Source organism: Sarcophilus harrisii, chromosome 4, assembly GCF_902635505.1.
Source record: "Sarcophilus harrisii chromosome 4, mSarHar1.11, whole genome shotgun sequence".
In the NCBI taxonomy this organism is placed as follows: Eukaryota; Metazoa; Chordata; class Mammalia; order Dasyuromorphia; family Dasyuridae; genus Sarcophilus; species Sarcophilus harrisii.
In genome coordinates this window covers 440,324,251-440,468,429 of record NC_045429.1, presented here as the reverse complement: position 1 = coordinate 440,468,429, position 144,179 = coordinate 440,324,251, and the positions used below count along the sequence as shown (strand labels likewise).

The following is a 144,179-nucleotide window of genomic DNA, read 5'->3' as shown; positions in this document are numbered from 1 at the left end:
TTCAGTTAATGAAGTCAGAAGCCAGAAAGGAGTGTGGGACATCTCTCCCAGACGGCGTCAAGCCCCAAAAGGGAGGAAAGAGAGAAGACAATTTGCCAGATCAAGGGTTTTTTTTTGTTTGTTTGTTTGTTTGTTTGTTTTTGGTTTTTTTTTGAGAATGGGGGAGAACTTTTAGCAGGGAAGCAGTGATTGAATATTGGAGGCTCAAAGGCCAGCTCTGTCAGGCTGCATCTCATTAATGGTATAATGATTCCCCCCAAATCCCTTAAAGTATTTGTACTCTATTGGAGTACCAAAGAGGTGTAATATATACACAAGTAAATAAATACAAAGTTTTCTTTCTTATAAGGGGAGGCTTACTGGGTGAGAGCATTTTATTGTTTTTCTCTCTTTGTGACCCCATTTGTGGTTTTCTTGGCAGAGATACTAGAGTGGTCGGCCATTTCCTTCTCCAGTTCACTTGACAGATGGGGAAACTGAGGCAAACAGAATTAAATGACTGGCCCAGAGTCACACGACTAATAAATGTCTGAGGCTAGATTTGAACTTGGGAAGTTGAGCCTCCCTGACTCAGGTCTGGTGCTCTGTCTCCTGAGCCACCCAAACATCCTAAAGGAGGGACCATAGAAGGACCTCTTGTGGGATATTTAAAAAGAAGGGCATGAATAAAACTCTTCAAAGAGTGCCCGCCTCCACTCTGAGAGCCCACTGTGGACCTTTGCCCTTTGCTCTTTCTTTTCCTCACAGAGAAATCATCACCCTGGTCTCCAAGATCATTCCCATCTATGCCTCTTCCCACCTCTTTGATGGCTTTGCTGTGAGTATGCTGTAGAGTCCTCCTGGGCTTTTTCTCTGGTGGATTTTTCTTTTTTTATTCTGATTGCATCCAGGAGAGAAGGGCTAGGAAAGAGCTTCTGGCAGAAGGTTTTCTTTCTGATTGGGTCAACAGGTGTTCTGATACCTTGACGTTAGTATGAGATTAGAATTACAACTTGGCAAGAGTTAGGAGCATAGAGTTATAGACCTGGGCCTGGAAGGGATCTCAGAGGCCTTCTTGTCCAAGCTAAGTGTTTTGCCCAATGGAATATTGATCACAGAGCAGCTCTAGAGCTAGAAGGAGCCCCAGACGTGGTCTGTCCAGCCCCCTCATCTTCAGTTAGGGAAACAGGCCTGCATAGTTAAGTGACTTGCTTAAGGTCACATGGATAGGAAGCATCAGAAGGCTGATGTAGGCAGATTTTAATGGCTTTTTATCCACTGTGACACTCTGCTTTTCACATACATTTATAGAAAATAATATTAAACAATCTTTTTACTTTTATTTGTGTTATCTTTTCATTCATTCATTATTTCTCTATTTTATTTATTTATTTACCTGGTCATTTATTTGTTAATTCATTATTCATTTTGTTTGTTTGCTTCCTTATTTGCTTATTTATTTATTCATTCATTATTACAGCATCTTGTCTGCCCCTCAGTAAAATGCATCCTACTCAGCTGCTTGCTTGCTTCCCCTACTGTTCCCCTAGCTCTGGATCTGTGTGATTTCCAAAGACTTTACCAACGCTAATAAACTATAACTCTTTCTCACTTTTTTGATTTCAACTGTGATTTTCCCACTGAGGAAATTCTACCAACGTATATCAGTACATTGTGCTATGTAGTTTATTGCATCAGAGAATTGCCTGAGGAGTCACTGATTTATTTGCCCAGGATCACACAGCGCAGGATTTGTACTCAGGACTTCCTGACTGTAGCTCGTTTTTTAAGCTGTGGCCGCTCTCTATGATTCTCATTCTCTAATTAAAAAATACTTTTGTACAGAAAGGCAGCATGGTATAGTGCAGTGGTTCTCAAAGTATGGTCTAGAGAATCCTGGGGATCTCTGAAACCCTTTTAGAGGGTCTACAAATTCAAAAATAGTTTTTATTTCCAATATGGTAAATGTCTATAAATATAATCCAGATAAACAAAAACACTTTGGAGAGATCCTCAATCATTTTGAATAGGATAAAGATACTGAAAACAAAAGTTTGAGAACCACTGGAGTGGATCCTCGAGTCCTATCTCTGATACTCCTTGTCTGTGTGATCTCAGGCAGTCTATTTAAATAAATAGACCCCTCCGGGCCCTGGACAACCCTTTGGGGCTAGAAGTTGGGATCTCCCTTAATGGAGGGGGAGCCCCCCACAACGATGAAATCTTAGCTCTAGTCCTTATTCCAGTCCAAATTACAAATAGTAATCGCTAAAATAACTAATAAAATAAACATTCTGCCTGACAGTGTACGTGTGGCGGGATTCTAAGAGGATCAGGCAATCAGAAGGTTGGGGCCATCTTGAATGCCATTGGCTATTATGTCGTCGGCCTCCCCATCGGGATCTCACTGATGTTTGCAGCCAACCTTGGGGTGATAGGTGAGTGACAACTTTCTGCGCCTCGGGACCGTCCTGATCCGTGAGTTCTAGAACATTGCCAGGGTAACAGTCGGGGGAAAAGGGAATTAGCCACACAAGTTTGGGGAGAGAGCCAGCATTTTCTGCAGCATGTTAAGATTTGCAGAGCAGCCTCATTCTGTCCTGGGAGGCAGGGGCTGCTATCATCCATATTTTTTCCAGCTCATCTCCCTCACTGTTGGGAGCACGGCTCCTACTTCCAAGCCCTCTGCTCCTTTCCTCCCTCCCACATCCCTCCTTCCACATGTGGTCTGTGATAGAAACAGTTTCCTCCAGTTTTTGAATCTCGAGTCCAGGAACTTCAGAAATTGTATTTGAACACAGGCATTTCTGAAGGTTCCCGGGGGAACTGTCAGCTCTCAACAGGAATCCTGGGATCCATCCTTGCATCTTCTTTACATGGAGAATTGTGCTGTTGTCTCCATTGTCATAGAAATATCTTTCAAGGAAGACCTTGTACTCTACTGGATCTTAGTAAAACAAAGACCAAAAAGTCCCCAAACATTTCCTGTCCTCAAGCTGATTACAGTCTTCTTGGGGAAAAGGGATAGGGAGAGGGAGGAACAAAGTGTTCACAGACAACAAATACAAAACACAAAGAAAATACAAGGAAATTCTCAATATTGGGACCATTTCTTCTGGGCCTTCAACTACTTCTGGGGGAATTGATTTGTTTTTCATTTTTATTTATGCCTTTTGTTTTTATATCGCATTCACTTTTTCTTTTTTTTTTTTTATTATAGCTTTTTATTTACAAGTTATATGCCTGGGTAATTTTTCAGCATTGACAATCGCCAAACCTTTTGTTCCAACTTTTCCCCGCCTTCCCCCCATCCCCTCCCCCAGATGGCAGGTTGACCAATACATGTTAAATATGTTAAAGTATATCACTTTTATTTCTGAATGAATTTCACCTTCCTCCCTTATGGTAAATCTTGCTCTAATAAAGTTTTTTTTTTTTTTTTTAAGTGAACATCCTCACAATCAGAATATCCAGAAGTGGAATAAGCCTCCTTGGGTGATAGTGAGTTCCCCCTTACTGGAAGTCTGACTGGCAATTTTGCTTGAGAGGAGGCAGTTTGGTAGAAAGAATAATGTGTTGGGGACTCCAGGTCCCTAAATACAAATCTGCGTCTGAGGTTCATTACCTGGCAACTGTAATAAATTACTGAACCTCCCTAAGCCACCCTTTTCTTTTCTCCAAAATCAGGATGTTGGGCTCTATGGCCTGAGGTCCCGGCTCTTTCATCCCCCAGCACTGCTAACGGTTCCCCTAATTCTATGGCTTTAAGATAGCAAATCGTGGCTTAAGTCAGTCACTCGGGAAACATTTATTAGGCCCTGTGCTGATCACTGAGGATGTAAAAAAGGACCAGACAGTCCCCAAACTTAGGGCTCTCGCAGCTTGAACCTCAGATAACAAGGGCGAGGTCTGGGGAGACTTTTCGGCCGCTCCTGGGGCTGGGTGGGAGATTTGAGCTCCCGGGGTCTGGGCCAGCCAGAGCTAATAAAAAATATTGGGCGAAGCGGTACCTGGACAACTCCTTTTTCTAAGATAATAGTCCTGGGGAACACAGACATGTCCTGAAAAAGTCAGAATGTGTGGGATGGGGAGGATAAGAGGGCACGCATCCATCTCCGAGCACATGAGCTGACGGAGGTGTAACTTGTGCTTATTCATTAGTCCTCCCTTACAGCCCAGAACCAGAAAAGGAACATTTGATATCTAGAGTCAACTGAAGTCCGCCATGTCCCAGCCTCTCCCGTAGACAATCTCAGATTTAATAATATTTTCACAAAAGGCTATGAGTTATTCAAATAGTAAAGCAGCCAAGCTAAAGGATGGTAGGATCATGAAATGTTGGGATAGGGCAGGGCAGGATTCTGGAACCGTAGACTGAAGGGACCTTATCCAACCTCCCACATTTTGCAGATGAGGGAGGCCCAGGGAAGTGAGTGGGACACAGCTTGCTTCTGGAGGTGGGGTCCCGACTCCGGTTTTCTTGATTTCCCAGACGTTCTGTGAAGGGGAAAGCTATGGAATGGCCCACCCCAGGAGATGGCTCCTCATCATGGGGCATCTTCAAGAAAAAGGCTGGGTGCCCACTTGCCAGAGGGTCTCCTTGGACTAGGTCTTAAACTTTTCCCACTTGCGACCCATTTTCACCCAGGAAATTTTACATGACCTTGGATATATAGGCGTATAAAATAGACATACAAATCAAACATCTACTGGTAGTAAATCATAATTTTCAAACCTCCTTCATTCAGTTACAAGACCCTCTATAACAGGGGTCCTCAAACTATGCCCGTGAGCCAGATGCAGCAGCTGAGGACAATTATCCCCCTCTCCCAGGGCTATGAAGTTTCTTTATTTAAAGGCCCACGAAACAAAGTTTTTGTTTTTACTATAGTCCGGCCCTCCAACAGTCTGAGGGACAGTGACCTGGCCCCCTATTTAAAAAGTTTGAGGACCCCTGCTCTATGGGGGCACAAAGCACAGCTTAAGGACCTGGAAACTAGACCTCTAAGGTCCCTTCTCTGGATGATCAGCCTGGAAGAGTAGCTGAAAGTGCCGGACTATGCGGTGACCCTTTCATTTGGTGAGCCGTGAGAATTCCCCCCTAGTGTTTGTAAACTAAACTCGGTGTGACGTAGGGCAGTGGTTATGAAACCTCCTGGGTTTCTAGGAGTCTAGGAACTTAAAGGGTAGTAAAAGTTACTTAGTTGAGCCCTCCAAGTCCCAAAGAGGTTATTTGCCCATGATCATACAAGACAACAGAGCCAGAATTCAAATGAGGGTCAGTGACTCTAAATTCTACATTTGCTACTGCGCCACACTGCCCAGGACCAGGTAGGAGGCAGCGGTTTGGCCGAGTCCCCTGAGGGATGGTGAACATTGAATACTGGAGGCACCGTGGTTAGAATGCTGGGCCTGGAATCAGAAAGGACTGAGGGTTGTGGTGATCATCAAACAAGATGATAATTGTAGAACATCTAGCAAAGCGCCAGGCCCATAGAAAGCACTCTATAAATCCCAGATATTGTTAATATTTCATATAATAAAATATTATGTCTAGGCAGCTAGAAAATACTATATAAATTCTGTATTTCTGGATCATGTAGCCTATGTGTATATGCCTTTATCCTATATCCTGTGTGTATATAGAATTAATATTGGGTTGTATATTATTGATATGTGTATAATTACATATCATGTGATTAGTATTTTATTATATGACTGATAATCACGTGATATATTCTATATATCGCGTGATTATATGAATATTAACAATATCTGGGATTTATGTAGTGCTTTCTATGGGCCCGGAGCTTTGCTAGATGTTCCACAGATATTATCCAATTTGATCTTCACAACCTTGAGAGATGAGTGTTTTTATTTTATTCATATGTACATGTATATAAATGTGTGTACACATGTGTGCACATGTAGCTCTGTATTTGCATGTGTGTACAAGCATGTGTGCGCATGTGTGTACGATTAACCAGTGTTGGTGTTTTATATAGTTGTGTTTATATATAGACATATTTATGTTTGTATATGTTGTGTGTATATAAATATATATTTAATGCATATTCAAATATATATATATACACATATATACACACTATATATATACTTTTAATATATATATTTATATAATATGTGTGTGTGTGTGTGTGTGTGGTCACTTGTCCTTGTAACTCTAGGAGGCAGACCTCGTGACTGTCTCCATTTTACAAATGAGAAAGATTGAGCGTGACGGAGATTCAGTGATTTAGCCACTTACTCAGTGTCAGGATTTGCACCCGGCTCTTCAGCCTAGCCCACTCCCTGGAGCAGGACAGGGCCTTTGAGGCCTCCCTCCATCCCTCTCACTTGCAGAGCAGGTGAGCCCGGCCCTGGGTTCCACGGCCCCTGGGGAGGTCTCAGCCAGACTTCTGCTCCGGAGCTGCCCCGTTTCAGAGAGGAAGCCAGGAGACATCAGCAGACGTCCGGTGGCCCTCTCCCCCGATCCCATTTGTAAACTTGGGCTTGCAGAGAGGATCCTGGAGGCTCCTTAAACCCAGAGCTCAACCAGCCGGAATTACTGGCTGCCTGCCAGGGCCAGACCCGGCTCCAAAGGACTCCATGCCTGGGGACCGACTTGAGAAGCTCTAGGCCGAGGTGGGACGCTGTTGCGGAATGAGTCCCGCTGCCTCTTCCTGGCCCCCTAAAGGGGTCTGCCCTTAGTTTCATGTCAGGCCCCCTTGCTTTCCCTGCCCCCACCGCATCCCCAGCCACACCTTTAGGAAACGGGGCAATCTCGCTTCTCCTTGTCGGAAGAGTTTCTCCCCGGGAACATTGTTCCCCTCTGGCTGGCACCTCCTCGGTCCTGCTCTTGGTAGTCTTTGGCAGACGCCGTGGCCGGAGGGCCAAAAATGCCTCCGTGTTTGTTGAAATTGGAGCCCCCTGGCCCGAGGCCCGGCTGTTTCTTGGCAAGCCGGAGCCGGGGCCCACCCATAACCGAGCACTCCTTGGGATGCCTCCTCGTTTATGTTCCTTAGCCTCCGCTTTTGTGTTATGCTGGGTGAGGAGAATGATAGGGAGCACTCTCAAAGCACTTTACAGAGATTATCTTGTGCTAGAGAGAGCATTTATGAAGCATTTTCCACATATCATCTCTTTTGGTCCTCACAACAACCAGCCTTGTTAGATAGGTGCTATAATTGTCCCCATTTTACAGATGAGGAAAACGGAGGAAGACAGAGGTTACGGTGACTGGCCCAGAGTCACACAGCTAGTAGGTGTCTAAGGTTAGATTTTCTTGCCTCTGGGCTCAGCATTTTATCCACTGAGTCACTTTTCTGCCTTATTGGAACATGTCTTACTTTCCCTACTAAGTTGTAGGAGAATGTAATGAATGAGAGGGCATTTATTAAGCGCTTGCTGGATGCTGGGGGCATAAATACAAAAGATGGAGATTATGTTCCTTATCACTCTCCCCCTTCCCATTGCCACCAGCCTTGACAGGAGGGCAGAGAGAGCTTGAGTGGGAGAACAACGTTCCCCCTCCCAGCGATGACCAGCCCTGCTTCTTGCTCGGCCCTCATAGTCAGCATCCTGGAAGGTGATTTCCTGTAGAGAAAGGGCCGGCCCACCAACTGCCTTATACCAGGTGGGCCGGCCGGCCTGACTAAGAAAGCAGGGCCCCGGGGGGGGGGGGGGGGGGGGGGGGGGGGGGGGGAGAGGGGGAATGGGAGGTAGCACAGCCCAGGCAAACCACTGTGACTGTGGCCCTTCAGATCCTGATGCAGAAAGTCCGGGACCTTGTACCCAAGAGCCTGGGGAATAGCTTCCAGACTGGAGTCCGCAGCCGTCTCCTGGGGAGCTGCCCTGGAGGCACGGCTGACCACTGCCTCTGCAGAGCAGGGAGCCACAGCCATCTCCTGGGGAGCTGCCCCTGCAGGTCCCCAAAGCTCTACATAGGGCTCTGGCCACCAAAGCCTTGGCCCTGACAGATGGCTCAACATCACACTAGCAAGACTTGGTCAGTAGAAATAACATGTAAAGCGGCTCTGTGGCTGCCCCCTGAGAACCTGGGGCTTTTCTGATTTGCAGTTGTCTCCCCAGCTCCTTGAGGACAAGAATGACTGTCTTTGCTATCTACAGCCTCACTTTAGCACAGTACTTTGCACATAGAAAATACTTTGTGTTTTTCATTTGTTAATTTGTTTTAAAAGGGGATAAAAGCGTGTAAGAAAGGTCTAAGAAGCAGAGAGATGGTGAACCAGCAGTTAGTTGTCATGACCTTTCCACAAGCAGCAATAAGTAGATTTGTTTCTGGTGCTTCATGGGGGATATAGAAAGTGGGAAGGCTGAGGCGACGGCGGGTGTGGGGGGGAGGCCTAGGCAACAGAGGAGGAGGGGGGAGGCCAAGGCAACGGCGAAGGGGGGGGGCCGAGGCTACAGCAGAGGGGGAAGGCTGAGGCGATGGCAAAGGTGCCCTCGGAGATGATTACATGAAATGGGAAGCACGATCTGCTCTGGAAAGGGTTAGCACAAGTTTGCACTCACTTCATGGCCAACCGGGGTGTTCTGATTCTCAGTGGATTAATTTACCAGAGGACCAAAGAGGGTAGTTTCCCAAGAGTCCATTCCAGAAGTCCATTCCCAGTAGGGAAAATCGAGGCGGCAGTCAAGAGAATTGTGGGTTGGACTTGGGGACAGCAAGAGCTGTCTTAGACACCAGCTAAGGAACAACTTAACCTTTCCTGCCTCAGTTTCCTCATCTGTAACATTATGATAATTATAGTCCTGATTTCCCAGGATTTTTATAGGCTCAATTGAAATACCACAGACCAAGCATTTTCAGACCCTCAAGTCCTGCATCAGTGCTTGCTGTATTGCCGGGGCGACGACTAAACAACCCGTAAGCTTCCCAGAGTGCAAGGGTCAGGTCTCTTTTTCTTGGTACCCTCTTAGCCTGGGGCTTCCCTGGCAGCTGATAAGGGCTAACTGAGCTGCTGAATTGCACTCTCCCTCCATGGAATTATGGATCAGAGTTGGGAAGGATCTCGGAGGTCATGTCGTCCAACATTTTCCTTTCCAGGTGAGGAAGCTGAGTTTTTGTGACTCACCTGGGATCACACCGTGCGTCCTAGGTAGCAGAGCCAGAGCTGGAATCCCCTCCCCCTTGATCTCTCTCCATTGCACCCACCCAGCAGCTCCTCGAGTGGGCCCCGTCCATCGCCAGGACAAGCTGCCCCAGTGGGGCACGGATCTGCTCTTTACCAGTGTTTCCCTTTCTAGGTCTCTGGTCAGGGATCATCATCTGCTCCTTCTTTCAAGCTGTCTGCTTTCTGGGCTTCATCTTACGCCTGAACTGGGCCAAGGCCAGCGAAGAGGTAAACCTGCTAGTGCAAATGCTTTCCCATGGAGAATGTCAACAAGCAGCGCTTTTCTAGCTCGCCCGTCCTCGGGAAGACTTTGTCTCCTTTTGAGATTGACTTGTTTTCGCTGGCAAGGAGGCCGGTGTAGACAGCCAGAAGGACAGGTTAGGGCCTGCCCGCCTTTGTTTATCCACCGATCAGAAAAAAAATTGGGGTGGGCTTCTTTCCCACCGCGGGGAGGGTCCGGAAAGGAGAATCTCACGAACAAGGCGGACTAGAGTCTGACTTAGAGAGGAGACGTGGGAACTCATCCGCCATTGTCTCCAGTGATCCAGAGCCTCCTGATGGATCCAATTCGGTCTGTAATGGTACTTCTGCTCTTCATCCTCCCGGTTAAAGATCAGGGCAGGTGCCAGGGTGACAGTCAGGGGAGGAGATAACTCTGTTGTGATTCTTTTTCTTTATCTCTGCCATTTAAACTTTTGGGAAAGAGATCTTATTGAAGGAGCTTTGGGGGCCGTCTAACCCCTTCCAACATTCAACCCTTTCATTTTACAGATGAATAAACTGAAATTTAGAGAGGAAAGGTGATAGAGCCTAGATTTAGGCCTAGAAAGGGACCCTAAAAGCTTTCTAGTTTTAGTTTCCAGCTAAAGAGACCAAGCCCTAGAAAAAAAATCACACATCCTAGACTTAGATCAGGGAACCTATATGTTCAAATCCAGCCTCAGACTTTTAACAGTAACCATGTGAACCTGGGCAGCTCACTTAACCCAAATTGCCTCACCAAAAACCAAAAAAAATATGGATTTGGATTTGGAAAGGGACGTATAGAGCAGCTGTTCCCAAACAAAAGCTGAGTTCTCTATACTTTTATACTATTAAGGATCTTTCCAAAGAGTTTTTCTTTATGTGGATCATATTTATATGTAATTACCATCTTAGAAATGAAAACTAATTTTGAATCTGTAGACCCTCTGAAAGAGTTTCAGAGAACCCCAGGATTCTCTAGACCACACTTTGAGAATCACTGATCTAGAGGCTAGCCGATCACCTGAAGCCAAAGAAAGAGAAAAGCTAGATTCTAGATTTAAAATTAGAAGGTCCTGAGATATCCCTTAAACCAGGGGTCCTCAAACTTTTTAAATAGGGGGCCAGTTCACTGTCCCTCAGACTGTTGGAGGGCCGGACTATAGTAAAAACAAAACCTTTGCTTTGTGGGCCTTTAAATAAAGAAACTTCATAGCCCTGGGAGGGGTATAATTGGTCTCAGCTGTTGCATCTGGCCCACAGGTCGTAGTTTGACGAACCCTGCCTTAAACCAATGACATCAAAATCAAACTAATGGTACAGGGCAGGGGTGATACTAAACCTTACATAATATCCTCGAAGGGTGTATATTGACTTAGAAAACCATATTATCTGTGTCCTATCCTATTTGTATTTATTGTGTTGAATATTTCCCGATTCTATTTTAATCTGGTTCAGGCCTGTATTTGATATTTCCAATGCTGAGGGAGAATTGCCAAGGGAAGAAACTTAAGATTCAAGGAAGAGATTGTTGAAACGATTGAGGCAGGAGGTGAAGAGGTCCTGAACTAGAAAGAGGGTTATGTGAGTGGAGAGAAAGGGACGGATGCTATAGAGCTGTGGAGGCAGAAATGAAGAGATCTGGCAACCAATTGACTATAAGGGGCTAAGAAAGGGAGAAGTCAAGGATGACTTGGAGGCTGCGGATCCTGGAAAGCTGGAAGGATATGAGTGTCCTTGATGGAACCAGAGAACACTTCCTGATTTTTTTCCCCACTTCTGTTTCAAACTCTGTGAAAGAGCGTAGATTTTAGGAACACAGACTTGGATCCTGAAGGGGTCTCGGAGGATTTAGGCCAGGAAGTCTGGTGACCCAGACTGCGGGCCCTTTGATAGGAGGCCCACTTCTGCATTACTGTTTCAGGCCTGTCCAACTTTGGCCCTCCCTGGGGAAGTTACTGACAATGTGGAAGCAAAGAGCTGCCAGAGCTGGCTTTCCACAGTCAAGTGTCCTGAGAAAACCATCCAGGGAAACTGCTGCTGAGAAGGGTCAGGGATTGGTTTTGATTTTCCCTTTTCAGGCTCGAGTGCGTGCCAAGCTGAAGGGTCAAGCGACCAGGACCCTGAACAACCAGGATCGGGTCATCTATCAGGGTCCCATTCCATCAGGTAGGACTCATCGTTCCTTCCCGCTGACCTGGCCGGAGTGGTGCCTCTAGTTTGTGGACCTCATCGAGTTCTGCAGCAGTGAATTACCCATTAAAAAGGGCTGTTTTAGTTGTGGGGTGGGGTGGGCTTGAAATTAGGGTCCCTGCCTGCCTCTGCCCCTTCCTACCTACTGGGTAAGTCCCTGAACCTCACAGCCCTGAAGCTCCTCAAGCTTGGAGTTCTGGCCAAGGGCAGATGTTCCCGCCCCCCAGGAGCTTATGTTCTACAAGGGAGAGGGATAGGACAATGTAAACATATAAATAAGTACAAATATAAGCTGTAAGCTTTCTCTTCCCCATGGGAATACCTGCCTTTCCTGGGTACAGAAAGTGGAAAGACAAGGTCTCCATTTAAACCATCGGGTGGTACCCCAAACTCAGGATGCTCCCCTTTAGTCCCTCATGTTGTTCCGTCATTTTCAGTCTGTGTCTAACTTTCTGTGATCCCATCTGGAGTTTTCTTGGCAGAAATAGTGGAGTGTTTGGCCATTTCCTTCTCCAGCTCCTTTTACAGAGGAGGAAACTGAGGTAAACAGGTTTAATGACTTGCCCAACATCACACAATCAGTAAGTGACTGAGACTATATTTGAATTTAGGAAGATGAATCTTCCGGACTCCAGACCTGGCACTCTATCCACTGCACAACCTACCTACCCCAACCATGTATATATTTTGTGGATTTGGCCCCTACTTGCTAGTTGTGTGAACCTTCACTAATCCCTTAATTTTTTTCTCATCTGTAAAATGGGAAGAATAGTATCATAAATAATAGGGCAAATCACTGAGCCTCAGTTTCTTCCTCTTTCAAATGAGAAACTTGGACCAGGTGTCCTCCAACCTTTTAGAAGTTCGGGATGGGGCTACTGCATCTTAGTCAGACAGACTACAACCCTTTTTCTTGTAGTGGACTCGGAACATCAGGCTGGTGTTTTACTGGGAGATGCAGGCGATGTTGTCAACAAGGAGGAGAGCCAGACAGAAAAGCCAGTGGAGCCAGAGGAGCCCCTTGCTGGTCCCCCACCAAAAAACAAGACCTTATCTTTGAGAGACTTGGTCCTCCGGAGGGGGCTGGCACTCCTGGCAGCCGTTATGATCTTGGTGGTGGGTATTTTGGTGAGGGTCTATACAGGAACATAGCCTCATGTCGAGGGCCTGACGGTATGTGACACCCGTTTTACAGTTGAGCCAATGAAGGAATCCACACTAAATCTCCTTCCGCCTTCCCCCAAAGGTGGAAGTAATCAGCCATCACCTAAAAGGGCAGACTTCATGGTCCAGGGAAAGAATGTTGATCCTGGAGTTGAGACAAATCTCTGGCTTTGCCATTCACTACTATGACCCATGGGACACTGAACAAATTGGGTTACCTTTCTCAGGAGACCTCTCTGGGTCTCAGTTTCCTCATCTGTAAAATGAAGAAGGTCCCTTCCAGCTCTTAAACCGACGCTGCCATCCCTCTGGATGGCCTGATCGAGAATCAACAGGGCAAGTACCTGTTGCCTGTCTGAAGAAAAGGAGCTGAGCTGGAGAGGATGCCTCGTCCCTTTCCTCACTCTGAAAGGCTCTCCTGATAACTCATCCATCAATGACTTGGAGAAGAACTTCTGTTACTGTTTATATATTATACTCTGCAATTATGATAACTCACTGGTTTTGTTTTTTGTTTTTTCCAGAAAGTATAAACTCATGCATTTTGAAGGGCTTGTGGAAATTTTAAAAATCAGTTTTCAGAACCCTTCTTTGTCAATAAATCTTTCTTCTCCTTTCACGTTATCACTGAGTTGTTTTGTCCACAATGATTAAGTAGACACTGTGGGTAGACCCATAGACCAGATCTGGAGGAGGTAGAATGGGAAAAACAAAATAAAACAAAAAAACTGAAGGCCATGAGTGCAAGAAGGATGTCCTGAAGGGAGTTTTTAACTGGGTTCTGGAGTGAGGGCCAGTCCTGGAACAAGGGGGGAAACATTGCAGGGAGTGGGGTCCAAAAAATGTCCCATTTATAATTAAAGAAAGTGGGGCAATGCTCCAAGCCAATAACCATTTGGGAAAGGGTCCTGATCCTGCCTATGAGTGGGACCTCAGATCTTCCTCACTCTGAGAGGCCCTCTGTCTCCAGGGCCTTGGTTTTATGTGTTTGTAAAATACAGGATTCCATCAGTCAGCAGACCCACACTTTGACTTTCCAGGAGATCTTACCGAACAGCCCGGGGTCAATGAGCTCATAGTCAATGGGAAGCTCAAAATGGACAAGACTGGTGGTCATAGGATGTTAATGGACAACACTAGGGACACCCATTGGTCAAGTGTTCAAGTCCAGCTCCTTATTTGGGACAAGAGAGTAGATGATGCAGAACAGAGGGACAAAAATAGGACTTTGCATGTCATTAGGACGTCTCTATCATGCTTGGCCACTGACTGCAAATCATCACGACAAAGCAAAAAGGGTATGGGATCCTCTAGGTAGGGCTTCTGAAACTTTTTCCACTTGTATTCTCTTTTGGCCCAAGAAATTTTTACATAACCTTGGGCCATGTATAAAATAGGTTCAGAAATCAAACATTTACTGATAATAATTCATAATTTGGGACCCCCACATTGTTATGAGACCCCATATGGAATCACAACCCATAGTTTAAGAAGCTTTGCTGGTTAACTTCCTGTGGTTAATCAAGTGAGCTCACAAAGCTATGGAGCCTAATATACAGAACTTCATAAGACTATAAGGATCTGCCTAATTTTATCAAATTATCTTTAAATATAAGATTTGCAAAAAAAAAAATGTCCTAGTATTAGTTATAGGACTGACTAAAATGTATATGACTAAATGTATATCAATAGACAATAAAAACTATGATAAAAATAATCACTATAATAATTATAATAAAAATAATCATTATCCCTGTACAATCCACTAAACTGAACAATAATGATTAGAATAATAGATTAAATTAATCATTTGACACAAAAGTGGCAATGACCAAGTCATTGTGGTGGGCATGGGGATAGCAAGATTAGTTGGAGCAGGAGGTTTCAAAGAGGGAATAAAAAAAAAAAAAATTAGGTAGGGGAGAGGAAAGGATTGCAGGAGGAAAATGGGTGTGAAGGTTAAGCTGAGTAATCTGAATACTAGGGAGCCACCCTTGGTATACAAACAGGGGAAGTTTAGGCCCACAGTTGGGAGGATGAGGAAATTCCCTCTACCAATTTAGATCTGCACCTGTCTTGTAGCCTTCCTCGAAATGAAATGGTTTGTCCAGAGTCACATAATCAGCGTGCTTCAAAGATGGGAGTGTTTATTTTTTATTTTTTAGACCCCAGAATAAGTGAGTGCTGAGTAACAGAGCACTGGCTTCAAAGCCAAGAAGATCCAGATTCAGGTTCCACTTACTGTGTGACCCTGGCTGGATACATTGCCCGGGTTGGCCTCTAAGACTTGCAGTTCCAGAGAAAATACCTGCATTAGAAGCAGTTTCCCTACCCAGGATTTTTAAAACCAATAAAATCACAGGTCAGGTCCCTGCCTCTCAACATTGAAGCTGTTGCTCAGTTTTCAAAAGGACAGTCAGTCATCTTCATTGATGGGATCTCCCCAAAATATGTTTTCTTGTAAAAAGTGTGTCCACAAGGATTTATGAGATATTTACTATATGAGTGCTGCTAAATATTATAAAAAAGGCAACCCTTCCACCAGCACCCCCCAAAAAAGATTCCTGCTTTCAAGGAATATCCATTCTAATAAAAGTGGTAACAGAAAGAACTAGATCCAAGATATTTACAGAGATGAAAGGTCTTCTAAGAAGGGAGTATATCTGCAGGGAGAAGGTCTGGGAAAGACCTGGAGGTGGTAGAATTTAAGATCAATCTTGAAGAAAACCAGGGAAACTGAGAGGTCCAGCTGAAAGGGGAAGAGCAGCCCAGGGCAAATGTAGGCCAGATTATAGGAGAGTATTTAAGGCGGGTTAGGAAGAGCTTCAGATGTCAAACAGGGAAAGTTTTAACTGACCTCTGGAAGTTGGAGGAAGCCACTGGAGTTCACTGAGGATGGTCAGACCCATACAGAAAAATCCCTTGAATAGAAGATGGATTGGAGTCAGGTGAAACACTCCAAGCAGGGAAAGCAGTTAGAAGTCTAGTGCAAGAGCATGATAAATGTAAAAATATGTTTAGAAGAACTGAACATGTTTAAGCTATATTGGATTGCTTTCTATATAGGAGAATGGGTGAGTGAAAAAGGGAGAAAAATTTGGAACGCAAGGTTTTGCAAGGGTGGTTGTTGAAAACTACCTATTTTGGAAAATAAAAAGCTATAATAAACATTTTTTAAAAGAAAGGAAAAAAAGAAGTTAAAAGCCCAAGAAGAAGTGAGGATCTGAACCTCAATAGATCAATTTAATAACTTAAAAGTCTGAGAATCAGAACTCAAAGAAAAATTCCAGCTTTAGTTTTTTGTTTGTTTTGTTTTGTTTTGTTAGAGAATAACATGAGGAAACTAATAATCTGGGGCAGCTAGGAGGCACCATAATGAATTGAGTGCTGCTGGGCTTGGAATCAGGAAGATATTATATTAGATCATTGTGGCCTCAGACACTTACTAGATGTGTAATCCTGGTCAAGTCACTTTACCCTATTTGCCTCAGTTTCCTCAATGAGCTGGACAAGGAAACGGCAAACCACTCCAGTATTCTTGTCCCCAAATGGGACACACTGAAGAACAACACTAATATTCTATGATTTAGTGCTCCATATAGTATCTGCCTACTAGATCTGCAGAAGAGTAAAAAGTCAGCAGTTTTTTAAATAATCCAGAATTATAGGGGAATATGTGCAAAAATGTTTGCAACAGCCCTTTTTGTGGTGGCAAGGAACCGGAAACTGAGTGGGTGCCCATCACTTGAGGAAGAGCCCAATAAGTTGTGGTCTATGAATATAATGGAAAATTGTTGTTCTATAAGAAATGATGAGCAGGCTGATTTCAGAAAAGCCTGGGAAGACTTACAGGAACTAATGCTGAGGGAAGCAAGCAGAACCAAAAAAAAATTTTGTACATATTAACAAGATCATGTGATCAACTGTGACTTGGCTCTTCTTAACAATGAGGTGATTCAAGGCAATTCTAATAGACTTGGGATGGAAAAGGCCATCTACATACAGAGAGACAACTATGAGATTGAGTATGAATTCGTGCACAGTATTTTCACCTTTTTGTTTGTTTTTTCTTATGTTTTTTCCCCCTTCTGGTCAGATTTTTCTTGTACAACATGACAAAAATCGAAATATGTTTAAAGAACTGCACTTCTTAACATATCAAATTTCTTGCTGTTTTGGGGAGGGGAGAAAAACAAAACTTTTGGACACAAAGTCTTACAAAAATGCATGTTGAAAACTATCTTTACAAGTATTTGGAAAAATAAAATATTATTGAATTTTTTTTTAAATCCTGAGGGCTAAGAAACACTAGAGGGACCCCTCCCCTGGTCAAATATATATGAAACTTTATATGAATTATGAATCTTTACATTTTTATGAGAAAATATAAATCTTTATGTGAATCTTTACCATCTCTCCACCTGGGCCAGGGCCCGAGAGTGCTCAGTCCTACTATTCTGTATCTGCTTTGTCAATTCTTTCCTGCCCTCAGATGAAGGAATATATTAGAAATGGCAACAATCTGAAGACCTTTGAAATGTTGAAAGAACAAGCTACTTAAGGTCCAAGAGCTGGAGACCACCTGACAGTAGGATTTGGCCACAATGGCTTGACCCAGTGTAGCCCTGCATTGACCTGGTAGCTCAGAGAGCCTGTTCCATTCTGCATGCGAAGGAAAAACAATGTGTTTGTCACCTTCAGAAGTGGTCTTAGTGGGGAGTTGGGGGTGAGGGTGATGCTTTACAGCAATCACTTATTGATTGCTTTTCTTTCCCATGCCCAGTGATACTCTGTAGAGACGCCCAGGTGAGGGAGGAGCAGGTCCCCCTATCCAGGGTCCTGATCATTCTCTTCTTCTGGGGTCCTGATGTGTCTCTGCACTAAGCTCAAAGGGGAGAGGGAGGCAAACAATTTCCTTCCTTCCTACATCCCCTGCAAGGGCTAGTTTCTTTCTTGGCCGTTAAGGATGATTACCTGGATTCTTCTGCCCCAACTGACTTTTGATAGAGCAAATGGTCCACAGATCTGCCTGGGTCTTTACAAAGGTCATCAAGGTTGGGTACTGCTGGTCCTTCGACCGTCCAACGGCCAGAGTCCCACAGTTTCTCAGAACTGTTGATGTTTCTAGGAGCAGCTGGCTGTGAATGGTGCCCCTGTCCGAGCTAGCCAGTAAGGCCAGTGCCTTATCTAAGGCTCACATTTTGCAGAAAGTTGAATCTGTAGTGCCAGTGACTGTTAAAGACTTGCTGCTTGTGGGCTTTCACATGATGTTCCAATGAGATTTTATGAATCTGGGAACTCCAGTCATGAGAAGTCGGACTTCCCTTCTCTTTTCTAGCTTGCTCTGCTGAAGCGTTCGGGAATGGGGCACTTTGACTCAGTTTGCATGTTTATGGTGTTTATTGAGTGGTGGACCTTTGAAGCTGAAACCTTTCTCATTGGTTAATCCACAATCCAAAATGGGCATCTCTCACCAGTCAAGCAAACCAATGTGTCTCTAGGTCCTTTAAGAAATAAAAGTTCTGCCTCTGCTTCTATCTTGGGTTCAATCTCTACGGGTGTTTCTGTCTGTCTCTCTATGTGGCCTCAGGATGGACCAATTTTTTTAGACAAGTGGAGTTTTGATGTGCCTTTAGTTTCTGTAAACTCACTTGGAGCAGTGGTGAAGTTCATTTGATCTTAAGATTTTTTATCTGATTGTTTCAGAGCACAGACACAACCTGTGTTTACATAGCCACCTTTAGTGTTGGCTACACATGGACTCCTGTGTTCTTTCACCATGAGGGCTATAGCAAATTATAGGAGAGTTGGAGAATGAGATTCATTTGTGGAGCCAGGGATCTCAATCTCTTAGGAGATGTGCACAGTTCTCATTCGTTTTTCCTACCTTCTACAAATGGGCAAAAGGAACAAGATGGCCTTGCAGAGCCCCACCTTAAACTTCATTGCTTTTGACTTTATGTTTCTTGTTCCAGCACAGGCCATTACAAAAGATGGCCCTATCACACAATATGTTCCCCTAAAAACTTCTCCCTTTAAAGGGATATGTGAAGCCTCAAATAGGCACTTGTCCCATGATTCCAGGGTAACCACCTCCCGTCGGCTTTTTTCTGAACAGTTAAGTAGTCTGCATCTTTCTCAGCTTTGGAATTAGAACAAGCCTTCTCTCCAAAAAAAAAAAAAAAAAAAAATAGTATTTGTTTAAATTAACCAGAAAAAAAAAATGTGACTATGTCCTTTTCATAGGAATGATTAATATGACACCACTTGGAACCAGACAGTTACAAACTGTCCTCTGAGGCCCTCATGGTCAGAGTTCAGGGTCAGGGATCAGTCCTTACTTTGTATAGAACTGCAAGAATTTCACTTAGTTGGGCTTGTGCTCCATGATTGCAAGTTGGTGAAGGTGCCTCATGATGTCCACAGGATATTTCTTGTGCTTGTGACTTTTATAACAAGTGAGAACAATCGTGGTGGTATATGTGTTGGGAAGTTGTTTTTGCTTAAAATAAAATTATTCTGTACTTAAACACCCCCACAAATTAGCACTTCCATATACACAGCAGAACACAAAAGTGGATTATGTATTTAATTATGAGTCTCCATTTCAGACGGCTTGCTATTTTTAAGAGTATATAATTCCACATGTTATTTCATAAAGTCCTATTTGTCTCTGCTTCATCTGAACTTTTATTTAAAAAATTTAATGCTTAAAAGCATTTTTAGCAGCACTGTTGCTAAGCTTTCTCCCATCAAATTCATACCTCACTCCCATAATTAAGAAAACAGGAAAAACAAAAATAAAAAGTCCTTGTAACAAATAACATAGTATCACAAGACAAATCTACATAGTGGCTATGTCCAAAAATGCATGTCTCCATCTTGAGTCCATTTCTCTCTATTAAGAGATGGGTAACATGCTTCATCACACATCTTGAGATTTTGGTTGGTCTGAGCAGAACCAGGAATACATTGTACACAATAATAGCAAGAAAGTGTGATGATCAACTATGAAAGACTTGGTTCTTCTCAGTGGTTCAGTGATCCAAAGAATTCCAATAGACTTTGGACTGAAAATGTCATCTGTAATCCAGAAAAACGTACTAAGGAGACAATGTAAGGAGACACTTGGTATGTTCACTTTTTTTCTGTTGTTGTTTTTTTTTATCTCTCCCATGGTTTTTCTCTTTTATTCTGATTTTTCTCTCCTAACATGATTCATAAAGCAATGTGTATTAAAAATAAGTAAAATTGCTACAATAAAAAAAAGAAATTGGTTAGTCCTTGCTTTGATCAGAATTCTTAAGTCTTCCAAAATAAATTAACACAAATGTGTTATTACTGTTTAAATTATTCTCCTGATTCTGCTCACTTCATTTTTATTAATTTTTACTTCACGACTCTCTGAGGTCATCTCTTTTATAATTTCTTGCACCACAATAATATTCCATAACAACTACCCACCACAACTCACTTAACTCTTTCCCAGCCAATGAGCATTCCCTGTAGATTTCAATTCTTTTTTTTTTCTTTTTCCCTTTTATTCCTCCTTTCAAGATTAGGAAGTTTGTTTTGCTTGCCTCTATTTCTTTCCTGGTGTTATCCTTCTCCTTATTTCTTTCTCCATCTTCACTTGTTCCTTTGTGGAGTTTGATATATTTATTTCTATAATACACTCTGTGTGTGTATGTGTGTTCGATCTTCTTAAAAGTCCAGTATATATAAGAGTGAGGGCCATTTGATACCTGCTTTCCCTATCTCCTTCTCTTAATTTATATGATTTTCTTTTTATGTACCTCAATTATAAGACTTGCAAGTGCCACCAGCTATCTCCTTTCTACAACAGTATATTTTAGTCTAGTCCCAAGATCTCTGTTTTTCTTATTTAACTCCATTAATGCCCTTTAAAGATATTAAGATTATGGAAACACTTGGTTTTTTTCTTCCTCCATTAGATGGTTGCAACTGTCCCCTTCTGATTATTCAAATACGTTTACTTTTCTAAGTTTCTCTTGATTCTTGTGCTTGCATTTCAAAGTAGTCCCTACTCAGCTCTCTCATGAGAAATGCTTCAAAGCCCTCTATTCCTTTAAAAATTACTTCTGCCCTACTTAGGATTATGCTGAATTTTGTGGGTTAAGTTATTTCTTGGTTGTAAGCTCATATCTTTTACCTTTCGAAATATTATATTCCAAGCTCTTCTTTCATTTACTAGAAGTTGTTAGGTCTTGTGGTATCCTAAATGTGGTTCATTGATACTTGAACCTTTGAAATAAGTATATCCAAGTAAAACATATTGATTATTTGATCATGTCCAAAAACGTATGTCCCCATTTTGGAAAACATACTTTACTGTGCTTCCTCTAACATCATAATTTTTCATGGCATTGGTCAGCACTCTGAAGTTTTGAAATACAATTTTCTTTAAATTGTTGCTGTCATCATGTAAATTATTTTGGTTTTACTACCCCTGACATTTCATCTTCCTTTTCTTTAGTACCTAGCTCAAGTACCAAAGCAATGATCACCCAGTCCATTTAATGAAAACAGTAAGAGTAGTATTTATACACTATTATGCATAAAGGGTCCATTTGATCCTCAGAACAACCCTGTGAAATAGATATTTTAAATATTATTTTCCTCTTTTTTGAGGTGAGGAAGTGAGCCTCAGGCAGAGTCAGTGACTTCCTCATGGTCAGATGGCTCCTAATGCTACTGATTATTTGGTGTCATAGAAACAGGGTGGTTTCTGGGTGGTTCAGTGAAGAGAATTCTAGGCCTAGAGTCAGGAAGACTCATCTTTCTGAGTTCAAATATGACCTCAGATGCTTACTAGTTGTGTGACTCTGAGCAAGTCACTTAACCCTTTCCCCTCAGTTTCCTCATCTTTCAAATGAGCTGGAGAAGGAAATGGCAAACCACTGCAATATCTTTGTCAAGAAAACCCCAAATGGGGGGGGGGGGTCCAACAAAGAGTTGGACAAGACTGAAAAACAATTGAACAACAAGGCAATGTGGATGGGTGCCTAAGCTCATTATTATTCCCTTCTCACTCTACATATTCAATATTTCTTCTTACTTAGACAGCTGTTTCCTAGAGGATATTAATTTGGTTCCCACTATCTTTTATTGCTTAATTGGAACAACTAGGTTATATTTAATTTGGAGAGTGTCTTAGGGTTCTATGTCCACACTCTTAGATTTTGAGCTTTTTAAAAATCGTATTGATGTCTTTTGCATATACATATCAATTCATTTTTAAATGTATGATTTTCTTCTCCTCTATCCAATGAGGCATTCTTTGTAACAAAAAATAAAAGAGGAAGGAAAATGAATCCCTTCAAATAAGGGAGGAAGGTTCCTTTTTGTCATCTCTTTGATGACAAACCACATTCACATCCAATTGGAGGGTGGGAGGGCAGCATTTATATTCTTGTAGTCATTATTTTATTTTCCTGGCTCTGCTAACTTCAGGTGTTTCCATGATTCCCTGTATTCATCATATACATCATTTCTTATAACACAGTAAAATTTATTTACATTCATTTAGCCATTCCCCATTCACTGGGCAACTACTTTGGTTCTGAGTCTTGGCTGCCCCCAAGAAGTGCTGCTATAATATTTTTATTTCTCTGGGTCCATGTCATGTCAGGGGTAGAATTATTGTAAATGAGACTGATTAAGGCCTAAACAAAAGTTCAGAGCCATAAGCTGAGGCATCCAATACCCGAGTCCATATCTATGGCTTGCCACCATATCTGTCCATCCTCTGATTTCCCCTCAAGAGTCTTTGTGGCCTGGCAGCTAACCAAGAGCTCTATAAGCTCTCCTCTCAGTGATTGCACTTCTATTCTCTTCTCCAGCTCTCCAAGATGTGCAGAGCTAGGAATGGGAGATAGTAAGATCCATCTCTCTCAAAGGCTCTTCCCACCTATACTTCTTCAAGTGCATTTTCTAGGAAGCTGCCATAGAGTGTGTTCAAGCAAAATGTGCAATATAGTAATCACAATCCTTGCTCCCCACTGCCCGAAGTCATAGTCCTCCCCCATAGAAGTGCATAGTCAATTATGCATTGTTTCAGTTCTCCCCCAATAAGGTGATCATTTCTGCTATTTTACCAATTGTAATCCATCAATTTTAGGGTCCTCAGCACCCCAACTCCATTTAACCACTTAACAGATTAGCTTTTGCAGAAAAAAAAAACATTTAAACGTATAACAAAAACAAATATATAATTATTTCCCCAAATATTTCAGGAAATAATTCTATCTCCGCCCCCTTCCAATACTATCTCAGTCTCAGGGGAAGGTAGATGGATTAGGTTCACAACTTTGTTTGTTTCCAAATAGTATTAGTTCTCCCAATCCTCCTGGCCCAATGTACCCACCCCTATTGAACTGGTAGGACAACTGGCCTGGAATCTGAATCCCAAGGTCACCATGGCTCAACCTCCTAAGTCTAGGGCCTCCAACTATTTTAATTAGCATGGAAAAAGATAAAGGGACCAAAATCCCAAGGCTGCTTCTAAGTGCTACAAGGCTTAAAAAGGGGAAGAGAAGAAAATAGTCCTTTCTTACTCAGCTCCATACATGGTGCCCATGTGGCAGGTAAATAAGTCCTTTCCTGACCTTCCCCCCTTTGATATCACCAGGAAGAGATCGTGAAACTGTCCCAATATGGTCGTTTTAAAAACACAACCCAAAGAAGCTGTTCTCTTATGGCCCCCCCAAATTATCAACCTGTGCATCCCTGTGATCCAGCAGTGTTTGTAACAGCCCTTTTTGTGGTGGCAAGGCACTGGAACTGAATGAATGCCTATCAATTGGGGAATGGCTGAATAAGTTGTGGTATATGGATGTTATGGAATATTATTGTTCTGTAAGAAACGACCAACAGGATGGATACAGAGAGGCTTGGAGAGACTTACATGAACTGATGCTGAGTGAAGTGAGCAGAACCAAGAGATCATTGTACACAACAGCAAGATTATACGATGATGAATTCTGATGGATGTGGCTCTCTTCAACAATGAGATGATTCAGACCAGTTCCAATTGTTTAGTGAAGAAGAGAGCCACCTGCACCAAGAGAGAGGACCACGAAAGCTGAGTGTGGACCACAACATAGCGTTAACACTCTTTCTGTTGTTGTTTGCTTGCATTTTGTTTTCTTTCTCAGTTTTTCTTTTTCTCCCTTCTTGATCCGATTTTTTTTTTTGTGCAGCGATATAACTATATAAACGTGTGTGTGTGTGTGTGTGTGTGTGTGTGTGTGTGTAGTGTGTATTGGATTTAACATATATTTTAACATATTTAACATGTATTGGACTATCTGCAATCTAGGGGAAGGATTGGGAGGCAGGAAGGGATAATTTGAAACAGAAGGCTTTGCAAGGGTTAATGTTAAAAAATTACCCATGCATATGTTTTGTAAATAAAAAGCTTTAATTTTAAAAAAAGAAGAAGAAGCTATTCTTGCCCACATGGTAGGGAAACAGGATTTCTTCTAGAAGCTATTCCTTGCTATTTTGTACAAGAATTCTTCCATGTAGGATGATCAGAGCATGGGCCCAACTTGGATTACAATAGTGTGAAAGATGTATTAGGTAAATTAATCCATGAATAGAAGATGCAGCTCTCCTTTGTGTCCTTTGTTTTACACCCCCACCTCCCAAATTACCTTGTTTTTATTTTGTATTTATCTCATACATACTTATATTTACTGTAATATGAGGGTATTGCATTAAATAGGCTCTGGGGTCTCTTCCAGCTCTAGACATATGATGCTATAATGTATCTCCATTAGAATATAATCTCCTTGTAAGCAGAAATGGTTTAATTTTTCTCTTTGTATTCCTGGTGCCTAGGACATAGCTGCTTAATAAACACATGTTGAGTGAATCTTCAGGAAGAATGAGCTAATTTACAGTTCCCTTTGCAATATCTACAGGTATCTTTTTCCATCTTCCTTCTGACATTGAAATTTGTATTTTTGGTGATTTTTGGCATGTTTAATATATAATATTTAATATATGACATATGTTTATATTTAATTTATTATTATATATTTTATAATATAATAGTACCTTAAAGCTAATTTAATTTTTATATATCTGATTTCTAGAGAGGCTGTATATTTTTGAACAAACAACTTGTATGAATACTGGTCTACACTTGTTATAAATACAGATCCACTACCTGTACTTCCTTGCATGAGACTTATTTTCCTTTTATTATTAATGGAATGAAGTCTAGAAATTGTTCTTAGGTATTTTGATAAGTAGTTTGTATATGATGAACAGTAAAGCTTTTTTCAGTTATTCTTCTCACAGATTTTTTCCTCTATTTTGTTCTTTTTTTGATACTCATTTTTATTACTTTATAGTGCTTACATTTTTATTTTTATAGATACAAATATATTAATCTTATTTCATGATCAATCAATAGCACATGTTGCTAAGCCCTGGAGGCATGATATTCCCTATTTCTTTAGGAATTTATTTTCCCTCTTAAATTGAAATAATTATTATTCCACTTTCTTCCATCTTTTATATGTGCTTAAAATCATAATTTTAATGTTTTACTCTTTGATTTCTGAAATATCCTGTAGAAAAATTCTGCTTTGTCTTTTCAGTTCTGATATTTAATTTTAATTGTTCCAATAACTTTTATTTGTTCAGTGATTTATTTCCATGCTTTTATATTAGTTTATTATTATTTATATTAGTTTATATTAGCTTTGTTCTCTCATAAACACTGAGTAAATAGCTATTATAAATATTTGTTAAATTAATTATCATGTTATTCCATTTATCTTGTGTTTAACCCAAGATCACATGAATCTGATAATTCTCTCATTTTATTTAACTCATGTAATTGTAAATTACTTTGGGGATCATAATGAGATCATTTGTGCCTGTCTATTTTATAGTTTAAGAAACTGAACAATAGAGAGTTAAGTTGATGTTCTCAAAAGTCATGTTTTTACTAAGTCCTGACCTTGGACTTGGGGCCCAGAACAACTCCTAATCTTCATGTTTTAAAATCTGATAGGGTGAATTAGTTATATTTACCTGAAGATTTTTTAAACTTTCAAATTTTTATTGTCTTTTATTTTCACATCAGCTCCATCTCTAAATATATTCCTCTTTCTTGACCTCCTCAGCTAGCCATCTTATGTAAGAAAGACAAAAAAGGAGAAAGGAACACAATTCAATAAAATAATCAGCAGCACATACAGGGCTCCATACCCATAAACCCATAATCCCCCTACTTCTGTAAAGAAGGAAGAGAAATCCATTTTCTCATATTTTCTCTGAGACCAACCCTAGCCATTATAATTATATGGTGTTTCGTAGTTTTTGGTTTTGTTGTCCTTCCCATTTACTGTTTTCCTGAATCTACTCACTTAATTTTGCATTGATTATTGTAAGTCTCATACTTTTCTGATTTTTTCTTATTTATTTCTTATTAATTGTAATATCCTATTGCATTCATGTAGCACAATTAAGTCATTCTCTTATCAATGGACATCAACTTTACTCCCAGTTCTTTGCTATCAGAGAAAATGCTTCTATGAATGCTTTCGTGTTGATGGGACTTTCTGCCTTAGGCTTCTTGAGTTTTCTGGATCAAAGGTTATAGACATTTTAGAAAATTTCCTAGCATAATTTCAAATTGCTTTCCAGTTTGGTTCAGTTAATTCATAGCTTCACCAAAAATGTAGTTATGGTTCTGTATTCAATCCCTCCACCATTGACTCCCCTATCTTTTGTTATCTTTACAAATTGGAAGGATGGAAGATGCAGTTGTTCTGATATGCATTTTTCTTATTAGTGATCTGGAGCAGATGTAATTCTGCATCTGACATATACCTTTAGACACACCATCTTTGGCATCCCTGCACTCCTCTCCATCCAGGTGAAATTCATGGTAGTTGGCCAGATATAATTTGGGAACGTGAAATGGTCTTCCATTAAATCTATAATTAAATTGAGCATAGTGAAAAGATTCAGAGTGAGGAGATCCCGACTTGTGTCTCCTTTCTGGTTATTACTACCTGGTCTCCTGTGTAGCCATGATTAAGACACTTAACCTCTGTGAAATGCAAGTATGAATCACTGAATTAGCAACCTCAAAAGGTTACTGTGGGAAAAGTGCTTTGTTAGTTGTAAGGACCTGTAAATGTTGGGAACTTTAACCTTATAATTTCATAATATGGTTGATTTTAAAGTTTGGAATGACTAAAGTGATGGTTAGACCTGAGGGAAGCATACATGATCAGCAATCTTTCTAAAAATGTCAACAATAAAAAGGAATAAATCAAGTTGCCTTCAATCTCTGGTTTCAGTTTTTTGAGGATCCTAGGTTAGGCTTTGATCCTGAAATGTAATCTCTTCCTCTTTCTCCATTTCCATTTTTTAGCTTATACTGAAACTCTACCTCTTGGAATCATGGTTGAACCCCTTTCTAAGAAGGTAGGGGTGAATTATATCTAGAAACAAGGAAGGAATGATAACTGATCTGATTATCTAGAAAATATTTGACCCAGCTCATTGCCCTACAGAAGCAGAATACATTTCTTCACTCACCTATGACCACATTGCCAATCCTTCATCTACTTTCTGATGCTTAAAATAGATTCCCTTTGGTATTATTTAAAATAATCCAACCTACCATTATGATGTGCCATCCTAGTGTTATCTCTAAGAATCAAAAGATGGTCAAGAGGAATGGAGGAATGGCCACTCTCCTTGACTGACAGTTAGAAAATGAAGGGCACTAGTTATTCAGTCATTTCAGTCATGTCTCGTCATGACCCATTTGGGGTTTTCTTCATCAATATCCTGGAGTGGTTTGTCATTTCCTAATTCAGTTCATTTTACACATGAGGGAACTGAGGCAAACAAGGTTAAGTGACTTGCCCAGGATCACACAACTAGAAAGTACCTGAAGCTGAATTTGTATTCACGAAGATGAGTATTCCTGACCCCAGATCTAGCAGTACACTATGGCTCCCGCCTAGCTGCCTCATTTGAGTTAGAAGGAGCCTTTAAGAGAATTCTGATTTAGCTCTGTCATTTTTTATCCTTTCTCATGAGACATTTTGGAATTTTTTTTAAAATGAGAATTGAAAAGGTCTAATTTAAAGGGAAATGTGATGAAAACACCTCTCATTGGCTAAGGAACCAGGGAGTTAGAGCCCCTGAATGACTCAGGAAGGCCTTTCCTATAAGAAATGCCTTTTTTCCTTCCAATACAGTGTGTTCACTGAATTCATTTGATTTTTCCAAGTACTTGGAAAAAAGTTTATTGAATTTAATTGATTTGAAATTTATGGTCTAATTGCAAATGACTAAAATGGTTCCTTGGAACAAAGGAGAGTGTGAACAAGTGCTAGATTTACAGTCAGAGGTCCTGAGTGCAAAATTCTGTGTATGTCACTACTACCTGGGTAACTTTGGACAAGCTCTTTGATCTCCCTAGGTCTTAGTTTCCTTACCTATAAGCAATATGTTGGATCAAGTCAGGATTTATTCATCTGGGATCTGTGAACTTTTTTATCCATTGTGATAACTGTATCAATATAATTGGTTTCTTTTGTTATCCTTCATATTTTATTTTTTTGCATTTAAAATCATTGTTCTGAGAAGGTCACTGCAGGCTCTGTAAGATGGTACCTTGTGCCACGACACACAAAAAGGGCCCAGAGGTTTGTACTGTCCCTTTCAGCTCCAGGGTGACAGACTTTCAGAACTAAGATTAAAAGCAGCAGAATGTCAGGTCCTCAAGGACAGGGACCTTTACAAAAAAAATTTTGCCTACACATCCCAGAATACCTTGCAGTACAGAAAGTGTTTGATAAGATAACTTTGTTGAATTAATTCTAGAAGGGGGGAAAAAATCACCTTCTGATCAATCTTAAATATTATTAATTTACTCTTAGTCCTGACAAGGAATATAAAACTTTCATATAAGAATTAATAAGATTACTAATTCTTACATATATCTTCTTTATTTAGAGAAAGTAACCAAAACCTTTATGGTTGAAGAAAAGTAAAAAAAACACCTTCTGATCAGTCTTAAAAATATTCTTAATTTACTCTTAATCCTGACAAGGAATATACAACTTTCAATTAAGAATTAATAAGATTACTTATAATTGTTCAGAAATCACATTTCCTGCAAATAGAATGAATGAAAAAGTATTTATTAAGCATCTAAGTGTGTCAAACACTGTGCTGAGGGCTGAGGATACCAGTAGAAAAAGCTCTGTCTGCTCTAGGGAGCTCATTTTCTAATTGGAAGAGACAGGACCTAAAAGCTGTGGGGATGATGGCAAGGCCCCAAGTCCCGAGCGCGTAGCAACGGGACAGATGACAAGACCCAGGACTCCTTAGCCTGAGGTCCAGGGGTAATGTGACAGGCCAGACCACAGGGCCTTCAGTGGGGTGCTCTATCTCAGTAGGAATTGAGTAGGTGATTGCCCTCCTACCCAAGCCCTGTGAGCTAAAGCCAGGGAGCTCTGATGGGCCAGAGGACACAGTGGGCAGGAGGAAGAGCCGGGGCAAAGGCACCACAATGAGAAAAAACTCCAAAATCAGGAGTCCACTGAAATCCAAGCAAGCCTTTCTTCTGAAGACCGCTTCCTCAGTTTTCTCTTTTGTTGTGTCATTTCTGCCATCTTATGCCACGCCCAGGAATGATCTGTATCCTTAGATTTGGGTATTCTGTGATATGCCTTTTCTTTTGATGGTTGTTTGGTCTTTTTATTTTTAGCACCACTTGATCTCAGCACAGCTGCCAGTTTTCCCTTGGGCAACCAATCCTTTAGGGGAAGGAAACAAAGATCAGGTGTGGCGGGCTGCTGTCACTGCACTGTTGTACACAGGCAGGTAGCACTTCTGCCAGCTGTGTGCCCAGCTTGGAGAAGAAGCGCTGCTTCCTGATTTATTTGAGGGGATCCCCAACAGATTATGATGCTCAGATTTTCTTAAGGAACTGCTTCCTACCCACCATCTTTCACAAAACTCAGTGTCAACTACAACTTAATGAAGAAGAAATATGAAATAAATAGAAATAAATCAGGGAAAGATGGCAAATATAAGGTATAGTCTGGAATGTCTCCAATTTATGCAGTAAGATTGCATAAATGAGTAGCACTGTTTCTTCACAGCAGATTTCATTTGATTAGGTTCATGACCGTTGAAATCACACAGGGAGTCACATCATAGGTGTGAACTTTGAGATTACTTTTTTCAAAGGCTTTTTTTCCTACACTCTTTTTGAACTATGTCCCCTGAATGTCATTAGTCTTAATGTTTTGTGAAATCTGGTGGTATCTCTTTATTCATCTATCTACCATCATTGAGTGCCTACTATGTGTAATATATTCTGTGTATATTAAGAAGGCATTGAATTCTCCTGGATTCTGAACCCCTGACTCTATATCCGTCATCCTACTTTGCCCATCAGCCTCTCCTGGTGGTTATTGAATTAGTCCTTTTTATAAGTTTCCTTGTTTTAAAGAGCTGAGAAGGAAACCTTCAAAAACTTAGAAAAAGCATAAAAAACCTACCTACCAAAGCTGCAGATGTCCCAGATCTGGACTTATACACTGCCTGACTAACTCAGACTGCAGAAAGGAATTCTGGACCTTGGAACTGTGACTTGGGTACCAGTGACATAAACCTGAATAGGGCTAAATCTGAAGTTCTACTTTTGTTTTTTGGGGGAAAGTGAATTTTACTCACAAAATACCTTAAATTTGCCATCTTCCCCTGATTGATTTCTGTTTATTTCATATTTCTTCTTCATATTTTTCTTTATTTATTTTTACAAACATTATTTTTCCCACACATCTGTTTTTCCCCATTCTCCACCTTATAACAATAAAAAGAAGAAAAACAAAACCCTTTTAACAAAAATACAGTCTAGCAAAAACAAATTCCCCACACCAGTCTGCCCCTCTTTGGCAGCAGATAGGAAGTATATTTTCTCCTCAGTCCTCTGGACTTGTGGCTTATGATTGCATTGATCAGAACTTTAAAGTCTTTCCAATTTATTTTTCTTTATATTGCTGTCATGGTATGGATTGTCCTCCTAGTTCTGCTCACTTTGCTTTGTTCATAGAGATCTTCCCAGTTTTCAAGCAGCCCATTTTGTCATTTTTTATGACATTGTCATATTCTTTAAATTCACAGTTGAACATGTATTTAACTCTTCCTCCATAGATAGCAAAGGGTGATAATGAGAACTGTTCTTAAGTACTCAAAGAGTCATCACATCAAAAGTGATCTGATAAAGTGTGTATTGCCCCAGAGATCAGAACAGGAATTGGGAAATAAGGAAGCAGATTTTGTCTCATATGACATTTCCACCAGGAACATCTCTCTCTCTGACAGTGGAATGGGCTGCCAAGAAAAGTTAACAGATTTCATTCTGGAATAACAGGCAAAGACAAAAGAATCATCTCTCCATCAGCACGATTAAAGAACCATATAGTCAGTATGTGGCCTGCAGGAATCAATTTTTCTTTTGAGTTTGATACCACTGTTCTCCATGAAAACACTTCCCCAAAATGGCATTGTGTTATGTTGTGTGCCCAGACTATTCCACATGTGGATAAGCCTGGATTTCTCTCCTTTCAGTTTAAACTTGGAACCTTTCACTGAGCAAGTAATGGGGAATTTCCACTTAGAATCATACTGATATTTTTTTCAGACACAAATCTGGACTGACTGGACTGAAAGAGACAAGTCACAATGCTAATATAAGGAATAAAATGCTTTCTTTTGATGTGCTGTATTGCCCTCTATGTGAGAGAGAAACAGAGAGAGAGAAAGAGAGAGAGAGACAGAGAGAGAGAGAGAAAGACAAAGAAATAGACAGAGAAAACCAGAGAAAAAGAGACAGAGAAATTCAAAGAAAAAGAAACATAAAGAGAAGACAGAAAAGGAAAAAAAAACAGAGAAAAAGAGTGAGAAACAGAGAGGAAGAGAGACAGAGTCAGAGTCAATGAGAAAAACAGAAACAAGCACAGAGACAGAGACACACAGAGAGAGACATGTAGGAATGGTCTGCTAATTCCTGATTCTACGCTCTAATGGCAAAATTTGTCTCTACCTTACAGTAATCAATAAATATCAAGCCTGTAAATTCACCCATCACTGAGCCTTGGAAATGCACTAAATTTAATTAGAAGGATAATATTTTAACCAATTTGAGCAGAGATTTAAAGTGGCTACTTACTGATACATATTTAGGTGAATGAGATGAGGTTAGAGTGTATCCACCTGACTATAACACGATTAATTTCATGTCTGGGCACGAAACTGGGCAGAAGAACCAAGCCTTTCATAGCTGATCATCGCACATTCTTGTTGTCACTGGGTACAGTGTATTCCTGGTTCTGTTTGTTTTCTCAGCATCAGTTTATGTAAATCTTTCTATAATCAGATTGTTCATCGTTTTTAAAGAACATTATCTTCATGTACTACAGCTTATTCAGCCATTCCCCAACTGTTGGTCATCTACTTATTTTCCAATTCTTTGCCACCACAAATAGAGATGCTACAAACATTTTTGCACATGTGGGTTTTTTTCTCTCTCCTTTATCATTTCCTTGGGATGATAATGGCACTAGTAGTCATGGCACTACCTGATCAAAGACTATGCACAGTTTTATAGCCCTTTGGGCTCTCTAAATTGCGCTCTAGAATGGTTGGATCAATTCACAGCTCCACCATCAATGCATTAGTGTGCCAGTTTCCCCACATCCCCTCCAACATTTATCATTATCTTTTCCTGCCATCTTAGCCATTCTGAGAGGTATAAGGTGATAACTTGTTAGGTTTCTTAAAATTATCTTGTGAGCAAGATTATTAGTCCTGGGAAAAGAATTTGTATTCTATTGCTTTCCATCATGCAATTTGGAAGTTTAGTTTTGTGAAGTTTAACTGAACTAAAGCTGAAACATTTTTAACATTTGTGCCCCATGGCACAACCATGTTTGCTTATGAATAACTTATTTGCTATGAAAAGCTGCTGACCAAGCCATACTGGCCATTCTCCACTTTATAAGAGTCCTTGTGAGCTGGTCTTTCTATCTCAGACCATCCTAACTTCTTTTTATTAGATTTGTTTTATTCTGGATTTTGGTCAGTTATGGTTGCATTGACCAGCGTTGGGGATCTGACTCGAACCCACTGGATGCTTCAATCAGGTCCAGTTTAGCACCTCCCAAATGGCACTGTGTAGGGTGATCCAACTCAACAACTCTTTTCCAGGAAATAGTTTCAGAAAATGAGATCATCACCCCATATTCTAAAGGACCCATTGATTTAGTAAATGGACCCCAAACTACCTGGTATCTAAGTGGGTTAAATAGCATTTGGAACTTAGAATGGGAAACATCAGGTTAAGATTTGTATAAATGTAATTGGAAAAGGATACCTCACTAACAATTAAATTAAATTAAATTAAATGATCATCCACAGACAAGGTGTTACAAGGGTATTTGTACCCTGATGGAAAAAGAGGACGTTATAGAACTGCCGGTGCAATTTAGAATAATGGGTGTTTGCTGCAAGGGCCAGACATCTAGAAAATGCAGATCAAAGGGTAAGGTGAATATATGGTTTGAGAATAGATGTAATTGGTAGAGATGTCTTAGAAATATTTGGAATCATGGTTCTTAAACCATGAGGAAAGTCAAGAATTTAAGGTAAATGATAGACACAAATGCTTGGGTAGAATTGTTAAAGTACTCGGTAAAGAGTCTGAACAAAAGTCATCTCAATGCCTGTGCTACTGGTTGCCCATCACTCAGATGGTACCATTCCCTTTGGGTATGGAGAAACATGAGAGTGGATTCCCAAAATAATATTTCTGGGGAGAATTGCAGTACTTTGTTCTATATATTCCCTTCTGTGAGAGAATAAACCAGACTACTTCAACCCTTCACCCCAACTTTGGAGATCCCTCAGGCTGCTTCTCACAGCAGAGTGAAAGATCCCCAAACCTAGGGATTGTAGAGACAATGAACCTGAGTCTGGGATGTACCTGGGGATGGCTCGGGCACTTTCTCAGGGATGAACATACCTCGAGCAAACCTTGGCCAATACTGTGGAGGCAGCACTCTCAAACCTGCTTTGCCTTGGGACTGAGTGGGCAGCTGTGCCCGGATCCAATCTGGAGCTATTCCTTCTACCTTGGCAATCAAAAAAGAAAATGAGACCGAATCAGGAAGAACTAAGTCAAAGGTAGTACCTGGTAAATTCAAGGATAGAAATCAAATTAGTTCTAGATCTGGGTCACTCCTATTCTAGTGCATAACTATTATTGGATAAATTACACTAGGGAGGCAGGGAAGGGTATTGCTAGCCATTTGGATGCTACAAGCAGGATATATAGATTGTCAGGTTGTTTTAAGCAGTGTAACTGCTGTGGTTGAACAGCTTACAAATAAAAATTACCTCAGGTTTACAGAGCCTCCGAGGATCCCTAGATTCCCCGGCTCATGTCATCCTTGACAACTGAACAGATTTAGATCACTTGTTTGCTTCCGAAGGGGAACTATGTATGGCTATAAACACTTCATGTTATAAATCAAGTGCCATTGAAACTAATAATCATAATATTCACAATACTGCTCATTGGATGCATGAAACAAAAGACTGACTTTTCCTCAGTATTAGGATGGGACTTGATATGGAAACACTTATCATGCAGGGGTTCTCAAACTACGGCCCATGGGCCAGATGCAGCAGCTGAGGACGATTATCCCCCTCACCCAGGGCTATGAAGTTTCTTTATTTAAAAGCCCACAAAACAAAGTTTTTGTTTTTACTCTAGTCCGGCCCTCCAACAGTCTGAGGGACAGTGAACTGGCCCCCTATTTAAAAAGTTTGAGGACCCCTGATTATACTCTATCAATCTAATACGTTTGCTCTCTGCTTTGAACCTTGTACTGTGGATTGTCTTTCAACTATGGTTACTTCCAGACTAAAAGCTTTTACTATGCATAAGTGGTTGTTTCTGATCAAGTAGAACCTCATGATCTTACTTGCCCTATTGGGGGACATGTCCGATCCTAGGGCAAAATTGTAAGAAATCTTAGTAAGTCTTGGCCATGTCCTCGGAGTATTTTCTGTGATTGTAAGGAATCTCCATGAATATCAGTCAGATCCCTTTGGAAAACCTTGTACTGGGAACATGAGAACATGCTTTCAATTATTTGATAAGACACCAGGAGGCACCGGAAGAGCGGGCAACTTTTCCTAGTGCTTGATTTAAGACCTTCCTTTGAGCTTCACCATGTGTTTCACCCTGGAAACCTCCCCAGTTCCCTGAGTGAGACCAGCTGTCTTAAAGGAATGAATGAACTACTACTCTCCTTGGTGGAAGGCCCCATATCTGGGAAACTATTTTGTCCAGGGTGTCGTATATCACATAATAAACTTGGCATAGGGCCTTTTTTGTTCTCAGAATATAGAAATCCCCTAGTGGAATAGAGACTTGGGAGCTTCCCTCAGGAAGGGGCGCCTTGCCTCAGATTTGTTTCCCTCTGCAGGGATCACTTGGGCCGGCTGCATGATTTGGGGCTCCCCCAGCCAGAAAGCTCAGGAGTTGATGTTTCCTGAATCGATGATGTATGTTACCTGTTTGTCTCTCTGCTAATATTGTGAAAATGGTACCTGTTAAGTTGTGTATTGTTTTTCTATTATACGTTTCCTCTTCCCTTCTGTCTTGTTTGAATCAAGGTTCTGAGCAATAATAAACTTATATTCACCTTCCTTTAAGTCTGTGCCTGTTGAATGCAAATTCTGAATCTAGATTAACATTTTATTTTCCAAAGTCAAAGTTCACGTCTGTTCTTTTGGTCCAGAGGGCTACAGTACTATCTCAAATACACTTGTTATTGACTCCATTGGTCTCCAATCAAATAGTTTCCATCAGGTTTCTCATGTTTCTTCGTGTAAAGAGGTTATTAATATATAATTCTAATCTGCCAGCCTTTTTATCTAATGAGTTTGTTTCTTTTGAGGAGAGTATATTCATGCATAATTATAATTCAGTCATGAGTCACAGTCTACCCAGTTTCATTAATTGAAATACCATTTTCCTTTAAAAAATTCAAGTTATTGCTGATAAACTGCATTTGTACAGTCATCTGAAGGTAATGGACTACTATTAATTCCTCTCTTCTGGGATAGTTGCTCCTTAGAATCACTTGGTATGTGGATCAAACCTGCTGCCTTCTATATTATCTGTATTATTAGGCATTCTCTATATATAGGGAGAAAGTCTCTCTATAGACTTTCCTAAAATTAAAGTCTAAATAAACTGTACTGATTTCCCCTTGTCTCTGACTTTTTAGGCTCCAGCCACTTCTGCAGCTCAACCAATCAGCTTGTTTGCTGTTCCTTGTGTATATGTATATACACGCATATATATGTGTGTGTGTATTATGTATATATTTCATTTTCTCTAATATAATTTTATTTTTTCCAATTATATGTAAAGATAGTTTTCAACATTGACTTTTGTAAGATTTTGAGTTCCAAAATTTTTTTCTTCCTCCTTCCCCAAGACAGAAAGCAATCTGACAGAGGTTATACATGTACAATCATTTTAAACATATGTCCATATTAGTGAAAGAAAAGACAAAAAAAGAGAAAAAACACAAGAAAGAGAAGAAAGAAAAACTAGTAAGCTTGAATTCACTGTATATAATTTTTATATATGTATATATAAATTATCATTATACACACATATTATATATACAAATAAATATATTTATTTGTATATATAACTATATATTATTTGTATAATATATATTTATATATCCTTCACACATTCCCTCTTTCCAATATGGGGACTTTACACAGATTGTCCCTCAGATTTGAAAATGCACTCTATGCCCACCTTTTCAATGCAGCTCAAGGACCATTTTCTATAGGAAGGCTATCCCGATCTTTCTGTTGCTAATAGCCTCTTCCCTCTCCATCAAAATGATCTGATAAATATTTGTATTTAAGTTTTATGTACATGTGCTCCACACCCTTAGATTGTAAGTTCCTTGAGGAGCGGGGCTATTTCATTTTTGACTCTGTACCCCTAGCACCTAGAACGACCTTTAGCTCTTAACAAACTCTCCTTTAACCTGAAGAACAGAAAGATCTTCCTCCAGCCCTTGCACCTCAGGTAAGAGGAAGGCCCAACACATGCAGCTGTTCCTTGGTATTGGTAGGAACATTCAACACATTCTCCAGGTCACTGGGGAATTCCCATCGCCCAGTATATTTGCTGGAATTGATCCGATCAGGTGTCACTTTTGCTGGGAGAGTTTATTGCTCTGTAGTTATCTGCCATGGCAAATTGCCTCTTCTCTATAAGGGAAGAGGCAGCAAGGGAAATGGAAGAATTCATACCCAGGCCACAAATTTTGGGGCAGATACACCATGATACCCATTACAAGGAAAAGCATTCCATGGCAAGACTCTTAGGTCTTCTAGCTCCCCAAATCTCTGAATTTATCTTTCCTTCCCTATTTGGCTCATTCCCATTTTACTTTCCTGAGGGCCTTGGAGTTTTAAGGTCCTTGAGATATTCTGCCCACACCAAACTTTTCTTGTCTTTTCACAGGATGTTCTCTGCCTTCTTCTATTGTTTGAAGCTACTTGTCCTTTTACTCAGCTGGTCTGGCCACCGATTCACACAATCCCAAATTTCAGTATAAGAACCCTAATGTGATCAGTAACTGCCTTCAGTCATTGTTTAAGAAAGCTTGGTGTAGAAATCTAGTTTCTAGCTCCTTCTGATCTCTTTTTTCCCCCTCCTCAGAGTCGGTCAGATGTCTGCCGCCTTTCTGAGCCTTGTTCCAGATTGCCTTTCTTTCTTACTATTTGTCTCAAGCTGCCACTTGTTCTGAGTTTTGGGGCTTTCTCTGGACTAAGAGCAGAAGGAAAGACTCCATTTCCACTTCTCCATACAATGGTAGCTTGGCTGGGTGAACAAGGGCTTACAGTTCTGAAAGGGGTATTTGGGAAGGTCAGGAAATAGCAGAACACTGGTTTACCCATTTGGGATTTTGTCTGGGCAGCTCCAGTTGAGGTTGTGTGGGAGGAGTGGGGGCCCATAGAGACAGGAGTCTGTGTTTATCAAAGAGATGTGGCTGATGGGGAGGCTGTGAGTGTTCTGAGTGGGGCCAGACATGTCAAAAGAAGAGCAGCTGAGTGTGAATTTTAAATCCAAGGTGGAATCTTTTTGGAATGAGAGTCAGTATGGAGGAGTGTGAAAGCTAAGGGTTCAAACCCCGGAGGAAACTGAGTAGAGAACTATCTCATTGCCTTTCCTGCCTCTCCCCACATAGTATATGCCAGTATGAAAGGCACAGTGGTGAAATGTTGAAAGAGCAGAGTTTTCCTAACCCAACTTTTAAGAATTGTGTGCCATTGAGCATGTCCCAGCTTTCCATTTTGGAAGACTATCCCAGAAGAAAGGGTATGATGTGAATACAAAATGTGCTGAATAGAACCAGATCTGTCTTTTTTAAAGTAAATTTTATTGATGATTTTTATTCTTATCCTAAATTTTCCTATTTTCCTAATTATCCTAATTTCTGGATCTGTGCTATGTACCTCTGCTCCAAACACTAGGATTAAACTTTCCCTTGTAGTAAGGAAATATAATGAAGACTACTGATACAGCGACTAGATCTGACATTGTGTAGGCCATATTTTACTCTTGTGGTTCTTGACTTCTCTATTGGAAGGAGCGGTGTTTCCTTACTCATTTTGGCTTTCTTTTAGCCGTCTTTTTTATTTGAATTGCTGAAATTGTATATGTTGTTCTTATGGTTCTGCTTATTTCATTCTGTCTCAGTTCATATGAATCATCATATTTCTTTTCTTCATATTTGTGATTTGCATGGCATCAGAATATTTAATTATATTCACAAAATCACAGAATTTGGGAGTCAGCAGAGACCTCAGGCACCTTCAAGTCCAACCTAAACCCAAAAGGAAGCCCTGTGTTAATGCCCAGCACCATTCAGTAGTAGAAGCAGGAACTGAGCACTTCATTTCCACTTCATTCCACAAGATGGCACCCAGAATCCACTTAATTGAAGTCTTTTGTCCATTTTTCCTGTGTGCTGAATGTGGGTCATTTACATGTGAGGTTCTTTTCATTAAGCTCTTTCTCATAATATTAGGCTTATCATTTAGAAAATGTCCAATTCTTTTTTTCTTTTTTTTTAATTAAAGCCTTTTATTTTCAAAACATATGCTTGGATAATTTTTCAACATTAACCCTTGTAAAACCTTGTGTTCCAATTTTCTCCCTCCTTCTTCCACTCCCTCCCCTAAATGGCAAGTAATCCAATCAATATATGTTAAACATGGTAGAAATATATGTTAAGTCCAATATATGCATACACATTTATATGACTCTCTTGCTACACAAGAAAAATCGAATCAAACGGGAAAAAATGAGAAAGAAAATACAATGCAAGCAAAAAACAAAAAGAGTGAAAATGCTATATTGTGATTCACACTCAGTCCCCACAGTCTTTTCTCTGGGTGTAGATGGCTCTCTTCATTATGAGACCATTGGAACTGACCTAAATCATCTCATTGTTGAAGAGAACCATGTCCATCAGAATTGATCATTGTATAACCCTGTTGTTGCCATGAAAATATACAATTCTTAATAAATGTTTTTATTACTTTGACCCTGATGAGGATGGATCTTATTTAAAATTTTGCTTCATTTGGCCAAACTTCCAAACTGTCCAAAAGTGTTGTTCAAAAATGGAATGGTCTACCTTGAATGATAGTGAGTTTCCTGCCATTTAAGGTATTCAAACGGAGGTTATATCATTACTTCTTGATGTAATATGGAGAGACTTAGACTTAAGTGACTTTTGAGTTCCCTTCCAATTCTGGGCTTGATTATCATACACCTAGAAACAGATAAGTTGAAATAAATTTCAGCATCCCCATCTTAAGATGTTTAAAATTTAATATTTCTTGTGAGTGTTTCACCCAAAGGAATGGACATTTTGATCCCTGAAATTTCAAAAGCTATATTAGGGGTCAAAAACTATATTTCTTAAGGACCCTGACTTAAAACCACATCACTCTGGTTATTGTTTATTGGTCAACAGAAGGTTCCAGGCCAATTCCCACTAATTTTTTATTTGGGCCCTGATTGGTTCCGAGAGAACATAAGCAGGAATTGTTTCTGTTTTGACAGAAACCCTGAGATTTTTCCCCTCCTAGACTGATTTTTTTTTGGACTAGGTTAAACAAAGTCATTCTCTGCCTCATTTCTGATGTAGCCTTAATCACTGAACGAATGTTGCCTCAGTCAAACTGAAACCTGTTAAAAGATCTTATCTCCCACTGCATCCGGGGCCAGTTTTCCTGATCTAGATCTGGCCACTGGACCCAGATGGCTCTAGAGAGAAAAGTGAGGCCTTTGCACAGCCTTCCCTCACTCAAATACAGTTCACTTGCACGTCATGTTTGGTTTTGAGGGTGAAGAATAAACCACAATTTTCCAGAAAGGAAGATCTGGGAAAGCTAAAGGACTCAATTCACATCCTAAAAGTGCTTATTAGGATCCATCATCCTAAGTGGAGATATGGACCCACATTTTTCTACAGAGCCAGGGGTATCTCCAGAGCACCACAATGCTCTTACAGGAAGAAATGTTGGTTGATGATGATGATGATGATAATAAGAAAGATGTAGCATGTTTGTACTGGCACAAATTGGAGTTCTGGATGGGAGCGACTTATCAGGTTGCAACATCAAAAAGTATGATCACGAATAGCTACAACTGCTTCTGCTCTAGAATGGAAGCTAAGAGAAAGAAGAACTAGGAAAGGGCAAAGAAGTGAAGAAGGCTGAAGTTTGGAATAACAGCCAGTACAACTTTGCCACATGGTTGGTTCAGTGAATGTATGCAGAGTTCTTCCGGAGAAGAGAGAGACAAGTGATGTGGCAAGCAGAGATAAAAAGGCTCTACCATTTTATCTGAATAATACGGTACAAAGGTACTGGGCTTGGGTCCAACTTTCCTGGGAGGGCCTTTATATTAGTGCTAATCAGAGGAGCTTCATTTTGTTTGTGTTCATTGTGGCTGTTGACTCGACCTGGAAATTCTGTTGAAGGTAATTTCTTTTTCTGATTCTTTTCTGACTCATTATTGTTGTTAATCTTTTAAGTGAATTCACTAATGTTTCGATTTTCTAAAAGCAAAAGCTGTAGGTGAAGTCACAGTCCCAGGGCTAAAACTAGCCTCCTTAAACTAAAAGGTCATGAAATAGGAGGGGAGTTTCCTAGTTATGTTCAAATGAGTCCCTCCATTCCCACAATTTTTAACTTCTTTAATAAGAAAAATACTGGTCGTTTTATGTAAAAATAATACAGCAAATTACATAACAGCTGTGTTTCCAAAATGCAGGGCCACCCTTAGACTTTTTCCCCCCTTGGATGGAGTTGTAAAAAAATAGTCAAGCCAAAGATTGCTCTCTTTTTCATAGTTTTCTCTGAACGGTATCCTAATATCTAAAAATCTTTGATTGTGAGTCTCAGAATTAGTCAATTGAACAAGTCAAATCAGGGGCAGAAAAATAGGAATTGGGAATAAAAGGATCAAAGTTCAAATACGTCCTCTGACCTTTAATCTTTGTTTAGGCAACTCATTTAATTTCTTTGGGCTTCAGTTTCCATCTATAAAATGGGCTAATCACTTCTGAAGACAGTCCCAACGCCAAATCTGTGATCTTGTAATCAATTCCAAGTATGTTGCTCAAAACAAATGTGGTCATATTCATTCGTTTGTCTCCTGGCTAGAAAAGGGGTTCTGGGAAGGAAGGTAACTTGGTGCAGTGGATAAAATCCTATCTTTGGAATCCAGGTTCAGCTATTTACTATTTATGAGACACGGATGAAGCCATTTCATCCTTGGAAGCCTCCTTTTTCTATGGGTAAAATGGGAGAGATGACCAGACAATCTTTGTCATTTTCTCCAGCTCCAGATATATGATCGTGTGATCGTTATAGATCTATCCTAGTGTGAAGGAGTTTGGCACTCATTCATTCAGTCAACATTTATTAAGCACTTATTATGTGCCAGGCATTGTGCTCAGTACTGGGGATACAAAAAGGCTCTCAAGGAGCTTATAATTTAATGGAGAAGACAACATGCAAGTTAATATCTATGAGCAAGTTCTATCCAGGATAAATAGGAAATAACTAACAGACGAAAGGCCCTAGAGTTAAAAGGGATTAGAGAAGCTTACTGCAGAAGGTAGGACTTTATTGGGTACTTAATGCAAGGGAGGTCAATAAATATGGAAGTTTAATTTTTGGAAGGAAAAACAAAATGACCAGTTAGTAAATATGGACAGAAGATGTGAAATTTGGAGATGATATCAAGGTACTTATGGGAAAAGAATGAAAGGGAAATAACCAGACCATTCCCTCTGTGGGTGATGTGGTTAATCAAGGGAACTGGGAAAGAAAAGTGGTGAATATTGGGATGAAACCAATTCCTTCATGTCCTCCAGGTTCCAGATTGCATGACTGGCGATTACCTAACCTGTGTATTGCCACAGCTCTGCCCTCCTCCGGGCCGTCCACTCCCACTCATGTCTGGAATGCACTTCCTTGTCCTGCCCCCTCAGAGTGATTTTCCCTAAAGTCCAGCTCCAGTGGCAAAATGGCCAAAAAGCCTTGCTATCACCCTCTATTGTGAGGGTTCTTTACTTCCATATACAAGGCACATCCTCCAGTAAAATGTAAGCCTCTTGATCACAGAGTCTGGATGTGGAAAGAATCTGAATCTGGATTCAAATTCCGATCCAGCTCTGGTCCCTGTGTTGCCTTGAGTCTCTCTGGAGATCATAGGTCCTCCTCTGTAAAATGAGGGGTTGAAGTAGGAGGTTCCTTTTAGATCTGTGACCTCCATTTTTGTCTTTGTATTCCCAGGGCCTCTGTGGTCAATTCTTTGAACATAGAAGTTAATCATACATTACACACTTACTGTGTCTACTAAATGCCTATTAAACAGATGATTTATCTTAAGCAGGTCTGCGTTAAACTGAAATAGGTTTTGTGGCTCTATAGAGACTGAAGTGTGTCCCATACTCTAAGCTTCAGCAAATGTGCTTAATTTTGCTAAATCTGACTTGGGTGTCCAGAATTGTTCAAGGCAAGAATGGAGCATATTCTGAACACTCACAGGGACAGGGAGGGCTGTACAGACTTTGGAGTGCTACTGATTGCTCCACAGGGAAATACAAGCACAGCATCTGGTTAACAGTTGTTTACTACCAAGGTCTTCTTTTTATGACTCATCTCTGGGATACTTTTTCATGATATGAATGAATGTCTTTCCTATGTGCAAATCAGCATAGTAAATCTAAATACCAATTTAGCTTTTCCTCTGAGATTCATTCCTTTGTGCAAACCCATTAGCAGCTGGGTCCCATCTTTAGGACTGGGGCCTTTCCTGTCAACCGTTGATTAAGTTCACTTCTCTGGGCCTGAAGTAGGGATTTAGATGAGATTATCTTAAGTTTCCTTCAGATCAATTTGACAGAGACATTTATAAAATGTATACTCTGTACCATTGTTCCAATGGCATTGTTCCAACCTCTGTAGATCAGAGACAAATAAAACAATTCCTGCCCTAGAGAAGTTGTTTTCATTCCAGTGGGGAAAACAGGTGCCCTGAAAAATGGAAGAAACCGAAAGGTTTTTGGTAGTAGGAGGATCCTGGAATGGACCTAGGGGTTGCCAAAGGAGTAGTGAAGAGGGAGAGCGTTTCTGGTCAATTGAGGAGGATCTTGCACAGGGAGGGAGGCAGGAGATCTGTGTTTGGGGAGCAGGGTGATCTGGAGTTCTGGGAAATGCTGCTGTGGAAGTAAAAGTCCGGGTCCCTCCGAAGGGCTCCTCTTGATAACCAGGAGGGGATGGCCGGTGTTACGGTTCCCAAAGCTTCGGTCGGACGCCAGCGGCCGTCCTTTGGCTGGCTTGGGGAGGAAAAGATCAGATGCGGAGAGGCTCCCTTCCAGAGGTCCTGCCCTGGGATGAGTCCCCGGGAAGGGACGGCTGGGGGCCGCGGGAGGGCTAACTGATTGACCACGCAGACTGAGCAGCCCAGGAAGCCCGGAAGAGGTTTGGGGAAGGGTGATGAGTCCGATTTGGGACCGAGATGTTACATTCAGAGCTGGAAGGACCTTCCTGGCCGGCGCGGCCAGCCCCTAGCCTTACAAACGGGGAAACTGAGGCACAACGGGCGGGGGCTTGGCAGGTTACACAGGTTAGGAGGACCAGAAGCGTGAGGGGAACCAGGCTGCGCCCGGCACTGGGAAATCGCAACGGCCCAGCCAGGAGGCTGGAGGGAGGGAGAGCTGGAGGGGGAAAGAAGAGCTTAGGGATACTCCTGCCCCTTCCCCGGGATGGGGCGGGGCCTGGTGACGTCAGAGCCCCACTTCCACACAAACATCCCGGGACCGGACCGGCAGCCCCCGAGGGCAAGGGCGCGGGGCGGGGCGAAGCGAGGAATACTTTCTCGAGCACGTGGCCGCTTCAAACCAATAGCGAATCAAGCTGGGGGCCCGCCCCCTGGGCTTGCCCGTGAGTGGTGCCCGGCAGGCTCGGAGCCCGCCCTTCCTCGCACCTGCGGCTTCGGGCCCCGCCCCCTCGCTGAGGCGGAGCGCAGGAGGAGCAAGGGGAGGGCGAAGCGAAGGGCCGGAGAGGACACGCCCCAGGCCCGGCCTCCCCTGACTCCCGCCTGGCCGGACTCTAGCGGTCCGGCTTCGGTCTCGTACAGAGCGGCGCCATGGAGCAGCGGGTGCTGCGGGTGCGGGCGGCCTTCCAGACGGGCCGCTCGCGGCCCCTGACCTTCCGCCTGCAGCAGCTGCGGGCCCTGCAGAGGATGGTGCAGGAGTGCCAGAAGGAGATCCTGGCCGCGCTGGCCGACGACCTGCACAAGGTACCGGCACGGAGGGGCGGGGTGGGGGAGGGGCGGGGACCGCCGGGGGGAGGGGACTGAGGAAGCAGGAAGCCCCGCCCCCGGCTCTGCCGTGCAGTGATTTCCGGCCCCCCTCCCCCGCCCCTGCCCCCCATCCCCGGCTCTGAGCCGTCCTTTCTCCCCCGGTCAGTCGTTCACTTCATTTAGGAAAGGGAGAGAGGACGTTTGTGCTGTCGCAAAAAGAGATGGAAGGGCGGCCGTGGAAGAGGAGTTTGGCCCGGCCCCTCCCTTCTCCGCCAGCACCGCCTGGGGACACGTGGGCTACTGGGCAGAATGATGGGTCAAGGGTCACCTCCGAGCATCCCTAGAGAGCTCTTCCCCTCCCCTTGGCCCCCGAGGAAGCTCTAACCAGTCCTGACCTCGTTACGGATTTCTTAATAGGGGAGGGGGCGAGGAGACAAAGAACCGCCTCGGAGCCGCCGACACTTTAATGGGAGGAAAAGCGCGGGGGGGGTGGGGGGGAATAAAAGTTACAGGCCTCTTCTGGACAAGTGAAGAAAAAGCGTCTGGTCCTACTGGGAAAGTCCGAAGGCGCCCTCTCCGGTCCGTATCGGGAGGACTTTACCCCAGCTTGGTCTGGGGCCAAGTTGTAGACGCGATGTGCGTAGGAGGCAGATTAGAGGGATTTATTTCATGGTTGGGCGAATTGCATGAGCAAGTGTTAGGAGTTTTGCCACAAAGTGGCAAGTTTAGAAAAAGATTAGAAAAAAAACAACAGTACAAGCAAGAAAGAAATGTATCCTATGAAACCTCAAGAAAATTGTAGATGTGATTCATTCATTAACAGGATGGGATTAATTGTCAAGCAGACTACTTCCTGTCTGCGACTCAGAGCTCCCCTTATGTCCCTTGTTACTTTCACAATGATTCTGTATCGTAATAGAGTGAATTCAACGCGTATAGTCAAGAAGTTATCAATGTCCTCGGGGAACTTGACCATGTAATAGAGAAACTTCCCGAGTGGGTTGCTCCAGAGCCGGCTAAGAAAACCATCCTGACGCTGATGGATGAGGCTTATATCCACTCAGAGCCCCTTGGAGTGGTCTTGATTATTGGGGCTTGGAATTACCCATTTGTCCTAAATATCCAGCCATTAGTAGGAGCCATTGCAGCAGGTATGATGTCATCTTTAATTTTTTAAATAAATTTATCTCCTCTCAAATTTATTTTCAGTTTAAAGGTAGAAGCCATTGAATCATTTTCAGTGAAGTCAAGTGGAATCATTTTTGATGAAGTCAAGTGGAATCATTTCTTCCCAGTGATGGTTATTCATGTTTGCCAGCCACTTAGTCTTTGCTTTTCATAAACAATATTTAATCATGATGGGGACGATAATTAGACATAGTGACTTTTTTAGGAAGCACTTGGGGAATATAGGCACTGATTTAGACCCATGGGATTTGTAAAAGCTCCAAAGGTCAGTTGAATAGAATAGGATTGGTGTCAGTTGACTAGAATCGGTGATCTTGAGCGAGTCAATTCTACTCTCATTGGTACGATACTAGCTACTACATTAAACGTTGTACCATGCTCCAAAAGCACTTAATAAGTGCTAAGAACTTTATACTTCATTTACATGATATCTTAAGAACAATTTAGCCATTTACTATCAACCAAATCTATTTGTCTGGGTAGTATTTTTTGAAAATTCCAGGAGGAGGAAAGTTCAAGATCATGGAGAAGTGCTTCAGAGATTAGGCCCTCTGTCCCTGACAGGCAGAATCTACAAAGTAGGTTAATTGGGAAATTATTAAAACTTGTTTTTTTAAAATGATGAAAAGGCTTGAGAAGCAGAAACATAAGTTACCTATCCTTGAAATGCTCACCTCTGCCCCTCAAACCCAAGTGTTATCTGTACCAGGGCTTTGTAAACATTTTTCACCAGTGACCCTTTTTGCCTGAGAAATTTTTATGGGACCTCAGATATGTAGGTATATAAAATAAGTAGACAGATCAAATATTTACTGATAATAAAAGAAATAATTTTATGATCCTCATATTCAGGAATTGAAGCTCACTTTTTTTTTGCTAAGGCAAATGGGGTTCAGTGACTTTCAGGGTTACACAACTAGGAAGTGTAACATGTCTGAGATCAGATTTGAACTTGGGTTCTTCTGACTTCAGGGCTGGTTCTCTATCCTGCACCACTTAGCTGTCCCGATATGGTCAGATTAGGCAGACAGAAAAACTGGAATAGGATTAGTGAATCCACCACTGCAGGTTTTTCTGAAGGAAGCAGTCAGTATGTGACATGGACTATTATAGCTTTTCCCAGAGAGGGGGTAAGGGAGTAGGAACTAGGACATTCCCTTCTCATATTACACACACATATACACAGGAACCCATAACCAAGTCTAGCCTCCTAACCCCTAACCTCCCAAACCTGTATTGGAGGGGGGAACAAAGTAGAAGGGTGAAAGTTATCTTAAGAATCTGTACCATTTCAGTTAGTGAGTAGAGTAACAGCAAAAAGATAGTTGAAGAACCTGTGCCCCCAGTTCAACATCGGCCTGCAAGCGGGTGAAGTTACTCAGATATTAGATATGATTCTTCCATACTTGTATTATCCAGGAAATGCAGTCATAGTAAAGCCATCAGAACTAAGTGAAAGGACAGCCATGCTCCTGGCCAAGATCATCCCTCAGTATTTGGATAAGGTGAGTATTTCCTCCTTGTTTTTATTTTTTAATACAGATTTTAATTTTTTTTTTTTAGGTTTTAGTAATGCTTTCAAAATTATCACCCCTCCCTCTCTTGCCTTGTAAGCAAAATAAGACCATTCTCTTCCTCATTCTGTGCCTGTGGAGTGCCCCTGCCTAGACCTGGCATTCTCACTTCCTGGAGAGTCCACTGAAGTCACATTTGGTCTCTAGGTCTGGTGATCAGCCATTAGCGTTCTGAAGTCTGTTATGTTTCTCTTAATGCTCTTGTGGTCCCCATGTAAATTGTTTTTTTTGCTTATATGTACTTTCCTCTATCATATTTGCTCAATCTGTTTGTATATTGGGGCAGAAATCAAATTGCAACTTCCTTAAGCCCAATCTACATTTAAACAGAGAAACTAGACAAGAGGCAAGGCTTTAGAGGGGTGCAGCTTGTGGTTGAGCAGGCAGACCTATTGATTTCTTTCTGTAAGGCTCCTTGATGTTCATAATTTGAGAAGTCTTTTGACACATTTTGTCATTATTCCCTCAGAATGTATCCTAGCCATCAACAGCAAACTTCTTTTAAGCACCCAGTGGAATAATTCCTGCATTTAAGGATTTGTCATTCCAATAAGAGAGACAGCATCGATATAGATAAATGCATATAGAGTATATGCAAGCTGAATACAAAGTAAACTTGAGAGGGAGGTAGCCACATTAGGGATCAGGAAAGACTTTAGGTAGAACAGAGGCGGCACCTAACTTGGGGGGTGCAAACTGAATTTTTTTTTAATGTTTTGATAACTCTTTTTCAATGTAATTGGTTCCCTTTGCAATCCTGGTTTTTTCCAAATGTTTTGTTTAAACTTTTTTCCAAATATTATTCTGAAAAAGGTTCCATAGCCGTCACTAAACTACCAAAGGGGCTCCCGATTCACAAAAATATTACAAATCCCTGATGCAGAAAGTAGTTCTTTAGTTGAGTTTTGAAGAAGAGAAATTTGAAGAAGAGTCAGAAGTGAGACAGGGGAAGATTGCAGGTGGGGCAGATATCTCAGACTGTGGATGTGCTTGGAAGGGAAGGTGTGTGAGGTGAGAAAAAAAGGCCCAGGACAGATTGTTCAAGACAGATCCTGTTGCAATCCTTCTCCCCATCCACGTTGATTTAGAAAAGGGTTGGACAAAGATTTTTAGCAGCACTCTTTGTGGTATCAGAGATACCCACCTTGGCTGGGGACATAACAGAATCTTAGTGGGCTGTAAAAAATACAAGGGGGTGAATACAGAGTGAGCAGGATCAGGACAAGAGCATTTAGACCAATACAACCATGTGAATAAAAGACTGACACCAGACTACCCAAGGCAGTGCTGTGAGATCACCGACAAGCCTCCTCCCCCCAAGAAGAGACTGGAGGAGACAGCCCCACCCCCACTTTGTTGAGGGTCGATGAGTCTGGAACAGAGTGCCAATCAACTTCACTGACTTGGCACTTAACTCTTCCTGATCCCATTTGGGTTTTTCTTGATTTGCCATTTCCTTTTCCAGTTCATTTTACATATAAGGAAACTGAGGCAAACCTAGGATCACACAGCTAGTAAGTATCTGAGACTAGATTTGCCCTTGACTTTTTTTTACTTTTTTTTTTTTTTAATTATTTGGAGAGGATTCTGGGAAGATGGCAGAGCAGGTTAGAAAATTCTAAGCTCTCCATGTTTTCTCCACGAAGAAGACAGAATTGTGCCTCAGGGTGAACAAATAAGAGTTGGGTCTTCTTGGGACAGTTGGAGAAGATTCCAAGAAAGTTACTAGGATCAAGATTTGGCACATTGAAGTCTAAATACCTGGAGGCTAGTTCCGCTGAAACTTCTGTGAGCCCCAGGAATTTTTGCTTCCAGTCAGTGGGGGTGAGTTGGGTGTCTGAGTCAGAAAATTGTGGGAACCTCTGCTGGTAAGGAATGCCAGGTCTGGCTGTGCTGCTGAGATGAGGCCCTGGGACGGAATCAGCACATGGCCCAGTAAGTGCAGGAGCAGGGGACAGATTGACTACAGCTGGAGGGTGAAGTGCTTAGGTTGGGGTTCCAGGCCAGAGGGAAGAACTGGACTCCTTACAGTGAGAATGGGTTAAAGAGGAAACAATATATATATATATATATATATATATATATATATATATATATATATACAGAAAAATATAAAAGTCTTCTATATTTATTAAGAAATAAGATGGAGAGAGAATAGGACAAGGGGAGGAATATAGAAGGATGTATAGATTAATGAGAATGGGATAAAGAGGGAGAGAGAGTAGGAAGAAGGATTGGGGGAGAGGATAAGGGAGGGATCCTTAGAGGGGATAGGTTAAATGATAGCAAGGCACTGTATCAGATAGAAATAAAGTAAAGGAATCAGCAGGGATAGGAAACCAGAGATAGACACAAAAATCAAAATAATGATGAGTAGAATTAGGGAGAAAAAAAGCAGGGATAATAATAATTGATCTCAAGGTTAAAGTTAAGATAGATTCAATCAAAAGAGAAAAATAGGAAAAATATACTGTTAGCTATATTAATATTTTAGATTATTTAAAACATCTACATAATAAGGTTAGAATATTGCTGTGGTATAAGAAATGATGAGTTTGTAGAGTTAAAAAAATATGGAAAGACTTAAATGTAAGAAGATGCTGCTATCCACCTTCAGAGAAACAGAACAAACATGCATAATAAAACCTTACATAGATGTCTATGAATGTCTATATGTCTGTGTATATGATTATAGATAGCTATGTATATGTATGTGTGTGTGTATGTGTGTGTGTGTATTTTCACACTTAATTGTAGTCTACTTTGGGAATGAGGGGTGAGAAAAGGGGAAAAAAGGAATAAAGTAAAAAGCAAAGAAAAGATGGATAGTTCTGAATACAATGTATAGTGTTTATTATATATAATTTCTTGAAATCAAATTTATTATTTTGAATGTTCTCTTGTTCTGTTGCACACATCACATTTTTTTCTCTTTTGTCTTTAAGTTTTAAATAAATAATTACATTAAAAACAAATTTTAAGAACATTTGTTATATGGAATAACTTTCGGGAAAAAGAGAAGGAGGGATACTGGGAGAAACTCTGGCCATGTGAAAAACAAAGATGCCAATAAAAATTCATTTTAAGACTTTAAAAAAAAAAGGAAAAGTAATGGAGAATTTCCCTCATCTAATCAGACTGGTGCTCCATTTCATCTGGTTCTTAGAAACAATCCAGTTGCTCTGTGTGGTAGTGCTGCCATTCAGAGACCAGGTGTGGGAGCGTCTGGTCCTGGTATTCACCAGTTTATCTCAGATTCTCCAAAGTGGCGCCTGTTGAAGAGCTGACATAGATAAGAGAGTAGTAGTTGACTGATAATAAACCTCTAAAGTCCATAGGACAAATGATAGGATTCTGTGAGCTCAAAATCAGCTAAACTTCACCTTGTCCTTTCTGACCTTTTCTTTCCCCGTGGCTCCTACTGGCTTTTAACCTTTGACTTCCTCCCTCTGCTTTCTCTAAACCAATCATAAAATAGGAACTTAGTGTTTGTTATGCTTTACAGAATAGAGTTTTCTGGTTTTTTTAAAAGTAGGAAAATTAAACCTCTGGTCTCTTTCTTGAAGGGCACGAAACATCATTACTGAGTTCTTTCTGAAAGCATGCAGGTTAGGAGGCTGTATCCTTTTCCTTGGCCTAGAATAACACCAGCCTGGCCACACACCTTGCCAGACCTCTTTTTACCATTCTTTTCCTTTCAGCGGCCGGAGCTGTTACCATGTATTGGGGAATCACTTAATGTTTTGAATTTGTTTTTTTCTTTCCACAAAGAAGTTCCTAATGGACCCGAAAGGTGCCCCTCGTGGAATTTTTCCTTCTTACAGTTCTGTAGCTTCAGTGAATATTTTGGAAATAGCTTTTTAAAAAATCTTACATTTAATTAGTGCTATTCTTTAGTGGTTTTTGTTTGCTTATTTGTTTTAAATTAACTTATCTTTCCAGAGTTCAGCTTTTGGTTTTATTTTTGCCTTCTTTATGTTTTCTTCCAAATAACAATTTTTAATTTTCTCTCTCTCCCAAGCCTAGCTTGGGGACACATATCAATTGTTATGGGGTCCACTTTTGCTAAAACTGTGTAGGTTTTACTGCCACTCCAAAACTTCAGAGGACATCTGCCATGGAATAGACCCTGAGCCAGAATGGCTGGCTTTCAAAACGTGGTTCCCTTATAAGAATGACTTCTTCGCTTCAAGCCTTTGCATAAGGCACCAGATTATCCAGGACCGTGATGTCTGAATTTCTGAGTCTTGATGAATTTCTTAAAGCTCAAGAACACCAGCCTCTTCCTGGCAAGATTTGCTGCCAACTTAAGAATCTTATGACATGGTAGACTTAGTCTTTACTGAGCCAGAAATAATCAATACCATCAGATAAGTGTATAAGGAACTGAAATATTTTAAGAGTATCTGGAATCAGATCTAGATCTTCTGTCATAATCAGGTCCAATCTTGCCCTTGTCTGAGCGTGTAGCCACAAGGCTCAGGTGGCCAGGAACAGTTGGACCCAGATCTTAGGACTCTGGTCCAGGGTGCCTTCTGCACACCTGTACTGTGTCCTAAGTCTCAGTGATACAAGGGGTCACATGCTCTGCCTTTGCAGCAGCCTAGTAAAATGAGGTGTCTTTCAGAATGGGTGTGGGAGGGGCAGCCAGGTGGTGTCGGCCCTGGAATCAGGAAGACGAGAAACATTTTTATATCCAGGCCTCAGACACTTGACACTACCTAGCTGTGTGACCTTGGGCAAGTCACTTGACCCCAAATGCCTCGACAAAAAGAAAAAAAAATGGATATGGGAAGCTTACGCTGATTTGGTAACCCAAGCTTGTTCTGGCTCATCTCTTCCTCTAAGGAGCTATACTGTGTTATCAATGGTGGCATTGAGGAGACCACTGAACTTCTGAAGCAGAGATTTGACCATATTCTCTACACTGGAAGTACTGGCGTTGGGAAGATTGTCATGGAAGCCGCCGCCAAGCATTTGACCCCTGTGACTCTGGAGCTCGGAGGGAAGAGTCCATGTTACATTGATAAAGACTGTAATCTTGATGTGGCTTGCAGGTGAGGGAGCCATTCACGTTTATTTTCCATTCAGGGGAGTTTGCTTCTCTTTGCAGCATGTGCTTTGACTCTAGGGCCACTGATGGTCTTGCAGTGAGATAGCATAGGGTACCTGGGGTCAGACACCGCCTCCTGGGGCTAAGCCCCATCTCCACGTAGAACTCGCCTGTGCCTCAGTACCTCTCATCCCTCAGGTCCTCCCGCATGCCTTGAGCCGCATTCCTTGGTCCTTGAGGCTTTTTAATCCTTATTTAGTTTTGAATATTTCACCATATAAAAGTGTCCAGAGTTCAAAAAAGTTTCCCATTGCAGTTCCCATTGCTCCGTTCTACACCTGGAAAAGAATCTACTCCACTCCACAGAATTCTTGACAAATGGCCATGGACTTGAGTCTCCATATGAAGTCCCCTAATAAAGGAGAATGTATCCCTTTTGAAACATAACATTCAAAGCTTGAGTCTGCTTTTCTCACGTTTCTGTTCTTTGTTTTTAGGACTAAGCAGAGCATGCCTAATAGCTCACCTGTGGCATCTCTGCATCTATAAGAATGGCTATTATGTCTCCATTGACTCTTCATAGGCTCTGATTTCAAGACCCTTTAGCATCCTGGTTGCCCTCTGGATTATCTGTGTGTGCCCAAGTTCTTTTCTTTTTCTTATTTATTTTTAAGCCACTCTAGCATAAATCCCACATGGTCATAGCATATGATCCTTGTTAGTATTCCAGTCAAAATTTTTACATCAGTCTTAATTAGGGAAATTGGTCTATACTGTTGTTTTCTTTTTCTTTTTACTCTTTCTGGTTTGTCTGATGTGGATATTGCATAAAGCTAGGAAGGAGAACAAACTTGTTGATGAAAAAAATTCATATCCAACATGGTTTAGACAAGCCAGATGGATAGGCTAAGTTACTAAATTAATCTCTAATCACTTAAAATTACACTAAGATGTTTGGGACACTTTGTGTGGTCTGAGATCGTATTAATTTTGTAACCCACTTTGTTCTGACATTTCATATTGATTAGGCAGTCTACTAGCTTCACTTTCCTCCCACCAGATCTTCAGGAGTAGAGGAACCAAATTATCTTTCAAGTTTCTTTATATCTTCAGAACTTAGCATAGTTCCTAGCACATAATAGTTGCATATTAAGTGCTTGTTGATTATCTTCCAAATTGCATTTGCGAAGTTGATTTTTGAACCTCAACGTAATAGCATCTTTGAAGTTTCATTCTAATAAATTAGCTCATCACTCTGGTTTGTCTAAATCCTTTTGGATGCTGTCTTTTCCCACTAGTATTTGTTCTCCTTCCTAACTTTGTATGATCTGAAAGTCTGATAAGCTGCTTAAAATCATTCATCAAAATGTTAAATAGAACAAAGGCAGGAACAGATTCTGAGGCCTCCAGTGGAGACTTCCAACCAAGTTACCAGCAATCCATTGACTTTGAGTCTGAGTCATTGAACTAAATCTCAATGCACCTAATTCTACTGCTCTTACCCCTGTGTCTGTCTTGTCCATAAGGAGAACATTATCTGAAGCTTTTCTGGAATTTGGTTATACTTTTCCTGTAGTGTTACCAAGATCTGCCTATCCAATGACTCTATCAAAAATGGTTTATAGACTGATTGCCTAGCAGTCTCCATTCTCAGATCCCTTCTGACTCCCTGGACTTCACTGGCATATCTCAGCCCCCTTTTGCCCTACAGGATCCCTTCTGTCCCACAGCTCCCCATCCTACATTGGTGAGTTCCTTCTGGAACCTCCATATTGAAGAAGTCACAGCCAACCCTCTTGGCTCCTGCCTGATCCTCTTAACTTTGCCAGCATTGCCCCAGATGTAACCTTCTTTCTTATCTGTTATCTATGCTTATCCTTATCAGTGCCCTTTTAAGTGATGTATCTTCCTTCCCATTAAAATGTAATCTTCTTGACAGGGATTGTTTTTATTTTTCCTAGTACTATTTGTACTCCCCGTTCTCAGCACGTGCCTGGTGCATAATAAACACTTAAAAAGTGTTTTTTGACACAAGTCTGACATGATCTATTCTTGTTAAAGCCAGGTCAGCTTTTGGCGATTACTTTGCTTTTTAGATGTTCACAAACTATCAGTTTATTAACATCTATAAGGATTTTGCCCAAGTAGCTGAAGCCAAGTTCACTGAGCTATAGTTCCAAGATTACTTTGCTTTAGACAGATTTTTAGAAAATGGAAACATTTGCCTTTTTCAAGTAATTTGGCACCTCCTCTGGTTTCCCAAGTTTTTCTGAGTTAACTGACAGTAACTCAACCAGCAATACTTACCAGTCATTTGGCCTTGGATGCAGCTTAGACCTGACACTAACTCCTTACTTATTTGGGGTTTCAGCTCTCCTTGATCCTGTTAAGCCCTTTTGTCTTCCTAAACTTTGACTGCCTCAGCTCATTTGAACTCTGATATTCTTGCTACTCTCTTCAAGGGGCTATTACACTTTTTGTATTTATTCTCATCATCTGCCTTCTCCTCATCTCTGCCTATCATTTAAAAAATTGTAAATTGATTGATCTGCATTGGTTTCTAGACAGACAGCAGCCCCTTTCTTTTTCATTGGGTTTGTTTATATTTGAATTTTCAACCTGGTGTTGGTGAGACTTCCCTTCTCCGTTGAAACTGACTTTGCCTAGAATTTTAGGCCGTGAGGACCTAACCCTTTTTTCTCTGAATCCTTTGAAATCTCCCCAGATTTAGGGTATGTGTAGGGTAAGCCAGGATTTCTTCTCCTCTATCATTAATCTTAAGAGATTGGGAATACTGCCCTTTCAAACAGCCAAACCCACCCCTATTCTGTTTTTTCAGTTATCAGTGTCTATTGAGTAATCCTGCTCAGGTCAAGTTCAGAAGAGCAGTCCCTCATCACCTCTTCCATATTCCTTCTTTTGTGTACACACTATAAATTAAACCATATCCTATCCTACTGTAGTACTTGTCATGATTAATACAAATTAATGCTTCCTTCTATTGATTAATGTTTAAACTCTCAGTCTGTTTTGTTCTTTTTTGCCCATTCTCCTCCCATTCTCATTCCCTCTCTCTCTTTCCCTTCTCTCTCTCTCCCTCTCTTCCTCCCTTTTTCCCTCCCTCCCTCTCTGTCTCTCTGTTTCTCTGTCTGTCTCTCTCTCTCTCTCCCTCTCTCTCTCTTTCACTCCCCCCTCTCTCCCTCTCATTCTCTCTCTCTTTCTCTCCCTCTCATTCTCTCTCTCTCCCTCTCTCTCTCCCTCTCCCTCTCTCTCCCCCTCCCCCTTTCTCCTTTCCCTCCCTCCCCTCTCTCTGTATGTCTCTCTCCCTCCCTCCCCTCTCCCTGTATGTCTCCCTCCTCCCCACACATACACCCCGTACACCTGTCCCCCTGCCACCAAGCATTCTTATTGTATATCTTAACAGAGTTACCTTTCCTTAAGATCCTAAAGACCTCCTGGGATTCCTGCTTGTTAATTGTGCATGAGCTCTTACTGTTCTAGAACAATGAGAATTTGCATCCGGCCTGATGTCTAAAGGAAATAAGTGGTTGATTCTTGATGCTGATGGCTTGGGGTGGAACTGGAGAAAGGAACATTCGGCAGTTCCATTTTGAGTCTTACTATGAGGCAAAGTCAGCAATTGAATGGGTTGACTGATGGGATCCTTAGCTTGATGTAATCAACTTAAGAGCCCCAGTTATAAGTCCTGTCCTTTCTTTCCTGTGGCATTTCTGCTCCATGGGCATTGAACAAAATAATAGCACTAATGTCTTACAAATTCCACATCCCTTTCTGATTTCTTTTTATTTTATGGACTTGGTTGGTTTTGTTACACTTGTTATTTTTCTATAGTCATAAGCATATGTCATAAGTCTATATAGTATATGTAGTTATGTCATAAGTGATATTATGGTATTATTCTGATCATGCTGTTCTTATTTTAACATTTCATTTTAAGTCTTTACAGATTTCTGTCTTCTTGTCTTGTGGCACACAATACTATTTTATTTTTCTGATAAACCATAATTCATCTATGCCCAAGCCATTGGGCATATTCTTATATCTTTTAAATGAATATGCAGTTTTTGTTTTTCTTCCCGGTTTACTTCTACCTTCTGAATCCAATTCTCCCTGTGCAACAAGAAAACTATTTGAATCTGCACACATACATTGTACCTAGGATATACTAGGACATATTCAATATATATAGGACTGCTTGCCATCTAGGGGAGGGGGTGGAGGGTGGGAGGGAAAAATCGGAACAGAAGTGAGTGCAAGGGATAATGTTGTAAAAAAAAAATTACCCAGGCATGGATTCTGTCAATAAAAAATTACTATAATAAAAAAAATTAAAAAAAAAATACATGAATATGCAGAAGCCACAGTTCTTGACTGAATAATATTCTTCTCTGTTGGTACCTTCTTTCCCCCTGATTTTTCATTTTTATAATCACTTTTTTCTTTGTTTGCTCTGGAATAGAGTCAAGTACTTTGAACAGGAAAAACAAGTGGGCCTTTAATGTGTTGCATTAGGATTGTTGTTTCCCACTGTTCTGGATTCTCCTTTGGAAGTTTTTCCTAATTTAACCTATTTCCTGAGGGCATTTCATAAAGATAGAAATGGGTTCCTTGCTGATTATATAAGGATGAAAATCCTCTTACTAGATGCTAACTTAAAAGTATAGATTCTTTTGTTTTCCTGTGTCTCTTTTTCCAGGCCAGTAATTGTGCCAGGAGTAAAGTAGCTGTCTGGGGAGTGGTTTGACTAATCTGAAATTGGGCTTTTTCTTCCTCCTTAGCACAGAAAGCATCTCTTGGCTTGCTTTTGTCTCTCCAAACTTTCTGGAAGTGCATGGGTCGGTTTCTGTAAGACTGGATTAAGTAGGAACAGACCACGCCCCCCGGATGCCAGCCTGATCCATAAGGCCAAAGGAGGGCATCACTCTGGGGCGCTGGCCCAACTACCCTTGAAGGAGCCTCGGAGAGAACAAGTTGGGCTGCCACATTGTTGTCTCGTTGCCTTGTTGCTTTCCCAGGAGCCCATTTCTCTGGGGCTTCAGGTCACGTTCTGCCCACCTGCCAAAGTAAAACTGCAGGATGCTGTACTTGGTAGGGAGTGAAGGGAAAACCCAGGGAGAGCAGAAGCTCGCTTTCCAGGCCAGGGCTCAACAGGGCAGTGAGTTTGCCTGAAAAGAATGAATAGGGAATTTATCTCTAAGGTTTTTTTGTTTGTTTGTTTTTAAAGGAAACCATTATATTTTTCCTTTATTGGCAGGTAAAGAAACTACAGGTAATGAGCATCTGTGTATGTTTTACATTTCCAAATATGAATTATCTGGCTCCTGGTGAGCCAGAGGTTTGGATTTCCTCACATTGGGTAAGCAGTCTGTGAGTCACTTTGTGAATTTTCCCATAGCAATCCAGATTCAGAAGTGAGCTCTCTGAGTCTGATTAGTCAATTAAAAATATTCCAAAAAATAAAGTAATGAGAAGCAGCATGGCAGAGAGCAGTGGTATCAACTTCAAATAGAAACGGGGACCATCAAGTGGACATAAGGCTCCTTGCAAGACCACAGATTAATTTTGAAAACTACATTAAAATCAGACTCAGGAGTGTTATGGTCTTCATGGGCTAATGTGTTTGATCCCTTGGAGACAGTAGAAAGAGAGCTGGCTTCTAAGCTAGGAAAATCTGTGTTTAAGCCTTGCCTCCCACACCCACTGGCTGTGCATTCTGGAGAACATCTCAATTTTTCACTGTACTAAGCAGCTAGATTGCAGAGAATGCTTTCCATTCTGTGGCCCAAAACCTGAATTTTACTGAAAGAATTCATATAAGAGAGGGTATAGGCTTCTCAGTAACTGGTTACTTGAGCCTTCATCTTAGCACTTTAACTTGATTCTAAAGTCCTGCCTGGACAAACAGTTAACTTTGTGGAGTTGGGTTGTTTTTGTTTTTGTTTTGCAGCTTCGAGTCTAGACTTGAGATTTCATCATAAACTAATGAAAATACACTTCCTCTGCAAACATTGATGTAGCCTGGAAATTCATCTATAACTTGGGAGCCTTAGAAAGTAGCCTGGGATACTGAGATGTTAAATGATTTGCCCAGGGTGACATAGATGGGTAGGACTCAAATCCAGGTCTTCCAGATTCCAAGACCCCCTCTTTATTCATCTGTTGTACTGCTTCCCTTCCTCTTCTCCATCTCCCTATCCCCATTCTCTCTTTATTAATAGATCTTGTTCTTAGAAGATATTTCCCAACTAATACCGCCTTGTCAAGTTCTAAAAGTATATTTCCTGGAAAAAATTAAATGATTAATTTTAAATAGAAATAGATATATCATCCTTTCAGTTTCAGTAGTGTGCTTCTCACATTGACTTGTAATTCAGTGGTTCCCAGTAGTTTTTGTTCCTTAAACCTCTTTCAACAACAAGAAAAGGTTGTGAACTCCCAAGGTAATCTAATATACCACTTCTAATATTCTTTATACTTATGTGTTTACTGAACTATTAAAGAATTTTTAGTACTAGAACCCCTCAAATGGGAACCACCCTAAGTTGCTCAAAGTTGCCTTACTTCTCCATATGCCTGCTTTGCATTTTTGCAGTTTTTGTGTAAGATTTCCTGAAGACTTTAGCAATGACGGCCAGTCACAGATACGATGTATCTTGGAGGCCTGGTGTTGCACCTGTTTACATTTTCAAGAGGGACACCTGACTGCAGACTTTTTTGTCGATAGCTCCACAAGTCGCTGACAATCCCAATGACTGCCCAGCAGCCCATGAGACATCAAGCCCTCCAAAGTACGCCGTGCAGCCATGTTGGTCACCTGGCAAAAGTAAGGTGGAAGATTGTTGATGACCCAGGGATATGTTTCCCTCACTACTGGCTCCTTGGCATCTCCATCAACAGTCTTCTAAAATCTTACTTTTGCCAGGTGGCCAACACGGCTGCTCAAGTAGAATTGTCCTGAATCTTTGTGTTGCTGAGAATAGCTGAGTCACTCACACTTGATGATCCTACAAGATTGTTGCTACTGTGTACAGTGTTCTGTTTCTGCAGGTAGAACCCCAAATATTTTATATTGTCTCTGGATGTGGATGGTATTTTCTATCCCAAGTCTATTGGAATTGTTTTGCATTACAATACTGCTGAGGAGAGCTAAGTCTGTCATAGCTGATCACCACATAATCTTGCAGTTACTGTGTACATTGTTATCTTGGATCTTATTTCATTCAGCATCAGTTTACATAAATAGTTCCAGGCTTTTCTGAAATCAGCCTGCTCATCATTTTTTATAGAACAATAGTATTCCATTATATTCATATATCATAACTTATTCAGACGTTTCCCCAGTTGATGAGCATCCACTCAATTTCTAATTCTTTGCCACTACAAATAGAGCTGCTACAAACATTTTTGAATATATGAGTCCTTTTCCCTTTTTTTAATGATCTCTTTGACATACAGACCAAGTAGTGACATTGCTGGATCAAAGGGTAGACAGTCTTGCAGTCCTTTGGACATAGTTCCAAATTGCTCTTCAGAATGGTTGGATCATTTCAAAATTCCAGTTTTTCTACATCTCCTTCAATATTTATCATTATCTTTTCTTATCATCTTTGCCAATCTGATAGGTGTGAAGTGGTACTTCAGAATTGTCTTTGCATTTCTCTAATAAATAGTAATTTAGAGCATTTTTTCATGTGACTCGAAATGGCTTAAATTTCTTTATCTGAAAATTCTGTTCATATCCTCTTTCCATTTATTTATTTCCTAAGGTGGGGCTAAGTATTCAGTTTCCTCTTCTCTTAATCTGAGCAGTTTATATTTTTATAAATATTCATTCATTTCTCTTAGATTGTCAGATTTATTGGCATATAATTGGGAAAATAGTTCCTAATTGCTTTTATTTCCTCTTCATTTACGGTGAATTCATCCTTTTCATTTTTAATACTGGTAATTTGGCTTTTTCATTTCTTTTTTTTTTAATCAACTTAACCAATAATATAATCTATATTTTTTTTCATAAGACCAGCTCCTAGTTTTATTTATTCAATGGTTTTCTGATGTTCAATTTTACTGATCTCTTCTTCGATTTTCACTATTTCCAGTTTGGTATTTAAGAAGGGATTTTTGTGTATGTTCTCTTTTCTAATTTTTTAAAGTTTTATGCCCAATTCATTGATCTGCTCTTTTATATTGATGCAAATATTGAGAGAGATTTTATTGACATAAGTATTCAGAGACAGAAATTTTTCCCTAAGTACTGTTTTAGCTACATCCCCAAAATTTTGGTTGTCTCATTCTTATTATTTTCTTTAATGAAATTATTGATTCTATGATTTGCTTTTTGGTCCACTCATTCATTTTTTTTGAAAGGCAGTGGGGGTTAAATGTTTTGCCCAGGATCACATAGTTAATATATGTTAAGTGTCTGAGGCCATATTTGAATTCAGGTCCTACAGACCTGTGCTCTGTCCACTGCACTATCTAACTGCTTTTGATCCCCTCATTCTTTAGGACTAGATTGTTTAGTTTCCAATTAATTTTTAATCTGTTTTTTCATGGTCTTTTACTGAATGTAATTTTTTATTGCATTATGATCTGAAAAGGATGAATTTAATATATTTGGTTATGAGGTTTTTATGCCCTAATATATGATCAGTCTTTGTGGAGGAGCCATTTACCACAGAGAAAAAAGCATATATTCTCCCATTCATTTTTCTTAAAAGGTATAACATCTAACTTTTCTATTCATTGCCTTAATTTCTTTCTTCTTTATTTTTGTGGTTAGATTTATCTAGTTCTGAGACAGGACCTACTTCCCTATAGGATAAGATAAATTTCTGTATCTAATTGTATCTAACTTTGTTGGGCCAATTCCAACAAGAGTGAAGTTCAAGCATTGCTCACCACTCCCTCCATGTACTCCTTCTTTGTAATAGTGATTTTACATCTCTTTTAAGTGAGATACCCCATTCCACCTCTTCCTTTCCTGAATGTATCCCAACTCCTTCCTTTTGTTTTCTTGGATATCATCCTCTCATAGCCAACTCATACCCACGCTTTCTGTCTGTGTATCTCTACTCTTTGTAACTGCCATAATAGTGATAGATACAAGAATCATCTTCCCATATATGGATGCCAGTAGTTTAATGTCTCGTTTTCTTTTTCCTGTTCACTTTTTCATGTTGAGTCTTCTATTTGAAATCACTTTTTCCATTCAATTCTTGTCTTTCCATCAGAAATGCTTGAAAGTCCTCTGTTTCATTACATATACATTTTCCACCTGAAGGATTGTACTCATTTTTGCTTATAGGTGATTCTTAGTTATAACCCTAACTCTTTTGCCTTTTAGAATATCATATTCCAAGCCTTCTGATCCTCTAGGTAGAAGCTGCTAAATACTGTGTAATCCTGACTGTGGCTCTCCAGCATTTGAATTGTTTCTGGTTGCTGCTTGCAGTATTTTCTCCTTGACATGGAAGTTCTGGAATTTGGCTATAATATTCCTGGGAGTTTTAATTTTGTAATTTATTTCAGGAGGTGTAGGTAGATTCTTTCTAATTCCATTTTACCCTCTGGATCTTAATGTCTTGAAAGATGCTGTGCAGGCTCATGACTTTGTCCATTAATTTTAAAATTATCTCTCCTTGATCTCTTTTCCAAAGTCAATTATTTTTCCAATGAGATATTTCACATTTTTTTGTATTTTTTTCATTCTTTTGATTTTGTTTTATTGTTCCTTGATGTCTCCTGGAGTCATTACTTTCTGCTTGCCTAATTCTAATTTCTTCAGTGAGCTTTTGTATCTCTTTTTCATTTGACCAATTCGATTTTTTTAAGGAGTTGTTTTCTTCAGTGAATTTTTATATATTTTTCCATTTTTTGTGCTTCATTTATCGAGTTATTGACTTATTTTTATGATTTTTTGCATCATTCTCATTTCTTTTCCCAATTTTCCATCTGTCTCTCTTCTTTGATTTTAAAAATCCTTTTTGAGCTTTCCCAGTAATTCTTATTTTGGTCTTGATATTAATTCACATTTTAGTTTGCGGCTTTGCATGTAGGTATTTTGACATTATTGTCATTTTCTGAGTTTGTGCTTTGATCTGCCCTGTCACTATAGTAACCTTCTATGATTAGGTTTTTGGTGGTGGTGGTGGTGGGTTTTTTCTCATTTTCCCACCCTCTTTCTTGACTTAACTGTTTATTAAAATTGGGTTCTTCTCTTGGGGTGGAGGGGGCACTCTCCCAAACATCAGATTTTTCATGCTGCTGTTTTCAAAGCTAATTCTGGAGACCTATAAATATTCATTTCTTCCAAGATGGTATGATCTAAGAAGAGGTGTGGTTATTGCTCTTCTGACCTGTGGTCCTTTTCCCTTTTCATGATCCATGAATATTATTTCATCCCATTCTTTTGTTGGTTCTATCACTCCAGAATTTGTTTTGAATCATTATTTTAAAGTTGCTTGGAAGGAAATTTAGAAAAACTCGGGAAAGTCCCTGCCTTACTCCACCAACTTCAGTGCAGACATATTCTAAAGCCAAATAGAAATGATGTGGAGATTACTGACAGTTGTTTCCATGAACAGGGATAATTGAGAATTGTCTCCATTCTGTGAGAAGGCAAAGAGCCTTCCTTCCGACAGTTTCTGAATATAATTACTTTAATAACAATAAGTAACCAATAGAGGGTTATTTTAATATAGTTATATCATATTGCGCCTTGTTTTCTTTAGACGTATCACCTGGGGGAAGTATATGAATTGTGGTCAGACCTGCATTGCTCCAGACTACATTCTTTGTGAACCATCTCTCCAGGGTCAGATTGTGGAGAAGATAAAGGAAACTGTGAAGGTGAGTGAAGACTCAGTGCCAGTAGAGCATTGCTTACTTGACTTTATTAAAATTGCTATTTGCATAAGGTAAGCATCTCACATAATTAGCCATAGCTTAAGCATTGTTGATTTTGCTGTTGTGGGCACCCCCACCACAGACCTACACCCACACACAGATGCAAATCTCAGCCTTCTACACCTGAGCAGAAGATCTCTGTGAGTTGCTGTGGCTGAAATAGTCCTTGCTCTGCAGCCGCCTTGGGGCCCAGCTTTTCCACACTGAACCTTTGACAACTGGGTAGAGATGTCTTCTTTGAGCCCGCCCTATTGAAGAACTGAATCCTTGTCTCCTATGTGACACAGAATGGTCATCTTCACCGCTGTGTGTCATTCATTTATTAAAGTGAATTAAAAATACTAGAAAATTTTGAGAAATTTGGTGACCACTCCTAAAATCTTATGAGAAACCCTGAAATGTCATGAAACTGGAATGAGGAATCACAGATGTAAATAGTCTTATCTCATGTAGCCTCATCAATTGTATGCACAATACTGGACCTGTTTTTTGGAATTTATCTTGTCACTGAAGAAAGCAAGAGGCATTCTCTTGACAGGAAAATCAGCATGAACAAAGTCAGGGAAGAGGGGATTAACAGGAATTGTTGAGAGGGAAGCCTGAGGAGACTGATCCAACTAGGAAGGAGAACTTATGTTGGAAGGGATCATATGAAGATGGAGTTAGATAAGAAAGTGATCTTGCCCTAGGAATACTGGTTCAACTTTATCTGATAGATAACATAGAGAACTTGTAGGTTCCTGATTTGGGAATGAAAGTGATATTTCAGGAAGAATAATTTAATCTGATAGCAGATTGCCATCTGGGGGAGGGTGTGAAGAGAGAGAGGAGAGAAGTCAAAACAGAAGTGAGTGCAAGGGATAATGTTGTAAAAAAAAAAAAAAAAAAACTACCCAGGCATGGGCTCTGTCAATAAAAAGTTAAAAAAAAAAATCTGATAGCAGAATTCGAGACAGATCATAGACAGAAGCTGTTGGGAGAATGTTGAATAATCTAGGCCTGAATTTCAGAGGGTTTGGACTAGGTGGTTAGGAAGCTAGAGAGGAGGTGGCAAATGACTTCACAAAAAAGTTTCATCTACTTAGCTTCAGGAATCCTTTCTATGTGAATCATTCCCAAATCTAGTTTTTTCACCCCAAACATCTCCCCAGAGTTTCAGTCTCATATTACAATTTCTTGCTTTCTCTATCAAGGTGTCTCATCAACACGTCCAGCTCATTACATCCAGAAAAACTCTTCTCTTCAAAAAATCTCTCCTTCCCCAAAACTTCTTTATTTCTGTTACTGATCCCACTGTCTTCCTACCTTACAGGGCATCTAACCTCCAAGGCATCTGGGATTCTTCTCTTTCCCTCACCTCCCACTATCCTGTGTCAGTGTCCTTATTCAGTCAGTTCTACCTCCTCGACACACATTCCTGCTACTATGACCTTTCTCGAGGTCCCGTCTCATGACCAGACTATGGTGATGTTTTCTTGTCTTCCTTCTTGGGGCCAAACTCCACATAGTTCTCCATATAATCCTCCTAAAGCGCCGATCCTATCAGTTCTCTCTTCAGAAACCTCCAGTGCTTTCCCATTTGATCCTGGTGGTTACAACCCTCTAAAATATGACTCCAAGAAACCTTTCAGTTTTAATCTCATGCATTCTAGCGTTCACATTTTCTACTTTTCAGTCAAAGTGCATTGATTTCGACCTCCTCCCAACACATACGCACATATCTATACATGCGCACATACATATGTACACACACACACACACACACGCACGTGCACACTCTTGGGACATGTGTATCTTGAAGGTGCAGGAGGGTTCTTGGAAAGCTCTATTTTTCCATGCTTGTGAGACCCCTGACTTGTGTTTTCATGGAGATGTTTGAAGGCAGAAGAGAGATATGTGCGTCAAGGCTGTTCATGGGCCTTGATTAGCAGGGTGTCCTGGCTATGTGACATAAACATTGAGGGAAGAGGATTGATTCCTTTGGACTGTGATTATATATATAGTGTGTCAGGAAGGACAAAGAACCTAAAAATTAGGACTATCTCTTGGCTGACATGTCTTAAATGTCAATCTTATCTTGGTTACCCTGGACAAAGTTAATATGTAGTAGCTGTGTAATTTTTACCATCTTTGGATTTTTCCTTTTCCATCTATGGGACTTGATCTAAAAACTTTCAAAACCTCACCCATTAACATTCTTTTATCTAGAGATAATACAATAAGCACAATAGAATTATGATATAAATATGATGAAGATTTGGGAAACAAGGTAAGTTCTTGATCTGGGTATATTCTGGGTTCTTGAAATTGGTGGAACTATGAGTTTGGGCATTAAAACTAAGTACATTTAATTATTCTAAATAGGAATTCTATGGTGAAGAAATAAAACAGTCTCCTGATTATGAAAGGATCATCAACCTTCGTCATTTTAAAAGGGTGACAAATTTACTTGAAGGACAAAAGATAGCTTTTGGAGGGGAGACGGATGAGGCTACACGATTCATAGGTATTTTACTTTATTTAATATGGAAGATGATAGTTTGTTAGTTTATATTGCATTGAATGATATTTTTAATTTTTTTCTTGATTTTTTTTAACCTTGACTTTAATGACTAATAAATACTGGAATAAGAAAATTATTCACTTTGTTTGAGAGGGAGTGGTATGGTCTGGACTTGTGGTTTTTATCTATATGGGAAATTTCTGATATAGGCACTGTCCTTACTAGTGGAGACTGGCACTGGTCTTTGCCTTAGAGAGTTTCCTGCAGTCCTGAGAGTTTATGACACTTCATCATGGTCATACATGGTCTTACAGCCAGTATGTATCAGAGACAAAATTTGACTTCAAGTCTTTCTGACTCCAAGGCTGCTTCTCCAACCATGGGTACATCAATGCATACATCTCCTGATTTCAGCTTCCATTACAACCTACATCAATTATACTCTCTCAAAGTAGAATTTTACCTATTGCCTGATGTTGGTTTTATAACAACTCTGGCAGGAAGGCAGGATAAGTAGTTGTTCCTATTCTGGCACAGAGAAGGGATGGCAGTCCCTGGCCAAGGCCTGAAAGAATTGTTTCAGAAGCAGTTTACTAGTTCATTGTTGCTGGCTTTGTTTTTACTTTTGAAGACCAGGTGGCTCTTTGGTTTGGCCAAGAGGCTGCCAAAATATCCTCTTATTCCTTCTGGAAAGGCCTTTTGACAGCAGCAAATATATAAAGATACAAAGGGAGATATGTATAAGAAAATTTGAAGAACATGGAATATATTATTTATGAGATTTATGGATAGGTGAAGAATTTATGAATAAATGAGAGAATATTGGGAGGTATAAAACAGATAATTTTGATTACATTTAATAAAAAAGGTTCTGTACAAATAAAACCAATATAGTCAAGATCAGAAGGAAAGCAGAAAATTGGGGTGAAACTTTTTAATAAAGTTTCTCAGATAAAAGTCTCATATGTCAAATATATAAAGAAACTTGTCAAATTTATAAATACAAGTCATTCCCCAGTTTTCTGATGAAAAAATCAAAATATTTTATCACGCAAATATACTCTAAATAATTATTGAATAAAGAAGTGCAAATTAAAACAGCCTTGAGATATCATCTTACATCTATCAGTTTGGTTAAAATGATAAAAGGGAAAAATGACAAATGTTGAAGAGGATTTGGAAAAATTGGCATCTGATTCATTGTTGGTGGAATTGTGAACTAATTGAACCATTTTGGAGCACAATTTGGAATTATGCGTACAGAGTTACAAATTGCCTCTACCCTTTAATCCAGTAGTAGCACTATTAGATCCGTCTCCTAAGATAATTAGAGTTGTGACCTGATCTAACTATTCTGGAAAGCAATTTGGAACTGTGCCCAAAGGTTCTATCAAACTGCATTACCCTTTGATCCGGCTGTGTCTCTAGTGGATCTGTACTCCAAGGAGATCATAAAGGAGGGAAAGGGGCCCACGTGTGCAAAAATGTTTGTGGCGGCTTTTTTGGTAGTGGCAAGAGACTGGAAACTGAGTGGATGTTCATCAGGTGGAGAATGGCTGAATAAGTTATGATATATGAATGTTACGGAATGTTATTGTTCTGTAAGAAATGATCAGCAGGATGAATATAGAGAGGCCTGGAGAGATTTATATGAAATGATGCTAAGTGAAGTAAACAGAACTAGGAGATCATTGTATACAGCAACAAGATTATGTCATGATCAACTGTGATGGACCTGGCTCTTTTCAACAATGAGGTGATCCAAGACAATTCCAAAGACTTGTGATGGAGAGAGCCATCTGCATCCAGAAAGAGAACTTTGGAGACTGAATGTAGATCACAACATAGAATTTTCATCTTTTTTCTTTTTGTTATTGTTTGTTTGCTTGGTTTTTTTTTCTTTCTCATGTACATTTTCTTTGCACAGTATGACAAATTGAAAATATGTTTAAAAGAATAACCTATATTGGATTGCTTGCTGTCTTGGGGAGAGGGGGAAAGGGAGAAAAATTTGGAACACAGGGCTTTGCAAAGGTGAATGTTAAAAATTATTTTTGCATGTTTTTGGAAAAATACTTTGAAAAAAAAATTTTAAAGACCTTTTAAGCTCACTGTGACTAGGCCTTGTTGAGCTGAGATATCAGATCTATTACCAAGATAAAAGCAGCAAGAAGTGAAATGATTGGTTACTGGTGAATCAGGTCCCCTCTGCATTGGTCGTCTAGACTTGTGAAGACTTGCTTCGCTTTCTGGCTTCCTCGTTGTGTGAGTCTAGGGTGGGGATGCTGACATCGCTGCTGTGACTCCTTGTGGAGCCTGCTCAGGGATGTTGAGCCTTTCAGGGTCACGTGGCCTCAGTATTGCCTGGTGTCAGAGCTCGGCAGAACCAAATTAGATCATGTTGTGTGTGTTTGAGTTTAAAACAAAAAACAGACTAAACTAAGTCCCTGCTCCTTTTGTAGGTTTGCTTTAAGTAGAATTTGGGAGTGTAGAGTAGAGGAGCCCGGTCACCCTTGTCTCTGGTGTGGGAGAGGACCAATTACTATGGGATATGCCGGGCTCTGCAGGGGACACAGCTCGGGCTGGGGAGACCTTAATGAGCAGTGTAACACCAGGCCGGTCACTTACTCAGTGTCTGCGCCTCTTGAATCGGGACTCTGCCCATTTTCCCTACTTAGAGGCTTGTTATGGGGATCAGATGAGGCAGTAAAGGTATGAGCAGCAAGACAGGGATAAAGGAGGTCCCTGCTCCCCTAGAAAGGAAGTCTTGGGTACATAAAACGTCACCAGACGTGCCTCCCATCATGCTCTGTGCACATCCAGACACACGCAGGCCTGACGCAGACAGCTTCTGATCCTTCCCAGGCTGAAGCCCCTGTGCAGAGAGAGCACACAGGGAAAAGAGGCAGCCCAGGTGACCATCTGCCCGGTGGGGTCAGAGAGGTGGCTCACCTTGCATTGTTATTTGGGTTTCCTTTTTCATTGCAGCCCCGACTGTCCTTACCGATGTGAACCCCAACTCCAAGGTGATGCAAGAAGAGATTTTTGGTCCTGTGCTTCCAATAATGCCTGTGAAAAATGCAGACGAAGCAATACAGTTCATAAACCAGAGGGAGAAACCCCTGGCCCTGTATGTGTTTTCTAATAATAATAAGGTGAGTGATAGGGGATGCTTACAGAAAAATCTGGGCTGCAAAATACGTCCTCTGCTTTGTCTGTGAGACTGAAGGTGTTTGTTTCATGTACAACTAGACTTCCCCCAGTAGGATGACATGCACTGGATTTCTCTTTGGGTTAATGGGACCCAGGGGATATTTGAGCTTTCAAAATGCTCTTCCCCTTTCCCAAACTTCTCTGACTTTTAGTTGGGTCCTGAGAGGGTGAATGTCCCAAGGCATGTGACTCACAAACAGCCCTGAGGTGTAATGGGGAAACACTTCAAGTGTACTTTGCTTGTCTATCTCCAATCCAAACAGCATCCCTGACTAGGTGATCCTAACTGATGCTTTCTTCTTCATTTGGGGCACACGGGGGCCGGAGTGGCGGAGGGTAGGGGAGATTTGAAGTATGAGGTCTGATTCCTCCATGGCCTAAATGTTGCTTCTGGCTATTTGAGATCTGGGGGGGTGGCAACCATATTTTCCTCTTCCTCAGTCTTTCAGAGCCCAGCCACAGGGTTTTCAATGTTGTTTTGTGGCTCCCAGGGTAGTAACGAGAAGAAAGCAAGAGGAGGTACTTAAAAGGAGACTGCTGGCCAGAGGCAGCCCAAATGGCCAGTGGGTCAAGAAAGTACCCTCTTGTTAGGAAAAATTGTTCTACCCTCAGTTGCTGGAATAAGAACCTAGAAAAAGTGGATCCCCAATAGGGTAATGCCCTTGAAAAGGAGCATCTCAAGTTGGATCAGTTAATAAATAAAATGGATATTTTTTTCTTTTTTTAGGAAAAGTTTTATTGATTCCTTTTGTCTTTACATCAGAGTTATTTCCTACCCCCAAGATGAACTCTCTCCCCCCCCCCCCACCCATGCCAAAGAAAAGCTGTTGAGTTTGTGAAACATCTGAGCAGGTATGGGACGCTCTGGTGCACAGAGCGCCAGACCTGGAATTGGAAGGATTTGTCTGCCCAAATTCAAATCTGGCCTCAGACGCTCCCCAGCTAGGAGACATGGGCAAGTCACTTCACCTTTGTTTGCCTCAGTCGCTCTCATGTCAGATGAGCTGGAGAAGGCAATGACAAACCACTCCAGTATCTTTGGCAAAAAACAAAACAAAAAACCCAAATGGGGTCACAAAGAGTCAGACACCACAGCTGAACAACAGCAACAAAACATGAAATGTCAAAGCATTGAGAGTGACCTCTAGTAGTCATCCTGGGCCTCCCTCCCTCCACTGCCTACTGGTACCCTCACTGGTCTGTCTCTTATTTGAAAATAAATTTCTTTTTAGTGTTATTTCCATTTCTGTTGTAGTTATCCTAAATATTCCCTTGGTTCTCCTCATAATAGTGATCAGAAGTATTTGTTCCAGATGTTTTGGGTGGAGCAGTTAGGAAGAGTGCCGGCTTTGAGGGGAAAAATAGAGCCTGGAGTTTGAATGTCAGCATATCTAGTTTTGGTTTGTGTTGGAGTATTTTTGTTTGTTTCTTTTTGAGTTAAAGCGGTAGATCCAGATGATGTGCAAAGTGAGACAGACAAGGACACATTCATCCATCTACAAGGCAGGTGCCTACCCCAGGGCCAGATTTGGGTATCACTCTCCATCACTTGGAACTTCCATATTCTTACTCACTCTGTGTCCTCCACCCTTTGCTAAATCCTGTCTTTTCTAGAAGAGAACAAGTCTCTCATCCATGCCCCCTTTTCTCCACTCACGGTCACCCTGCTGCCACAGGCCCTCATTTCCTCTTGTCTGGATTGTTGCAGAAGTCTCTGGAACAGGGACATGGTGGAATGGTGGAAAAGCCAAGAAGTCTGAAACAGATAGGACCCCAGCAAATGTCTGTCATTTCTCCTGATAATCTGATCATTCCTAATAGTATTATTTGATAGTGTCAGAGACTTAGTGGAAAAACTTTATTTCCCAGGTCCTCAGTAGTGGAACTCAGTGAATAGAAATTAAATCTCCAGTGCTCAGTACAATGTGAATCAGTGCTTATTAAATGAATAGCTGCTGAAATGGAGGACATGGGGAGTGGAGCAGTGAGGGTCCAAGTAGATGATATGAATTCCTTAGTGGGCCCAGTTGGCCTCTCTGTGTAATTTTTTCCCATGTCTGGGTTCCTCCTGTTGCTTTCTGGGACTTGATTTCTAGTTAAACAAGTCTTCTTGTACTATTCTTTGCTCTTCAATCCCTTGCCTTCTTATCCTTTGGCTCTTTACGGCCCAGAAAGGTGTAAAGAGTCAGATCAAGTTTAAATAACTGTTCTCCCCTTTCAACATCAAAAGAAAATAGAACTACTGGTTTTGAATTGGCTTTCAATTTGCATTTTCTTTCAGTCTGACCATCTGCCTAGTTAGGGTCTCAGTAGCTTATGTTTTTGGGAAAGAAGAGCCTAGGTTGGACCTAGGCAAGCAGAATAAAATGCAAAATTTTCCCAGGGGCCTGGCAAGCTGTGAAATGCAGGTAATTCAAGTGCCACTTTTTCATTGTTCAGAAAATATTCATTATTATCATACATGATTTTTTAAATATACAAACAAAAAATTAAACATGAAAAAAGAATAGATTTCAGAGGAGAAAAGAAAGAGGTTATGATCAGAATGGGAATTTTGAAATTCTGAATCATGAAGTTGATAAGATTTTTAATGATGGTAAAAAGGATGTAATTAACCTTGTGGGTAGTTTAGGTAAAAGAGAGATGGCAACTATGGAAATCAAGGAGACTGATAAATTGGGAGCCCGAGAGGTTCCCAGAAATATAATGAATATTGGTGACATGTCAAGGGTAAGGTTACTGGGATGGGGTGAAGTAGAGGAATAAACCCTCTAAAAAAGAAAAGTGACCATGTGATATTAACAGGGCGACAAGAATTGTTAAAGTCAACCTCAAAGGGAGAAAGATTGCTAAACAGATATAGCAGCAGGAGGTGGAGTGAAGAACCGGCAAAGGTCACCCCAAGAAAACCAGGCTTCCACAAGCACGGGAAGAGAGCAAGAGCTCTGGAGTGATGAGATGGTGGGACCTGGAGCAGCAGAGCCTCGGGGGTGGGGGGTGGGGGTGGGGAGGTGCAGTTTGGGCTGGAGAGGGATAAAGACAATGGGTAATGATAATAGGAGAAAGGATTTTTTTCCTACCTCAGAATACAGCCAGTCTCGGTCTATAGTTAGTAGGAGAGCAGGAGGTTGGGCTTTGCTAGCCGAGCCATAGGTCAGGAGACCATTTGATCTTTAGTTGTATAATGAAAAGTGGGCAGGTGAGGGAAACTAGGAGGCATGAGCAGCATTCTGTTGGAGCTAACATGCATACATATATCTATATCTATATCTATACATAGATATGTATATATATTGAAAAAAGGAAAATGGCAGAATCTAGACTGTATGCATACAGGTAATCTGGTAGCCACTACAAAGGATGCACCTGCTTATTCTCTGTTTATAAGGGCAACAGAGTAGCATCAAATGATCCCAGATGTTGCCAGAAAGACAAAACACTTTGTTTGGGAGAAGAGGTTAATACATGTTATTCATTTCATTAGTTCTGACAAAACTGTTTTTATCTCAAATTTAATTACACACATCAAGTCTTACCAGGAACTTGGGGATATTAAACAAGCATGGCCTTGGCTTCCATGTATTATATTTTGTGATGTATAAAAAGTTTGAGTGACTTTGTTTCTGGGTAATCAATCATTTTATTAATCCTGAAAACATATATTTAATAAAAGGGGTCAGTGGCACTCTCAAAGACCTTTCATAGAACCTACTAAGGCTTATATGCCTTTGACAGTGAGTGCTCCTGATTAGTTAATGAGTAATGAAAGAATGAATATATAAGAAGTGGCTCTATTCTAGTGAGGGACAGGGAGATTTGACTGATTACTTTTACTCCCAGACCACTCCTGCCCTTGGGTAATCTAACTTGGGAACACAGAGGGCCTGAATTCACTCTATACTAAATTATTTCTAAGGTTCTCTAGGTGGTTGGGGGGAATAATTCCAAGATTTCATCTCATCATCTCCTCTGCCCTTCAGAGACCTCATTTGGAAGGTAAAATGAGGAAGGGGGAAAAAATCCTTTATCATCCCACACATGGCAGTGGTCAGAGGCACAAGTCATGGAGAGGGCAGCTGACAAACATAAATTTTGATTTTCTCCATGTTTACACAGCATATGTCCAGGTTAAATGTGTGCTATAATAGTGAAATTATTAGGCAAACAAAAATGACAACAAAACACCAGGTCTAAACGTTTTGCCCATCTCCTCCTGCTATTCCACCTTCTCTGGATCCCTGGATCACCAAAGATGTGGCTGAGCTCAGCTAAGCTGCTCAGCTCAGTATTTCCTGGAGCCTTGTATCCTTTTTTTTTTTTTTTTTTTTACTCTGGCCATTTTCTGCCCTGCCAACCCCTTTCCCTCCCCCACCTACCCTGTCTTACTCTGGGAACAGGAAATGTCTCTTAATGGACCATTTTGTCACCTGACTTAACATCTTTGTGACTTTCCACACTATAAGTCCCTCCCCTGACTACCACGTCCACAGCTGGATTGCTGCTACTTAGGATATAAGCTCTCCAAGGGCAGAGATGTCTCTGTTTTGTATTTGTGTCTCTGGCTCTTAACAGAGTCCTTGGCACACATTCAGTGCTTTTCATTCATTCATTACTAAATGCAGGGCTGCCAGTTGGCGATCCCTGAACAAAAACTATTGTTGGAGAACACACGTGCATTCCACTTCAGGTCCTAGAGGGTTCTGAAGTTTTATATCAGGTCCATGTCATGTCACCCCAGATTGCATTTTAAATTTACTGGAGGCATAATGCCCTACCAGAGAAACCCTGCGGTGGGAAAAATTAAGTCATGGGGAAGAGTCTTGGGAACAATTCTCTTGCTTGGTCAATTAGCGAGCAGGTTTTCTTAAAAGCAAACATACAGGCTTCTTTGGGGATGTCCTGCCTCAGTGCAGTTGGTCAGAGGTGATGGGGCCTACACTCCGGGGATCTCTGAGGATTGGCAGGGCCACTGAGAACAGAATGTCCTCTTTTGTCTTACAGCTGATTAAAAGGATGATAGAGGAAACCTCCAGTGGTGGGGTTACTGGCAATGATGTCATCATGCATTTCACTCTCAACTCTTTGCCCTTTGGAGGAGTTGGTAAGTATTAAACCCAGTTAACACAATGTACTTATTTTCAAAGTATCAGAGGTGGTTCTTTCTAGTTTTTGATTCTCCAGGGTTTTTATTCCTTAACTCAGTGACACAGAGGACAACTATGGATATGGAATTTCTAAAATTATTATACAAATAATAAAATATATAACAAATTTTTAAAAAATCGAATCAAATCAAATGTACTTCCTTGGTGCAGCTATCAAAAATAGAATCCTAATTTCAGTGGAGCATTGCTCTGTAATCAGAATAGCTATCACCTGTGTTCCTAAGCCAGTTTTTAGCATAAACCTGCTTCACCATGTTGTATAATGCTCTCATTTGTTGTTACTTAAATCTATCTTCTTCCCAGCTGACTTATTCACAGACTCATCAGGCAGTAAGAGGAAGGTGTCATTTTCTCCTCTAAAAATGGGTTGATCTCAGTGCTTTGCAATCCCTTCCAGCTCTACCTCCAGGGTCAGAATATATTGTCCAACTTTGTGCTTTTATAGATGAGGAGAATGAGTCCCAGAGAAGCATATAACTAGTTTAGGGGCATTTCTGGGACTAAAACAGCTTTCCTGTCACAGTGACTTGTCTTTCCTATTAAAGTCACTTCTCCCTCTTTGGCTCCTACCACTCTGATACTCTGAGTTGATCTGCTACATTTGTGAAGGTAGTAAGAGTGGATGGGGATGTTACAGTCATTCAATCAACAGGAATTTATTAAGATCATATAGTGAGGGAAGTAGTCCGGAAGTGGATAAGAAGAAGACTTTCAGTGAACTTCACCCCTAAACTCCTCCAGACAGAGTTAGAAAACCCAGCAGAACTAATCCTGGTGGGGAAAGTTAAAAAAAAAAAAAAAAAAAACATGTCAGAGATGTCATGTGGAGGATGTGAGTGAAACTCAGAGCCTTGGGGGACTTGGAACATGGTAGCCCCTTTGACCATACTAGCAAAGTTGGGAAGAGAAGGTTTGAGGTGACAGGTGATGAACTCATTTCTGAAGATGGTGAGTGAGAGGCGCCCTCAGGATATCCAGCTGAGATGTCCAAAGGCAGCTGCTCATATGTGACAAGAAAGAAATGGGCTGGACGGAGGATCTGGGAATCCTCTGCCAGACGTTCAGTAATCCATGGGAGATGAGAAGAAAAAGGGGCTCAAGACGAGCCTTGGAAGAGTTCTGTGACTTCTGGATGTGACCTGGATGCTTGAGCTACTGGGGGTGGGGTGTGATGCCTGTCATTTCCACCACCATTGCTCCTCCACCCCAAAGCTAGCAAACAGGTTTGTAATCCTGCCTGCCCCTACTGTTGTTTCTCCTATTGCTCACTCTGCTCTGTAGATCATGGAAAGTGCACGTGGGCTGGAGGCCTTCTAGGCCTCCGGAGTGCTCTGGGAGGGACCTTGAAAGGGCCCTGATTTGGGAGATCAGGCCACTGAGACCCAAATGGGGCAGGTGACCTGGTCATAGTCACAGGTGATGGGTGTCAGAGGCGGGATGGAGAGCCAAGTTGGAAGAGAGCATCCTGGAGTTATGCCCCAAAAGTTATCAAACTGTGCGTATCCTTTGATCCAGCAGTGTTTCTACTGGGCTTATACCCCGAGGAGATACTAAAGAAGGGAAAGGGACCAATATGTGCCAAAATGTTTGTGGCAACCCTGTTTGTAGTGGCCAGAAGCTGGAAACTGAGTGGATGCCCATCAATTGGAGAATGGTTGGGTAAATTGTGGTATATGAATGTTATGGAATATTATTATTCTGTAAGAAATGACCAGCAGGATGAATACAGAAAGGACTGGAGAGAATTACATGAACTGATGCTAAGTGAAATGAGTAGAACCAGGAGATCATTATATACGTCGATACTATATGAGGATGTATTCTGATGGAAGTGGATTTCTTTGACAAAGAGACCTAATTCAGTTTCAATTGATCAATGATGGACAGAAGCAGCTACACCCAAAGAAAAAACACTGAAATGAATGTAAACTGTTTGCATTTTTGTTTTTCTTCCCGGGTTATTTCTACCTTCTGAATCCAATTCTCCCTGTGCAACAAGAAAACTGTTTGGATCTGCACACATACATTGTACCTAGGATATACTAGGACATATTCAACATATATAGGACTGCTTGCCATCTAGGGGAGGGGGTGGAGGGTGGGGGGGAAAAATCGGAACAGAAGTGAGTGCAAGGGATAATGTAAAAAAAATTACCCTGGCATGGATTCTGTCAATAAAAAGTTACTATAATAATAATAGAAAAAAAAAAAAAAGAGAGAGAGAGAGAGAGCATCGAGGAGACTTAGACTGCCTACTATATTTATCCAAAGGCTCCAGTTTCCCATTAGAGAGCTTTCCTTGTAACAGCCTGGAAAGGTAGGCCATATAGATTTTATTTGACTATTAACTCCCATTTTGGAGATGACAAAACATTGCTTTAGGTTTTAAATGTCTAGTCCAGCCTCATATGGGCTACTAGTCGCCTGTATGTAGTAGTAGCAGAGCTATAGCCCTGTCATGTGCCTTCTCTTCACTCAAATTATCCATTCTTAGAAGATCATCTAAGAGATTATACCCAGGAATAATAAAGCCCCACTCTGTTGCCTCCCTTTTATCTCTGCCAGCCCCACCCCACCAAGTCCACTATCAACCTTACTCACTTTGGGAAGCAGGTCTAATTTAAGCAGGCAGGAGAGGCTCTCTCGGCACAAATCAGTCTTACTACTTTTGCACAACAAAGAAAACTTAATCTCGTGCTTCTACTTGTGTTTGGTTTATTTTAAAAATAAATTTTATTGATTATTTCCATTTTTATACCCAAGTAATGTCTGTAAATACCTCAGCATGCATTCTGAAATTGTAACAACCCCGTAAGCAAAAATGCCCAGCAGAGTCACTGTGTCTGAAAATGTACATGATGTTATACCTCCCTGGGCTGACTTCCTCTGTGAGAAGAAACAGAAAATCATATCTAACAATAATAGTGAACACTTAGCTAGGATGCCAGGCACACTGGGCTTAGACCTTTGAACTATTGTCTCAACAACCTTGGAAAGCTGGGGCCATTATGATCCTCATTTTACAGTTTAGGAAACTGAGGCAAACCAAAGCCAAGTAAGGCCTGCCAATTATATAACTCAGAAATGTCAAAGGCTAAATTTGAATTGAGGCTCAGCGCGGTATCCACTGCACCACCTGGCCATCTGGGTGCAATATCAATAATCAGTAAAGGTATCAATAAAATGTGTTCCTCATATACTTTAACTTATTTAACACGTATTGGTCTACCTGCCATCTGGGGGAGGGGGTGAGGAGAAAGAGGGGAAAAGTTAGAACAGAAGGTTTTGCAAGGGTCAATGCTAAAAAATTACCCATACATATATCTTGTAAATAAAAAACTATAATTAAATATATATATATATACACATATATACATATATATATATATATATATATATATATATATGTTCCTGGAAAACAGATAAACATGACTGTTGGCAAAAAGAGCCTCCCTTGAGTAGATCTGTTAGCATCATGTAAGAGAAAAGGAAGGTCTAATAAATGTGACATGCCTGCCTTGATCCATGTTAGTTGGGGCTTTTAATGAATTGCTACAGTGAAGAAGAAAGCACAAATGCTGGCAGGGTACCTTTCACCTAACAGGTACTTAATCATGTTTTTAAGTTGAATAGTGCCCATCTTCTAACTGTCACCAGTCGGCTCGTAGGCCCTACCAGTCTGCTTTCCAACCACCTCCTGGAACGTCCATCATGACTGAAACATGATCTCCATTTAAAATAACATGGATCAAGAATAATCCTACACAATTCTACAGAAAAACAGCTTCTGAGCCAAATTTTCTGTTAGCTGTGAATTAGACTCCATTAGTAGAGTTTCTGCTGAGCCCTTGAGAAAAATCTCTCATTTTGCTATCCTTTCTATAATAACTGATTACATTTGCCATTTGTTTTCAGATTTCAGATCTCTTTCTCACAGACTATCTCAATCCTGAATACAGACTTGTGAAGCAGCTAGTGGAGATTTGGGTTTATCCCTATTTTAAACAAAAGAAATATGAAGTCTTTGCCTACAAGTTGCCTCATGGTAACAATTCAGTCATAATTTAAGTTTCTTGAAGGCCGAGGTCACATCCCTTTTTTGCATATTGTGCTAAGGACTAGATTTTGCACACCGTGGATGTTCAGGCAATACTTGCTAGCTCATGATGGTTTTTTTTCTTGAATTCTAGGTAATAGTGGGATGGGTGCATACCATGGAAAACACAGTTTTGACACCTTCTCCCATCACCGATCATGCCTAATAAAGAGTTTAAGGATGGAGGGCGCCAATAAGCTCCGATACCCACCAAATAGCCAGTCCAAGGTAGACTGGGCAAACTTCTTCCTCCTGAAACGCTTCAACAGAGGCAAGATCGGGATCTTCTTACTGGCTTTCCTGGGTATCCTCGTAGCTGTAACTATGAAAGTGAGTACTCTGCTTGGCCAGTGAATCTCTTATTTCTGTGCTCTTTCAGGGTGGTTTTTTGGTCTGGGTCTCATGTTTTGTTTCTAAAAGTATATTAAACTTGGAGAACTTTTAAAAATGGGCAGAGGTTGAAATTCTGAACTTTTTGCTTTCACACAGATTGAAATCGGAGTCAAACTGGGGCTTTAAGGATAAATTGCATTAGTCAATCAAGAGACATTTATTAATGCTTATTATCATGTACTAGGTAATCTGTATATGCCAGAGAAATGGAATAAATCCAAAGGGATCTTAGGAAGACAGAAGAAGCTACATTAGGAGGACTTGAGCAGTCTTGATGGAATTAGGACAGTAGGAAGACAGGAAAGGGCCGGGTTATTGGGAGCTTTAACTGCCAAATGGAAACGTTTATATAATTATATAATCTGAGTGGGAAAGAAAGGGACGATGGACTTAGGAAAATGGCATTGACAGCTGGGGAGAAGATGGACCGGGGAGATATAAGGCAGGGAACTGTTAGCTTCCGGTGAGCATTGGGGAGGGGGTGGAGCACAGGAGCTGGAGACTTTGTGGTAGAGCAGGCTAAGGATGCTAGGGACCCAGGCTTGTTTGTTGACAGTGGATGGAGGGGAGAAGTGACGAAGAGATAGGGATTGATCAAAGAGGGAGGGGAGGAGGGACAAGAAGATAGAGACTGTCCAAAGACTGGCCTGTAAGAGCATCAGCAAGGGGTCTGCTGATGGACCCAGAGGAGCTGGCTTTGGCTGAGGGAGCCATGTCATCCTCACACAGTGGGGCTGTTGAATTTGACATCAGGGGAATGGGGGGCAAGGAAAGGGAGAGAAGAGAGAGCCCTGGTGAAGTCTTGAGCTGGGGGGGGGGGCGGGTTATGGGGGATGAGGGGCCCATCGGAATTGGCCGTGCAGCTGGTGATGCTCCTGTCATTGCCAGAAGGAGAAAAATCTATTTTTAGCTGGGTAGGATTAGCCCAGGAATTAATGAAAGATCATATAATGGCTTGGAAAATGGCTTTGGTGAAAGAGGGCCAATCTTTGGGCATGTCACTTGATTGGATTTCTGTTCTTGCTCTGTCACTCTCCCCTGATTTTGTCTCTCTCAGTCAAACTTGTTTTGGATTGCATTCTGCGTGACTCTTGTGGTGGGTGCCAGAAGCCTCACTTGAGAGCTGATCACGCTGCTTTGTGACCATGAAGGCTCGGGGGGAGGGTGCTGCATTAGAGCTAGGTCTCAGCCCGAGGAGGGCTGGAAGAAGCATGTCTGTGACCCGCTCGCCCAGTGGAGGAGAAGGCCCCGGGGCTGACTCATTTAATATTCTATTTCTATTTCTCCATATATGTGTTTTTTTGTTTGTTTTTCCTTTAATTCTGAAAGGGTTTTGACTTCCCTCACCCTGTCATACCTTTTTGAGAGTGAGGGGTGCAAGTTGCATTTTCAATCATTTGGGTCTTCTCAGAAATACCAAGCTGTGCTGAGGAGAAAGGCCCTGTTGGTTTTTCTGGTAATTCAAAGACTTCATTGGTCCAATAAACAGTGAGGAACAGCGGATTGCCAAAGGCAGCACTGTCTGTGAAAGTGAGGTAGGAATTCCTTGTTCCTTTTTACCCGTGTTGGGTGGGGAGGGGCCTCGGCTTAGCTCTGCTCATGGCCTTGAGGGCTGGCCCCTTATAGTCAAATTTTCAACTTAACCCAGGCTGGTGTTTCGCTTTGTTTTTTAACAACCTAGAAAATAAAAATCAGATTTGCGAAGGTAACGTAGACTATGTGCACAAGTATGCCATTGGGCAGAGAAAGAGGAAGTGCTTGCCTCCAGGTGCCGGGTCAAGAGGGCTTTGGGGCAGCAGGCTGGAGGGAGGCCTGTGCCTGGCCTGGCATTCGGCTGCCCAGCTGTAGGCCAGTCTGGGAGGAGGTATGCACATGTAGGAACTGACCTTCCTGTTTACTGTTTATTTCTCTTAAAACCCAAGTTCTTGACTCCTTTTGAATTATGTTGTAATCCTGACTGCAGTAGGGACTGAGTCCTTAAAATCTGTAGTTAGTGTGTTCATTTGGGAAAGGCAATTACGAAGGCCACAGGGGCGAATCTGGTGACTGTAGGAGTAGTTGTCGTCCTGTCCCCAGGCCTTTGAGGCCATTTCTGAGTCTTAACTCTTCCAGACTCCGTTTCCCAGTCTCATTGTAACTTGTTGACCACAGGAAGTCCCAAGGAAAGGAGTAGGAAGGATTCCCACATTCTCGTTGCCTTTAAACTGGCCTGTACCCAGTGCAGCTGCACCATTCTAGTTTGCGCCTGGGTATGGCCGACTCCTTTCCACACAAGAGCTGCAGAGTGCTGTAGTGGCCTGAGAGCAGGTGATCTGAGTATTGATTCTGGCTGAGTGCCCACCCCTCTTTGTGAGTCTGGGTTGAGTCCTTTCTCTTTCTGGGCATCCGTGTTCTTCCTTGTGCCATGAGGGGACCCTGGATCTCTCCCGAGTCTCTTCCCATATTAACATCTCGTGGTTCCATCAAAATCATCCGTTGTAGAGCTTGCTAAGGACTAGTCTGGAAGCTGCTTGAGGAGATGTGCTTTCTCATAAACTTGGTTCTTTCTTTGGATCCTTTAACTTTTCACTTTTTTCTTCCCATCATTCATTTTGAATAAATCATTTGGGCTCAGACATGGTTTCAATTTGATTTCCTCTTTTGCAGGGTGACATTTATGGTGGTTTCTCATTTTTCCATTATTATTTTTCTGGAGTTCATCATTTTCACCCATTTAGGCACATACTTTGGTGGGTTTAACTTTGACCTTCCCTTTTCAGTTTGGTGGAGTAGGTTTGGGTCTTCTGAACAAGAAATAGAAACTTACAGAAACTAGAGAACTTTTAAAGACTAGATATTTTTGAGCTTTGGGATTGTAAAACTGCTCTGTTTTGGCCTCAGGGGGCACGAATTAGATTTTGTTAGTCCCAGACACATGTTTTGAATCTTAAAACAAAAATTGCTCATTTTGAAATGCTTCAGGTGAGAAGGGCAGTTTTTTAGTTCAGTAAGGCAAAGATACTGGGTCACTTCCCCACTGGAATCTAATCCCTGTCACTTCACAGAAAACTTTGCTTTGAGTTTCACTTAAAAAAAAAAAACCAACCCATTTTTAGAGACATTTTAGGCTTACTGAAAAATATTTTTAGATCCTCTTATGAAAGGTACTTTGTGGTTATTAATAAACTCTTGTTTTGAGATTACTAATGGTTTATTTCCTTATTCAAAACAGTATACTAACCCCCATCTCTCTTTTCTCTCTACAGCTTCAATCCTTCTAAAGATGGCTCAAGTTCAACTTGCAAGTTGTCTTTATTGGATTTCTACTCTTGTTAACTGATTATGAACGAATTGATTTCTGTTTATATAAAAGTGCAAAGATTAACCTTAAAGCAGACTGCTATTTACTCTTCTAAAATTAACCTGCCATTTCAATCACATCTCTAAACTCTTCTAGCACCAGAGCCCGTGAGATGAATGTTGCAGACTGAGCTTGTTATAGATTGAGATTGTGAAAGAATTGAGGAGAAAAAAGGGATGCTCTAAACTCTGGTTCCCAGCTTCATTCCCCTTCAGCCTTGAAACCACTCCCAGGCTCTTTTGGAACATAGGAGGGGCAGGATGTGGGCAGGGTTTTTGAAAGAGTTCCTGGGTCGAGAGTCCTTCATGGCCCTCTGGTATGGGCAAGGAAGCTGGTCTTCCTCAGTACAGCTCAGAGGAGAAGTAGTCTTAGATCCATGCTTTCTGATTCCATGTGACGCCAAGTCAGAGGAAGGGCAGAATCCCCCCATTTGCCACACTCAGGTTTTGAGGGGCTGAGAAAGGCAGCCATTAGAGGGGTGCAGTGGGGTGCAGGAAGCTTTTAGACTTGGCCATAATTAAAGAATCTGGTCACTCTCCTGTTGGCGAACACAGGTTTCCTGTATAAAGAAACAAGTAGGTTTATTTCACAATCAAGGTCTTCACAGAGGACAGTTATTCATGGTTGTCTCCCGTCATGTTTTGTGTTTGACTTGGGAGCAGGCTGTGCCATAGCTAACTCCAGGCCTGTGGCAGCTCAATTCATATGTCTTCCTTGAGGCTGCCAGCTCCTAGAGGTCCAGAGGGACCACTGCCATCAGCTGAGGGCAGTTTTTACATATCAATCCTGTCATTTTGGAGTCATCAGTTGAGCTGCTTTTTATTAAAAAGCCTCCTTCCCCCCAAAAAAAATTTAAAAAGAAAAAACCTTTTCACTCAGATTCAGATCCCCAAAGCTGGTATTTGTGAACAGAGGTTTGTTTGCCACAAGGACATACTGAAACAAATTTAGTCTCTATTTTCAAATTATGTATGCCAAAATGCAAGCGACTTGTGCTTTATAAGATATCTTAAAGCCAAATTTCCATCTTTCCAAATAAGTTTAAAATATAGATTTTGTAATTTGAGTAAAGTCGGCCCCCAAATCTTTTTACTGAAATGGATGCCTTAAACAGAAGAAATGTTCAAGCTAAAGAAGTGTAGTAGGTAACGGCCCCAATCAGAGATGTGTTTGTGTTGTAGTCTCCCCACCGTACTTTGCACTATCAAGTACCAGCCTGATCAAAATGGGGAAGAGAGTTTCAGCAGCCAGGAGGAGACATCTGACCCCCCAGGTATGAGGGAAGGTGTGTGTGGCCAGGAGATGACGGAGACCTAAGGGTCAACAAGAGTAATAGGGAGAAAAAAAAGAATCACTAGACTGATTATACCTACCAATGTGCCCTCAGGGGGTCTGGGCACTCAGTGGTCCCGAGACTGCCCACGTTCCAACTTACGCAGGTGGGATCTGGTAACTCGAGATCCCATGGCACCAGCCACTAAGCCCTTTATATGCTTAAAAAAAATTTCAACTGAATGGATTGAATGTTTCTCCATTGAATACGTTTTCAGATTTCAGATATTAAATCAATAGTGGTCTCAGGGAAGAAATGAAATTTCCTTTAGAGGCTTACTGAATCTCTTCAGGTGTAGATAGAATCTACTGGTAAATCTTCGTGTACAAGCCATCGTTAGCTTACTTTTAACTGTGCAATTGGTTAACTAAATGGGAACTTTTAATCAATTACCTTACAAATTTGGACATGGATTTTAAAACTTGTTTTGACTTAGCATATCAAAATTATGTATCACATTTGCCTTTTTTGGTAACATTAAACAGCTGCATGGCTACTAATTAAAAATCTTTATTATGATTAATAAAATTGAGCTGAGTTTTAAATAGTTCTCATATCTGTGTTTTTTTCCCTTTAGCTGGGAACCTTGGAAGCACTGAAAATATGATGAAACTCTGGCTGTAAACGACCCTAGCTACAGGCTTATTTATTAAACACACCTAACCCAAGTAGTTATATTTTCGGCAAAGTAGTTGGTTGTTGTGTGGTATGACGTGATAGTAATATTTCTGTCGAAGGGCAAGAAGAATCAGTGTCTTTTAAAACTCCTTCTCAGAGACTATGGACGTGAGAGAAATTATTTAATTTGTGGTATAAAAAGAATTTTCAGGGGTAGCTAGGTGGTGCAATGGATACAGCACCAGCCCTGAAGTCAGGAGGACCTGAATTCAAATCTGGTCTCAGACACTTAAAACTTCCTAGCTGTGTGACCCTGGGCAAGTCACCTAATCCCAGTTGCCTCAGGAAAAAAAAAAAAAAAGTAAAAGTTATATATTGTACAGTGTGTCCCAAAAGTCAATCTTTAATACTTAAAACTTGAGGTACTCTGTATTTGCATTTCTTCTCCTTGTTTGGATGTGCTGAAGGGACAGAGGACTCTAAGTTCTCTACACTGCCTTAAATTCTGCTCTAGATACCACTGAAAGATAGTCATGTCTTTGTATTCCAAAACACTAAATAAACTCGGGACCTTAAGAAAATGAAGCAAATTTAAGTCAAACTGAAATAGGACATTTATGACTACAAATGACTGACAAGTCCTTGCTGTCCTTGGGATTGCCGGGAATTTCTAACAGACTGGATGATTAGGATACTTCTGAATGCTACTTCTGAAGAGGACATTCCCAACTCCTTCCCCCTTCCCCTCAAGGGGAGAGTTGTATGGAACAAGCCTCCTGGGCACCCCTGGTGCACAGAAACTGCCTCCAAAAGAACAAATCCAGGCGGCGGAGCATCCTCCTCAGAAACGGTTTCTTTAACCAGGGCCCTGCTGCATTTGTGATCGGAAATAGCTTTGACAGTCCTTGCGATTTAGTTCAAGTTTGTGAAGTCTTTCAAATGAGGAATCCACGTGTGAGGAGGGGAAGCAGTTCCACCTTGATGTTTCTTCTGACCATGGCAGACCTCCTTGGAAACCAGCCTTGGAGCCAGAAGTAAAGTTGGGCTGGGTTCTCAAGAGACCTCGGTATTTAAAAAGATGTTTTCAGTACTTTGTGATGTGACCCGTACTCCTGTAGAATGGGCCCATGGGAGCACTGTCCCAGGGCCGCTCGTTCAGGATGGCTCGGCTTCCGGGAGGGCACATCCTGCTAGTGCTTGGAAGTCATGATCTTGATCATGACCCCTAGAATCAGCACTGCGACCGCCCCCAGAAGAGAAAGCCCCCGGCGGACAATCAGCTGCTTGAGTGACAACACATTGCCAGCGGTAGAAAGAGTGGACGCTGCTTCCAGAGGTGGCAAGAGGTCTGCCTGGCTCTCGGCTTTTGAGTACCTCGTCAGAACAATCCCAGGGTTGCTACCTGTAGCCACTGGAGAAATCAGCAGCCCAAAGAAAGGGTCATAAGTATTAGGGCAAAATAGAAACAGCATCGAACTTACAGTTGAAACACCCGGGTTTGAGTCCCAATTCTTCTTTTTAGAAGCTTTGTGTCCTTGAGCAAGTGAATTTTTACCTCAGCCTCATTCTCCCCATCTGAAAAATGAGGAAAATAAGTACAAGGATCTGTGGCCTTTTATCAGTGTGCCCTCAGTGTGGCTGTTTATCTTTGTGTTTATCAGTGTGGCTATTTAACTTTAAAAAATGAAAAAAGGTCCTAATTGCTTCTGTACTTTGATGGTCAGTCATTATAACAACAACAACAACAAAAAAAAAATGAAAAAGATCCTAGTTCCTTCTGAGCTTTGATGATCAGTCTTATAACAAAAAAATCAAAAAGATCCTAGTTCCTTCTGTGCTTTGAAGGTCAGTTGTTATAACAAAAAAAGAAAGAAAGAAAGAAAAAGATCCTATTCCTTCTGTGCTTTGATGGTCAGTCTTATAATAAAAAAATGAAAAAGATCCTAGTTCCTTCTAAGCTTTGATGGCCAGTCATTTTAACAAAAAAAGAAAAAGATCCTATTCTTTCCGTGCTTTGATGGTCAGTTTTATAACAAAAAAATGAAAAAGATCCTAGTTCCTTCTATGCTTTGATGATCAGTCGTTATAACAAAAAAAAAAAAAAAAAAAAAAAGAAAAGAAAAAGATCCTATTCCTTCCATGCTTTGATGGTCAGTCATTAGAAGAAAATAAAAGAAAAAGATCCTATTCCTTCCGTGCTTTGATGGTTAGTCTTATAACAAATAAAAGAAAAAGATCCTAGTTCCTTCTGAGCTTTGAGGGTCAGTCGTTATAACTGAAAAGCGTCAGACCTTGATAACCAGCCCTGGGTTTCCCCTGGGCTCCAAAACCCTCCAGCCTGGGTTGGGCCCACAGCAGCTTGCACTTTGTTGCCACAGTCAAGAGCCCAGAGCAACCTCCACATGCTCGTGGACCATGGAGGAGGACTTCACTGGAAGGTGGGCACTTCAGGAGGCTACCCAAGGATGCTGCCCACAAGTGAGAGTTCCAGGTTCATAGATGCAGAGCCAGAAGGACCCTCCTAGTCCAGCCCACTCACTTCACAGCTGAGGAAACTGAGGCTCATTGAGGTGAATTGGCTGGCCCAAGGTCACAGATGCCAGATGTTACTGGGAGTGATTCACATCTGAGAGCCTGGAGAAGTGGGGGAACCTCATCACTGTGAGCAGCTCCTTCCACCAGGGAGATCACGCTCCCTGTCTGACTTAGCAGATAAATTCTGGGAATAACTGGAGCGAACAGTAAAACGTGCCTGCATCCCGCACCTGCCTCATCACTACGCCAGGGCACCCCTAAATTTTTACGTGGCACCGTGCAAACAGTCATTTCCCACCCGTGTGTGTTCTCTGTGACTGGGGCTCTCCAAGCTCTGTCGGGAACTTAAGGGGTCGGACATGTCCTTTGGGCACTAATTGGAGCACTGGCCTGTGGTTGTTAGGGTGACATGTGATCACAGCCAGGAGGGTCTCTCCTAATCTAGCCCAAGCACTTTAACACTAGTAGCTACTGGTGAGGGGTGAGGGAGACCCTAACCCTGGCAGTCAAGGGTCAGCAGCCCCTCTCCACTGGCCTGGAGTGCTTGACTGGTACAAATTAAAATTAACATTCTATTCCACTGGAGAATAAGAAGCAGTGAGGGTTTTACCTGAGGAAAAGGCCATCCTGCCCGGCCCCTGCCTGGGGCCTGTGCTCTGGGACTCTGGCTGGTGAAGGCCGGCCCGTTTCTGAGCCTGGTGATTAAATTGCACCCGAGTTAGTCAGCTAGTGTCCCCTGGCCGCCGCAAGAGTGTGTCTGTGCAACTGCATAAATATGTACACATATATTATATTTAACATATATTTTATGTATTGGTCTACCTGCCCTCTGGGGGAGGGGTGGGGGAAGGAGGGGAAAAATTGGAACAAAAGGTTTTGCAAGGGTCAGTGCTGAAAAATTACCCATGCACCCAAAAGCTATAATAAAAAAAAAAAATTCCTAGATGAAGAAACTCTTAAAAATAAATAAAGTAATTCTAATTTTTTTAAAAAAGTGTGTCTGTGGCTGTGTCCTTAAGTGCTTGTCTTAAAAACCTATGAAGTGTTGTTGGTAGAATTGTGAATACATCCAGCCATTCTGGAGAGCAATCTGGAACTATGCTCAAAAAACTCTCAAACGTGCATACCCTTTGAGCCAGAAGTGTTACCACTGGGCTTATATCCCAATGAGATCTTAAAGAAGGGAAAGGGGCCTGTATGTACACAAATGTTTGTGGCAGCCCTGTTTGTAGTGGCCAGAAACTGGAAACTGAGCGGATGCCCATCAGCTGGAGAATGGCTGAATAAATTGTGGTCTATGAATATTATGGAATATTATTGTTCTGTTAAGAAATGACCAGCAGGAGGATTTCAGAAAGGCCTGGAGAGACTGACACAAACTGATGCTGAGTGAAATGAGCAGGACCAGGAGATCATTATACACTTCAACAACAATACTATATGATGACCAGTTCTGATGGACCTGGCCATCCTCAGCAATGAGATCAACCAAATCATTTCCAATAGAGCAGTAATGAATTGAACCAGCGATGCCCAGAGAAAGAACTCTGGGAGATGACTAAGAACCATTACATTGAATTCCCAATCCCTCTTTTTTTGTCCGCCTACATTTTTGATTTCTTTCACAGGCTAATTGTACAATATTTCAAAGTCCGACTCTTTTTGTGCAACAAAATAACTGTTTGGACATGTATATGTATATTGTATTTAACTTATACTTTAACATATTTAACATGTATTGGTCAACCTGCCATTTGGGGGAGGGGGAGAGGGGAAGAAGGGGAAAAGTTGGAACAAAAGGATTTGCAATCGTCAATGCTGAAAAAGTACCCATGCATATATTTGTAAATAAAAAGCTATAATTAAAAAAAAAAACCCATGAATCAGGGTCTGGGGTGATCATAATCCCCCATCTACAGGTGAAACTAGGAAGGTGTGGTGGAAGGACTCAGAAGGGAGCAGAGCCAGGGAGGTGAGAGGGGGACACTGGGAAAGGTGAGCTGGTGCAAGTTGTCTGCATCCACACACCCTCCAGGGCCTCTCGGCCAGAGCTCATAGCCAACAGGTCCCATGGATACTTTCAGCGTGGGTCACCCACACTGGACAGCAGGGAAAGGTCCACCTATGAAAGCTGAAGTTACCTTGGGAGGCCATTTCTTTACCTTTGGATAGAGCTCTTCCTAAACCTTATTGAAGAGGTGCCTCTCCCTGCTTGAACTTGTCAGAGAAGGCGGGTCTTAGGCATTCCCTGGCTTCTGGGAATTAGCAGTCACCTGGTTCTAGACTATGAGCCCTATGGGGTCAGGGCCTGCATTGTCTCTAATCTGTAGTTCTCCCTACTCATAACTGGGAGGAGGAAGAGAAGGCTGGTGCTCGGGAGACTCTGTGTGACCTTGGGGGAATGGCTCAACCTTCCTGGGTCTCAGTTTTCTCATCTGTAAGATGAGGTCAAACCAGGTGCCCTCTGAGGCCCTTTCCAGCTTTAGCTCAAGGACCCCGTGAAATATTTATTGAAATGAAGTTGCTGCTAATTAAAATTCATAGGCTAAAATGAAGCCAAAAGAAAGCGGGGTATTCTGCAGTTAGCCGGCTCCTGCCAAACTTCCTCATCGAGTTTCCTGAATTTAATTTAAATCTAACACAAGAACGCTGCCCTTGAGTACCTCCCATGGACAGCTTGCTCCACTAGGGACCAGGGGGTATTAGGTAAGATGCAAGAGGCATCAAGTCCAGGGCAGAACAAGACACAAACTCAGATAAGTAACAGAACATTCAAGGTCAATCTCCTGGCAGGAGGTGTGCCTAGAAAGCCCAGAAAACGTGGTGGAGAATGTGGGGTAAGGAGGACTTCCTGGAGGAGGAGACAGACCTCTTCTGAGCTGGGTTTCAGAGGCTGGAGAGGAACCGCCCAGGTGCCTGAGTATTGTGGGGGCATGAAAGGACCCCCTTTTGGCAAGGCTAGAATGGTGGTGGGGCGCTGGATAACATGACTCTGAGAGGGGCAGGTGGGTGGTGCAGTGGATAGAGCATCAGCCCTGAAGTTAGGAGGATCTGAATTCGAATCTGCCCTCAGACACTTTGTACCTGGCTGTGTGACCTGGGCAAGTGGCTTAACCCCAATTGCCTCAGAAAGGAAGAATAAATAAATAAATATAACCATGACTCTGAAGGCAAATGGAGGAAGTTCACTTTTCTCAGCAGGAAATGCTGAGGCGAGACATGGCCAGGTTTACACATTCATGAAGGCTAATCTAGAGGTTACATGATGTATTGATCGGGTGGCTGCTCCCTGAAGCATGTCCTTGTCTCCAGACCCCAATTCCCAAGGGAAGAACCCAGACCATCGCCCCAGCCTTCATGGCCCTCCCTGACCCGTGCCAGGGTCCTCTGTACCTGGCTGGGAAAATAAGTCATAGCCTCCTATTCTGTACGTCAGATACCTCCTCCCCCCAAAACGGGTCAGGATCATGGCCTCTGCTGGAGGAGGTAATTCTTCTCCACTCACTAGGAAATATAATCTAGTAGCTTGAGCTAATCCTTGGAACGGGATTGATTGGAGGCTGCCCTCCCTTTTCTGGAGGCTCCTTGAGGCCATTTCAAAGGAGGTGGATAATCCACCGGGGAGGAAGGGACCCGAGGCCTCCAGGGGATCCGACTCTCCCCCAGACTCCTCTCAGCGATGGTCACCTGCCAATCGGACTCCCCACCAAGTCCCTTTTCTGCCTCTCTCTCCTTCTGCATACAAAAAGTGCCCATTGTTCCCTGCGCTCCTGGCGGGACGGGAGCTCTATGAAAGCACCATTACCTCCTCTGCAGCCAGCTTCCAATTAATCCTGGCGGTGTAGGTGATGAAGGTGATGGTGGCCAGGATGACGCAGACCAGCATCCCCAGCCAGAGGCCTGTGAGGGAAGAGCTCGTGGGAAAGGGCCCGGGGTCTCACAATCCTGCCACCTCCTCGGTGCCTCAGAGCCCCCCATACCTATGACTCCGATCTTCACCACAAACACCAGCACGGCCCCGATGGGGAGCCCGATGGCGTAGTAGGCCACGGCATTCACGGCAGCCCCAAAGATGAGCCTGCCAGTTCCTCTCAGCACGGCGCCGCAGACACACTGTGGGGAGACAAAGGGGAAGGACCCCGGGATTGGCAAGCCAGAAGGGCCATCCAGGCCTCACGGTACAGACTGGGAAACTGAGGCTCAGCGAGGTCTGGGGATCCTCAGGGAACATCTCCATCCTCTTACAGATGGGGACCCCAAGGTCTGGTGAGTCAAGCCCAAGATCACCCAAGGACTGACTGACAGCCGGGATTTGGACAGCGGCCCTGATTCTGAGTCCTCTCAGCTTTTCATGTTCCAGGAAAGGAAAGAAGGCTCAGAATGAGCCCAGGAAGGGTGATGATGATGATGATGATGAGGTGTTATAAGGCTCTTACCTGCAGGATCCTGTTTGAATCTCACATCTAACCTGAGAGGTTCAATGCTAGAGGTAGTTTGGGACTCATTTTACAGAAAACAGAGACCTTTTATTTAACCCCTTTAGGCTGGGAGTTGGGACCTGGGCACAAGGGCTTTCTGACCTCTCCCCAAGGCTTCAGGCTGCTGGGCCACACAGCTTTGTCAGCCTGGCTCCGATTGTAGCCCATGATGTAGGGCAGAGGAGCGTGTGGCGTAAGGGAAGGTGCCTTACTTAGGCCCCTTACTTACTTAGGTTTTACAAGGGTCAATGTTGAAAAATTACCTGTGCATATGTTTGGCAAATAAAAAGCTATAATAAAAATACATAAAAATATATATACAGTCAATAAACAATATATATAGTGCCAATAGCCAAAAAAAAAAAAAAAAAAAAAAAAAAAGGCACTATCACCGTTAGCTATTACTATTACAATTGGGAAGATCAAATGAAATACCTGTATAATATTTTACAAACCTTGAAGAATTTTGCCTCAGTTTCCCCATTTGTAATAATGACAGGCTTAGACTAGTTAAGCTCTCTTAGAATGGGTTGATTCTTCCCTCAGTCGTTGACCAGGACCCCTGAGCAGGGGGCCGGCCTTTGCTCTGAGTTCCCGTAGTTGCCCCAGCCAGGGGAGTCTCCCCTAGGCCGTGAGGTTCAGGAGTAAAGGAGGGGCTCCCTTTCAGCGCATGCACTTTTCCAGGTGGCTTGGAGGAACAGCAAGAGAAAAGCAGAACCAAGGAGGGCTTTGGGTTTGGAACCTTCCCAGGGGAGGAGCGGAGAGCAGGGGAGAGACGACGTGCCTGGGAATGGTTGGGGGGACGGAGGGGACCGAGAGCTCAGGAACATACTTACACAGAGCGACTCAAACAGGTTATAGACGATGTAGACCGGCATGACCCAGCTCACCAGGGCGTTGACTTCCCTGCAAGAGCAATGGGGAAGGGCCATTCATTCGGGGCTGGCAGACTGAGCCCACACCTGCCCTGCCCACTGAGAAGTATCGGAGAGAGAAAGAAAGCAAGCGGATGGCCAGGTGAGCCGCCCCACGCATACCTGGCCTCCCCTCCCCACCCCCGCGCACACCTGGCTCTCCTCCTTGCCCCTGCAGCCGTCATGTTTCCATGCATCTCAGCTCAGATCCCGAGGGGCAAACTCGGCCATTGTTCCCAGAATCCCCAGGGAGATCCCATCCCCCCACTCTCCACACTCGTAAGAGCTTGAGTCGGGAGAACATCTGGAGGCTACTCGCCTCCCTTTGTCCCGAAGACACCCGAGACCCAGGATAGGAAATGATTTTACACAAGCCCCCACAGACGGTCTGCAGCAAAGTAAGCCACCGATCTATGTCCATATGGATGCATTATATATACATGTATGTAACACACGCATATATAGTGCATACACTGGGAATATATATAATATACACACATATACAGACACATACACACATATATACCCTGTAGCTACTCTACAGGAAGCAAGAAGACCTGGAAAATCTGGCCCCTGTCAGTAGGTCATGCATACGTCCTGTCCTTGAGCTGATGAGGGGTGACTGACGGGTGTCTGGGAGAGGAAAGCTCTGCTCCAAGCCCATTAAGAGCTTCCCCTACCCCTTCTCCAAAAGTGACCTTAAATCTGGCTCATAGCGGGCTACTTTCCCCCTCAGGGCTTCTCCTGGAGCCCCCAGTTCTGTTCCAGGCTTTTCCTGGTTCACCCAGATGCCGTGTTTCGGGGGTGAGAGGGGTGTGTGTGTGTGGGTATTCAGATATGTGAGATACATACATACATATACATACACATATGGATGATAGGTATATACAGGCACACATACAGGTATAGCTGTCTAGTGGTAGAGCTATACATGGCACATGTGTAACTATACGCCTTCATGTGTGTATGACAGCTCTATACATACACACATATGTACATACACAAGACAGACACAGACAGACAGAGAGACAGAGACAGAGAGAGACAGAGAGACAGAGAGAGACAGAGAGAGAGAGACAGAGAGAGACAGAGACACAGAGAGAGAGAGAGAGAGAGAGAGAGAGAGACCTACGCTGACTTTGTAAACCTGCTAAATGATCTCACTTTTCGGAATCCAGACAACCCTGTCAGACAGGGATTTTCCCGCAGAGCTCCCTGGATAGATTTCAGGAAGTCCATGGATTTGGATGGAAAACAATGACATCTTTATTTCAATAAATCACCTTCCTTTGTCATTTTAAGTATTTGATTTCATCTAATTATAGACATTGTTCTGAGAGGGAATAACAGGTCACCAAAATAGGTCCGTGATTCAGAAAAGTTTAGGAGCCTGGTCTGTGACTAGAAGCTGTGGAGAAATGACTTTCTTGGCAAAAGGAGTTCCCATCTAGAAGTTATTATAATAATGAAATCACAAGCCCGGTCCTTTCCCTAATATATGATCTCCTTGCTTAGGTATGAACACGTATCTCTAGTAGAAGATAAATTTAGAGTCAGAGCCCAGCCATGGCACTGACCCATGGAAGACATTTAATAAGTGTTTGTTCATTGGTTGACAAGTGCTGCATCTTCTCACTTCGTTCTGCCCCATTAGAATGCAAGCTTCTGGAGGGCAGGAGCCATATTTTTGCTTCTTTTTGTATTCTTAGCATTTTTCGCTTTGCCGACCTCATAGTAAGCACTTATTAAATGTTTTGTCAACTGACTGACTATATTGATATCCCCCACAATTAACAGAGTCTGGCATATAGTAAGTGCATAATAAATGCTTTTTGACTACCTGATCATATTTATCTCTCTCAAACTTAACAGGACCTGGCACACAGTAAGTGCCTAATAAATGTTTTTTGATTACCTGATCATATTTATCTCTCCCAAACTTAACAGGACCTGGCACACAGTAAGTGCATAATAAATGCTTTTTGACTACCTAACTATAGGGATATCCACAAACAGTGGATGCCTGACTCTTAATCTGAGCTTGTCAAATGTTTGCCTCCGTTCCCACAGCCCACCAGCCAACATATATAAAATATCAGAGACAGAGGCAGCCAGACATGGACCTTTAGTATGCATATGTGAGGACCCCTCAAGGAGCCCTCCTGGCATGAAATAGGGACCCATGTGGTGCTTGGGGGGAGGGATATCGATTACCTACTCATCATTGGTAAAAATCCATCCCAGGACATCCTTGAAGATGGTTAGCAGGGAGCCAATGACAAAAAAGATGCCAACTGAAAAGGAGAGACAAGCAAAGTTCCGTTAGAAAGAGTCCCTCTGGAACAGCAATATTACATGAAAATCAATTCTTATGGACAGGACTTTCCAACAATGAGATGATTCAGGCCAGTTCCAATAATCTTGTGATGGAGAAAGCCATCTACACCCAGAAAGAGAACTATAGGGACCAAGGGTAGATCACAACATAACATTTATTTTCATACTTTTTGTTCTTTGTCACTTGCATTTTGTTTTCTGACTCATTTTCTTTCCTTTTTGATCTGATTTTTCTTGTGCAGCAAGAGAATTTTAGAAATATTTACACCTATTGGATTTAACATATATTTTAATATGTCAAACATGTATTGGATTGTTTGCCATCTAAGGAGGGGGAAATTTGAAACACAAGATTTTGCAAGGGTCAGTATTGAAAAATTATCCATCTATGTTTTGAAAATAAAAAAAGGGGGAAAAAAGAAATAGTCTTGTCTGGCCCCAGCCTCTTTTTTAGCATCAGTGACCTCAGAATATTCTCGTCCTTAAGCCAGTTTTACATTGGGGCACTTGCCATTACACGGGCACAAAATGACACCTTAGCCCATGTGACATCCCCCAGCATTCTTTTTACTGCCCTATGTGCCCCCAAAGGGAGGGCAGGGCAACTAAGATGCCACCTCATCCATGAAGCCTTCCATGATTGTCATCCCCCTTCTCAAATTTCTCTGGAGAATTTTATTGGGACCTCTTCTTTGTCCTCATCACACTCTATCCAGATTCACAAATTGAGTAGGACCAGATGGGCTAGGGAGGAGCAATGTGGCTAGACAGCAATCCCTTTGGAAAAAAATCTGCTAATTGTACAAATATCTATACCTGTATTCAATTTACATATATTTTACCATGTTTAACATATATTGGATTACTTGCCTTCGAGGGGATGGGGTGGGAGGGAAGGGGGGGAAATTGGAACACATGGTTCTGCAGGGGTCAATGTTGAAAAATTATCCTTGCATAGGTTTTGTTTTGTTTTTTTTAATAGCCTTTTATTTACAGGTTATATGCATGGGTAACTTTACAGCATTAACAATTGCCAAACCTCTTGTTCCAATTTTTCACCTCTTACCCCCCCCCACCCCCTCCCCCAAATGGCAGGATGACCAGTAGATGTTAAATATATTAAAATATAAATTAGATACACAATAAGTATACATGACCAAACTGTTATTTTGCTGTACAAAAAGAATCAGACTCTGAAATATTGTACAGTTAGGTTGTGAAGGAAATCAAAAATGCAGGCGGGCATAAATATAGGGATTGGGAATTCAACGTAATGGTTTTTAGTCATCACCCAGAGTTCTTTCTCTGGGCGTAGCTGGTTCAGTTCATTACTCTTGCATAGGTTTTGAAAATAAAATGCTTCAATTAAAACAATGAAAAAATCTGAAGTGGGACAGCTGGATAGTGCAGTGAGGACCTGAATTCAAATCCAATCTCAGACGCTTGACACATAAACTGTGTGATCTTGGACAAGTCATCTAACCGAGATTGCCTCACCAAAAAAAGAAAAGGAAAAGAAAAAATCTGGCGGTCTGCAAGGTCAGATGATATGGTGACTCTTTAAAAAAATAGCTTGCTCTTTAATAGAGCTTGAAAGGTCCCTCAATAGCCTCATTTTGCAGACCATAAGACTGAATCTTGGAGAAAAATTACTTAGTTAAGGACTCAGGGGTCCTCAAACTACGGCCTTCTGGCCAGATGCAGCAGCTGAGAACGATTATCCCCTTCACCCAGGGCTATGAAGTTTCTTTATTTAAAGGCCCACAAAACAAAGTTTTTGTTTTTACTCTAGTCCGGCCCTCCAACAGTCTGAGGGACAATGAACTGGCCCCCTATTTAAAAAGTCTGAGGACCCCTGCTAAGGTCCTACGGATATTAAGTATCAAGGAAAAGCCTTTGGACAGAGAGCCAGTGGTCTTTCCTCGATCCAGGAGGCTTCTTCTCTGTGGGCATCTCCTCTCTCAGCGGAGGCAGTGTGCTGTGTCGGAAGGCATCCTGGGCCTGTGCCAGAGCACAAGGTTGAAAACCCAGTTTCGTTTTTTGTTTTATTTTGGTTTTTTGGCGAGGCAATTGGGAGTAAGTGACTCGCCAAGAGTTGCACAGCTCATAAGTGTTAGGTGTGTGAGGTCCTAGTTGATATCCATCGTGCCCTCCACCTGCCCCCTCCCCAGTTTAGGTTTTTATAGTTTGGGGCACACACTTGGTTTTTGTCATGGGTGAGGAAAGGGATCATGAAGTCACATTGCAGCTGGAAGGACCCAAAGAGGTGGGCCATCTCATCCAACACCCTTACTTCACAAATGTGGAAAATGGGAGTTTAGATTCAATAACTTGCCGTAGGTCACAGGGCCTAGGGACCGCAGAATCTTTCAGCTTCCAATCCCTTATTAGATTATATACTTTGAGGGCATTTTTGCCCTCGTACTGGTACCTACAGTGCCAAGGTAGAGCCCAGCACAGGGAGGTGCCGAATAAACATGGATCCAAAGGTAGGAAGAAGTGGAGGAGGCCCTGGCTACCTCAGGAAGTAGAGGTAATTGCTTAAATGCATCCTAAATTCTGGCTTGGTTAGAGGGGAGCCTGTCATGGACGGTGAAGCTCCTGGTATTGGGTAAATAAAGGCGCCCTGTTTCTGGAAAGCCCAGAACTGTTTGCATCAACGTGGAGGCAACTTCAGGCGACTGTGAGAAGGAGGAAGGATGACAAGACCCAAGTAATAATAGCTTGAGCAGGTAGAGGCAAGTCCCAGAGAGAGTGGAGACCACAGGGAAGAACAGCAGGTTCTACTGCCCTCTCCCGTCAGAAACTTTCTGCCTCCTCCCATCAGTCTCTCCTCCTCCCCAATTATTGGCAGCCTGAGTCAAAATCCTCATTGTGTCTGAAAGCTCTGAAAGGGCTGCTTGTCCAGAGCAGTAGGCTTCCTGGGAAGGAGGACGGGTCATCCCTAGTGTCAGAGCTAGTGTCAGGGAATGGGATGTGAGGGGTGGATATTTTGATAGTAAATTTGATGGCAAATTGATGGCCATTTAGATAAGGTTCTGGATATGTGTCACTACCTGGAGGGGAGGAGCAGGATCTAGGTTCCTCATCTATAAAAATACAGATTTTCATTTTATGAAAGTTTTTTCAATACTTATGACTATGTGACTTCACTGGGACAGTTTCCTCATATGTGAAACGAAGGGTTCACAAGCGAGGTCCCTTCCAGCTGTTATCATAGAAGCCCGAGAGTATTGGCCCCTGGAGATGAGGATGGGGGAGTGTTCTAAAACCAGCCTGACTCATTTCAGAAATTTCTCCAGGGAGAGCCTTGGTGGAGAAGCAGGACATAGGAGAGAGAGTCACAATTTCAGAGACAGAACCGAGTTTGAGTCTCACCTTGGGCATATCATGTTCTTGTGGCCCTGGGCAAGTCTAGGAGGTGACCCTCTGAGAAAGAGGAAGCTACAGTGCACTGACTGTAGAGGGAATTCTCTCCATCAACGAAATCACAAATTTGGATTCCCCCTCCCCTCAAAAGGGACCCTTGTGAGAGATGAAAGTGTGGTGGATAGAGAAGCAGCCCTGAAGTCAGGAGGACCTGAGTTCAAATTTGACCTCAGACACTTAATACTTATTAGGCAAATCATTTAACCCCAATCGTCTCACCCTACAAAAATTGTTTTTTAAAAAAAGTGCCCTATAAGTAGTGATTTCTGAATTAAGTTGGGAGCAGGGGATGGGATTGAATCTGGAGATCAGGGGAAAATGGCAGCAATCATTATATTAACCCCCAATCCATCCTGGAACTTAGAGAAATCTACAGGAACATCCCTGTCTACTAGAAAGCACTTGGCTAGGTCTGCACAGGGGATGTGCTCAACGGCGATGGAGAAGAAATATCCCGAACCCGGGTCCAGACGCAAAGTCTGGGAGCAGACTGGAGAATAGCCATTTACGTACCAGTGCATAGCACCCCAGTAACCGAAGATCTCTTAGCCGCCTGAGTGTCCCCGGCACCCAGTGCGTTCCCCACTCTGACGCAGACAGCAGAGCCAAATCCAAGAGGAATCTGGAATCAAAGAGATGAAGGTGCGATGAAAAGCCCCCTCCCTTTTTCGCAGATACTTATGGGCGTTGCACAATCTGCTGGGCTCCTCCGTGTTTGGTTAGTTTTGCTGAGCTGCTTCCCCTCCCTCCTTTCTTTTTTCTCCTATGTTACAAAGGTTGGGAATGGAGTGATCTATCTGGAAATGGAGGGGATAGGAAAACAGAAGTTATCCATAAAAATAAAGAAAAACTGTCTGGGTTTGTGAGTGTCTTTAGAAAGGCGCACAAAATTGCTCTAGAGTGGAGACTTTTTTTTAGGATGCTTTTTCCCCCTCCTTCCCCACTTCCTGGGAAAGGCTAGTGAGGAAAAAGGCAGGTGCAGCCATAGCAAGGGAAAAGCACCCTGGGAAGGCACTGAGAGGGCAGCTGCTGGTGGGCAATCAACTTCAAGAATAGTGATTGACGTCTGCTAGAGAGAGGTCCCCTAGGATGCTCCAGGGATCTATCCATGGTGCTGTCCTATTGAAAATCTCTGCCACCCCCATGAATGGATAAAGGCATAGAGAACATGCTTATCAAGAGTTTGGATGACTACACAGAATTCCCAATCCCTCTATTTTTGTCCGCTTGGACTTCTTATTTCCTTCACAGGCTAATTGTACACTACTTCAAAGTCTGATTCTTTTTGTACAGCAAAATAACTGTTTGGACATGTATACATATAATGTGTTTAATTTATACTTTAACATATTTAACATGTATTGGTCAACCTGCCATCGGGGGGAAAGGAGGGAAAAAATTGGAATGAAAGGTTTCGCAATTGTCAATGCTGAAAAATTACCCAAGCATATAACTTGTAAATAAAAAGCTATAATTTAAAAATAAGTAAATAAAAAGTGTTTGGATGACAGAAAGCTAGAGAGGAGAGACGGAGAGATTGAGAGACAAGAAGGCAGGAAGGCAGAGGAAAGGGGCTTATGCAGACACGTAGATGGTCTATTAGTTCCTGATCCCATCGTCTAATGGCAAAATTTGCCTCTGCCTTAAAATGATCAATAAATATCAAGCCTGTAAATTCCCCTCTCACTGTCAGCCTTGGAAATGCCCTCAATTTAATTATAAGTAGAATATTTTCATTAATTTGAGCAGAGATTTTAACTGGAAAATAATGCAGCATGAATTTTTAGCCCTTTTTTCAAAATCCAGAACCCTTTTGGCAGGATGATTAAGCCTATGGGCCCCTTCTCGGAATCACATTCTTAAATGTATAAAATAAAATACAAAAGAAATCAATTATTTTGAAGTAATTATAAAAATATCTTTTGAAGAATTCACATTGCTCTAAAGATAGGAGAAGTGAATCCCCAGTGGGTCCTGGAGCAACACATTTATGTTGCTGGGGCCTCAGTTTCCCCCTCTGTAAAAGAAGACATCGGATCAGATCATCCCAGTTCTAAATCCCAAGGACAGTCAATAGGAGCCAGATAGGGAAAGTTTACAAGGACAAGGGACATGGATTCCCAAGCTCTCTTGCCTCTTCCTTCAAGCCTCAGAAGGAACAAGACTTTTACTCTCACCATGTACATAATAGTTGACACCTCATAAATTATGGATTGGGCAGACAGCTCCACCACGCTGAGCAGACCTAGGAGAAAACAAAATGTTGAGGAACATAGGATGGTGCAGCCTTCCCCAGCTTGTGCCAGATACAAGCCAGGCGGCCCCAGAAAGAGGGGGAAAAGGTGCCAAAACCTCAATTAATGGAGAGAGTTCTAGACCTGGAACTGAGATTCTAAATTCGGCCTAGATATTTACTGTGGCATAACCCTTAATCCTGTCATTTAATCCTTAACCCTTAATCACTTAATCCTGTAGCCTTTAGTCACTTAATCTGGTTTGCCAGAGTTTCCTCATCTGTAAAATGGGGATAATAAGAACTCCTACCTCCTAAAGTTGTTGTAAGGATCAAATGATAAATTTGAAATGATAATTATAAAATAATTATAAATATTTATAAAGCAGTTTGCAAACGTTAAAGAGACAGTTTCTTAGTAGCTGTCATCCCATGATCTTATAAAACTTCTCCAGGAAGCTGGTCCTACACAGACGGCTCTCATTATGAGGACGTTTTCTGACGTTGAGACTACCTCCACCTCTCCCTGATTTCCACTGGGGGCAAGCAGAACAAAGCTGATGGATCTGCCAGCTGGTAATCCTCAAACAGGAGGAAACGGCTCTCCCGTCCTTCCTCCAGCCTCTGCCAACGGCTCTGCGAAAGACAAGGTCTCACCTATGAGGAGGCTCCCAATCTCATAAGCCCACCACTCGATACAGATCATGAGCATGCCCGGGATGGCCAGAGACAAGAAGGCTTCCCACTCCTGCAGGCACTGGAGGGACCACCCTGAGAAGAAAAAAAAGCGGGGGGGCTGGAATGATGTCATGCAGCATAGGAGGGCTCTGGGGGCTCCTGAATAATCCCAGCTAAGCCAGCCTTCCCATGGAAGTAGCCCAGATGAAACCATAAGGCACAGTGGAGCCTGCCAGGGCTTTTGGACCCAGAACTGGGGTCGGGGTAGGGTGGGTGGCAGGGCCAGTGGCTGGGCCAAGTTCAGTTGAGATAATGGGAGCTCTAAGGCACGATCATTTCCGTGCATGCATGACTGAGGTAGGTGAGACACAGGGCATGGGAGTTGAGGAGACTGAGTAACTGGGAAATTGGGTTGGTGGGTCATAGGATAGATTTAGAGTTGGAAGAGACTTGGGGGACCAATGAGTCCTCACTTGACAGATGAGGAAACCGAGGCACAGAGAGGCCAGATAAAGGCAGGATCACATATCTGTTATGTGGAACCCAGGCCTGCCTTCTTGCCCTGGTGTAGTAAAGCAACCAAACTGGGTGGGGTGGAGGGGAGGATTTTATAACAGCATTTTCCCTAAAAAAAGATCAAGGGTAAGGAACGCTAAATTTGAAAATGAAAAGGACCTTAAAGGCCATCTAGTCCAACACCCATTTTACAGATGGGAAAGCTGAGGCCCTGAGCAAGGAAATGATTTGCCCAAGAACTCATAGGGAGTGGATAGGGAAACTTGGATTTTCACTCTGGTTCTGACTCTAAATCTAGAGATCGGTCCATTGTTCTATAAAAGAATAGGGCTCTAGAAATGGTGCCATAGGAATGGTGGGCAGAAGAGGACAGGAAATGGAAGACAAGAGTGGTCAATGTTTACCGTCCCATGGGTGGGACCAGTCCCATGGACTGGTTAACTGCTTTGCTTTGGATCCCACCCCCTGCCCTGCCTCCAGCAGATCCCACATTGTCCCAGACTCAGGACTCATCTGACGCCATTCCCCTGGCCTGCTGGGAGACACCAGGGAGAAGTAATAGCTGGGTCACAGCTTGGGGACCAAAGCAGGGGGGCAGGTGGTGCAAAGGTGGGAAAGGAGTCAGGACAGCAATTAAGCCCCCCAGGGAAGACATTAGGCCCCTCTAGAAGTCGGCACCTGGAGCAAAACCTCAATTGTTTGAGTTTATTTCCAACTTCTGTAGGGCAAGGGCATTGGTGGTCACTGCCTAATTTGAGAACTTCCCTTCATCCTCCACCAGAGTTCTGGTGCCATTTCTGCCACTAACTTATTCTGGAACCTTTAATTTTTTTAACTATTCTAACCTCTTTTTAACTATTTGAAGCCTCAAGTTTCTCATCTGTAAAATGAGAAGAATAATCCTATTTCCTGATCCCTTATTGCCTCACAGGGCTATTGTGGAGATTAAATGAGACAGGAAGTTCTGGAAAATGTTGAAAAGGCATAATGACTCATTAAGAGGTGGTGGGTAGGGGGAAAGAACATTGGCTTCAGAATCAAAAAATGTGGATTCAAACCCCATATTTGAAGCTTATTACCTGAGGGAACCTGGTTCTCAGTTTCCTCATCTGAAAAATGAAAAGATTAGACCAATGGGATTCTGAGGTCCCTTACAGTTCTAGACCATGATCCTCATGCCCAGACACACCTTGTATCTCGGCCTAAAAAGCCACGTGTGCTGCAGAACTGAATCGTGTGTTCCTGCTGGGACAGGGATTGGGGGGAACAGACAGAGAGACCCTTGGATGGGTCAGACCAGTAAGAGAGAGAACACTGTACCTCCCCATGTTTCCAGGTAGAGTTTTCTCACCACAACATACAGGAAAAGGGCAATGGCCTGGATGAACTGGGAAATGGTGTTAGCCAAAGCAGAGCCCCTAGGAAAGAAGAAAAAGGAAGTAAAGGAAGGTCCCAGGTGGGAAAACTTCTTTGGAGCCCTCTGTCTCTGCTCTCCACACCCATCCTATGGGCTTGTACACCTTCCCACCTTGGTAGATGTTGAAACCAATCATGATAATGAGTATAGTAATAATAGTAGTAGTGGTGATGATGGTAATGGTAGTGGTAGTAATAGTCACAGTAGTAGTGGTAGTAGTAGTAATAGGAGTAGTGGCAATAAAAGTAGGAGTAATAATAATAGGAGTAGGAGTAATGATAGTAGTAGTAGTGGTGATGGTAGTAGTAGTAATAGTAATGGTAGTAGTAGTGGTGATGGCGGTAATGGTAGTGGTAGTAGTAGCCACAGTAGTAGTAGTAGTAGGAGGAGGAGTACAAGTAGTAGTAGTGGTAATAGGAGTACGAGTAATAATAATAGGAATAGGAGTAATGATAGTAGTAGTAGTGGTAGTGATGGTAGTAGTAGTAGTAATAGTAATGGTAATAATAGTGTTCTATAATAGTAATAGTAATCAAAGTAGGAGTAGTGGTAGTAGCAGTGGTGATGGTGGTAGTGGTAGTAGTAGTCACAGTAATAATGGTAGTCCTAGTAATAGGAGTAGTGGTAATAAGAGTAGGAGTAATAATAATAGGAGTAGGAGTAATGATAGTAGTAGTAGTGGTGGTGATGGTCGTAGTAGTAATAGTAATGGTAATAATAGTGTTGATAATAGTAATAGTAATCAGAGTAGGAATAGTGGTAGTAGTAGTGGTGATGGTGGTAGTAATAATAATATTAGTCATAGCAATAGTAGTAGTAGTAGTAATAGTAATAGTAGTGACAGTAGTGGTGGTAATGATAGTAGCAACAACAATAATAATAATAATAAAATAATAATAAAAATAAAAGTACAGGGACAGTGGATAGAGCAACCCACCCTGAAAACAAGAGGACCTGAGTTCAAATATGGCCTCAAACACTTAATACTTACTAGCTGTGTGACCCTGGCAAGTCATTTGACCCCAATTGTCTCAACAAAATAAAAATAATAATAATTGTAGTCATAGTAGTAGTAGTTGTTGTAACAATGGTGGTGGTAGTAATGGTAGTGGTGGTAGTTCTAGGAGGAGGAGCAGTCATTGTATTTTAGTAGTAAATGCTTACATAGACTACCCACGAGGCAGCCTGTTCTCTCCAGTAGTAATTTGCTATTGGGCTTGAGCCCACATGACACAGTTGGGGGCTGTCCACACTTGATATCACAAAACATGGCCTGGGAGGCATCACCATCGCTTCCTGCCCTGTCTTTCCTGTAGGAAGCTTTTTCCTTCTCTTTTTCCTTCTTTAACGTTTTCTCTCAGGTTTTGCCCCTTGGTAGCCGATACAGGACGTTTTGCCCTTTACCCATCTCTTCCCTATTGGAGGCCATTCCCTCCATCCCTGACCCCACAGACTGACACTAACTGTATGATCTTGGGGGAATCAATGAGCCTTTATCTGCCTCCGTTTACTTATCTGTAAATCAACAATCAATTGTTAACAACCTACGATATGCCAGCTGCTGTTCTAACTGGATCATATCGGCTGACTGCCAGGGTGGTTTTGAAGCTCAGATGTGACTGTTATTATCATTAGTTTTCCGATTGTTATTGTACCACAAACATTCTTCCTTCTTTCGTAATGACCAGTTGCAACTTACGGCACTCCCAGATTGAAAATGTAGACAAAGATGTAGTTAGCCAAGCCATTGACACCATTTCCCAGAATGCTGCTGAGAACCTGAGGCCAGACAATGCCCTGAAATACAAAAAAACAGGAACCCATCCGTGAGTCTGGGTGGGAGTAACTTGTGTAGCTGTGACTTTGTCTTTGTGAGTGTGTCTGGCAAGGTACAATAATGGAGGGATGGGGGCCCTAGAAGGGGTCCCAGGATGCAAGGGTCAGCTTTGGATGCCTGCAGGTCTTTAGATGGGGCTCTTGTGAGTGTGATTTAAGGGAAGAAGTAGTGATGATAGAAGGGACCAATCTGGGGAAGGTGGAGAAGCCATGAATTTGGTCCCCAGTTCTTCTGTGGCCTGGCTATGTTCTTCCTTCTCTGAGCCGCTTCATTGCTCATAAAATATGGGGGAGGGTCTCCAGAGCCCCTTTTGGAGCTGAGATTCTAAGTGCTGGGCCAGGAGCACACAAACTCCCATGACCAGGACCCTTCTTAGCGATTGTGAGAGAAAAGAAAAGAAAAGAAAAGAAAAGAAAAGAAAAGAAAAGAAAAGAAAAGAAAAGAAAAGAAAAGAAAAGAAAAGAAAAGAAAAGAAAAGAAAAGAAAAAAAGAAACAGAATTTAGGTTGGCCCTAGGAAACCGCCCAGCCTGGGAGAGGGCAGGGACTAGAGGGAGTGGTGAGGAGGGAAGCTATTTGGACCACATCATCCAGGATCTAGATAGGGCAGGAATGTCACCATACCTGATTTTGCAGATATTTCACTTCCAAGGCATAAAGGAAAATTGCCTGGTGGGAAAAATATACATCTGTGTTAGGGCTCCTTGGAGGGGCTAACCATTGGCAAAATTCTGAAAAGCGGGCGTCTGCCTATTTCATCCCAGAATTCCTTGCCTTCCCTACTCAGCAAGGGCCTGGCGTTCTTTGTACAAATGCACCCACCCGGCCTGCCTCTCCCCACTCCGAGCCACGGTGATTTTCCTAAAGCAGATCTGACCTTGTCGCCCCTTACTCAATAATGGCTCCCTACTGCCTCCAGGATCACATACAAACTCCTGTTTGCTGTTCAAAGTCCTTCACGACCCAGCTCCCGCCTGCCTTTCCAGACGCCTTACACCTCGGTCCTCAGCACACGTCCTTGGACCCAGTGACCTCCTGGCTGCTCCACAAACAGGACCCCATCTCTGGGCTCACGCGCAGTCTGGTGACCCCCCAGGACCCTTCTCAGCTGCCCCAGGTCTGCCATTCAATCCCAGCCTCCTTTCAGCTCCTTACAGGCAACCATCTGCCTGGCAGGATCAAGGAGATAAGAGCGGGACATCCTTCTCTTGCCTTGATCTGGACTTTCTGCCTGTCACATGGACACAATCTGACCAAGCTTCGGATCAAAATCACCAAGTTTCCGCACGTGTGAGAATGACCAGACCTGAGCGGTCAAGTACAAGCCACTAGGATTTCGGTGGTTCCTTCCATTGTACCGGGAGCGGCAAAACAGGCCCCACCTCGGGTACCTTCCCTGTCCAAGAGACACCCAGTCCCTGGTTTTGATACAGCCCCTCCCCACTCAATTAGCCAGTTAGATTTGCTTGCTGTTTGGTGATACGTTTGTCCATGATCCTCGTTGGTCTAAGCGATGGCCAACGACTCTCCTTTTGGTAATAACCGGCTAGTTTGTTAATAAAATGATTGATTTACCACCCGCCCAAAAATGATCATCTCCCCTTAGAGGTAATTGAGAGAGAAGGGGAACTCACAGGAAGAGCAGGAATGAAGTTCATCACATATTCCTGAGTGATCCTACAAGCAACACAAAGAAACTTTAGTGAAGTTCTAAAGTGACAAAGGCCACTCCAGCTTCCATTTGCCTAGTGATGGGGTTCTGCATCTTGATCTGTTCTTCTCTTTCTGAGTCTATCTCTCTATCTCTCTCTGTCACTCTGTCCCTTTTTCTCACTCTATCTGTCTCTCTGTCTCTACCTTTCTATGTCTCTGTCTCTCTATCTCTGTCTCTGTCTCTCTGTCCCTCTTTCTCACTCTATCCCTCTCTTTCTCCATACTGATGCTCAGTGGTAAATTTCTTTAAATAAAAAAAGAGGTTAATAAAACCCCAGTTCTCCATGATCTCCCTGCCTGTTGGTCTTCAAGAACTGCTTATGGCTTGAACCACCCACCCTGGGATCAGACGGGGGATGTCCTTGAACCCTTCATCCTGATGCTCTCACCCGCCACCCCACATGATCTAGCTCCGTTCAGACTAGCTCTGGAGGGCTTTCCAGCTTGGCCGGGCCTGCCTGAGCTGGTGTTCTTGTGTTTCAGGGCTTGCGTTTCAGGCCCTGAGAACCCAGGATCCTCCCCAGGCCACCACAAGCCATCAGAGGAGGACTCCATTGGAAATGCTCTCTCGCCATCACTTCTGAGGCTTTGAAGGATGGAAGCTCCTTGAGGGCAGGGATCATTTTTGTGAGTTTTGTGTTTTTGCCTCTCTTTGTATCCTCTGTGCTTAATACAGGACTTGACTCACAGTAAGGGCTAGCGAGGTAGTACAATACAGTACTAATGTATAGACAGGAAGACCCGAGTTCAAATCCCACCTCAGAAACTTACAAGCTGTGTGATCCTGGACAAGTCACTTAACTCTGCCTCAGTTTTTTCATCTATAAAATGAGCTGGAGAAGGGAATGGCAAATTGCTCTTTGCCAAAAAAAAAACCCAAATGGGATCATGAAACTACTGAACAACAACAAAGACATTATAATAGTAGTAATAATAATAATAATTAATAGAATGCTTCCTGTGTTCCAGGCACTGTGCTAGGAGCTTTACAAATATCATCTCACCTTATCTTCACAACAACCCTAGGGGGTTGTTGCCATCATTAGAAATTACCAAGAGTTGGTAGCCTGAGACTTTGGCAGTCCAGGGTGTCCCAAAAGTCTTAGTGTGGTTTTAAACCTGAATAGTTTGAATACCCTGTATATAATTTAGGATTCAGAGATAACGCCCATACTGATGCTTGTCATTTTTAAACAAAAGATAAATAAATGCAAATTAAAATCCATTAACAGGGTAAGGCAGAACAATTAGCATAACTATTCCCACAAAAAAAGATAACCTAATAAATTAGCATCTATTAGCATCGGAGATATGATCTCTGAGAAACCAGCCCAGCTGCCCTCTTTCTCTCAGTCATGTCCCATGATCTCTTTAGAACATAGTTGCTGAGAAGTGTTAGCAGTACACGCCAATATTAGGTTGTTTCTGTCCCATTAAGAGTATGAGGTAGAATCTTCCTAAATTAAAAACTGGCCTCTGTCTGTCCTTCTGTCCTGCAGTCTGTCCTTCACAGAGTTATCATTATTATAGTTCCACTGAGCTATTAACTGAAGCTTGGCTGACAGGCTTTGCTGACCTGGGTTAGGAGCCCTCAAGCCACCAAGAACAGTCGGACAGCCAGAAAATGCCAGTGGGGGAGTCTGGGTCCCGCCTCAGGAGGATGCACCAAGCTGAGTACCATTCACGTCAAAGACATCAATTAAGTAACATCAAGCTCAATAAGCCGGGGTTGGCCAAGGGGCCCCTCCCCCTCCCCCATTTCCCAGGGAGCCCACTTGGGCCCTTGGGGACGTCGGGGTCAGGAGTCTCACCTGGACACGTCGGGGTCTTGCCTGAGGAGGAGAAGGATCTCCTCTGTGTTAATGAAGAGGGCCCAGCAGGGGAAGCAGCACAGCAGCAGGATCAGGATCCCCCTTTGCAGGATGACCCCCACGTGCTTCTTGTTGGCGCTTCCATAAGTCTGGAAAAGAGCACGAGACGACCAAGGGCAGGAAGGCCTCATTAAAATCCCGCTCAGACGCTCGCTATCGGGGTGACTTTGCTCAGGTCACTGATCTGCCTGAACCTCGGGTCCCATCTGTAAAGTGAAGGGGTTCTTCTAAGGTCCTTTCCCACTTTAAACCTGTGACTGGAGGATTCTGGGAGCCCCGACCCAGTCTGACTGAGCAGACACGGAACCTGTTAGAGTCGCCACTGGGGGGGGCCGCCCAGGCCAGCCCCAGGTTCCCATGGAAAGTGGCAGGAAGAGTCCTAGACCCTTTCAATGAAGATGTCGGTTGGTGAGACTCTGGAAGGGGACATGGTAATTGTGAGGAGTCAGGAGGATTTTGTCATGAACAGGTCCCAGCCCACCTTGGAGCCAAAAAGGAGAAATGAGCAAAATGGTGGTGGATGGGAAGAGGGGACTTACTGGAGTGGGACACTGCCTGCCCATAAAGTCAGATTTTTTTAGTATGTTGGTTAGTTTTACTACTCCCCACTTTGAAAACTTCTTCATTATCAGAACTCTCTCTTTTTCATTTTCTCTCCTTTCCTCTCTGAAGGAGGAGGAGGAATACACTGAGAAATAGAATGGTAAAAAATCAAAAATTTTAATCTAAATTCATTTTAAGAAAAAAAAAACAGGTCACCATAATGTTCCTTTCTTCCTTCCTTTCTTTTTTCTCTCTTTCTTCCTTCCTTCCCCTCTTTCTTACTTTCTTTCCTTTCTCCCTCCCTCCTTTCTTTTTTCTTCCTTTCTTTCTTCCATTTCTTTTTTCCTTCCTTTCCTTCCTTTTCTTCCTTCTTTCCTCCCTTCTTTTTTTTCTTCTTTCCTTTCTTGTAACTAGAGGCATTTAAGGAGTAGAATGAATAAAGAGCCAACTTTGGGGTCAGGAAGGCCACTATTCCTATTTGGGGTAGCTAGGTGGGGAAGTGGATAGAGAACCAGCCCTGAAGTCAGGAGGACCTGAGCTCAAATCTGGCCTCAGACACTTAACACTTCCTAGCTGTGTGACCCTGGGCAAGTCACTTAACCCCAAATGCCTCAGCAAAAAAATGTGTTGAGTTGAATGGAAAAGGGGGACATTTTGAGAAAGAGGTTTAAAGGATATTCTGTTTTTCACTGAAATAAAAGGCCAATCATTTGGGAGTAAAAATAGTTGGGAGACTCAAGTAGAAGAGGCAAAGAATGGAGCAGCCTTTGGAAAATAAAATGAGGAGGCAGATTAAAGTAGAAAGTACTGAGCAGTGACAAAAGCCTCATTCAGAGACAGCTGGTGGCTCAGCAGACAGAGCAGGAAGACCTGAGTTCAAATCCAGCCTAAAATGCAAATTATCTATGTGACCTTGGACTTTTCATGTCCTTTCACTTCTGTCTGCCTCAGTTTCCTCATCTGTAAACTGGAGATAATAATAGCACCTATTTCCAAGAGCTATTCTGAGGATCAGATTAGATATCTGTAAAACACTTAGCATAGTAACTGGCACATATTATTCCCTCCCCACCTCCAATAGACATCCTAAATCACTCTATCAGCTCTAGTCTGGACCTGATAAAGCAGGCAAAACCTCTTTAGGAACCTCCTTTTCTGACACTACTCTCCCTTCTTCTACTCCCTCATGCTTCCCCCCAGATGTTCTAGGTCTTTCCCTCCTTCCTTATCTCCTGTGAAAATCTATCCGTCCTATTTTATGTTCTCTTCCCTCATGGTTCAGCCTTCTGAAATGAGTCATCCATTCATTTATTCTATAAACATTTATTAAACACCTTATATGTACAAAGCAAGATGCTGGCTCTACGGCAGGGGTAGAAAGCTACCCTGGGATGGATAAGCAGCTGATAGGGAGGAATATTTGGTAACTATGGTAAATACCATATTTAGGCAGGACCTAAAGTCCTAGTGATCATGAAAAAAATGTATATTGAACAGTTTTGTGATCCTAAAATTTGTTATGTATGAAATAGTTTTCTTTCTGAAAAATTAATCTTAGTGTTTTGTTTCTTAGGTGCATCTGCATGGCAAATGCTCCTATTTTTTTCTTTTCATATTCCATATTGAATATGAGGCACAGGATGGTTTTCCTGAAGAGCACAGGAACCCCACTCTGGAAATACAAAAATAAAAGTTGGAAAGAGCCTCTGGCTTCAAAGAGCTGACTTTCTATTGGTCTGTACTGATGTCTTTGGGGACATGTAAGGGCTGATGTATTTTAGCAAGAAACCTGTTTGGGTTGGGCTGGGAGCCCTCTAGAGGCAAAGGATTAACTCAGATGAGGATCTCGGGGCTGGCTGGTGGAGGAGACGCTTTACCATGGGGGTGGAGGAGCCCATGGACAATTGGGTATCTGTTCATGTGTGGCACGCTACCCAACAAAACAGGATCTCAGGCTGATAGCATCAGAACTGAGGCCTCCCACACAAGCACTTTCTGTCTGCGAGAGCTCTTGGCCTCCTGCAACTCCTAAGCAGAGACCAATTGTAGGAAACTTTTCCTAGTCAAGCCTCAAGTGGACTTTGTACCACTTCTGAATTCTGCTCTGAGTGTGGGGAATGGCTGTTGGGGTAGAACAGGGCAAGATTAAGCCCTTTTCTTACCAAAGCCTCTGAAATACTCCAAGATCGAAATTCCTCTAAATATTCCAGGACTGAAATTCCTTCAAATACTCCAAGACCAAAAGCTCTTTAAATACTCCAGGACTGAAATTCTTTCAAATACTCTAAAACCAAAAACTTGAAACACCTAAGACCAAAAGCCCTTTACCTGAAAACCAAAAATCCATGCCTCTGGTATCTTTTAAACCCTCTTCCCAGAGCCAAACTAGCTTCTCCAAACAATCTTTTACATCACAGGTCCAAGCTCTCGATCCAGATCGAAAGGATAATTGAGGAAAATATTTAACAGAATAAACAACATGAAGACATAGTGATTCTATGACTACGTGTTTTTCTAAGTCAGAATGTCAAGCCATTCTTCGGTTTCTATTTGTTTGGCTCGTTTCTGTTTGTGCCCGACATTCCTGGTCCAGCCAACAATCCCTTAAGTATTTAGAAACAGCTTTCATCTCTCTTTCTTCTTCTTTCCTCATTCTCTCTCTCCTCCCTTTTGGTTTCTTGTTCTCCCTCTGTTCTGGAGGTTCTTCCTGGTTCCTCCCGAAATGTGATGACCAGCACTGAAGGTACCTCTGGTCTGGCCTGGGAAGAAAGTGGTTGGACCACTGGCTCCTATGACCGGATGCCTTTTTAATTTTTCTAACAGACCTTTATTAATAAAGAAATAATAATTATTATTTAATAATTACTATTAAATGATTTAATTTAATTAATAACCAAGAAGTGCAGATCAGCAGAGAACCTCCTGGGAATCTGAGCAGTTCATGGCTTCTCCAGTGGCTCAGAACCAGGATGGGTCCAAGATGGGCCCGGTCCTCCTGACTCTGGATTGCCTCTGGACTTTGCCTTAATTTCCCAGATCCTCCTCCTCTCTCCAGGTAGCCTAAAATGGCTTTAGCTTTCTAAGACGTTACCTACTTGGCCCCCTAATCTGTGGACTAATTCATTTCGGGGGGAGGGAGGGAGAGCCTGTGTTCAGCTGTGGATTCTAATTAAGTCGGTTCTAACTCAGAGTGGAGCAGCAGGCGGTTTATCTGAGCCTTCCCTGGAACAAATGAGACGCGGGATCCTCATGTAGAGGAGGGGAAGCAGCTCTTACCTGAGACATCAGGGTGTCGCAGGCCGACGCCATGCCGTAGCCCACCGAAACTCCGCAAATGTTGACAAACTAGAGCAAGAAAACACCAAGTTTGTCCATCGGCACACATCCATTAGCCCACTACTGTTTATGGAGAATGGTGAGGGAGGTGAAGGGAGGAGAGAAGAAAAGAGCCTACTGTCTGTCCTCAAGAAGCTTTCGTTCTAGCCGGGGAGACAAGTACATCTGCGTCTCTACACAAAGAAATACCAGGTAAGAGGGGGATGAAAGCATCAGGGCCTGGGGAAGGTCCCCCTTCTCGGAGGAAGCTGGCGGACGCCCCACATCCTATGCAGCCAGCCACAGGTGGCTCTTCTCCTGCTGGATCTGGGCAGGAACCCTGAGGATGGGAGGTCCTCGAGGGGTCTCAGCAGAACTGAAGCCTCTCCCAAGGTGGGATGGTTGCCCCCCACCCCTTCTCCCAAACGAACAGAGCAGAGTCCTCACCGCCACGGCCAGGGTCACGGAGGCCAACTCCAGCTTTCCCAGGTGCCCACAGAACACGGTGCTCACCACAAAGATCATGAAAATTAATAGCTGGAACAGGAACTAGAGGGAAGGGGGAAGGGAATAAGCATACATTAAGCACCTGTTATATGCAAGCATTGTGCTAAATATGTTTCAAATATTATCTCATTTGAAAAAGGCCAAATTCATTTCCAAAATATATAGAGAATGGACTCAAATTTATAAGAAATCGAGCCATTCTCCAATTGATAAATGATCAAAGGATATGAACAATTTTCAGATGAAATTGAAACTATTTCTACTCATATGAAAAGATGCTCCAAATCATTATTGATCGGAGGAATGCAAATTAAGACAATTCTGAGGTACCACTGCATACCTCTCAGATTGGCTACGATGGCAGGAAAAGATAAGGATAAATGTTGGCAAGGAAGTGGGAAAACCGGGACACTGATACATTGTTGGTGGAGTTGTGAACAAATTCAACCGTTCTGGAGAGCGATTTGGAACTATGCTCAAAAAGTTATCAAACTGTGCATACCCTTTGACCCAGCAGTGTTACTACTTGGCTTATATCCCAAAGAAATACTAAAGAAGGGAAAGGGACCTGCATGTGCAAGAATGTTTGTAGCAGCCCTAGTTGTTGGAGTGACCAAAAACTGGAAACTGAGTGGATACACATCAGTTGGAGAATGGCTGAATAAATTATGGTTTATGAATATTATGGAATATTATTGTTCTGTAAGAAATGACCAGCAGGATGATTTCAGAGAGGCTTGAAAAGACCTTATTAATAACTAATAATCAACAAATTGATGGTCAGTGGTTTTCTCTTGGAGAGACCATGAACTGATGCTGAGTGAAGTGAGCAGAACCAGGATTATTATACACGGCGACAACAAGATTATATGATGATCAATTCTGATGGACGTGGCTCTGTTCAACAATGAGATGAATCAAACCAGTTCCAATAGAGCAGTAATGAACAGAACCAGCTACACCCATAGAAAGAACACCGGGAACTGGGTGTGGACCACAACATAGCATTTCCACTCTTTCTGTTATTGTTTGTAGCATTTTTGTTTTTCTTTCCAGGTTATTTTTATCTTCTTTCTAAATCTGATTTTTCTTGTGTAGCAAGACAATTGTATAAATATGTAGACATATATTGTGTTTAATATATACTTTAACATATTTAACATGTATGGGACTACCTGCTGTCTAGGGGAGGGATGGAGGGAAGGAGGGGAAAAGTTGGAACAGAAGGTTTTGCAAGAGTCAGTGTTGAAAAATTACCAATGCATATGTTTTGTAAATAAAAAGCTATAATTTAAAAAAAAAAAAGAAAAGAAAAGAAGGCCAATTCAAGACATCCAACTTAGAGCTAAATGCTCTAAATTTAGGTAAAATTAGAGTTAAATGCTCCAGCGGAAACAGGATTTAAATTCTGGGCTTCTGACTCTGAATGCAGAGCTCTCGCCACTACACTAACTGAGCATGATGGATGCTCCCAAAGTAACAGCTCTCTGGATACTTCCAGCAGGTCTGTGCTCAGCTCATCTCAATTCAAAGCTTTTTAAGCACCTACTATATGTCCTGCACCAAGCCCAGGCACAGGAGCTACAGAGATAAAAAATGAGGCTGGGGTGGGTTTCTCCATCAGCAGTGAGGGGCCCTACTTGCTCTCCTAGCTCTTGGGGAGCAAATACACATATGTGTACATATGCACAGAATGAATAGCATCTGCCCGTGGCTGAGTCAAAAATCAGGAAAAAATACAAGGGCACAGAGAAGCAAGAGAAAGGTGCTATGATGAAGTCACTACTGACTTGGAATCCCTTTTATAAACATAATCATAATCATAGTCAATGCTTATATAGGATAAACTTTCTAGTTTATAATGTGCTTTACAAATAGTATCTCACTTGAAGCTTATACCCATTTTACAGATAAAGAAACTGAGGCAGATTAGTAAAGTGATTTGTCTAGAGTCACACAGCTGGGAAGGGTCTGGGGTTGGATTTGACTTCAGGTTTTCCTGATTTTTAGTCTGATCCATTTATTCAGCCATCCCCCTATGTATCCTGCCCTACTCTACCATACCTATGCCCTGAGAAGGCTTAGGTGATGAAAAAGTCCTGCTTAGAACTCCCATGATGATCGAAATAGGGAAATTGGCAGGGAGATTGGAGGGAGGGAGCTGAGGGTCTGGGAAGTCTTCTCCTTTCCCAAGGACACAGGAAGATTCATTGTGACATGGTCACTCGTGGATTCCACTGGAGAAAGTGGTGGGGAGGGGGATCTAGTTTAGGAATGGGCAGTGAAAAATTAAATTAATTAATTTTAAAAAAAGAGAGAGAGTAGGGCGATGATGGACTCCACCTCTGGCTTCCCGGCCCATCCTTCTGTCTCCCACCCCATTTAGGAGTTGTCCCTGGGATGAAAGCCCCTTCCCTTTTGGCATTTACTATTCTACTACCATGACCTCAAAGTCCTATCTGAGCCTCAGTTTCCCCATCTGGAAAATTAAGGGATTGGATTAAATGATCTCGAAGGTCCCAACCCAACAGTCCAGCCTCCCTCTAGTGTATCCAAACCAGTAAGTGATGGGAGATGGGCACTCCCCTCTGCTCCCCAGCCCTGTCTTCTTACCAAGGGTCCCGAGAGTTTGAAAAGACTCCAGACTTCCGCCCCAAAGCCTTCTGGGATGATCCTTCGCAGTCCCTTCCGTGGGGGCACCTGCCCCCTGCTCTTGTTGTCTCCAGAAGGACCCTCGGCAGTGATTCCCGGGGCCGGGTCCATTCTGATCCCAGGCTTTAGAGCCTTCCGCTGCAATAGGGTCGGTGGAGAGCTGTTCCTTGGACCCTGCAATTTAACTTGTAGGCAGAAAGCTGGATCTGAGACTAGAAACCCTTAGTCCTTCTTCCTCTGGCTAGAGTCATGTGGGAATGACTTGAAGCCCTGGTAATGAGTAAATAAAAGAGGGCAGCCAACCAAGGGGTAGGGGCCAAAGGGAGCTGGACAATTCCAGCTGAATGTAGAGGAAGGCCTCAGGGAGGGCTGAGCCAGGCAATGGCCTCTGGCCTGCTCCTCCCATCCTTCCCCTCACCCTCACTTGGCCTTGGCTGGTTCCATTGGTCCTTCCCTTAGAGCCTGGCCCCTCCTGGGTCACGCGAGGCCCGAGCGTCCAGGCTAGTCCGGCACGAAGAAATCCCAGAGGCCATGGCCCCCACACAGGGAAACAGGCCCCTTAAGTGAGGTGATGCAATGCAAGGTCACACAGGCCAGAAGCATCAGGTGGGATTGTGGACCGGCCACACTGACTCCCTGTCCATGCTCGACATGTCTACTCTTCCTTGTGCCCCCAGAGTTAGAAACAGAAACATCCTGGGGTGTGATGGGCCCTGCGCAGATTTGGGGAGTGGGGGCTATCTATGTAAATATTTAATTTTAAGATTTATTATAAGATACATGGGCTCACAGGACATATTCTGATTTATCTATGAAAATTTAGTATGTCTAGCTTGTGACATTTACCTTTTCACAAGAAGTATTATGATTTAAATGGGACAACTAGGTTGTGCAGTCCATGGAGCACTGGGTCCAGAGTCAGGAAGACCCGAATTCAAATGCGACCTTGGACACTTATTAGCTATGTAGTTGGGGGCAAGTCACTTAATCCTGTTCGCCTCAGTTTCCTCATCTGTACAATGAGCTGGAGAAGGAAATGGGGAACCACTCTAGCATCTTTGCCAAGAAAACCCCAATGGGGCACAAAGAGTTAGACATGACTAAAATGACTGACCAACAACAGTAAATATATAAAATACATTAAAATTATGCTTTAAGAAAATGAAATTAAGTGGAATTTACATTTCAGTTGCGAACGTAAATGTATAACAATATTTTTACATGAAAAATTACACCAAACTTGGAGTTGGAATTGGTAGTATTATTTAAACACCCACAAACACAAAAAGCACAAAATTTAAGTATTCTTTCTGGTCCCTACACAAACCAGCCAGCTTCTAAGGTAAGGTTACAAAGAGAAGACACCATCCTGCATTATCTACGGAGCTGGCCCGCATTTGTGGTATCCATCAATTTGCCCCTTCTTTAGGGAACTTCTTTAGACGAGAAAACTTTTAAATTTATGACATTTTCAGCATAAATCACTCCCCAATTGCTGTGAGGATTAAATGAGAACACATAAGGCAGTTTTCAGCCCTTAACTCACAACATAAATACTATTGTTGTTGTTGTTGTTATGATTTGGTCTCATTGTGTTTGGAGGGAAAGGAGCACCAGACACGGGCGGACCACTCCCCGCACTTTCCAGCCTTGTCCTGCTGTTGGAGAGCACATGTGCTGTGGCTTTGGCCACACGGTTTTTCTCTGCCACAAAAAGATATTTTTCAGGAAGAAGCCCCTCCACAAACAAGGCAGCCCCTTTCTCTGAAGAGCATCAAAGACTCCCAGGGCAGCTGGAAAAGGGAGAGGAAAAATCCCTCTGAACTGCAGCCTACGGCACAGTCCCACTCAGGAGAGGGGCACCTTGATGGGTAATACACCAGAGTTCTTTCACTGGGTGTAGCTGGTTCAGTTCATTACTGCTCTATTGGAGCCGATTTGGTTCATCTCATTGCTGGAAAGAGCCACGTCCAATCAGAATTGATCATCATATAGTATTGTTGTTGAAGTATAGAATGATCTCCTGGTTCTGCCCATTTCACTCAGCATCAGTTCACGTGAGTCTCTCCAGGCCTTTAGGAAGAGGATTCTTGAGAAGGAGCCCAAGTTTTGCCTGTCCCAGTCTGAGAGTTCCCTTCCCTCCTTCCTGGAGCTCCAGGGAAGCTGCTTCTGCACAAGCCCCAACATCCTCATCCCAATAGAACCAGGGATGGAGATCCACCAAGCTTGACTTATCTAAGGCACGCTGGCAATTAGCCGATAATCAGCAGCTTTTTCCTTGGGACAGTATTCCCCACCAGCCTATCCTTCTGTTTCCTCCATTTTTCCACCTTTGTAATCTAGGACAATTGGCTACCTTGGTTTAGATGTATTAGGCGTTCCCATAGCCCATAAAAATAAGATGAACTTCATTTGGTTTTCGTGTCACCCATATTAGTTTTGATTTATCCTATTTCATTTTTAACTTAATTATCTAATATCTCTGATGAGTCGAGATCCTCTAAAACTCAGAGACCTCTGGGGCTCAGGGCTGGGACAGGGGTCCTCCTTCCCCAGGCTGAACTCAGGGCTTCCCGAACCAAACCCGGTACTTTTTCTATTGTGCCCCCTGCCTCGAAGAGCATTGAGTGTGGTTACAAGATCAGCTGGAAAGAAGACATATGCCCAATGATTTGAGAAGAATTGAAAAATAAACACATCGTATTATTGTCATAGAACATTATTGTGCTGCAAAGAATGGCCAGTATGGAGAATTCAAAGTAATGTGATGGGAAAACTCATCTGAAATAATGCAGAGTGAAAATGGCCATCAAAAGAATTACAAACTCTGTGACTACAACTCTGAAAATGGAGGCAAACTACAAACTCTGGCAAGTGTCAAGGTGAAGGGCATCCCTCCCTCCTCTAAGTGACCCCTACCTCCTACTCCATAAGCTCCATCAGGTCCTCGTCACCTCCAGGACCGAATAGGAAACCCTCTGTTTGCTGTTCAAGCCCCTCCATGGATCTGGTCTCCTGAACATTCCCAGAATGTCCCCACTCTGTGTTTCTCTTCCTGGAAAGCTCTCCTCCTTTTGAGTCTCCCTAGTGCCCCTACCTTCCTTCAAACCCCAGCTAAAATCCCACCTTCCCTGACCCCCCTTTACTGTCCAATTTGTCCCATTTAAGGCTTTTTGTACCTGGCTCTAGGCCTGTTGCAAGCACTTTGAGAGAAGGGTCAGTTTTCTGCCTTTCTTGGTCTATTTTCAGCACTCAGCACAAGGCAAGACACATGATAAATGTTTATTAACTGACTAATTTTTGGTGGTTGTTTTTTGAGGGGGAGTAGATACTTTGTTCACATGTAATCCTATTCAGTTCTAGGCCATTTCCCAAGGACAGTACAAGTTGTGTGTATGCATACATACATATATACTTCATCCACTTAGTTTTTCCTGTGTGGATTGCTGGTTTCTTTGGAGGGCTGCAGATTTTCTTGAGGAGGCAATGCTCTGGAGCTCGGTGCATTCAAGATCTTTGGTAAACAAGACCTCTGATCTGATACTATAGCCTGAGAGCAGGAAGGAACCTTAAAAGGGAAAGGAGAAGGGAAGAGAAAAAGCATTTATTAAGCACCTACTATGTACCGGGCAATGTGCTAAACACTTTATAAATGTTATCTTATTTGATCCTTATAACAATCTCGCCAATATTATTGCCATTTTACAATCAAGGAAACTAAAATAAGCAGAAGTAAAGTGACTTGCTCAAAAACTAGTGTTTGAGGTCAAATTTGAACTCCTGACTCTAGGCCCAATGCTCTGTTTCCCTCCCCATGTCTTAGAGGTCATTGAAGCCCTTCATTTTACATAGGAGAAAATTGAGGGCTAAATAACTCTCCTGGCATCATAAATAACAGAGCTGGAATTCGAATTCAGATTCAACAGCTATGTGTTCAGCCTTCCAAGTTTAGAAGTCTTTCCGTGATATCACTCTTGCCTCCTGAAGAATCATGTTCAAAACAAAACAAAACAATTTTTTTCTTTTGGAAATTTCTTTGAAAATATTTTTTTAAAATACTATTTTTCCAGCCTAAAAGCCTTTCTAGACTTTTCCCTTTAGGGATTTGGGTAGAACAAAGCTAAGGCCTTTCCTAGGAAACAGTTTCAAGGCGATAACCACACCTACCTGTCATCCAATTAAAATCATTGCCTCCAGAACTGAGGATCAGCACATGGGCCTTTTTTGCCTTTGTGGTTTATCCTTGCTTTTCCAATAGAACCAGTGACATCACAGGTGACATCTTGAATTGTTCATGAATTGGATTTAAGGGGAGTCACACAAAGTCCTCAGCTTCGTTCTCTCCCACGGAGTCATCAAACTCTGACGGCAATGGCCCAGAATGCAGCAGGTAACTTTGGCGTCTTTGCGTATGTGGGGAAGCCATCCTCCTCACTCACCAACAGCTTCAAAGCCTTGTGGTTCCCCTCAGCCTGGTGTGGAGGCCACTGCACATCCTCCAGCTTCTTGGAGCTACAGGTGAGAATGGGTGAAGGTGGACACCAAAAGCGGATGAGCAGCCCTGAAAGGGCCCTCCCATCAGAGGTGCTGGTGCTTCCCAAGCACCCCAACTGTTACCGTTCAGATATTAATCACAGAAAAGAATTCTTTTCGGTCATAAAGGGAAGAACTGAGAACTGGAATATCACTTTTCTTTTTTTACATTTAGAACATCTTTTCTTTGTTCAAGATCCCTATACAGATTGCTTGAAAGATTCTTGGGAGAGAGTCCAGTTGGAAGGCACAGGGCACTAGACTGGCTTGAGCATCTTTCTCACAGCAGGATACACCTTAGCTATAGCTTAATGTTCAATGATATTAAAGCATTTCTGGCATGTTTGAGTCTAAGTTACAGAGAACACTATTAGTATTATTTTTTCCTTATTATTATATATTTTTATTATTTAATTATATTAATTATAATTTATATTATATTATTTATTATATAATATTTTATTTATATAATAATTATTATATTTATTATAGAAATAATTTTATTATTATATAATATTTTTATATTTTATTTATTTATTATTTAATTGTTATAGATTTTATTTATTATATAATAATTATGTGTAATTATTATATATAATATATAAAATTATTATTTACTCCTGTCTGAAGAACTTTATTGTCCACAGTATATTCCTTTTCCACGCAGACAAGAGAGTGGTAAGCAGAGATTTTATTTTGTACCTCAAAGGAGCATAAATTTAGACTCGGAAGGGACCTTAGGGACCATGATGACTTTTTGCAGATGAGGAGAGTGACTTTCTCAAGACTACAAAGCTGTGCTGGCAAGACTTGAACTCAGATCTTCCTAACACCAAGTTCTATCTGCTGACCAGGGGATGACGAAGCACTGAAAGAACTTTGTGCTTCACTTTGACTGGTAACCCCTGAGTCACTCGGCTCTCCCTGACCCTGTGACAACATTACTGTTGGAAGGGTTTGAACATTAAACTGTTCCAGCCTGGGGTGTTGGGAGTGAGGAAAGGATGAGATTGTATTTACTTAGGAATGGGAGATAAGTTAGTGTTTTGCGGCTTTCCTTTGGATTTCTCTCCCAACTTGAGTTGAAAAACATGCATTTAGTAGATGCCTACTGTGTGCGAGACCACATGCTACAAAACAATCAATCATTGCCCTCAAAGAGCTTATATTTGACTGCAATGGGGGATGAATGATGTGCAGAAAAGTAACACTGTGTATGTATGTGAGTGCCTGTATAAATATGGGTGTATGTGTGTATGTATTGTGCAGTTACATATGTAGTTACTTCTCTGTGCACACATCTACATACATATACATGTCTATACATGTGTATACATGCTGTGTGACCCTGTACAAGTCACTTAAGCCTGGCTTCCGTTCCTCATCTCTCAAAGGAGCTGGAGAAGGAAACGGCCAGTCCAGAATCTTTGCCAAGAAAACTCCAAATGGGAGACACGACTGAAACAACTGAACAAAAACCAAAAAACTGTGTATGCACAAATATATAAATATAGCCCCCAAAGTCATTTTGTGGTGGATGAACATTTAAGAGCCGGGGGAACCTCATGGGGGAGTGAGTAGAAATGTCTTGAAGCACTGAGGCATTTGAGGAAGGGGAGAAAGAGCATGTGCATTAAAAAGTGCCGCTCCCCTCTTGACAGAAAGGTGATGGGCTCAAGGAATAGGATGGAAAATATTTTTGCTCATGGCCAGTGTGAAAATCTGGGCAAAGCCATGGAGGTGGGAAGTGAAAAGAACATTATTACTTCAGTTCATGTTCTTTGTCTGGTTTGTTAGCATGGGGAAGAATGGCCCCAAGACCCAACTTAGCTATAGAAGTTCCCAGTCCCACACAGGGTGGGGACCCGACAAGACAAGACAATTGCTGACTCACAAATATGAACCCCAGCACTGGAACGTCTAGTCCAGGTGACAGGCGAGCTTGTTGTGACTAGACTTGTCTGGACTCAAACTTATTTCTTGTGTTGCTGAATTGATAGACTCTTTGGGTGAGTTTGGAGCTGTTATGAATCCACCCAGAGTTTTTCATCTTTATCCTTTCTTCAAATTTGATGTTAAAGTCTGACAATGATATTAATTAGTCAATAGTCTGGCTGCACATAGGACTGATTCGGAAATGATTTCCACATCACTAAGAAGTTGTTTCCTGTCTGTTAAAAAATAATTAAGATGCAGCATGGAATAGTGAAGAGAGAGCAGGCGGCCACATTTGGGAAGGTCTGGGTCCAAGTTCCCTTCTAACACCTACCGGTTGAATGATCCTGGTTAGTAACTCTGTGACCACAAGTGGCAAAGCAGGTGCCAATCTTCATTGGCTTCCTCATTGTGTATATTAATGAAATCATGGACTGCCAGAGAGAGAGAGAGAGAGAGAGAGAGAGAGAGAGAGAGAGAGAGAGAGAGAGAAGAAAGGAGAGAGAGGGAGGGAAGGAAGGAGGGAGGGAGAGAGACAGACAGAGACACAGAGAGAGAGAGAGACAGAGAGAGAGGGAGGGAGAGAGACAGTGAGAGACAAAGACAGAGAGACAGACAGACAGACAGAGAGACAGAGAGAGGGAGAGACAAAGAGAGACAGAGAGACAGAGAGAGGGAGAGAAAGACAGAGACAGAGACAGATAGACAGAGACAGAGAGAGAAAGAGACTGCAGAGAGAGAGACAGAGACAGACAGAGACAGAAGAGAGATTGAGAGAAAGAGAGGAGAGAGAGAAACAGAGAGAGAGGGAAGGAGAGACAGAAAGAATGTGTTGATTTAATTTCTTGTGAAGTTTCTTGTTCACCATTTATAGATATTTTATATTATATAGAGAGATATTATATAGTTATTTTAACTCTCTTCTTGAGACATATAGATAAATCTCTTCTTGGAAAAACTTTTTCCAAGAAGAGATCTATCTATATATATATCTTGCTGAAAAAAAGACTAATCATCTACAATCATAAGACTTGTGAATAATTTATGTCTTTCTTTTTTTAGATTTTGACATGTTTTCCCATCATCCTATGTTCCCCTTGGCACTGAATTCACTAAATATCAAACTACAAATTGATTTGAAGGACATAGTTAAGTTTTGTGTAAAATGTCTCTACCCCTCCATTTTCCAACATCAAACTTGACTTCAAAGCTGGAGCTCACTCATTGTTGGCCCTCACTTATTCTTATCTTAAATTTGATAAATTGAAATGACCCCATGTTTATCATTGCTCTTGAACACATAATGAAATCAATCTAGTCAGTTCCTTTCCCTTCCCCCCCCCCCATTTCTCTCAGGAGAATTCTAATAGTAATCATAAAATATTGGCCATGTCACTAGTAATAGTAATAACAATTATTATTATTATAGCTAATATTTATATAGGCCATCTTAGATGCCAGGCACTGAGTTAAGTACTTTACAATTTTTTTCTTATTTGACCCTCACAACAAATTATTATTTATATAATTTATTTTTATTTATTCATATTAAATATTTATTTATATAATATAATATAATAATTATATAATAATTCTGGGAATTATTATTATTCTCATATTTCAGATAAAGAAACTCAGGCAAACAGAGGCGAAGTGCTTTGCCCCCCGAATCATACAGCTAGCAAGCATCTGAGGATATATTTGAACTCAGGTTTTCTGACTCCTGGCTAAGAGTTCCATCTACTTCATCCCTAGCTGAATACCATCACCTAGGAAAACAATTCATATCATAACATTATTGAAAAGACAATAATTTTTTTCTATACATATTCCCACATTTTTCATACTACATAAGAAAAATTAGATCAAAAAGGAAAAAAATGAGAAAGAAAGAAAAAAGCAAACAAACAACAAAAAAGATGAAAATACTATGTTGTGATCCACACTCACTCCCTATAGTTCTCTTTCTGGATGTGAATGGCTCTCTCCATCACAAGTCTAATGGAACTGGCCTGAATCACTTTATTGTTGCAAAGAGCCACATGCATCAAAATTGATTGTCGTATAATCTTGCTGCTGCCCTGTATAATGACCTCCTGGTTCTGCTCATTTCACTCAGCATCAGTTCGTGTCAGTCTCTCCAGGCCTTTCTGAAATCCTCCTGCTGGTCATTTCTTACAGAACAATAATATTCCATAATATTCATAGACCACAATTTATTCAGCCATTCTCCAGCTGATGGGCATCCACTCAGTTTCCAGTTTCTGGCCACTACAAAAAGGGCTGCCACAAACATTCTTGCACATACAGGTCCCTTTCCCTCTTTTATAATTTTTAGAAACTCTGCTGGATCAAAGGAAATGCACATTTTGATGACCGTTTTGGGCATGGTTCCAAATTGTTCTCCAGAATGGCTGGATGTAGTCACAATTCCACCAACAATGTATTAATGCCCCAGTTTTCCCACATCTCCTCCAACATTTGTCATTATCTTTCCTGTCATTTAGCCAATCTGAGAGATATATACTGGTACCTCAGAGTTGAAAGAACAATTTTGAAAGACTTAAAAACTCCAGTCAATGCAACAACCAACCAGGATAGCAGAGGATTCAGAATTGAAACAGGCTGAGGGAATTGATTCAGATCAAGACATCTTGGGGACATAACCAGTGAAGGAATTTGTTTGCTTGACTCTACCTTTTTATAACTAGGATTATGTTTTTCTTTATTTTCTAGTAGGGGCTGGAATGAGAGGATATAGATCTCCACTATTAAAAAAAAATTTTAAACTCTATTCACCTCTTGACAGAGAAGTGTTGGTTCAAGACGTAAGATGAGACACATTTTTGGACGTGGCCAATGTGGGAACTTGTTTTGCTTGACTGTGCACATTTATTACAAGTGTTTTGTTTTTCTTTTTTCTTTTTCTTTTCCTGATGGGGAAGAGGAAATGAGAGGGAGAGAGAAATAAATGCTTATAAAATTTTTAAAAACCAACAAAAATTTAATCATTTAAAAATGTTTATTGACAGACGAATTGTTTAAATCCTATTTAGTTCTCACTAGATATGAATTTTGCTCCCTAGTCAGACATCTTCTGCCAACTGGATAATCACTATTCAGTGAATATGGGCAGAGTATTTTTGATTTTTGATTGCATGCCACTTTTAGCCAGAGGCATCTTAACGTCTCCCTCCCAGCCCATTTAGATAGATAATTGAGCTGCAATAGGGAAAGTAAGCCAAAGCAGGGACGTAGTATAAGTGATTGGGGCTTTGTCCCAGGGTGAAGAAATTTAGGGAGTCCTGAAAACCTTCACCTCCCTTCAGAGCCACAGAAGCAACTTAGCTGAACACCTGGTTAGCAAGAATGGAGTGAAAATGCGAAGTTACCCAATGGTGGGTGCCATGTTCAGAATAACTCTTCTCCCCTCTCTCTGGCACTTTGGCAGGGCATCCTGGGGTTTCTGGCCCCTCTTCCATCCTTCCCATCCCTACTTAATTTCTCTTTTAAAAGGTAGGTTTAAGACAGGTAATATCATTTTGATTTTTTCCCTCAGTTTTTCTTCCTTCTTGATCTGATTTCTTTTCTTGATCTGGCGCAACCAGATAACTGTATAAATATGTACACACATATTGGATCTAACATGTATTTCAATATATTTATTGCCTGCCAGCTAGGGGAGAGGGTGGGGGAACAGAAAGTCAAAACAAGGGTCAGTGTTGGAAAAATTACCCTAGTAAATTAAAAGCTTTAATAATAATAATTTTTTTTAAAAAAGACAGGCAATATCTATGTACTAATGGAACTAGCTTTGTAGTCTAGGATTTCAGTTTAAGACCCATTTCTGAAACCCCAGTGGATGAGGGAGTGCCTCAAACAACTCTGTAAAGACTATCAATTCCAGTATAAGATCTAGTGTGCATTGGGAATTCCATACAGTGGAGCAGTGAGGAGCAACCTTTTTTTTGCAAGGGCCATTGGATAAATATAACATCATTTCCGGGTCATACAAAATTAAAGCCTTGTAGAACTCAAGCAGGGGGGAGTTATACTTACTTAGCTTTCAGCTCATTATCACCTGCGGTTGCCTCATGAGCCTTATGAAAGGCTAAGAGGTTCCTCATCCCTGCAATATATCAATGAAATCTCAAATATGGTTAAAAAACTGCAAATCAAACAACCGTCCTCCTCCAAATAAAAGAAAGCCAAAAATGGATTCAAGGGCACTTTTGTGTTGCTTGCCTTGGATTGAAAATGTTAATTACATAACATGGAAATATTTCACATGATTGCTTTGCTATAACCTATATCTGATTGCTTACTACCTCGGGGAAGAAGGGAGGGATAGAATTTGGAACTTTCAAGACTTAAAAAATCCCCAACAACAAATGTTAAATTGTCTTAACCTGTAGCTGGGGGGGGGGGGGGGAAATAATTTTATTTATTTATTTGTTTGTTTATTTATTTTGTTTGTTTTTAAAAATTACATAAATGTATATGTGTATGTGTGTATGGATATTGATGCTTTTAAAAAAAAGAAAGTGCTGGTTACAGCGGATAGATAGGAGCCATACTCAAGTTTCCCTGCCTTGCTGATCTAGGTAAGAGTTTATTTGGGGGGCTTCACTACGGTGGGATCAAGCATTACCCCTTAAATTCTGTCTCTATAATCCCAAGGCCACCAAGAAACATTTTCATACAGCAGCCAAATGCTTTGTCACATCTCTGTACTTCCCACTGTACACTGGCTAGGATGGCATTGAATGAGACCTTTACTACATTCAGATGGTCTCTGAGAGTCTCACCTGTGCTTAATCCTAGACTGCCATGTGTTAGAAGTCTAGTTTTTAAACAGGGAAAAGTAACTGTGTCGCTTCGGCAGGAAATAAGAGGACTAGATTTCCAGTCAGGAAGTCCAAATATGGGCTCAGATACTCACTAGCTAGGTGACTCTTAGCAGTCACTTAACTTTTCTCAACCTCAATTTACCCATCTGTAAAATGGATATAATAATAGCACCTACTCCCCAGGGTTGTTATGAAGATGGAATGATACATTTGTACAAGTGTTTTGGAAAACTTATTACTTAAGAATGATTTTTTTTTTTTTGCATACAGGTGACTACCAATTATCCCTACTTAAAGACTAAATACATCTTCCTATGCAGTAAACAAAACAGTCAGAAACTTTTTAAAGCCTATTAAGTAAACCAATTGCATGAAGGTGATTACCAATTATCTCCACTTAAAAGTTAAATACATCTTTCCATGCAGTAAACAAAGTGTTCAGGAACTTGTTAAGAGCTTTTTGAGTGAACCAAATAGGTGTCCTATAAATCATCTTGTTGAGTTTCCAAATTTGGGTCCCAGATGCTTCTCTCTCTGCTCCCAGGGGGAAATGGAGGATGGAATATGGAGCTGGGAAGCAAAGGCTATTGGGAGGAAGAGGAGATGTATTCCCATCCCCAAAGCAGCTGCCCTATAGGCCTGTAGCACCAGCCCTGGGACTCTCTAGGGCTGATGGAGCAAATATGTAGACCCTGGTCACCCAGTAACCAATTAGTCTTCTTGGCCTGAACCACAGAGGTAACCTCTGTTAATCTTTCTTAATTCAGTTATACTTTACTGGGGCTGAAGGCCCGGTCTCCCAGACCCTTGACCATTCCTTATGCATGCTCTCACCTAGAGAGGGAGGGGCCGTTGTCCCCAAGTCACCAATTCCTGCTCCCACAGTCTAACATCCTACTCTTCCTCTCCGCTGCAAAGGGGACCCTTAGAACCTTTGGTTGGTTGTGAAATAACTAAATGTCCAATAAGGAAGAGATGAGTTGCTTTGGGATTCCTGATCCTCCAGACCTTCTTTCTATCTCCCCTACTTCACCTCCTACTTCTACAGAGTAAAGGTCACTTGAGGTGCTGGTTAATTTTCCTGTCTCCAATTTTAGCTCCAATGATATTATGTTTAACAGTGATCAAAGCCTCCCATCCCTGACTTAAGTCTTTCACAATTGATCATCTTGACAAAATTACCTCAGCAAGTACTGACTATTACAGCAGGCACCGGGCTAAGGGCAAAGACAAATATAAGCAGATGAGCAATCGAACAACAAGAAAATCCCAGGGGACTTGTAGGGGAGAAGGGAGGTAATCAGGATACCCCTGATCAACTGATTTCCCATCAGCCTCCTGAAAAAGCAAAAAAGGGGAAAGTAACAGGGATGACAAGTTCTGTTGTTCGCTGATGTAAAAATTCCTGTGTGTATATGTTTTTCTTTTAGAATTGTGAAATAAATAAAATATGTTTAGCATGTCCATTAAAACACATGCAAGTGCTTAGGTTGGTAATATATATACTTACGTTGGAATGATATAGAAAAGATTAGAATGGCCTCTGTGCAAGGATGATATACATATTTCTGAAACAGTCCATATCTTTGGAGGCAGCAGAGAGAGAAGGAAGAAAAAAAAGATAAAAATTTTACGAAAGTAAATGTTGAAAATAAAATTTACATGTAATTGGAAAAGTCAATAAATATTCATAAATATTCAGTGGAAAAATAAAAAGTAAAACACGTGAAAAATATGTTTCCTGTGTCCATCTTATGTCCATTCTCTTCCTTGGGCCTTTCTCACAATCTCCCTCCTTTTTTTGATTGCCCGTCCTCACTTTCAGTCTCTTAGATTGCTAGCCCTTCTCATTCCCACAAGCATGGGGCACCTACTTTGGTTCACCTCTCTCTAATTGGTATCTCCTTTCAGGTTGCAGATTGGGTCCCCCAGGTGGGGTGACTGCTCCCTCGAGCTGAAGATACAATTAATTCTTGTCCGTACGTCCAGCCATGAAGATCAGTAGCAGATCTTGAGAAACTCCTTCTTGAGTTGTTATAGCAGAAGAAAAGTCACCATCTTGCCAAGAACTTTCTGTGAAAGGAGTCTGGATAAATCAGTTTGGCTGATCCCAAGACAAACAAACAGGCTGCTGGCCAACCCACACTCAAACACCTGGCTTGGGAGAACCTTGCAGAGTTCACACTCTGTGGGAACAACTTCTGGAAAGCCAGAACCACTCCGATGCTTTGAGGGGCATCAGAGGAGCAACTCAGTGGAAGGTTATCCCCATCATCAAGAATAACAATTCCATCAAATAAGCATTTATTAAGTGTGTGCCAGACACCATGTAAATGCTAAATAAAAAAGCTAAAGTTAGTCCCTTCCCTCCAGGAGTTTATCATCTAAGGGGGAAGGGAGAACAACAATGGCTACTGTAAAATCTACGGTTCCTCTTTTTACAAAAGAGGAAACTGAGGAAAAACCAGATTTGCCTAGTTAATAAGTATCCGAACTCAAGCCTACTGATTGGCAATCATGAGTCGGCTGGTGCTCCCTCGGATGACAGAAGGCACAACGCCTTGGCACCATCATTCCGAAGGTGTCCTAATTCATGTTCCTCATAAACCCTCCCCGTTGTCTCCAGCCAGAGGCAGAGAGCTTCCTCTGATTGTTCTAACGTGGAGGGGGCACTAATGGGATGTTCAAGATGTAAAGAGTGATGTCCCAGGCTTTGCTCATGACTTCTTTCCTGGCCGTCTGTTCCCTTATCTTGCACAACTCTCAGCTGGTCTTACATCAAAGTCTGCTCTAGTTCATGTTTGTTCTGGAACTCCTTGGTTTGCTTTCCCCATACGACAGTGAATGTTTTTCTTGGTTTGTTTTTTTGGTCTGTTTGGGGATGGGGGAGAGGAGGACAACTAGGTGCCACAGTGGATAGAATGCCAGGACCCAAGTGCAGGGCTGACTTCAGACACTTACTAGCTGGCTGGTCCTGGGCAGTTCACTCAATCCTGCTTGCCTCAGTTTCCTCATCTGTAAAATGAGCAGGAGAAGCAAATGGCCACCCACACCCGTATCTTTACCAAGAAAATGTCAAATAGGGTCACAAAGAGTCAGACAGGACTGAAATGATTAAAACTGATTCAGGGAGAAGCTTGAGTTCATCAAAAACTCAATGCAGTCATGGGATATTACTAAAGCAATCAATCATTAAACATTTATTAAGTCCCAAGAATATAAAATCTAATAATTCCATTTCTTCTCCCTCTGTTTGCCAGAAAGTGATGGAGCCAGTTGCTAAGATCTTAGCAGACTTTGTGCTAAGCACTGGGGATAGAAAAAGAAGCAAAAGCTGGTTCCTTTCTTCGGGGAGCTTACCATGAGAAACAATGAGCATGAAGAATACGGAAAAACTGATCTAACCTGATGCAAACATTACCCAATTGGGGTTCATCCATTCCAGTCTTGTCCGATTCTCTGTGACCCATTGGGGATTTTCTCGGCAAAGATACCAGAGAGGTTTGCCATTTCCTTCTCCAGATCATCTTACGTATGAGGCGATCAGGGTCCCGGCCCCCTTATCCAGGGAATGGAAGTGTCCCGGGCCATATTGGAACCCAGGAATATAACTTTTCCTGAATCCAAGAGTCTCTCTGTACACTATGGTTCCACCTAGTGGTCCAACACATGCAATTACCACAATATAAATAGAAGGTACAAAATCTTCCAAATTAAACACTAATTATAATGACCACATATGGCCCTGAAGAAGACATGTGAAAGTATATTTTTTTCTCATTTTTGCAGCGGTAAAGGACTGTGGTGATGGTATATGGCATATTCTGTCAATCTAGGGCAATGTCTTCCTTAGTTTGGCCAAATTATTTTTCCCACTTGTTAAAAATTCTTTCTTACAAAGAATGGTTTCCTTGAGAGGAGGGAAATGCATAAGAAATCAGTCATTCAACAAAAAAGCATTTATTTAGTGCTTACTACGTCCACTGTGCTAAGTACTAGCATTAAAAAGAAAGATATAAACAGCTTTTGCCTTCAAGAAGCTCATTTTATAATAAGGAAAATAGTATTTAAATAACAAGGTATATATATAAGGGAGGCGAGGAAGCACGGTGGATATAGAACTGGAAGGAAGAACTGAGTTCAAATGTGGCTTCAGACACTGAGGGTGACAAATCACTCAACCCTGTTTTCCTTGATTCCCTCATCTGTAAAATGAGCTGGAGAAGGAAATGACAAATCACTCTCGTATCTCGGCCAAAAAAAACCAAATAGTGTCTCGAAGAATTGATTGAAAAACAATAAAAATATATAAGAAATATACAGGGTAGCTGGAAAGTCATCTCAAAGAGTTAGGCAAGAGAGCAGAGTGATTTTCATAGTGGCAAGAAACTGGAAACTGAGCGGATGCCCATCAGTTGGAGAATGGCTGAACAAGTTATGGTCTATGAAAGTTATGGAATATATTGTTCTGTAAGAAACGACCAGCAGGATGATTTTAGAAAGGCCTGGAGAGACTTACATGAACTGATGCTAAATAAAGTGAAAAGAATCAAGAGAACATTGTATGCGGTTAACAAGATTATGCAACAATCAATTCTGATGAACCTGACTCTTCCAACAATGACATGATTCAGGCCAGTTCCAATGATCTTGTGATGAAGAGAACCATCTGCACCCAGAAAGAGGGCTATGGCAACTTAAGGTGGACCACAACATAGCATTTTCAGTCTTTTTGTTATTGTTTGTTTGCATTTTATTTTCTTTCTCATTTTCTTTCCTTTTTGATCTGATATTTCTTGTGCAGCAAGAGAATTGTATAAATATGTTTACATATATTGGATTTAACATATATTTTAGCATGTCTAACATATATTGGTTTGTTTGCCATTTAGGGGAGGGGTGGGGGAAAGATGGGAAAATCTGAAACACAAGGCTATGCAAGGGTCAATGCTGAAAAATTAACCATGCATATGTTTTGAAAATAAAAAGCTTAAAAAAATAAAAAATAGCTTGTTAAAAAAAAAAAAGAGAGAGAGTGCAGAGTGAGGGAGAAAGAAGAGATGAAAATGATGTAAAGATAAAAAGATTAATAAAACTTTTTCAAAATAGGTACATTTTTTAAAAAAGCATTCTGCAATTTCCAAAAGACAATCCAGTCCACTGCCCTGATCTTGTTCAATTGTGGTCCTAACTTATTGCCCATTAAGAGCATCTGTCTATAACCCAAGACCTGACAGACCAATCCCATGGATTTTCCATTCACCCACAAATTTGTTCATTTATTTATCCAACAAGTATTTAATACAGATTTACTGCAGAATGACATGCTAAAGGCTGTAGAATTAGATAAATTTAGATAAGAACTGGTCCCCCATCAAGCTTATTGTCTAGTACACAGAATATCATGAAAACTAGATATAAGGCAATAACAGTGTATGTTATAAATCATTCTTTCCCCAACGTACTCTAGATGCTTGTCACTACAAATAGAGCTGCTACAGTTTTTGCACTGGTGGGTCCTTTCCCCGTTTTTATGACCTCTTTGTGAAACAGACCCAATCGTAGCACTGCTGCACAGTTTGATAACCCTTTGGGCATAGTTCCAAATTGCTCTCCAGAATGGCTGGACCATTTCCCAACTCCCCCAACAATTAAGCAGGGTGAATTGAGCAAAACTAGGAGAACAATTTATACAGTAACAACAATATTGTATCCAACTCCTCCAGAGGGATTCTCAGTAACAAGAGATAAAAAGGAGGAAGAGAAGGAGGAGGAAAAAGGGGGAGAGGAAGAGTGGTAATGGTGACAGTAATATTAGCAGTAGTAGTAGCACCAGCAGCAGTAGTAGCAGTAGTAGTAATAGTAGTAGTAGTAGTAGTAGTAGTAGTAGTAGTAGTAGTAGCAGTAGTAGCAGTAGTAGTGGTGGTAGTAGTAGTAGTAGTAGTAGTAGCAGTAGTAGTAGCAGTAGCAGCAGTAGTAGTAGCAGTAGCAGCAGCAGCAGCAGTAGTAGTGGTAGTAGTGATAGTAGTGGTGATAGTGGTGGTGGTAGTAATAGTAGCAGCAGGAAGAGGAGGTAATTTATTTCCCAGGTGCTTGCCTTTAATAACTCTTTCCTTTGATAGTCACACCTTTTTCCTGTATGCCCTCACCACACACAGCAACAATAACAACCCTAACAACTGGAGGATCCAAGCCAGGGGACAACAGTGGACTTCCAGCTGTCCACAAATGAGCTGAGGTCATACAGAAAAAGAGTATGACCACTGTGGAAGAAAACTAGTTTGAATGTAGAGGTAGGGTATAATGCCATTTGAAAGAAATCGATAATGAAATATTACTGCACCACGAAAAATTACAGAGTAAATCGTTTCTTTTTTAATTAATGTTTTTCAATTAGCAAAAAATCTTCCTTTTTCTTCTTCTTCATATCCCACCAATTAAAAAAGAAAGAAAAATAAAGTCCCAATTACAAATATGTATAGTCAGTCAAATCAAATTCTCATATGGCCTCGTCCAAATAAATGTTTCATTCGGCCTTCCAAGAATTTCACTTCTCTATCAGGAGGTTTTATCCACCAATGTTTTATCATCACTCTTCTGGAATTGTGGTTGATCCTTATGCTCATTAGAGTTCCTAAGTCTTTCAAAGTAGTTTTTATTTACAATATTGTTATTATTGTATAAATTGTTCTCCTGATTTTGCTCAATTCATTCTGCATCCTTGGTGGAATTGTGAAATGATCCAACCATACTGGAGAGCAATATGGAACTATGTCCAAGGGGCTATCAAACTGCGCAACAGTGGTACTTACTGGGTCTGTATCCCAAAGAAATCATAAAGTAGGGGAAAAAACCCACATATGCAAAAATTTTGATAGCAGCTCTTTTTGTAGCGTCAAGGTAATTGGAAATTGGCCCCCAACACTTGGGGAACTGCTAAATAAGTTATGGTATATGGATGCAATGGAATATTATTTTCCTATAAGAAATGATTTCAGAAAGGCCTGGAAATACTTACACAAATTGATACTGAATAAAATGAGCAGAACCAGGAGAACATTATACACAAATAACAGCAAAATTATGTGATGATTAACATGATAGACCTAGTTCTTCCAAGACTATTCCTAATAGAGTTGTGAAAATGTCATCTGCATCCAGAGAGAGAATTATGGAGACTGAATGTGGATCAAAGCATAATATTTTCAACTTTTTTTGTTTGCTTGCTTTTTCTTTCTCATGTTTTTTTTTCCTCTTTTGGCCTGATTTTTCTTGTACAAGATGACAAATATGGAAATATGTTTAAAAGGACATGTTTAATTTTTATATCCAAAGGATCTGATAAAAAAGTCTCATTTCTAAAAATATATTGAGAATTGATTCAGCTTCATAATAGTTCAAACCATTCTTCAATTTATAAATGGACAAAAGATATGGACAATCAATTTTCAGATGAAGAAATTGAAACTATTTGTGGTCACATGAAAAAATGCTCCAAATCACTATTGATCAGAGAAATTCAAATTAGGACAACTCTGAGATACTGCTACATACCTGTCAGATGGGCTAGAATGACAGGGAAAGATAACACGGAATGTTGGAGGGGATTGGGAAAACTGGGATACATTGTTGGTGGAACTGTGAATGAAACCATCCATTCTGGAGAACAATTTGGAACTATGCTCAAAAAGTTATCAGACTGTGCATGCCCTTTGACCCAGCAGCGCTACTACTGGGATTATATGCCAAAGAGATTTAAAGAAGGGAAAGGGACCTGTATGTGCAAGAATGTTTGTGGCAGCCCTGTTTGTAGTGGCCAGAAACTGGAAAATGAATGGATGCCCATCAACTGGAGAATGGTTGGGTAAACTGTAGTATATAAATGTTAGGAAATATTATTGTTCTATAAGAAACGACCAGCAGGATGATTTCTGAGAGTCCTGGAGAGACTGACAGGAACTGATGCTGAGTGAAATGAGCAGTACCAGGAGGTCATTGTACACAACAGCAGGATTATATACGATGATCATATTCTGATGGACGTGGCCATCTTCAACAATGAGATGATTCAAACCCATTCCACTTGTGCAATGATGAAGAGAGCCATCTGCACCCAGAGAGAAAACTATGGGAGCTGAGTGTGGACCACAATATAGTGTTCTCACTCTCTCTGTTGTTATTTGGCTGCATTTTATTTTCTTTCTCAGTTTTTCTTTTTCTTCTTTGTTGATCTGATTTTTCTTGTGCAGCAAGATAACTGTATAAATATGTACACATATATATTGGATCTAACATGTATTTCAACATATTTAACATGTATTGGACTACCTGCCATCTGGGGGAGGGGTTGGGGGAATGAAGGGAAAATTTGGAACAGAAAGTTATGCAAGGGCCAATGCTGCAAAATTACCCATGCATATGCTTTGTAAATAAAAACCTTTAATTTTTAAAAAGGACATGTTTAACCCATATCAGATTACTTGCTGTCTTAGGGAAGGAGGAAGAAAAGGAGCAGGGAAGAAAAACTGGGAACTCAAATTCTTACAAATTTGAATGTTGAAGACTATCTTTATATGCATTTGGAAAAATAAAATGCTATTGAGAAAAAACTAATTAGTTAATTAAATTCACTCAGCACTAATTCCCACAAGCCTTCGCAGGTTTCTTTGAAACTCTCCCTTTCATTCTTTCTTTAGCAAAATAGTATTCCATCACATTCATATATTACAATTCCCCAGCTGATGTGCACTTCCCACTAATGAAATATGGCGTCGATTCCACTGGATTTTTACGAGTTGATTGGGCCACAATAGGAAGATAGATGAGCAGCTTAAATGATGCATTAGTACCCATGAGAGTCAAAAAAGCACCCAGGGCAAGGAGAGGTATATATAGATCCTGGAGTACACTCACAGGTGTAAGACATGGAGATGTAGGGGAATAACAGGTTTATGTTGGCATGAGCTATAGAGGTAAGGATAGTTAGAGAAAGGATGGTTATGTATAGATTTAGAGTTATGTGTAGGTTATGTGGCCATATGTGTGTGTATAGAGATATATATGTTTCAGAATGTGTTTGTAGGTATGTATATAGGTATAGGGGGGTGTGTGTGTGCATGTATACATATAGAGAGAGAGAGAGACAGAGATAGAGAGACAGAGAAAAAGAGAGAGAGAGAGACACAGAGAGAGAGAAAGAGAGAGAGAGAGACAGAGAGAGAGAAAAAGAGAGACAGAGAGACAGACAGAGAGAAAAAGAGAGAGAGACAGAGAGACAGACAGAGACAGAGAGAGAGAGAAAAAAAAGTGAGAGACAGAGACAGAGAAACAGAGAGATAGAGAGAGAGACAGAGAGAAAGAGAGAGACAAAGACAGGGACAGAGAAAGAAAGAGAGAGACAGAAAGAGAGAGAGACAGAGAGAGACAGAGACAGAGAGAGACAGAGACAGAGAGAGAGAGAGAGAGAGAGAGAGAGAGAGAGAGAGAGCTGGTGAATGTTTAACTGGCTCTGGTAAAATGTATAATGCCAATTTTAAGATTAAAATGCATTATTGGAGTGCAAGGGATAATGTTGTAAAAAATTACCCTGGCATAGGTTCTGTCAATAAAAAGTTATTTAATTAAAAATAAATAAATAAATAAAATGCATTATTGGCATTTTCCCCATCATTTCTTAAGTCTAGACAATTAATAAAACAAGAAACCAACACCTGATTCCCTTTGTTTGCTTCGAAGATTTCTGAGATATCAGTTTAACAACCAGCTTGGGCAGGTTTGTGCTGGCTTCAGCACAGCCCTAGATAGAGGGGTATATGTGTATTGTAGGACAGGAATACACAGGGGGAAAGATTCACGTGGCTCCAGGGATTGGTATAAGCTGGGAAAATGGCAGCACTTTCTAGTACACCTGCAAAAGTAACCCAGAGTTCCACTTCAGCACTTCTCTGCTCCTCTCTCCCTCTCTGCTCCCTGGAGACATCTTCCTCATCCAGCCAGTGACATTTTTCCCTTTTCTCCACTCCAAATTGCCAGGAGAGGGAGCTCCCGCCATACCTGAAGAACCGTTAGCACATCCTCTGATAGCTCAAGCCCTTTGATACCAATCCCGTGCTACTTGCACTGAGCCACCCTGCTCCTTTCTGAGAAGGTTTATGGGAAAATTCCTGAGCTATCCTGAAGATGCCTAAAGTCAAAGACATTTCGTGGATGCAGATAGTTCCCGGGCCCAGGATGGCAGCTCCGACTCATTGGCACAAAGCCGATGCTGGTATTCTACAGAGGGCGAGAACCTCTGCCCCCCGCAGAGAGGAGAGGTCAGCAGCCATGATCCCGTGTTCTAATTAGTCCCCCCTCCCAATGTTGGCTGGGAGAGCTAAGCCTCTAGGTGGGGCTGAAAGAACCAATAATAAATGTACAGTTCAAAGAAAATGGAGCCAATAAATGTGGCCCTCACGTTACAGAGGACTCTTGATTCAAACTGCCCTGCTCCCACTCCCTAAAATCACTCCATGAAATAGCAATTCATCTCTTTGTAAGCACACACAAAGTATGTCCAAAGGAACCTTAGTAACAAACCGCCAACTATTAAACATTAACTGCAAACCTCACTCTTACCACGGTCAGGGAAGCCCCAAACTTTGGGCTATGGGGACAGGAAGGCAGCAATTCAGTCTATAAGCCTGTTGAGTAAGAGCACCAGCCCCTCGCATGGCTCCCGACAGCTTAAGAGAGCCAGGAGAGCTGGAACCTGTGGGGTATGCTCTAGGCTGGACAGTCCTGCTGGCGTTTGTAGAGTGGATTATCCTTGAGAGAACAACGGATAGAGGGAGAGAGTGGGAGGGAAAGAAGAGGAATTGAGAGCGTGGAATGGAGAGAAGAGGGAAAGAGGGAAGAGGCTGGTTCATAAACTGATAGAGCTGGAAGAGTTCTAATCCAGCCCCTTTGTTTCAGAGACAGGGAACCTAAGGCCCAGAGACATGGGGTAGTCACATGGGTAGAAAATGGTCAAGCGCTAATTGGAATCTAAATTCTCTGACTCCCAGTCCAGCACCTTTCCACTGTTCTGCATCTCAAAGATAGAGGATGGAGAGAGAGGGAAAGATAGGGACACAGAGGCAGGAGAGAGACAGATGGACACAGAGAGGCAGGGGAAAGACGGCTAGATGGGGACACAGAGACAGACACATTCAGAGAAACAGAGACAGACAGACTGAGACAGAAAGGCAAGGGAGAAACAGAGACACAGAGACAGATGGAGACACAGAGACAGAGGCAGACAAACAAAGAGAGAGGGAGGGAATAGGAGGGAGGAGGAGGAGGAGGAGGAGGAGGAGGAGGAGGAGGAGGAGGAGGAGGAGGAGGAGGAGGAGGAAAAGGAGGAGGAGGAAGAGGAGGAAGAAGAGGAGGAGAAGAATGAAGAAGAAGAAGAAGAAGAAGAAGAAGAAGAAGAAGAAGAAGAAGAAGAAGAAGAAGAAGAAGAAGAAGAAGAAGAAGAAGAAGAAGAAGAAGAAGAAGAAGAAAAGGAGGAGGAGGAAAATGTAGTGCTGCTTTAAGACTATGGTTCCTGGATAGCTCTCCCTGTGTCCTATGTCTTGTGCTGTTTGTGTTTGTGTCTTTGGGAATTCTTGTGTACTGTCAACAGTGGACTGACTGCTCAGTATCTTGGGCATAAAAACATGGAGGACTTAGGACTATGATCACTCCATAACATGGTGATGGCTGTGAAGTTTCCCCCCATTCTCTCTGTCATTATTAAGTCAGAGGTCTTGAGCCCTTGGAACCCAGCATGCTCAATCAGTCCACTGTCCCTGACCATCCCCGTGTAGGGGGCCTTTGGCATACGTCCTCAGTCTGTAATGTAGCTGTGTCTCTGAGCCACAGCTGTCTGAGGTCCTGAACTGGGTCCTATGGGAAAGTGGTGCAATGGACTCCTATGTCTGGCCCTCACCTGCTTTTGCTTAAGTAGAACCCAGCTCTTCCAGCTTAACTTCTGTTCTTCCACTAAGGCTTCCAGGGCTGGACAGCTCCTTCTAGCACCAGCCCTGAAGTCAGGAAGACTGAGTTCAAATCCAACCTCAGACACTAAATAAGCTGGGTGATGCTGGGCAACTTTAACTGTTTTCTCATCTGTCAAATGAGCTGGAGAAATGGCAAATCACTCCAGTATCTTTGCCAACAAAAGCCAAATAGGATCATGAAGAGTTGGACACAAGTGAAACCACTGACAACAAAAATGATTCTAAAAAGCAGAGGCAAGGAGGTAGAGTATTCCAGGCCTAAGGGATATCATCATTTCTTACAGCAAGTCATATTCTATGACATTTGTGTACCATAATCTGCTCAGCCATTCCCAAGTGATGGACTTTCCCATTCTTTGCTGTAACAAAAAAGCCCACTCTCCTCACTTAATTAAGACACATTTAAGCACCTATCACACGTACTAAGCATTGAAGATACAAAGATGAAAATTAAACAGATCTTGCCCCTTTTGACTCATTGAGTGATGGGATACAATGTGTATGGGCAACATTTATACAAAATAAATGCTAGGTCTGTATCCCAAGGAAATCATAAAGGAAGGAAAAGGACCCACATGTGCAAAAAGGTTTGTAGCGGCTCTTTTTGTGGTGGCAAAGAATTGGAAAATGAGTAAAAACCCATCAGTTGGAGAATGGCTGAACAAGCTGTGGTGCATGAAGGTGATGGAATATTATTGTTCTATAAAAAATGATCAACAAGTTGGTTTTAGAAAGGCCTGGAAAGACTTACAGGAACTGATACTGAGCACAAGGAGAATCAGGGATGCAGTGTATACAATAACAGCAAGACTGTGCGGTGATCAACAATGAAAGACTCGGTTCTTCTCAGTGGTTCAGTGATCCAAGACAATCCCAATAAACCTTGGATAGAAAATGCCATCTGCATCCAGAGAGAGAACTGTGGAGACTGAATGTAAATCAACACATACTGTATTCATTTTGTTTTCCTTTTTCTTCGGTATTTTTTCTCTTGTGGTTTTCTCTTTTGTTCTGATTTTTCTCCACCAACATGATTCATAAAGAAATGTGTATTTTAAAAAATAATGTACTACCAGAAAAAAGAAAACAATAAAAAAAAGTTTAAAAATAAAATAAATGTTTAACCAGGGGCTAAAAAAAACAATGAAAAAGCTAAAAATAAAACTAAATAATTGCTAAATAACACGAGGAATTGAAGCCCAGGGAACCAGAATAACTAGCCAACAACAGTTACACGGCAATTAGTGGTAGAGCTCAGCTTGAACTCAGCTTTCTTGACTCCTTGAGGTTCTGGTCAGACCAGGCTCCTTCTCTTGGGGTGAGTGTGAGTAGGGCTAGGAAACAAATAGAAGTAGCTGGAATGTCTGATGAGCCCAGGATACTACTTGTTTCCAAACCAGGAAATCTGGGTTTCCATCTTGCCTTTACCACTCATTAGTGTTTGCTGGAGAGGGGATATCAGTATCATAAAGCTTTTTATTTGAAGAAAATTTCTCTTTTTAATTAAGATTTGGTTGTCATTGTTTGTCATTTTTCAGTCACATCCAACTCTTTGTGACCCCATTTGGAGTTTTCTTGATAAAATATTAGAATGGCTCGTCATGGCATCTGCTGACTGACAGACACCATGAAGTCCCTTTCTCTACTTGTGCTTTTGGTTGTATCTTTCGCCAGGCCTGCTCCCGCCAGGAAGGGTCTGTTCCGCCTGGGTATGGTCGATGATTTTTCTTGGGAAAACTGCGATGGTGAACATGACCCAGTATTGATCACTAGCCTGGAAGTAAAACCAATTCCTATCAACGTCCCTGGAAAAGTAACCATTGGCTTAGAGACCAAGACTGCTGTACCTCTCACGTCTCCTCTGAAGGTAGTGGTAACTTTGGAGAAAGAAGTGGCTCCTGGATTCTGGTTGCTGATCCCATGTATCAAAAATATTGGAAGCTGTACCTATCGAGATATATGTGAGACAATTGACTCCTTCATTCCAGCTGGGGAGCCCTGCCCTGAGCCTCTCCATACCTATGGCCTACCCTGTCACTGCCCCTTTAAGACGGGTACATACTCCCTGCCCAAGACCACCTTCGAAATACCTCCTGTGAAGCTGCCACCTTCTCTGGGCAGTGGCAACTACCGCACTCAGATCATTCTAAGCAATAACAACACTCGTCTGGGCTGTTTCAAGATCCAGGTCTCCCTCAAGGAGAAATAAGGCCATCCTCCAGGCCTGGATAGAGCTGCTCTTCCTTCCCACCATTCTCAGTCCCTCAATCACTTCTCCCCGAAAGGGGAGAAGTGTTCAGCCCCATGTCCTCCAGCCTCAGCCAGGGGATCATTCCCCTGGAATTGGAGCTCCCCAGTTTCTTCAATTCCAGGAAAACTACCTCTGTTCTTCTGTCTTCCTACACATCCCAGACCTCTCCGGCTTCCTCTCCAGGCCTAGGATCTATGAGCAGTTTCCAGGATTCTTCCCCCATGGGAAAAACCCATCCAAAGAACTGGCCTATAGTGTTGAGAAACACCTTCCTAAGAGTATTATTTCTTAATTTTAGCATAGGATCTTTTAAAGTAATAGTAGCTAATATTTACATAATTTGCAATGGTCTTTATATATATATATATATTTTCTCATTTTAATGATCCTCCTAGACAAGCTTCCCTTAGCTCCTCCCATCAGTGCCACTTGTAGTTTTCCCCACTCTGGAAGGGTCATGGTGGGGAGAGCAGAACAAAGAACTTGTGAATTTATTCCAGTGCTTTATGGAAAGCGGCATCCAACAGTACACAACAGGTCCCTCAGACCTCTTTTGGAGGGTATCCTTCGGGCCTCAATATTCCTTAGCTTAACCTTAGCTCATTTTGAAAGTGCCTAAATTGGTAAGCCAGCCAGAAGACCCTAGTAGCAATAACTAGCCACTTTTTTGTAATTAAAGTCAGTGGCCTAGGATCAGGATCCTGAGAAAATTTGCCAAAGCTCCTCAGCTAAGGAGTCTACCATATTTCCTTTTAAGGAATGGGGCTTGGGGGCCTGAGAAGGGGGAATGGCTCAGTCCTACTCTACTTTCAGGCAAGGTGCAGAAGGACCAATGGGTGGACCCCCAAGAGGTTCACAATAAACTAAACCTGGACTAAAAGTAAATCTATATTTGCTCTTCTACAAAAAAAAAAAAAAAAAAAAAAAAAAAAAAAAAAAAAAAAAAAAAAAAGTCTTTCCCCATAAAAAAAAAAGAATGGCTCGTCATTTCTCTCTCCAGCTCATTTTACAGATAAACAAACTGAGGTAAGCAGAGTAAAGTCACCCAACTAGTGTGTGAGGCCAGACTGGAACTCACGAACATAGGGATTCTTCCTGACTCCAGACCTGGCATTCTGTGCTTTAAGGTGCCACCTAATTGCCATGTGATGAGATAAATCCTGATTGGTCTAAGATTCGAGATTCATTTGAGGGAGAGCTTTGAGTATCATCTTGAGTAGATTCTCAAGGCCATAGGAGGGAAATGTTACAGGTGTAAAAGGCAATTTACAGGTTACCTGTTGTTCTTGGTTCTCTAGTCTGTAAATTTGTTGTGTTCTTTTCCCAGTAGATTAACAGAGCATCCTGTGGGAGAAAGTCCCTGAAGGACTGGGAATGACAGCTTGTGACCTTCACCAAGGAGTCTCCTCTCTCTGGAGCCCAGTTTCTCCATTTGTAAAATGAGGATCTTGATTTCTGAGATCTCTTCTAGCTCTGACATTCTTTACATTTGCTGGGACCACTCTTTTTCTCATCTCTCTTCCTCTCCCTCAGAGGAAGGTCCCAACCAACCGAAGAAGCAATGGATCCAAGTGATGAGGGAGAAGGATGAATGGGGACAGGTCAGATAATTTAAGCAGCAGAAGCTAAGGTTTTGACTGGCTCCCATCTGCCCCTTAAAGGGGAGGATATGAGGTACAACAGGATCCCCAACAAGACCAGGGCTGTTCATTATAGTTTATTTTAGAGCAAGGAAGGCGGGGGTGGAGAGTGGAGATGGAGAGTTGCACAATATCCCTACTCTTGATAAATAAACCAGACATTTTCCACCTTCTCCTCCCTATAAGCTGGGGGCCCGGAGCCAGCCAGCAAGCGTGCAAATCTGAGGATTGCTAGAGGGACCAGGCTGTTTACTGGGCTGCCTTACAAAGAGGCTTCTTGGAGACCTTAAACCTCTTTGTGTTCCAGCTGGTTTCCCGCTTCTTCCCAGAATCATGGACTTGGTCCAGCCACTCTGGAAACCTTCCTTGTTCTGCCCAATCCAGCAGCTGCAAGAGGCAACCACCGAGGGACCCCAGCCCTCAATTTCTTCCTCACTGCTTAGCCCACAGCAAGAACCATGGACGGCTCATAACAACAATCCACATTCAGGTCGCCCCGTAAGCTTTGCCAAATTTCTCTGCCAGGAGTAGAGATTACTGACCCAAGGCAAGTTACCACTCCTTTATGCCTTGGTTTCCCCATCTACAAAATGGGGATAATAATATGAGACAACATATATAAAGTGTCTTGCAAACCTTAAAATCTCATGTAAATGCTAAAAATGTTATTATGATGATGAACTGTTCATCTCTTCTTAATAGTTGAAGAAAATGGGGATGAAGCTCAGGGATTAAGAACAATTTTTTTAAAGTTACAGGTCAATCAAAAAGCATTTGCTAAGCTCCTATTATTCCTGTACAGGTTTTTGTCTTCCTGTAGCTCCTGTACTAGATGCCGGAGATACAAAGACAAAAACCACAGAATCATTGTTCTCAGGGAATTTCTATTCTACCTGAGGAATTGCTTATAGATTTTACACAATACTTCAAGCATGTTATGTTCCAGCCAAACCCTCCTCATCTGTGTCCTTGTATGTGGCAAAGGCATCTCTCCCGTGCCTAAAATACCCGTCCTCCCTTCTACAAAGTTTATAAGCTACTCCTCTAAAAGGCTTTTTAAAAAGGAAAACAAGTTTCTTACACACATACCCCCATCCAAAAAAAAAAAAAAAAAAAAATCACTTTGTTTGAGGTTCTACTTGTCTGTGTATGAGGTCTTTATCCCCAAAGCTCACTCAAGGTACAACTTGGCAGCTGAATGTTGAATATTGAATAAGTCATACGAATATTCCTCCTTTTATATCTTTAGACTTCCTTGGAAGGTTTTTGCTAGATTTATCCTCATTTTACAAATGAGGAAACGAAGGGAGTCAGAGAGTAAATGACTTGTCCATAGTCACACAGTTATTGAGCAGAATTTGAACACAGGGCATCCTGAGTCCCATTCTGGAGCTCCGCTCACTTACTTAGCCCCCTCCCTTCCCACAATGCCATTCCTCCTTTCATCCCCATTTATAGGTAATAAAGGAAAAGTGATTGGAGCTCTTATTTTCCTCCCTTATTTGCAAATGGGAAGAGTAACCCCTAGGATTCCTTCCCACCCCAGGCATAGGGTGAGGAGCAGATGAGATAATTGTGGAAAAGATCCTAAGAAAAACATGACACCATGGAAATAAGCATAATCTGAGCTACTAATGCTTGTAAGATTTTTATTTCTGCCTCCAAGGGACTGTTATCTGTCATCAGGAATAGGGAGGGGCTGACTGCCCTCTTCTCATCTGTCTTAAGAACTTCTAGAGGTTGTTTGAGAGTTGGGGACAAACGGGAACACACACACACACACACACACACACACACACACACATATCACAATTTTTAAAAATTCTGTAGTTCAGGGCAGCT

At 41.9% G+C, this 144,179-nt stretch overlaps 4 protein-coding genes and 1 non-coding gene across 8 annotated transcripts in view; 4 read left to right on the top strand and 1 right to left on the bottom strand.

The window, feature by feature from the left end:
* Positions 1 to 13,343, top strand: part of SLC47A1 (solute carrier family 47 member 1) — a 44,241-nt gene extending 30,898 nt beyond the window's left edge. For both annotated transcript variants that reach the window (XM_031967833.1, XM_031967834.1), the window contains exons 13-17: positions 748 to 817; positions 2,285 to 2,417; positions 9,250 to 9,344; positions 11,441 to 11,528; positions 12,472 to 13,343. In XM_031967833.1, the coding sequence (XP_031823693.1) occupies positions 748 to 817; positions 2,285 to 2,417; positions 9,250 to 9,344; positions 11,441 to 11,528; positions 12,472 to 12,704 (619 nt within the window). In that variant the 3' untranslated portion in view covers positions 12,705 to 13,343. The remainder of the gene's footprint in view (positions 1 to 747; positions 818 to 2,284; positions 2,418 to 9,249; positions 9,345 to 11,440; positions 11,529 to 12,471) is intronic.
* A 27,456-nt stretch (positions 13,344 to 40,799) lies between these two features.
* On the top strand, positions 40,800 to 84,070 carry ALDH3A2 (aldehyde dehydrogenase 3 family member A2). Of its 3 annotated transcripts, XM_031967830.1 has the most exons (12): positions 40,800 to 40,897; positions 44,545 to 44,730; positions 45,653 to 45,884; positions 47,341 to 47,426; positions 52,344 to 52,552; positions 63,303 to 63,420; positions 65,842 to 65,983; positions 68,969 to 69,135; positions 74,195 to 74,294; positions 78,549 to 78,784; positions 80,259 to 80,382; positions 82,093 to 84,070. In XM_031967830.1, the coding sequence occupies exons 2-11, from the start codon at positions 44,578 to 44,580 to the stop codon at positions 80,337 to 80,339; spliced, it is 1,524 nt and encodes a 507-aa protein (XP_031823690.1). In that variant the 5' UTR covers positions 40,800 to 40,897; positions 44,545 to 44,577; the 3' UTR covers positions 80,340 to 80,382; positions 82,093 to 84,070. The 3 variants fall into 3 exon arrangements, with proteins under 3 accessions (XP_031823690.1, XP_031823692.1, XP_031823691.1); XM_031967832.1 differs by lacking the exon at positions 80,259 to 80,382; XM_031967831.1 differs by lacking the exon at positions 40,800 to 40,897 and having other exon boundaries at positions 44,369 to 44,730.
* A 1,258-nt stretch (positions 84,071 to 85,328) lies between these two features.
* On the bottom strand, positions 85,329 to 115,339 carry SLC47A2 (solute carrier family 47 member 2). Its single transcript, XM_031967829.1, has 17 exons — positions 115,073 to 115,339; positions 112,400 to 112,501; positions 111,914 to 111,982; positions 108,035 to 108,183; positions 106,145 to 106,187; positions 105,135 to 105,179; positions 104,375 to 104,472; positions 102,579 to 102,676; positions 100,722 to 100,835; positions 100,009 to 100,076; positions 98,345 to 98,453; positions 94,284 to 94,359; positions 91,988 to 92,057; positions 90,654 to 90,786; positions 90,479 to 90,573; positions 87,284 to 87,368; positions 85,329 to 85,549 (listed from the first exon to the last, which is right to left on the bottom strand). Exons 1-17 carry the CDS (start codon positions 115,220 to 115,222, stop codon positions 85,329 to 85,331), a joined length of 1,725 nt encoding a protein of 574 aa, XP_031823689.1. The 5' UTR covers positions 115,223 to 115,339.
* Positions 115,340 to 127,910: 12,571 nt separating this feature from the next.
* On the top strand, positions 127,911 to 128,017 carry LOC111720825. The gene has a single exon (XR_002770325.1). It is a non-coding gene; the product is annotated as a U6 spliceosomal RNA (small nuclear RNA).
* Positions 128,018 to 140,056: 12,039 nt separating this feature from the next.
* LOC116423468 (ganglioside GM2 activator-like) lies at positions 140,057 to 141,586 on the top strand. The gene has a single exon (XM_031967828.1). The coding sequence runs from the start codon at positions 140,074 to 140,076 to the stop codon at positions 140,653 to 140,655; it is 582 nt and encodes a 193-aa protein (XP_031823688.1). The 5' UTR covers positions 140,057 to 140,073; the 3' UTR covers positions 140,656 to 141,586.
* Positions 141,587 to 144,179: the final 2,593 nt, after the last annotated feature.

Coding starts and splice junctions, on each gene's coding strand:
- ALDH3A2 (XM_031967830.1), top strand. CDS start 44,578: ATGGAGCAGCGGGTGCTGCGGGTGCGGGCGGCCTTCCAGACGGGCCGC. Junction 44,731..45,652: donor TGGCCGACGACCTGCACAAG/GTACCGGCACGG, acceptor GTATCGTAATAG/AGTGAATTCAACGCGTATAG. Junction 65,984..68,968: donor TGAGGCTACACGATTCATAG/GTATTTTACTTT, acceptor TTTTCATTGCAG/CCCCGACTGTCCTTACCGAT.
- SLC47A2 (XM_031967829.1), bottom strand. CDS start 115,222: ATGGACCCGGCCCCGGGAATCACTGCCGAGGGTCCTTCTGGAGACAAC. Junction 111,983..112,399: donor CCGTGACCCTGGCCGTGGCG/GTGAGGACTCTG, acceptor TTCTTGCTCTAG/TTTGTCAACATTTGCGGAGT. Junction 108,184..111,913: donor GCGACACCCTGATGTCTCAG/GTAAGAGCTGCT, acceptor GCTCTTTTCCAG/ACTTATGGAAGCGCCAACAA.
- LOC116423468 (XM_031967828.1), top strand. CDS start 140,074: ATGAAGTCCCTTTCTCTACTTGTGCTTTTGGTTGTATCTTTCGCCAGG.